This window comes from Lontra canadensis, unplaced genomic scaffold (genome assembly GCF_010015895.1).
Source record: "Lontra canadensis isolate GAN:19392208 unplaced genomic scaffold, GSC_riverotter_1.0 scaffold168, whole genome shotgun sequence".
NCBI classification, from domain to species: domain Eukaryota; kingdom Metazoa; phylum Chordata; class Mammalia; order Carnivora; family Mustelidae; genus Lontra; species Lontra canadensis.
Genome location: NW_022631162.1, coordinates 441,461 through 581,531, shown reverse-complemented (window position 1 = coordinate 581,531; position 140,071 = coordinate 441,461). Strand labels below are relative to the sequence as shown.

Below are 140,071 nucleotides of genomic sequence, written 5' to 3'. Positions count from 1 at the left end.
GACCGACCAGAGTGGACGCGGGCCAGCACTCCAATCATCATCTGCTAACTCCTGGTGCAGAACCTCTTTTCCTCAGGGCCGCCTTCTGAGGGTCCACCCCCTACTTGGAGGTGGAACAAGGACAGGACTCCAGCGGTTTTTTCCCACCTTGTGGGTGTGTAACCCTAGGACATCACAGCTGGAGAAGGGAGTAGAAATGTCTAAGATTGGAGTAAGTTTGGAGTTTGGAGTAAGTAAGTCTAAGTTTGGAGTAGAATCAGAGAATTACAGATGATTTGACTAACAACAGCCACAAAGAAGACTAGTTATGGAGTCATTATCAGACGCCCAGGATCTGAGGGCTTTACCAGAACCCCATTCCTAGGGGAGGAAGAGATGCCCCCACGCACGGCTGGTAAACCTGCAGGCTTCAGGCGGGGTTTCCTGTGCACCCTGGGCCACATCGCAGCGCAGCGGGCTGCTTTCCTCAGCTGTCCCTCCACACCTGGCATTACTGTTCAAGTGGCTGCCTTGGCTTAAGTTTCTGAAATAAAACTTCCCCATCGATCTCCAGGTGCTTCTGTTTGCACTGACTGATTGCACCTGAATGGGGCAAGCACAGGGCTTTCTGAAATTAAAGGACTCATTTATTTTGCTTGTTCATGCTCTCACCTCTTGTCCCTGGTGTTGCTCAATACTGTATCTTCAGGGGCTACAATACTGACTGAAACATTGTAGATACTCAGTATATATTATGCAAAAATATTGCTAAGCACATTTTCTAAGCCTGCAAGCATTCTAAGCCCTTTGCAGCAGTATCTTATTTAATCCTGGTAAAGACCCCAAAAGGTCTCTTATTGGTTTTGTTCTCTGCTGTCTTCAGCACCTAGAGTCTTCCCTGGGACAGTTTAGGCACTCAAATATTTTTCCAAAAAATGAAGATAGGTGGTATTAATGCACATTTTATTGCTGGGAAAAGTGATTTTCACAAAAGAGATTTTCACTGCCTTTCACCAGCTCATAAATATTGACTCTAGAACCACAACTCAGGTGTCTTCTTCCCAAATATCATGTTCTTTGCTCCGTACTTTGCACCTTCCTCATATTACCCCCGGGAAACCCCTGAATGTGCTGGGGAGGTGTGGTGAGGGACGAAGTCATAGGTTAGGGTGAGGCAGTGTGGGAGCTTCCGCCCGAAGATACTCAGGAACCCTGCTCTCCTGGGAGAGTCAAACCTAACACGGGACTGTGAATACAGATGTGAGCCCAAGAGACACAGAGGCAGAGAAGGTGGTCAGGGAGAACGGAAGAGGAAATTAGTGCAGAACTGTGTGATTCCACTGCTCAGTGTTCATCGAGGTGACACCACAATGACCAGCACCAAGGAGACAGTGGGAGCGTGGGGAAGTGGGCGCCTCACGCGTGTTCTCCTGACATGCTCCCCAGGCAAAGAGTTGGGCTCTGTGTGCTGCAGTCATACAGTACGGTCACAAAACCACAAATTAAGTTCAAAGAGCCTCACATAGGGTCTGCAAACGCACAGTGAACGGTGGCCTTACGGGCACTGTGCACGCCTGCCCCTGCGAGCATGCGCTCCTGTGCACACCAACACACGTGCCCCCGACACACGTGCACACGGACATGAGTGCACGGCAGTGGTGTCTGCAAGGACCCCACACTGAAAACGGTTTGGGGACATCAGCTTGGGATTACGTGTGCTTAAGTGACACTTTCATCTATTTCTTTAGTTTCTAATACTCTCCTTTATTATCTTTTCCAGAGGTGCCTCTCCACAGCCATACAGGCTGGCGTTCCTGACTCTCCCTGCATCTCTTCAGCTCTGGTTTTTCTTTCTTTCCTTGTCTCTCTCTTCATGCACATCTGGGTCCTTTCTGGGGAGCCACCTTCTACTTCACTAACTCAACCATCTCTGTTCAGCCGTTAACCTTTCCGTGGACGTGCTCATACTGGAGACTAGTTGCTAAGTCCTAAAAGATTTATTTGATTTTTTAGAAAATCCTCTTGTTTTTAGCATGCTGTTCTTTTCACGAGGATTTCTACACACACACACCCCTTTTCTTACCTCATTTAACATTTTTGGCATACTTGTTTTATTATGTCTTTTACCTTATTTTGCTATCTGCAATTTTGGGATGTGAATTTTCTTATTGTGTCTGCTGACAAGTAACATGTATGTCTTATGTCCTCCTCATCGTACGAAGTTTCACTGATGTTTTATAATTGTTTCCCCGTGACAGTCCCATCTAACCTAGACCTTGGGGGAAATTTATGGAGAACCGTTTTGCATTTGCTTCTGGCAACTTCTTTGGAATGCCAGTGGCCGCGGATGAGCTCTTACGTCATTCCTCAGTATGTGTCTCATAGTCTAGACAGACGACAAATGGCAATGCCTCTAGCCAGTACATATCACAGACCTGGGGGTAATCTCTCTTCTCTGTGTGTGTATATACATACAGACACACATATATATGCTTTTTTTTTTCATTTTAACCAAATCCCTAGCAAGCTTTCTCATGGCTTCCTAAGGCTTGCGGCAGGATTTTCTTAGCTTTTTGTCATAGACTTTACACTTGTTAGAGGATCCAGCTTTTTATGAAGGTGACCTCTTTTGCAAGTTCTACCTCCCACGATACCAAGGCCAAGTCTCCTGTCCTTGCAAGGGACCCTGCAATGCCTCAGCCCCCAGCAGCCAGGTGCAAGCAGGACTTAAACTCCCGTGAACTACCACTGTCACTCACCCTTACTGTCACAGAGTCTGAGTTTCCCTTCCTCTGAGGCAGGTCTGAGCCCCACTGGGTTATCATCTTCGGGTTAAATCTGTAAGTCTTTAAACTCTGTGTTGGGATGGGAAAGCAGTCCTTGTTACCTTACTGTGTTTTGGAAATTGTTCACTACAGGGTTAGATATTGTTCTGGGCAGCTGGATTACAGAAGAGCATTTACAAGGATGTCCTGCCCCAAAGGAGTCATTCAAAATGGGGAAGGGTCTGAAATCATCAGAATGAAGAACAATTTAAGGGACTAGCCAGACTAGCCAGGGTCTGAGGTCTGACCTTCAGAAACAGGCATTCATTCACTTGCCAGTGATCTTGGCAGGTGGCCTTGGGCCCTACGTGTGAAAGTCACCAGAAGACAAAGTGTAGCGCAACACAAGAGTGAGACAACCTCATAGTCCCCGGAGTTATTCAGTAAAAGATGGTCTGATTGTGTGTGTGTGAGCTCTGCCCATAGGGGGCCCCGACTGGACCTGGGGAACCATTTGCCAAATATGCTGGTAAAGAAACTACTGTGTGTGGGCACCTGGGTGGCTCAGTGGGTTGAGCCGCTGCCTTCGGCTCAGGTCATGATCTCAGGTTCCTGGGATCGAGTCCCGCATCGGGCTCTCTGCTCAGCAGGGAGCCTGCTTCCCTCTCTCTCTCTCTCTCTGCCTGCCTCTCTGTCTACTTGTGATCTCTCTCTGTCAAATAAATAAATAAAATCTTTAAAAAAAAAAAAAGAAACTACTGTGTGGAATAAGGTCTTTGATTCTATGACTCTTCAGTTTCGTGACAAAGTCTAATCTTGTGCACTCTCCTTTTATGGTCTGTGGCTCCAGGAACCAATCTAAGCACATTAACCACCAATGAAATAGAACACAGTTCGCAGGTTCACCAAAAGATGGAGGAAACATGCCGTAACGGCTGCCTTCTCGTAGCCTACAGCTCTGACTCCCAGGAGAGGAAGTGGCTCTAAAACTCCATGACACACACTTCACAAAGCAAATGCCTTTGAAGAGTAAACCTTTTGTAACAAACACGTAGCTACGCTTGCCAGGGGTTCTGTCCAAAGGGATCTCGCGGATCTCGGATCTGAGGGATCTCTCAGTCTTCTTGTCCCCCGCCCTGCCCCCGTCTTTCCCCTCGCCTCTTTCCTGACCACCCTGTATCTCCGTTTCCTCCTCTGTCCTACTTTCTCCTCCCTCTTCTCCCTGCTCTGTCTCCTGCCTCCCTTCTGCTCCGGCCCTCAAGCCAGAGGGCAGTGTGCCTGCCAAGCTCTGCCCAGCAAAAGTGGAAGTTATTGAAACAAAATGGGGCTGACACTGTGACTGCTCTGGCAGAAACTGGGCCTGACCCTTTGGGGGTAGTTTCTGTTCCACCTACAGCCTCCACCCATCGTGGGCGATGACAGGTCAACCAAAGTTCACACCAGTGAGGGCAAGGAGCTTAAGGAAGTGAGCCTGCCTTCTGTGGTGTAAGCCGTTCACCCCTAGGGTCGCCGAGCGGGTCCTTGTCCAGGACCCCACGAACCTCTGGACGCTCGTTTTTCTCTTTCGGTTCTCACAACAGCCTGGTAAGGTCATTACCCAGACTCACAGATGAGAAAACCAACCGTGGGGAAGCATGGGGACCTGCCCGAGGTTAACGGTTCTAAGTGTAAACTTCACACCAGATCTCAAAGTCTTCCGCATATAAAGTAATATAAGATACCACGTGAATGATTTTAAAAGTACTGGTCGCGTGCTGAAACGTCCATATTTGGGGTGTATTGGGCTGAATATATTACAATAAATCGTATCTGCTGGTTTTGTTTTGTTTTGTTTACCTTTTCTGACATGACTACGAGGCACTTCTCATTTACATATGTGGCTTCCATTCTATTTTTAACCAGACACGGCTGTCCTAGGCCCATTCTAACTCAGGCGCGCGGTGAGTCCTGCCGCGGCCAGCCACGCTCACCCACCAGGCCTGACTCACCGAGGTCTCCCTGGCTTCCATGTGCGCTGCTGCCCATCCCGTGTCTGACGCGTAGGCACGGCTGGCCCAGGCCTACGCCACGCAGTGCCGGGTCCAGAAAACCACACCAGGGCCACAGTGCTGCTGGCAGGCACCGACGTTCCACGTGCCCGGGCTCCCCCGGAGTCCCGCGTGGCCCTGCGGTTCCGGCAGCCCCGCGCTGTTCTCCATTCCACCTGCTGTTCTCTAAGAACCCAGGGACGGAAAAAAGTACTCACAAAAGATGCTACTTATTTGCTGACTCTACAGACACTTTGGTCCTCCACCATAGCTTTAAGTTTTTTGCTTATAATTAAAAACATATTAAAGATAGTTGTGTATTTGAAGTTTTTAAACATGTGCAGATAAAGCTACCAGAAGGGAAATCTCCACGATGTTCCCGGGGTTTTCTCTGAATAAGGATGTAAATAGGGGACTTTTGTTTCAGTTTTATGAGTTTCTGAAATGCGTACAATATACATATGTTGCTTTCATAATCAACGGGAGGGAGGAAAACTTCAATTTATAATCAAACAGCCAAGCCTGATAAAGCACAGGAAGCGAAGTCTCTTTCCTCTGCCTATAAAGAGAAAGGATGAGTTTTCTGTGAGTTCTGCTAACCCCAAGAACATAAACAAGATGCTGGCTGATTCTCTAGAAGCTTCTTCAGAAGGTCCATCTGCAGAGACCTCCTGGTGGCAAAAGGAGGAGGTGACCCAGAAGCTTTGAGATGGCAACAGATCATGAATAAACAGGGGAGGGTTTCCTGGGTAGGTCGGCCTCCAGCAGGACCAGATGAGGTCTCAGAGCCCAGAATATGTGTTCCTTCTCTTGAAGCACCAGCCACCCCACTCCAGACACATACATGACCAGACCAAAGACATGGGACATTTGAGGAAAAGCAGCAGTATCCCCAAAGACACCTGAGGACCAACATGGTTTCCTACTCTGCCCCGAATGTGCTTCCCTTGCCTTGAGATCTCTCCTTGCAGTCAAGCTGCTAGTGAGTGTGTCAGCACCAGGTGTGTCTGAGTCATCAGGGGCCAGGATGTCAGGCAAAGGGGCAGGAGACAGGAGCACAAGCCATCCCCACTCAGCAGGCACCTCCTCCACATCCATGTCCACGTCTGCATCCCAGAAGCCCTTCCCAACATCCCACTGGGGTAGAATCAAGGGGAGGTACCAGAAATGCCAATCACTCCACTCCCCTGCACTCCCACCCCTCTCCTTAGCCAAGAGAGTGCACAGGAATTGTAAGAAAGACCCTGGTTCTCTCATCTGCTCTGTCACTTGAAGCAGTGAGTCAGGACATGCTGCTTGTTTCACTCGTGGTCAACGTGCCTCACGTGGGAAGGTCAGCACCACTGTCCGAAGAGGTGACCTCACAGAATCTTGGAATGCTCCCTCGGGTCAGGACCGGGTGACATGGGCCTCCGAGGTCCTGGTGACTTCAGCCCTGTCCTAAAATTCCCCACTACCAGTCACTGTGATCAGGAAAAGGAGGAAGGCCTAGCTTATGACAGGCACTCTCCTCACCTACAGCATCTCCAAACACACGCCTGCCTCCCCCGCTGACAAAACTTGCTCCTGACAGTCCTAATCATGTCCTTGCACCTTCTCGGGGTTCTTCTGCGCGTTTCAAATGCACACGTGGCCCAGGGGCCTAGAAGGAACCCTCAGGCCTAAAAGAGGATAAATGAATCCATTGTAGGACCTCTTCCAAATAGAGTTCAAGAAGTAGCGTCTCTCCTTTTAAGTAAACTGTTCTTCCCCTTCCTCCTTCCTCTTCCTCCGCCGTTTCTCTTCCCAGCAGCTCGGTTCTGCAGTCGGGTTGACGAGTCACCTGGGAAGACACAGTGTGCAGCCCCAGGGAAGCCCCAGCACCAGGACAGCGGGCTAGGCTGATTTCAGCATCCAGCTAATCTGATCTTTCCTTTTTCAAGTGAAAGTGAAATGCCTCCAGGAAAACAGTTTTGTGAGAAGAATTTAAATCCCAGCTCCTGAATTCCAGAGCAGTCTTTTATTTTATTTTCTTAAAGATTTTACCCATTATTAGGAGAGAGAGCACATGAGAAAGAGCTAGAAAGAGTCCAAGCAGGGGAAGGCACAGAGGGAGAAGCAGGCTCCCCACTGAGCAGGGAGCCCGGTATAGGGCTCGTTCCTAGGACCCTGGGACCTGACTCGAGCTGAAAGCAGGTGCCCCACCAGAGCAGTCTTTTAGACATGGTGTGAGAAGGGTAGAGAAATGCTGGCAACAACAGAGGCCGTGGCAGAGAACACAGTTTTGCAAGGAATCAGGCAGGTGAGTGAGGGACTGTCTCTGGGACGCATACATCTCTGGGGAGACACACCACAGTCAATACAGCCAGGACAGAAAACAAGTAGAGCGCACAACAAAGGGTCCTTCCAGAACCCCAAATGGGGACTCTGAACTCCAGCTTTGGGATGTGTGGGAAGCCGTAAAACTTCCCAATATTAAATATGGTCACGTGAGAACATAGCCCCCAAACTGGAGATAGGGGCCTCCTCTCAAACCTCACTTCTTCGCAAGGCCATGACTCAATGCTGATCGTTGTCAGGAAAGTTGCTTGCATTTCAATGCAACCAACAAGAAACGATTCTACCAGGGAAATTCTACCAGGGAAATTCTATCTTCAAGTCATATTGACTCAAGAGCTACAGAGTCCTAACATTTACTTTAAAAGAAGGAAACTAAGACTGGAAGAAAAACACACAGGCACTTTTCACAGATCCTGCTGCCAGACGCAAGCACCTGCATCCAGCACGCTCAGCACACTCCCACGCAGCAGGGACCGGCAGGCCGGCTCTGATGAGGGGCCGGGTACAACCACGGGTGGGTGACAACAGAAGGGATGCTCAGAGCTACGGAAGAACGACGGGGAAAAGGAAGCAAAAAGGCTTCCCAGGACAGACTTAGCAGAGGTGGGCTTCACACTCCCTCAGCTCTTCCCTCAACAAGCGTTTATTGAGCACGGACGACACCAGGAGTGTAGACTGGAGGCTCAGGAAAGGCTTCCCCAGGTAAAGAAGACACGGCAAGTGGATGTGAAGGTGAAAGGCATCATGGATAGATGCCCTTTCTTGTTTTATCTACGTTCATTTGTGCCTGAGACGAAAAGGGAAAGGAACGGTTGGTTCAGAGGTGGTGGGAAGGAGCCGGCGGTCAAGGCCAGCAGAGGCCATGACACCATAAGCACCCACGCGAGACATGGAGCCACAAGGAAACGGGAGGGACAGCTTAACCCTGAAAGTGACAGAGTGACGGGGCCACGCCACAGAGGCCGGGTGGAAAACAGCAGAGAGGCGACGTGGGGAGCAGATGCTATCAGAAGGATGGCCATGGCTGACCAGCTTCCTCAGCTCAAACAGAACTGCCTCCTAGAGCCCGGTGCTTTCCCTGGTACACCAGCAGGTGTCTGCAGAGCGTGTGCAGTTATCCGCGCTCAACCACAGAATAAAGTATTTTCTCTCTTCAATATCTTCTTTGATGGTTCTGCTGAGCTGCCTTCTCCCTAGATAGCTGCAGGAAGCAGGGCGCATGGGTGGTTCCTTCTGGCTTCAGCTCAGGTCATGATCTCTCAGGGCGGTGGGATCGAGCCCTGCATGGGGCTCAGCGGGGGAAATGCTTGAGATTCTTTCCCTGCCCCTCCCCCTACTCAAGCACTCGCACTCTCTCCTCTCAAGTAAATAAATAAAAATATTTTAAAAAATAGAACCAAGCGTTTTTCTGAAAGTGAGGCTGAAGTGAGACTTTAGTGTGAGATATGATTAACTCATTCTCTGAAGCAGATCTAACTAGATGTCAGTCAATGACCCCTTTTGAACTTCTGAAACCTCTTGTTTCCATGGTTTCATTTGAGACAGAAGTCATGACTGAGTTACAGTACAGACTGCGAATCAAAATAAATCCACCGTTGATTTAAGGCAGCTATGTCAGAAATTACACTCAAATTTGGTTGCCCTTGTGGGTTCTACACCGGAAATGTACAAATGCAAGTACAAATATTTGAAAGTTTAATCTTCTATCATCTGATTCTGCTCCACGTGGCTGACACTTAATCCCACTGCCACCGACCCTAATGAGACACACACTGGGCACATTTAACAATCAATGGCAGCACTGGGGGGCGGGGGGTGGGGGAGAGACTCACACTATTCCCACCTCCATCCTCTCTCTCTCTGACACAGACACCCTCACCCGTCACTCCCTCGCATCAGCCCGTTAGGACCCGCATGAATAGCAGAAGGGCAGAGAGCGTGGGAACATTCCCAGAGGAAATAAAACCGAGGGCACTGAACCTGGTGCCTGAAACCAAGGGTACAAAGATGAGTAAAATTACTCAGGAGACAAGCTCTGAGTCAAGTGACATACAGCCTCCAAGTGGCCGAGCTGGAATTGAACCCTGGGCCTGACGGACTCCGAGGCCTGTGCCCTGAAATGCCATGAAGACAGCCCTTCGTTTGACCACCTTCAAAGGACCTACGATCTAAGAGGTTAGAGAGGTGTAAAAGCACAGCAGTGGTGGACACGGGAGGAAACTCGTCCCTCGTGGGCAGGAGAGGAGAGCTGTCACTCAGCTTCATGGAAGACATGGTCCTCCAGCTTCGTTGTGGACAAGCCCCTTTGCAGGAAAGGCAAACACTACGATGATACTCTCACGATGCTTGTTTCCTACTTGGGAAGCAGGCAATAAACAAGGAACCTGTGTGTGTGTGTGTGTTTTCAAGTACTAACAATACTAGATGGAAATTAGGGAAGATCTGGGGATAGCGTGATAAGGGCGCCCTTTTAGGTAAGGCTGTTGGAGATTGCCTCTCTGATGAGATGAGTATCTGGGTAAAGTCCCCAACAAGTCACCTGGGGGAAAAAAAAAAAAAAAAAAAAAAAAAGAGTGTTCCAGGGCGGGGAGCTCGGCATGTTCACACACGAGCGATGAAGTCAGGGTAGCCAGAGCGGAAGGGCCACACGAGGAGAACAGGAGGGAGATGTGAGCGTGAAGTGGGGACCAAATCAGGTGGGTGCTTGGAATCACTTTAACATCATTTTGGGTGAAGCTTCACTTCTTTGTGTCGGGAGCCTGGAAGGCAAATGAAGCCAGTACCGCCCACAGGCACCGCGAAGCATTCCCAAAGTGAAGAATTCCAGTTGTAAGAGTATTTACTCTGGGAACCCACCCCCGGCCCCACCACACGGCCTCCAGGAAGACCATTTAGAATATTTATAATAGGCTGGAAACAAGATTGACCAACAGTTAAAAAAAAAAAAAAAAGAAAAAAGAAAAGAAAATCTTCCGAAAGGGCCGTTCTTCTGGTCCAGCTGAGTCCACCCACTGAGGCAGGCTTTAAAAAACAAAAACGCTGAGGCGTATCTTCGTCCTCACGCAGGGTCGGCCGTACTGGTCACCGCACGCGGACGGGTCCCCCCGCGTCTCCGAGCTCCAAGCCTCCCCGCACCGCGCAGGCAGCAGCTCGGCGGACGGCCCGGGACGCCGGAGCACCGGGCGCTGCAGCGAGTCCGCGACCGGCCGAGGATCGCGGGCGCCTCTCGCACAAGAGCGAGGCCAGACGTGGCGCACCGCGTGTCCCTGCGAGCGCGGCCGCCCCGGCAGCACCTTCGGCGTCCGAGGGCCGAGCCAGCGCGGGCCGGAGCGCGGAGGACAGGCCGGTGCGCGGGGGGAGAGCGCGGAGCCGAGGGCGGTGCGAGGACAACGGACCCCGCGGAGCGAGCCGGGGACACGCAGGGCGCTCGGAGGCCGCGGGGCCGTCCCGCTCCCCCGGTGCCGCCCGCCGCCAGCCAGCCCGCCCGCTCCGGCCCGCGCTCCCCGGCAGGCGCGCTCCGGCCCCGCGCACAGCCCGCGCCACCGGCCGCGGAGGAGCAGGAGACGGCGCCTCCTCCCGCGCCCTCGCCGCGGCCCCCGACGTCCCCCGGCCTCGCCCGGCGGGTCCTCCCGCGTCTCCCGTCGCCCCCGCTCAGTCCTCCAGGCCCGGCCCGGTCTGCACCCCCGTGCTGGGGCCCCGGGCACGACCCCGCGCCGGGCACGGAGAGACGCGCTCTGCCCACGAGCGAGGACGCGGAGGACCCGGGACCGGGCGCGAGGACGACGGCCAAGAGAGCCCGAGGCCGGGCGCAGCCAGCCGGGGGGCACCGAGGTCTGCAGGGACACGCGCTTCTGCAGACGAAGCCCGGAGCGGGACGCAGCGCAGGCCCCCGCAGGGAAACAAGAAACGCCGCGCCACCGGAACACAAACGGCGGGACGACGCCGCAGCCAGGCCACCCCGCCCCGCTCTCCCGTGCGGAAAGCTCATCCGCGCCGCCCTCCCTTGAACTACAATACCCAACATGCCCCACGCACAGGAAGAGCGACCCAACCTCTTCCGCCCCCGTCAGCCAATGGGCTTCTTCAATCTCCTTGCCCCAGAAACACCACCGGAAGGGAGGGCTCTTTCTGTCACGTGACCTGTTCAGTTTCTCCCTCGGGGATTCCAAAAGTGCGGTACTGGACAAGAAACGAAAGGCCTAGGTCCTAGGTCCAAGTATGGGATCTTTGGTAGCTTGGGTTTCACTAACGAAACGCGGGTTACTTGAGCGAAGGGCCTGTACCACGCCCCTCGTTTGACATCCGTCAGCACTTCATCCGGGGCGGGGCTTGGAACTGTAGCACACGTGCACTTCCCCACCTCTTGGGGCGGGCCTTGGATTGCAGCACATGCGCACTGGCTCACATGCGCCATTCTCCACCCGGCGGGGCCGGTGGTGCTAGGACCTGTTGCACATGCGCACTTTCTCCCTTCCCTGTGGCGGGCCTCGGACCTGAAGCACATGCGCACTTTCTACCTTCCCTGTGGCTGGCCTAGAAACTGAGGCACATGCGCACTTTCCCCATACTCCATGGCGGACCTCGGACCTGACGCACATGCGCACTTTCCAGTCTTCCCCGGGCGGGCCTCGGACCTGTGGCACATGCGCAGTTCCGTGTCTTCCCTTGGCCGCATGTCCAAAAAGGCCGCACCGCTCTGATTTTTTCCAGAGCAAGTCTAAAGATTGTGTTTGGGGAAATGCAGTCTTCCTTTTTTTATTTTTCCCCTCGTGTTTCACTTCAGGATGCAGCAACGAGATGGTATTTTTTTAAAAAGCCCTAAAGCAGGGTTTGCAATCTGCCCTGTGTAGCAGACCGGCCGTGGGGTTGCCGGTCACCTACCGCCGCCCTGGGCCGGTGGTCGGTGCTGTGCACCCAGGCGGACCGCCCGGAGCCGCCGGGTCCCTGTGCCCAGTGCCGGAGAAGCCTGAGAAGCGAGCAGGTGCAGCGCCGGCCCCGGGAGCAGCAACTGCAGGCGGGGCAGCTGGAAGGAGCGGCCGGGAGGGCTGCTCTCTGCTGCACGTCCTGATGATTCTCTGCTACGTCCCTTCCCTTCTGGCCGCTCTTCCTATCTCTGCCGCTGCTCACAGATCATCGTGGTCTCTTGCTTAAGTGATTTCCCTGGGTCTGGTCCCCACCCCAGCCCTGTGGGAATCCCTCTAAAATGCAAATATGATCATTAAAACATGCCATGGCTCCCCCTTACCCCAGAATAATGGCCCGCCGCCTCCTACAGCCGAGCTCTCCCACTCTGTGTTCCAATCATCTTCAAATATTGGCAGTCCCTTTAACGCACTAGGCTCTCTCTTCCCCAAGGGCTTCTTTCCTATAGAAGCAATTTAATGAGCATCCTGAGCTCTGCGGAGCGCCGTCCTGATGGGGTTTCTTCCAGAGCCTTCCACCACACTCTGGCTCAGACAGATTCTATAGCTTTCTGCTCCCTTGCTTATCAGAAGTCCAGTTAAGTGAATCCGCTTTAAAACTCCAATCTCATCCCATCCCGAGCACCAGCCAGGCTTCCCCTGTAGGGCTTGGTTTGGAGAACTGGTGCGTTCTGTCCTTCAGTAGAACTCTCACTAATTTAAACAAGTTGTTGCGTTGGGAGCTGGAGGACTCATTAGGGAGGAAGGGCAAGGAGTTCCTTTACCTGACTGGGCACGTAATTACAATCATCTGTTGGTTCTCTGCCTCTCAGGGTAAGGCAGACTGGTCATGGATAACTTCCATTTGAAAGGTGCCCAAATACCAGCTCTTATGGGCACACGGGTTAGTTTTCTGGAAGCTCTCCCCATTGCATAATCCCAGGTGGGGAACCACTGCAGCTTAACTGCTTCCTCAAGCGCTCAGTTTCTCCTTTGGTGGTGTAACAAGGCTCCCCTAGCTACCGGTTTTCTTGGGAGGAGAACCAGCAAGACGGCTCAGGCCCTGCTGATTTCCATACTGTTCACGTGACTTTCAGGAAACTCACAGATCCTTCTACACCAGAGGACCTCCTTCCCACTATGTGACTGCAGTGGAAGGGAACCTCCAGTACTCCTGTCCTCCACCACAGCCTCTGGATGTGACATACTTCCTTCCTTTGTCCAACGAGCCACTGTTAACTGACCTGGAAGGAGGGAGGGAGCTGTGATGCGGGTCTGGCTGGGGCCCTTCATGCCCATGAGGACAGGATGATGGGTGGACAGCTTCCTGGAGCACGTATGCCTATGCTGAGACACCAGGTAGAGTTCTCGGGAGCTACAGCCTCCTTCCTCTGTCCTCTCCCTCTCTACACCCACACAATATATCAGAAAGGACAGGTTTGTCCCACAGGCCCACAGAAAAGTGCTGCTTGGCTTTCGGAGCCTTAGGATAAAGTTGAATATTGTTCCCAGGAGGCAGTTCCAGGCAAAAGACCCTCCCATGTCTCTGGCCCTGAATTGTCTGTTCTCTCCTTTACAACTGGTGCAGCAGTTTTGTCTGAAGAGCCAAGTTCCTGATTAACTAAAACTTGTGCTTACCCAGAGCATCACATTCTACTGTTCACTCAACAAATATATATGAGCATTATTTACATGCTAGTTTTCAGAGAAACTACGGCAAAGACAGTTCCTGCTCTCAAGTCACTGAGCACCAAGTACTCTGATGGAGCTATGCATGTATGGCTTGCAGGTGCAGGTCCGGGTCCCAGGGACAACAACTGTAGCCTTAAAGCAGGAGCTGAATGCACAGAGAAGCAGAGGGGAGAGACGCAGAGTGGCAGGCAGAAGTGCAGAGGCCAGGCGGTGGCAGAAGCAGATCGCCTTGCTGAGCGCCGAGCCTGCTGGAGGCCTCCCCGGGAACGGGGCAAGTATGGCTTTGTTTGATTCTTACAGCTCTTTGGGATCAGCACTGTGATGAACCCCATTTTACGGAGGCAGAAACAGAGGCAGGGAAGTCAAGAAAACACTTGAACACGATCACAGTTTGCACAGTAAGTGCTGAAGCCAGGACTCAAACCAGGAGTGTGAGTGCCAGCAGCAGCCATTCGCCCCTTGGCCACCTGGCTCCGGAGGCTGGTGAAAATGCTCTTTGGAGAAAGAGGACGAGATGCACAGGGAAGGGGGACAGGAGAGGAAACTAGGCAGGTAGGCCCTGCAGGACGTGAATGCAGTTTATACACCACGTGGGGCACTTGGACTTTATCTTAAGGTAACAGGGATGCAAATGACAGATTTTGAGGAGGAAAGTGGTCTGCTTTGTATGGCTAATACTCTGTTAACTCGAGGAGGGTGGGTGATCCTGGAATAAGGCTGCTGGAGAGGGGTATGAGGGCCAACCGGCCAACAGTGCAGGAGGAGCAAAGGACCGGGAGATGAACGTTTGAATGGAGGCAAAAGCAAGGGGGTAAGGAGGAGGGGTAGGTGTGGAGGGCACTTCAGAAGTGGGGTTGAGGGGGTATCGAAACTGAGTGAGGACAGGAGTCAGGGAGGACGCACAGACCGGCTAGACTGCTGGGCTTCTTACTTTGGAGTGAGGACAAGGGAGAGGCAGATGGGAAAGGGAAGACCTAGGATGGGGTGGAGGGGACGGCTTGTGGTGCTCATGGTGCCCTGCATGGGTGAGCAGGACAGGACCATGCAGTTGGACCTAGAGCCTGGGGTAGGGGGTGCTATCTGGACGCAGGCACAGGACCACAGACATGCAAGCTGACACCAAAACCAGGAGAACGGATGGGACAAGCAGAAGAGACTCCAGAAGACAAAGCCTGGAGCTGGGCCGGAGGGACCATGCAGCATGCAAAAGGGCAGTGGATGAGGGGGGAAGGAGGGGCACTGAGGGAGGAGCACAGTGTGCAGGGGTGCTGCTTCCAGAGCTGCTGGGCATAGAGCAGCTCAGCAAAGGGGCTGGGCAGTCCTGACGCGTCCAGATAAATGCAGAGGCTCATACACTTGGGACGACGAGACGGTTGTTGGCTCTGGAGAACACGAGCTGTGGGTGGGCTTGGGCACTGGATCAGAGTGGGTTTAGGAGCAGGAGTGCAGGGAAACAGATGAAGATGGCTCTTGTCACTAAACTGGCTCTGTTGGAAAGGAGAGAGAACACAGCATCCGGGGAGGGTTTTCTGACGGTTGTTTTGGTTTTTTTAAGGTAAGAGAGACTTAGCTTGATGTATTTGTTTCCCGTGACTACGACACATTGCCACAAACCTGGTGACTTAAAATTAAACGAATTTCTTCTCTTACGGCTCTGGAGATCATAGGTCTTAAACCGGGCTGGCGGGACTGCATCCTTTGGGGAGGTTCTAGGCGAGAATCTGTTTATTTGTCTTTTCTAGCTTCCAGACGCAGCCTGGGCTCTCCAGCCCATGACCCCTTCCTCTGTCTCCAAAGCCAGCAACGCAGCACCTTCCACTCCTTCCACTCTCTCTCTCCATCCCTCCCTCTACCTCTCTCTGTCTCTCTGCTTCAGATTGTTGTCACATCACATTTTGATTGTTGTCACATCACCTCTCTGTCTAACTCTTAAAAGGATTCTTGTAATTATATCCAGTCCACTCAAATAATCTGTGACAATTCCCTCGTTTCAAAACCTTCAACTCAATCGTATCTGTAAAGTCCTTTTACTGTAGAAAGTAACACAGCCACATGTTCTGGGGATCAGGACGGGACATAAATTTGGGTAACCATCACACAGCCAACTACATACAGTATCTGCCTGGCACATAGTAGGTGCCCAGCAATATTACCACTAATGGTAATACGAATATTTCTGTGCTGTGCCAAGAAAGAGCCATCGGAGAGACATTATGAATGAGCGTGAGAGACTCAGAGGGAGAAAGCAAGAACCCTCAGGCCAGAAGGGTGTGCCCACACTGGAGAAGGACCATGGATGGCATCATCATGGCTTCAGCCTGGCGAGATGGTCGTGTGCAACATGCCAGCTTCCCCAGATCTCCCTTCTGATTTATTACTGTTTCCCCCAGCCCCAGCCCAGAGCTCCTGTCTCAGCCTCGTCTGCAGATCCGCATTTGATACGTCTTTGGGATGAATAAGTAAATGAATTGGTGGAAAGACAAATGTGCAAACTTAGCGGGCCGGGGGGCAAGGGGGATGTGGGTTTAGGTGATGAGGACAGAGCAGCTTCTAGCCATGAAGGCTTCCTGCGGGAAGGCCCGTGTCTGCTGGGTCAAGGGCAGAGAGCTGGAGGAGCAGGAAGGGACTGCTGCAGGTGGAGACAAGAGGTGGCACATGGGAGTCAAGTGAGTGCTGGCCGGACTGAGGGAGCCGGCGGCGAGCAGAGGCCATCACCAGCCCCGCGAGTGAGCGTGCACTGATACCAGGTACATTAAGGACCACTCTGGGCTTCCGAGCGATGTAAGAAAAGAACCACAGTACAAAGAGCATTGGAGTAAGAAGATCCCCAGGTTGCATTTTTGTTCCTCTAAAGTTAAATGTCTGGTTCTGAGCTGATTCCCGCGTGACTCAGAGCAGATGACTCACGCTCTTGAGCCTCAGTTGCCCGAGAGGACTGATGAGGGGCAGCCCTTCGCCCCGCAGCCGGGGTAAGGAAAGACAGAGGCGCTAAGGGATTGCTGCTGCCGTCTCCGAGTTATCGCTTTAAATAAAACGATGTCAAATCACTAAGGATGTGTCTTCATGGAGGCTCAGTGAACGTTCTTTGCTCTCTCTCCTTTCAGAAATTGAAAGTGCTCTACACACACACAACAACAACAATGGCAAAAACTTTAATGTTCTCGGTCAGCAGGGCATGGGACAGGCTGGAAGCTGGGAGGTGAGAAGGCTCAGGGAGTGGTCAGGCTTTGCGGGAGAAGGAGAACATGTGGGGGTGTGTGTGTGTGTGCATGGATTGTGGGAATTGCCTCCCACGATCAAGGAGGCAGTAACGTCTCCCGATCGGCCCTCTGCAGCGGGAGACCCAGGAGAGCTGCTGCTGTCATTCAGTCCAAGTCCAAAGGCCTGAGAACCTGCGTCACGAATGCCTAAGGGCAGGAGACGATGGACGTCCCAGCTCCTGCAGACACCACAGAGATGTGAGGCAGGTGGGAGGAGTCACCTCTGTAGCAGATAAAGCTCCATGTGCAGCCACAATGGGCTTCCTAATGGGAAGAGCGGGATCAGACTGACTCGCCACCCCATCCTGATGGTCGGTGGAGAACCACGGGCCTCACCTTCACGGGCTGAGCTTCCATCAAAGTCACGGGAAGGGGCAGACCCAGTGGGTGCTCTCTGCACCGGGAAGATGGAGTGAAAGCCGGGATGCCAAGAGCCTACGAGTATTGGGAACAGGGTTTCTGCTCCAAGAGAGAAGACCCCAGGAGTACGGAAAAAGTGTCCTCAGTACCATGTTCTAGGTCTTGTTTTCTCCTCCGGCGTCATGGGCCATCCAGAGATGCTGACTCAGCCAGTGGGAAACCCAGTGTGTGCTGTGTGTCAGCGGCATTTCCCCCGGGGATGCTGGGGGGCCTTCACCACAACTCGGGGACTGAAGGGCCATTTGGTCTGCACATCTCTGATGGTCGGTTTAGGGAGTGGTGAGTGGCTTGGCTATTTCCTGCAGGTCAGCTCCCAGCCAGGAGGTGAGGGAAACCGGCAGGCCCAGCGCTCCGTTGAAGCCTGTCAGTACCCGTCTAACCTGAGTTCGGGGCAGCCGGTTAAACCACAGTCCTGAGTGAAGCCACGGACTGGGAAATGAGAGAAGAGTAAGAGAAGAAACAGATGGCAAAGCCCAGTCTGGCTGGGGAGCTGAGATGAGCCCAATGTGTCTGAAACAAGGAGGCAGAAAAGACAGACGAGAGTGCTGACGGGCATGGGCCTTCTTGATATCCTTCATGAGGATATCTTCATGGGGATGAAGATATCCTCATATTGGACTGTGATGACATTTGGACAATTCTGTGAATGTACATACAAACATTGAGCTGTGCACTAAGTGGGTGACTTGTAGTGAGTCACACCTCAATGAGGATGTCTAAAAAAACAACACAACAGAGATGGTGTGCTTGAGTGGGTGGACTAGCAGAGGAGAGGCAGGGGTCCCAGGCCTTCCCTTGTTGGCCCAGTGGGTGTGTGCCCTTGGTCACTCTCCTTTCTCGTGCCTCGGTTAGCTCCTCCGGTAGGTGAAGGACATGGACAGATGGTCTGCAAGGTTCCTGTATCCGTTTCCAGAGGCTGCTGTAGTAAGCAACCATGAATGTGGTGACTGAAAACAACAGAAATGTATTTTGTCCCGGTCCTGGAGGCCAGACGCCTGAAATCAGGGGCTGTGGTCCCTCCAGACACTCGGAGGGCGAATCCCTTCCTGGCCTTTCCACACTCAGTGGCTGTGGTTGTTCCTTGGCCTGTGGCTGCCTCTTTCGCTCTGTCTTCCCATCTCCTTCTCGTCTGTGTGTCTGTCTCTCTCACAACTCCCTCCTCCTCTCTCTTACAAGAGCGCATGTGGTGTTTGGGACCCACTCGGATGACCTCGGCGGAGTGCCTCCTCTCGAGACACTCAGCACGGTCACAGCTTCTGTGCATAAGGTAACATCCGCACGTTCCAGGGAGCTGGCACAGATCTCCCGGAGCTGGCTATCCATTCACAGTGGTTGGGCAGAACCAACCTGCCCTGCGTTGTCCCTCTTCCCTTCCCTCCCATTCACCCTAGCTCTTATTTAAAAGAACCTTTTAACCGTAACATTGTGACATTTGTATACAGTTCCACAGCTTGGAAGGTTACTAGGCATTTATAAGCTCGTTTCAGTCCCATGGAAACCTATAATCTTGCCTTATCACTATCATCGCAACCGTGAAGACTAGATGGAGGCTCAGAGACATGACCTGACCGAGGTCACAAGCCCTGGAGAGCGAGGGCTGGGCTCCACCCTGAGTCCTCAAGCCAGGACTCACGTGGCTCCCACTGCCCTCACCTGTCTGAATCCTGATGGGGCGTCAAGATGTTCTGAGGCCCGGAGGGAGGAGATGCGTCAGGATCACGTTCAGTTCTTCCAGTTCCTCCCATGAAGAACAAACCCTGGATGTTTTATATAAAAACAATGCAAGAAGTCTCCAGGAGGTGGGAGGGAGAAGGCAGGCTGACTGGGGACCTTGGAACCCAAGGATGGACGTGGCAGTGAGTTCCCTGGGTTTGCTTTTTGACTCCTACGTGCTAGATTGGGTGTTGGAGGAATGACCCAGAAATGCCCATGGGCATAGACAAAATAAAGTCTTGGGAAAAGCCTGCTTATTTTTCTGTAGCCAAAAAACTAGGGGGAAGGCAATCCAACAAGACATAAAACTTTCAGACAATAGTTGCCAATAGTTACTCTAGCCAAACACCATGGAAAAACTTGTGGCCCCACCCCCACTTCTAAGCAAAGCCCAAGAGGGATCCCAGGGTCCCACCTTTGCCCAACTGGAATGAAATACCCTTCCCCATGCTCCACCCCAGGCTAGGGTAGTATCAGAGAAGACAGAGTGGGGATCCAGGACTTCCATTCCTGCCCAGAGACAATGAGCTCCCCATCCAGAGATAGCAAAGTGTCCTTCCCTGTCTTTGCCAAAGTGTCAGAGGAGGCCACCTTGGGGGTCTGAGATACCATATCCACCCAGCAGTGAGGCATTACCTCTCTAACCCTGGGTTCATAAAAGAGGCTAAGCAGAAAACCCAGACCTTCACCACTGCCTGGCCTTAGTGAGGTACCCCTCCCCACAACGGGCATGATGTCAGAGGAATCCTGCTAAAATAGAAGATTTAAATAAGATCCAGAGTCCTATAACACCTAAATGCCCAGCATACAATCAGAATCATCCATCACACCAAGAACCAGAAAAAAAATTAAAAAAGATGCTAACACCAAGATGGGCAGATGTTAGAATTACCTGACAAGGATATTAAAGAAACATATAAAATGCTTCAACAAGCAATTATGAATACACTTGAAACAAATAAAAAGTAGAAAATCTCAGTGAGGAAATTGATGATATAGAGGAGAACCAAATGGAAATTTTAGAACTGCAAAATAGAATTACCAAAGTAAAACACTAGGGACAGAGGAAAAGAATCTGTGAACTCAAAGACGTAATAAGCTGAACAACAGTAAGTGACGTCAACGCAACAGACCTTCCTTCTCCTCTTGTGTTCTGTAAATCATGTCTGTTGAAGCAAAGAGCATAACATGGCTGGAGGTAAATTTCAACCTATATAGAGGAAATATTTAATAAAATTGTACCACAAGTGGAGAAGGGTGGAAGGAGCTTGATGAAGGTAGGATTTCTGCAACTGTCTCCAACTGGCAGGATGTGGACACCATTAGTCTTTGTAGTGACAGAGTAATTCTGTATCATAATTTCAGTGGTGGTTACAGGCATCTGTGTGGACGATGAAAGACCACAGAACTACACGCACACGTTTGTTCCAATGTCTGTTCACTGCTTTTGATTTTGTGCTATGGTACACACGGTTAGCCACTGGGATACAGGGGTTTTCTGTTATCTCTGCAACTTCCCATATGTCCACAATTATTTCAGAATGAATAGGTCATGACAAAAAGGGATTGAAGGGGCATCTTCACAAGTAACTGGGGAGCCCTTTCCAATCTAGAGGTCAGACACGAAGGGAAGTGGGGCTCAGAGGATGGAGGTCTCTGGACTAGAACCTTCAGTCCAGACCCTAGCCTCACCTTCAAGTGACATCACAAAGCCTCAGACGCCCCACCCCGCACTTGGAAGTCTTATCAATCAAGCCATCATCTGAGGACTGTATTTGTACGGGAAGCAGTTGTTCAACATCGCTGAGCAAACTTCCTTGCCCACTCAGTTGACATCCAAGGAAAATGGTGCCATGTGAGCAACAGGGTTAAATAGATGTACGACCGTAGCTCCACACCCAGTTCGAGGATATAACAGAGAGCTGCCTGGTTCTCGTGGTGTGTAGCCGTTGGGGCAGTCTGCGTAGACCACGTAGCCCAGCTGTCTTCAAGAAACCTATGTCTTCCTCACAACTCCCAACCTTCCTATGGGACAAGGGCACGCTCACCACCACCATATCTGATCCTGCTTACCTAGTAAAGGTTCTCTTCTTCTTTGCACTCCTGATGACGCTCATCACTCTACTCATCCTGATCTGGAAAGTAACCAAGGACAAAGGCAACACGTTCAGAGGGCCAGACCCAAGAAAGGAGGAAACTCTGCTGGCATGAACATGGACAGCCCCTGGTGAGGACTCCATTGAGGGGAAGACCTGGAGGCTCAGGAGGCAGGGCCATCCGGGAGCCTTCTCAGAGCTGGAGCCTGAGGAAGAAGAGCTGCTCTGTCCCCCCAGGTCCCCCCGCCCCATGCCAGAGCTTCCCCCCACCTTCCTCCTTCCTCTTCCACTTCAGCTGTAATTCACGCTCATCTTGCTGTTCTCTGGCTGGTCCCCGAGGCCGGGTTTGCACATCTTCTCTCTGTGGATCTTCTCGACTGAAATTATAAATGGCTGTTGATTTCTGCATTAACAGAGGAAAGAAACAAACACGTGGAGGATGAAAAATTGATTACAAAGCCCAAGTTTTCGTTTCTGAATCGGGCATGTGTTGACTCTGGGATATAGAAATCACTGGGAGCTCACAGCATCTCCGACACAAAACGATGCTATACCAGCAGCTCAGTTCCAGGAGATCCTTGACATAGGACAGCTCACCTACCCCCAAGTTCTAGGTAAAATGCTCCCTCCTTTTCACCTAATTCTGCAAATAAAAAAAGTATCGCCTCTCAAAAAGTGATCTGAAGCATCACATACTTTTCTCTCCTATCTCCCATCCTCCAATTTTGTGAGTTGGCAAACTTTAAAAATATCATATTCTAAAATAATGATTTCATTTTAAAATATCTTTTCTGAGATTGGAATGAATTAACTCCCATTTCAAGTCAAATCCAAATTAAAGAGGCAGTATTTTGAGAATCCGTAGGCTCACTCAGGCTTGGGTTACCCTAAGGAGCATTTGACGGTTTGCTGGGAAGGAGTTAGTAATTTTTTGGAGAAACACATTCTACGTCCAACCCCACTGTTAACCCTTCCTCCTGGAAACACCCCGTCATGTGTCCCCTTGTCTCCCTCCACAGACGCTTGACCCCAGGCAGTCACAAGCCAAGAGCTCCTTCCTCAAAAGCTTTGTGCATTGCTTAGAATCATGGGACTGTGTTAGTTGGGACCGTGTCCAGTCTCCCGGGAATCTGGGCTGTGTATTCTGCATCTCAATCATGGGCACCCATAGACTTCCACTGCAGCCGCAGAAGTTGAGGAGTTTGGTCATTTGGTGCTGAGGAGAGGCCAGAATTGCTGCAAGACCCATGGGGAGCCCCTCCGGGTCTAGGAGCGTTCCCACCTGCCTCCTCCAGTGTCTGATGGGGTGTGGTGTTTGTCTCGTGCTTGATCAACTCCAGCGGAGACCATCACAGCTGGCCAGCGATGGGACTGAAAGCTTCATGGCCAAGGAAGATGTACCCCTCTCTCCTTGGCAGCATGGGCCCCTTTCTCCGAGGCCAGCTGGCACGCCTCTCCATCTGGCAACACACCCCTTCTCCATCCGGCATGCCAGCTTGGGAGGGAGAGGACGGGGTGGGGAGTTGCCTCGAGTGTGCATGTTTTCCACAAGTTGCTCACGGAGAAGGAGCTCAGAGTCGGCAGCGGGGTCCTCCGCACCCCAGCACCAGCAGATCTTCCTCTCCTATCCTGCAGACGCCTGAGTTCATCCATCGGATGTTTACTGAGCTCTTGCCACGAAGCAGGCTCGGTCCTGGGTGCCAGGGCTACAAGAGGACGGGGCCCTGTCTTCTCTCTTCTGGACACTGTACGGCACAGTGAGAGAATGATGCCCATGAAGGGGTCACGTAGGTTAAGTGTAAACTGAGAGAGTGCTCCGGAAAAGAATTGGGCTTTATGGGGGCAGGTATGGAGGCAGGTCTGGAAGGAGCCTGGCCCGAGCTGGAGAAGGCACGCAGGGAGAACGCGGGCTGGCTGAGGCTGCAAGACAGGTGGACGGTCCGCACGGGACAGGTACAGGCAGGCGGCCCTGCATTCCAGAGGGAGACCAGCATGGGTAAAGACCTATAACGGGAGGAGTTTGTTGTGTCCGTGAGATGGGAAGATAGAGAGACAGCAAGCACGAGAATATTGAAGAAGGAGAGCTGCAGACAGAGGTGGGAGTGGAATTCACAAAACCCTGGAGGGCAGAGCTCTGAGCCCTCTGAGGTTCTTTGGTCAAAACCCATGTGCATGTGTTACAGGCCACTTCCTGGGGCCCTAAGTCACCGTCCTCCCCACTCGTCATGTTCCCCAAATCTGTTTTACTGACAAACCAGCTGGGCTGCATTGCAAGCTTACGGCCACCTGATGGCAGCAAAGGGCCAGCAAACCCAGTCCTCAGGCCACACTGGGCCCAGGGACCCTCCCTTCCCCACTCAGAGCAGCATAGACCCTAAGGGACTGCGACCATGTTCTCCACCACGACGGGAATCTCTTTTCCTCAAGATCTCCTGGCTGGCGATTTCACCCTTTTTAAAACATGCTATATAGCAAGCATCACTTATATGCTGGCTGTTAGCATACGGTGTATCTGTTCTGCCTAAGTACGATGAGGACAGGACTCTGCCCCGCATACAGACCAGAGGGTGAGGCGCTGAGCTCAGAGAGGCTGCTCCTGCCCAAAGTCTCACAGCAGGGCTGGATTACCGCCCCCTCCCGTGCACTCATCAGGGAGTAAGACACCCCTGCCTGGAGGCAGCCCTTCTTTCCCTATCAGACGCTCCTGCTCTGAAATGTCACCAGCATGACAATGTGTGGTCCCTCATGATGGGGGCAACTGTGTCTTCCTCGGCCTCTTCCACCTGCAGAGCGGTCTGTCTGCTACCCCAGGCCCTGTGCCTGCAGGGACCAAACCTACAGATACCGCAAACCCCATAAGGCGTTCAGAGGGTAATGGGGACCAGAGGGAGACAGCCATGAACGGGTCTAGGATGCTGCTTCCTCTTCCAGGGAGCTGCCAGTCCCCATGTGGCTGAGGACCACCCTCGGGACAGTAACGGTCTGGGCTGATTTCTGAGAAAGGCCAAGGATGGGTGCTAATGGGTTGCTCTAGGCATTCTGAAGCCTGAGGGACCCCTGTGGGCTGGATCAATCAGGGAGGGCTTCCTGAAGCAGGTGACATGTTAGGGTACCAGACAGGACTTAGAATCAGAAGGAAGCACGTGACATGCATGACAAGGGACAAGTAGGAGCCAGCTGCATGATACATGCAGGGACTCTAGGCAGTCAGGTCGAGAAGAGAGCTCCAGCGGTGTTAAAGGCCTTGAAGGCCAGATGAGGGTTTCCACATTGGACCCCGAGGAGCCAGGGAAGATGGTCCACAAGGGGATGACAGCGCAGTTGTGGTGCAGTGACAGGAGCAGGAAGAGGCTGAGGAGAGGGTCCTTGAAATGCCCACTGAACACTGACTCTTCTGTTCCTGGCCTTCCCTCTTCCGTGACGTCATGAATCCCGCTCCTTCCACCTGAAATGCCCTTCTGGAGAGTGCTCTGCTCAGCAGTGTGTGAGCGGGGAGGGAGGGGATCCCCAGCTTCACAGGGTCTGGGACCTCCGACCACAGCCTGGTCCCCAGCACCCCCATCCCCCTGTCCTGGGGGCCGGAGGCTGAGTCCACGGCTGAACCCGGTGACAGCACGGGTGGGGGTGGGCAAAGGTTCCTCTTTTCTAGAAAAAGTATAGAATGCAGAGCTCTCTTCCCAAGAGAAGGAGGGTCGCCATTCCAGCCTCGTGACAGCAGATACCGCGCACTCCCCGTGTGGCCAGCCCAGGAGCTGCCCCAAGCTGGGTGAGGGAGGGTCAGAGCCAGAGGGCTCTGCACTGTGGAAAAGTCCACCCTCCTCTTACAGAGGAGCCCCTGATGCCCAGAGGGGTGAGTGGGGGGCCGGGATGTGGGGCGGGGGCCGCTGAAACAAGCCCGGGTGCTTCCTAGCTCCACCACCTCAAACGGGCTGGGCAGCCACATGCACATGAGTTAAGCCAGTGACTCTCAGAGTTCCATCCGGGGTGCCTGGGGGGTCCCCCAAGACCCTTTCAGGACATCCACAAGGTTGAAAATTACTTCCATACAAACATTACGATGTTATTTGCCTCTTTATATTTTTATATTTTTGTTTTTTTAAGTAAGCACTACGCCTGACACAAGGCTAGAACTCACAACCCTGAGATGGAGAGTCTCGTGGTCGTCCAATGGAGCCAGCCCGGTGCCCCTGGGTCTCCTTTCTTACTGCCGTTCTTACTCCCCTTCTTTCCTGGGTGCAGTGGTTTGTCCAACACGCCAAGTGTTACAGAGATTTACAAAAGCGATATTGTTGTTCTCTCAAAACGTTTTTCATGTTAACATGTAATAAGTTTAGTAATGTTATTTTTAAATGAATTAAGTGCTTTTTGAAGTTTGTTTTTACTTTCTAATACGGCAGATATGGATACATACAACCTGGAAAACAAAATCTCCTCCCGGGTGTTTCATAATTTTTAAGAGTGTACAGGGATAACGACCACGAAGTCTAAGAACCGCAGATTTAAACTCTGCCTCTGTTTCCTTATCTGCAAAATGGACATCGCGCTTACCTCGTGGGATGGCGTGACCCCTCAGGTCAAGTGTAGAGTGCCTGCTCCCGCTCCCCCCTCCCCCGTTACAAACTAACCGGTGAGGACAGGTGTTGGGTTTCTTGAGCCAGCACTCGGCCCAGCATCCCCTCAGGGCTGCCCGAGGCTGGCTGAGGTCTGGGGATGTAGCGTCGTGGGCTGGGAAGGTGGTGAGTGGCTGGAAGCCGAGGCCACAGGCCCAACATCCCGTCTGTGCCTGGGGCGGGTCCCTCAGGCAAGGTCACGTGCAATGAATGACAATCCTACCAGACTGCCTGCTGGGACCGGTGAGAACCCAGACGGGTGTGCGCACCTGTGAGTCACCAGGCTCACCACCTGAGGGCAGCATCCCCTCGAGGAGGACAGCGGAGAGGGCCCAGGACACAGAACGAGCTCGAGCTCGTGGGGCTTCTCTGGAACAACAAGTCACTTCAGTTTCCCCCAAAGTCTGCTTTAGGATCTGTGACAATCCCCAACCTAAGCGAGTAAAGGCGGCCGACTCAGCAGCAGGATGATAAACCAAGGATAAGGAAACCACCACCGAGGAGTTCCAGCGACCAGTTTTCCTTCAAGTAAGAAGGAATGTTGCCTTACCTCCGCAGGCCCTTTGCATCACTGCACCCTTCGTGAGCCTGTCTTCATTGTAACCGAAGTGAGTCCCAGGAAGAGTCAGAAGGGGCAGTCCTGGGCCCACGCGATCATCACTAATGTTCTGTGTGAATGAGCCTTAGTTTCCTTATCTGTGGCCATTTCAGAGGATTCCGAGACTTCAAGTAGGGAGATACGAAGGATATTTGTAAAGTCCAAGGTGCTGTGGGCCCTTTAAGAATTAAACAGATTGCATGGAGCACTGGGTGTGGTGCAAAAACAATGAATACTGTTGCGCTGAAAATAAATTTTAAAAATTTAAAAAAAAAAGAATTAAACATCTTTGTGAGGAAACACCAATTAGGTCAACCCCTTCATACGGGAGAGAGTTTCTCCAGGGTCTGCAGAGACTGTGCCTGCTGGTTTAGGTCTGAGAGCTGAGCGCCGGAGCAGGGGCAGGTTCCGTGGACTCTGCGGGTCTCGTGGACTGAGAGCTCCGTCCAAACAAGTCGGCTGCTGAGGACAGCCACACACACGTGACCCGGGAAAACCTGTATTTTCCTGTTAAAAAGAACTAACAGCTGCATCCCACCTTAGTGCTTACAAATGACCCCTGAGAACAGAGAGGAAGGAGCTCATTCTCAGGGCAGGAAAGAGGCTTGATGCAGGGAAGGAGCGCTCCAGGCCCCACAGCGAGTCAGGGGTGCAGGCAGACGCTGGGGTCCCTCTTGTAGGGTCCCGAAGACGGGGGTGAGGGAGCCCCTCCACCTCAGCTCCCGTTAGCCAGCCTGCGCATGGAGAGCCAACGGCTTCTGGCCCCCACTCCCTCCCCTCTTCTAAGTGCAGTGGCTTTTCCACATCCCGCTTGAAAGCAAGCCACCCTCTCTCTCCAACTTGAAGGAGCCACCACCCCTCCTCTGAGCCCAGGGCCCGCCTGCCATCAAGCCCAAGCCCTCGCGAGCAGAACCGTGTGCACCCACGAGCCACGTGGAGCCACACAGAACCATGCAGGCAATGCAGACATGCGCACGTGCAGTGTGGAGGGATGGGGAGAGCTAACCGGACACAGGGGGCCGTGTTCTCCTCGAAGGAGGAGGGCGGAGGGCAGGATGGGGGCACAACGAGGTGGAGGTCGCCTGGGAGCAGGGCCAGGGGCACCCAGGAGCAGGAGCACTGCTTCTGTTGCCCTTTCCTTCCGGCGCTCAGGTGGCTTCTTCAACCACCATAGTTCTTGGCTGCCGTCCTCATAAAGACACGGCGTGTTCCAGAAGGCCCTCCTGGGCAGACCCTCTCTGTCTCCATCTCTCCCTTAATTGCTCTTCTTAATGCACACGGATGTGGTTTTCAGCCAATTGCATCTCCTCTTAACCCAAGATGCCTGGGTAGGTTTTGGGGGCGGTGGTCTGGGGACTTGGGTGATGGGACGTATGTTCACCGGCTCTGAATGAATCCAGGATTTCTCCGCCGCAAGCCCCGTACTGCTAACAACACCTGGGGTTCTGTCACTAATAGACACCCAGGTGCATTCATATTGTAGCTGTGGCTGCAGCCTCCGGAAACGTCCTTCACCTCCTCCCGTCTCGCAAATTACAGCAGTTATGAGATCTGCTGCTAGATCTGGTGGAAGAGGGTGGTTGATTACGATGTCGTAAATTTGTTTGTTTTGATTCTTTCAGTAGTGGTTTTTCAGTAGAATTGGGTTCCTTTGCAATCCCACATATCTCAGTTCACGCATTTAGCAACATTATGATGTGGGAGTCAAGGGCAGGCTGCCCCAAGATGGCCGCTTTGGCATATGGACTGTTCTGAGCTGCAGGCAACTGTGACCCTGTGGGGTCAAGAGAAAGTTTGACCCCTCCCTTAACTACGCAGAAGAATCTAAACTGGGGGGTCTTCCCCAGAATGAGGGTTACTAGCAGAGATGAATTTTATCTGAGTGACCCTTCTGCACGGCAGGGCGAACCTCTAATTACCGTACATCTGCTCTTCGCATTGCCCGTGAACTACCCTCCTTCCCTCTGAGGTCCCAGACCCTTGCCCCCTTCTCCTTAGTCTGGGATGACATAGATGCCTCATTTTGCCCCATGGTTTTTGGAATTTCTGTGTCTGTGTGGATTCCCCAGATACATGCTATTAAATTTGATTTTCTCTGGTTAATCTGTCTCATGTCAGTTGGACTCTGGGTCTGGCTAGAAGGTCCTTGAAGGGGATGGGACAGTCCTGCTTCCCAACAGTGTGAAGGAGTCCGTAGACTTCAGCGGACTGCCAAAAGGGTCCTAGGCACAGAGAGGCTTGGCATCTGAGTCCAGCCAGGCTCTGGCTCTGAGCCCCCTGTGCACAGAGGGACGCAGTGAGGAGGCTGAAGGGGGAGGTGCCTCTCTTCCTGAGCTCCGACATGTCCCAAGACTTGCTTTCTCATTACACCCCCATGAGGATTTGGAGAGGAACAGACCACGCACACTTTAAAGAAGGAGGCACCAAAGCTCACCCAAGAAGTGACCACCCCCTGCCCCTTCGGGGCCTCTCGGCCTCCCCACAGAGCCCCGTCCCAGGACGTGCAGAGCTAGGCTCTGGTGGGACACAGCCAGCTGTGCCTTCCTCTCCACGGTGAGCAGAAACACCGATTCCACGGGCTGTCTCATGGGGACCAGGAAAGCACACGTGTGCAGGGCCTCCCAAGGTCCTAGACCTGCTGGCTAGATCCTCGAAAGTGTCCCTCCTCGCAGACATGCACCCAGCGCCCAACATCTGGAGTTACATTGCCATCCATGTAGGGAGGCGAGTCCTAAGGCCTCCCCCAACCAGCAAACGGGAGCTCAGGCTGGAAGGAGGCAGTAGATGTCCGGCAGGGATGTCTGGCAGATGCATGCAGGTGGGCCGTCCAGTGCTGGCCTGGCTGAGTGCCTGGGGCCGAGGGCGAGATCGCAGCCCCATATCTGTGCGTGCAGGATTCATTTTCCTGCGTGGTGGGGGGTGGCTGAGGTCTCCCTGCTGTACCTGACAGATAATTACGCCAAGATAAATGTGCCTGCCTTACCCTCTCCCACTGTGTGTGCTGGGAGGGGTGCAGGCAGGGAGCTCAGGAGGGGGAGGCCTGGCTGGTGGCTACTTCCTCACCTACAAGCTGCCCTCCTCCAGGGTGACAGACAGGGACAGCCACTCCCATGCAGGCCCCAACCTGGTGGCTCTGTGGGAGGCCAGAAGCCAGCCCCCACCCACCCGGGCTGTGGGGGCCAGACTTGAGGTTCTCTGCTGCACCCCTGAGCCTGGAGGAGCCCAGCGGTGCGTGGCCCGGCTCCGGGAGCTGGTGGGAATCCCAGTCCCTCCTGGGGCTTCTCCCAGGCTCTACCCCATGCCCCCGCCTCGTACCTCTTTGCCTCTTTCCTACTCTTTCCGATTAAAACCTTTTCTATTGCGTGACAGGATTTTTTTAATGTTCCCAGGAGAAATATGGGAGGCAGTATATATAGGCTATGAACCTCCTACACTGTTTTTTTTAAATTAAAATGGTAGTGGTTTTCACTGTAATCTTGAATTTATAATTATTTTATGTTGACCAGCATGGAAGCTAATAACAAGAAATCAAACCAATAAACATATTAAGCTGTTTTTTTTTTTTTTTAGGAGAGAAACAGACTGTTCCGGCTGAGGGATGGTCCAGCCTCAGTTTTACATCCTCCTGGAGCTGGAGGAGAGCTCCATGCCCTCATCAGTACAGTGAGAAAGGACCACGCTCCCCAGAGGGTCTTCCCGGAGCCGGACATGCTGCTACCTCCGGGGGTTTGTCTGTGGGACGTCCACAGGGCCCATGGCATGTCTGGCCCCAGACATGACCTGGTCTGGCCCGTATCGTCAGAGAGCCCAACAGGAAGGTGCTGCGGGCCCACCAAGTCAGGGGGCATCCCCGTCTCCACCGAGGGGCCCGGGGAGCTGTGGTGAGGGGCTTCTGGGGTCCGCAGCTCTGTCCTGGGCCGAGCCCTTCCTGGCCCCTTTCACAGCTTCTATGTGGTGCACCTCAGCCTCCAGTGGGTTCTTCCCTCAGCGTCCTCTGACCCAGGGAGAGGAGCGGCTCCCCTCAGAGCCACCATGAAAACACCTGCGGTGGGTGGTATCCGCTCCCCTCCCTGGGCTGGCCTCACAGGGGCACCAAGCAGGTCCCCACCTGCACTCAGGCCACTGGCCTCTGCTTTTCAGAGCCATCTCCATGGGCTCCGTCATTCTCCAACCTGCCCTCCCCTTCCTCCCTCCTTCCCCCATGGCTGGCTTCTGCTCGCCCTCCTCTCTGCCTCTGCCTTTGGCCTGCTCCTTTGTTCTCTTTCCTGAGATCTGGAGCTGAGGAAAGGTTCCTCCTCCCTGTCAGGCCCATTCATCCTCCTGCCACCTCCCGCCTGGCTGGCTCTGTGGGTATCACTCACCTCCCCCGGGTTCCCTGCCTTCCCTTGGCTCCTACCTCTTTTCCGGAGCAGTGGCTGGGCCCTGGCAGGTGCACCTAAGACCCCCTGGGCCTCAGCACCAACCCCAGTGCCTACCTTCGTAGGCTGGCCCCTGCGTGTCCCCACCATGATACAGACCTCTCGGGGCACACACGCCCCACAAAGACTGCAGGGGCTCCAGCCTGTCTGCGAGGAGCCCCCTTCCCATCCCGAGAAGAAGTGGGGCTGCCTTGACCATGGGCTCATGCGTTCTTGGGAGGAGGTGGCCCTATGTCATTGGGAATTTCCGCAAACCTCAGGAGACAGGGCTCTCCAATGTCCGAGGCTCAGAGGAGATGCAGGCAGGTCCAGGTCCCCACAACACACTGCCAGCTCATGTCCTTGGGGGTCCCAGGCCACGGCCCCAGGTCAGGTCCTGGCCCAGGCACTTCTCTGGCTCTCCTCGCCCCCACTACTGGGCCCTTCTGGCTCCTCTCCTGCATCCCTCGCTCCCCAAGGACATTGCCTGAGGATTTCAGGGCCCCCAGCCCTTAACCATCCCACCCCACACTCTTGCCGGCAGCTGCACTTGTCCCCAGCCCCTGTCTGCCCTGCTGCTGCTGCGCACAGGACCCGAATCCCTCCCACTGCCTCCCGCTCTCCCTGGCCGCTCCTTGCTCCATTCTGCTACTCACCGGCCACCCTGGATGGGGAGCCTTCCCGGATCCAAGAGCACAGAGGACACACCCCGGGGGCATTCTGGGATCGTGCCTACCCTCACATGGTAACGGGTGGAGGACCTCTGAGTCTACCCAGGGGAACCCCGTTACTTGACAGCGGGGAGAAGGAAGGCTCCAGCGGGGAGGACAGGCAACCCCAGCACACAGCTCACTTCCCAGAACAGAAGCAGCCTCAGCCCGCACTGCTACCCTCACACTGGGCTGTGCTGTGCGGACAGACACCTGGACGCAAGTGCCACAGCCTGGCCTGACGGTGCTGTTGGCACAGGGCAGGGCAGGGGGGACCCCTGGGGATGCATGTGCATGGGGACCGCAGGGACAAATGCTTGCCTATCAGTTTCCTCCTGACGGTGTGCAGAAACTCCCCTGCCCAGCCACAGTCCTCACCCCAAGGCGCTCACCCCAGGAGACCCCCGCCTGGCAGGGTCTGGACTTCACCAGGGATGTGCCTCTGGTGAATGCAAAGGCTGTGGGCAAGCCCTCCGCTGAGGCAGGTGCCCACCTGGAAATGATGGCAGGATCCCGGGGGCGTCTTCCCACGGGCATAGGGATGAAGTTTAAGGTCAGCGAAGAAACGGATCACGAGGGAGAAGGAGGGACAGAGATGGCCTAGGGTGGGAAGGAGTGAGCACAGTCCCCAGAGGCTGAGCCCCTGCAGTGAGGGGATGGTTGCTGTCATCCCTACACCCCTCCCACCCCACCCCGTCCCAGCACTAAAAAGAGGGTGGTGGGAGAAGGCACCACTAGGCTCAGGAATGAGGGGCAGGAGGACAGAGCGCAGTGGGGGAAAGGAAGCCGCAGGAGAGGAAGGGTAAAGGCCACAGAGGCCCCGGCCTCCTCCGTGCAGCCCCAGCCCTCACGCCTGCCCTGCCTGCCGCCTCGCCACACTCCAGCACAAGCCATTACAGAGAACAAACTACCTTCTTGTATCCGAGATGGGTCCCCGGGGCGGGAGGCAAATTGCCTGCCTCGTGCATAATAAACCAGGCGTGGAGAGGAGGCCGCAGCCCTGTGCCTAGAGCCCCTGCTGGAGCCTGGGTGCCCACGGGGGTGGGGGCGGGGTGGGAGCACCTCTGCCAGCCCGGGACACCGGGCGGCCGGTCCCCGTCCCCACACCCAGTCCCCCCCACCATAAGCTGGGGGACTGAAGCTTATTCCAGGAAAACCCCAGCAAGCGCTGGGAACCTGCCTGGAAAGCCTTCCTTCCTCAGGAAGAAGTGGGCAGAGCCTTTCTCATTCTTCACGTCCCTGCTCAGAGGTTACCTTGTCCTCACTTTGAACCCTCAACAGTTACGAGTAACGGCTTCCTCTCCCTGCTAAAGCAGCACTGTGTTCAGAGTCCTGGGGTCTAGAGACCACCCCGCAGGTCCAAGGGTTTGCAGACTGGTGCGTCTCTGCTCTTGGACGGCACATCCCTGAAGGACAGAAACCGTCATGGACGTGTCTCCACACCTCCAGAGACTTGACACAGAGTCCCGGGCTGAAGGGCTGTGTTTAAACGATGAAACCGGATGCCTGGGCTGCTAGTCCGTCACACGTCCTTCCCCTCCACTCACGGCCGACTTCCATCCTCTCCTGCTCTCCTGGAGCCGAGCTGGTACCTGGGGGCAGGGGCTACGCACAGGTGCTCTCCCTTGGGAGGGAGGCGGGCCACCCTCAGACACTATGCAGGAAGAGGACCTTGATGGGGGGAAGGAGGGTGTACCGAGCCCAATCCCTGCCCGCAATGGGCTTCCAGTCTCCTGACAGAGAGAGAAAGAGAAAGAGAGACAGCAGCCAGCACGCCAAGTGCACAGAAAGAGAAAAGCAGGGAGCCCCAAGCTTTTCCTGCAATAAGGCAATGGCCACGAGAGTGTCTGGCACCCTGAGTGCAGAGACGGGAGCACAGGGAAGGATCACCTGGGCAGAGCCCATAATTAGACAGAGCAGGTGGGGAGAACCTCTTCAGGGAGGAGGCAAAGCCCAGTACGGGATTTTTACAATGAGGAGGAGTCAGCTAGGGGAAGATAAAGGGGGAGGGACACTGTTTTGAGGAGAGGACCACCTGTTCCAAAGAGGCAAGAAATGGTGCGTGCCTCATCCCCAGGAACAGAAAGCAGGCTCACAGGTGATATCCTTAAACCCCGGAAAGGGACTCAGGAAGCCGTGAGACTGGACAGAGGGGGGGTCAGGTCAGGGAGGCCCTTCACCAAGTTGTTAAAGGGCTTAATTTTGTCCCGACCTCGACAGGGAGCTGTGGAATGACTTCAGGGACGGACGTATCACATCAGATTTGCATTTTGGAAGGATTATTCCCACAGAATGGTCAAGTATGGTTTAGACGGGGTCAGGCTGGAGAGGGGAAGATCGCGTCGGAGGCTGTCACGCTAATACAGGCAGGAGTGGAGAAAGCCAAAAACCCACGCAGAGTCATGGAAGGGAGCGGAGAAAGCGGCTGGAGCGTGAGCGGGGAGGGCCGAGTCAGCAGGTCCGGGTGGCGGACCCAGGAGGGTGAGGAAGGGCAGGGAGCCCGACACGGGGCTCGATCCCAGGACCCTGAGATCACGACCTGAGCTGAAGGCAGACGCTTCACTGACTGAGGCCCCCAGGAGCCCCGATATTCATTTCTCACAGATGAAAGAGGTGAAGGTGTCCTTGGGGCACGTCAGCACTGCTGGCAGACCTCAGGTCCCGGACTCAGACCCCTGCAAGCAGCCCCTGGGCCTGAGCTCAAGCATGAGACTTTTCTCCTCTGTCCTCCAGAATGCCAGTGTTTCTACACATGCCGTCAGGTTCTTTCACCTGCAAGATTTTAAATCCGGGAGGCACTTGTGCCCTGGGGCCGGGGTCCGTGTCCTCCCGTGAGAACGGGGCCGTGCCTGAGAAATGAGGTCTTGCCTCTTTCTCTAGCCTGGGGAAGGGCCGCCCTCTCAAAGGGGCATCTGGGATGCCAGCTACTGTTCATGGCATGGAGCCAGGACCAAAGGGACAGGCATCAAAAAATGGTTTTAATAACTGAAGAGACTGTTAATAGCCTTTAGGTTATTAGAAGGAGAGCTGGAGCCCCAGGGGCTCTGAGGCTGGAGCTTCCGGGGCTTGTGTGCGAGGCTCATCGCTGGGCGTCCACCGGGTGTTGCATGGAGGACGGGGTGTCCCCTTAAAGGTGTGGCTCCAGGGGCCCATTCCTCTGAACGCTGCACGCCATCACACGTATGACATGCCTGGCATTTTACTCAATATACAGTAACTTCTTCCCCTCCTGAAGCATCCCCAGACCCTCGGAGGTGTCTCTGAAGGAAGGGGTCCAGGATTTCACTCGGAGACAGGACATCACTGCGAGCAAGGAGGTCAGTCGTGGGAAGTGACAAAGGCTGGCAAGAGGTAGACGGGCGGCCAAGGTGAGGCCCAGGGGACCCGAGGAGTGTGGACTGTATCCTGCACGTCGCGAAGCTGTGAGGTCCGAAGCAAGGGAGTGACGGGGGGTCATTTACACTTGGAGAGGCTTCCTTCAGTTGTGCGATTTTGGTGGGAGTCCAGTTTTCTGGCCTTGGTGGTAGAATGAAGATCAGGGGCTTTTTCAGGCGGTAACAACTCCTCAGAGAATGGGTGCTGCGGAGGACAGTTTCTGGGGCATAAAGTAGGGAAGCAGGGAAACCGCTTAGCCACTGCAGGGGTTGGGCCGCCCTGAGTGCCTCTGGGTGAGGAAGGGCGGTGGAGGCGGTGGTGGGATTTGGGACACATGCTCATTTAATACCCATGTGTGCTAGCTCTCCCTTCAGCTAAGGAAGGAGGTCGTTGTCCCCCTTTCAGGGATAAGAACACTGAGTTTCAGGGCGCCTGGGTGGCTCAGTTGGTGAAGCATCTGCCTTTGTCTCAGGTCATGATCTCAGGGTCCCGGGATGGAGCCCCATATCTGGGCTCTCTGCTCGGCAGGGAGCCTGCTTCTCCCTCTCTCTCTGCCTCTTCTCCCTGCTCTTTCTGTCTTTCTCTCAAATAAATAAATAAAATCTTGGAAGGAAGGAGGGAAGGAAGGAAGGAAGGAAGGAAGGGAGGGAGGGAGGGAGGGAGGGAGGGAGGGAGGGAGGAGAAAGGAAAAGAAAACTGAGACTCGGGAAGTTCAGTAACTTGTCCAAGATCTCATGACTAGTCGGTGGCGGTTGCTCTAGAATCCTTGTTTCCTGAAGCTCAGAGCAGGGAGCACAGATGGGATCGTGGCAGCCAGGTCTGGGACCGTGTGATGCCAGCCACCCCATTAAAACGTTCCAAGGAGACCCCCGGCCCAGAGCACTCCCGGTCCCGGGACAGCCCGGAGAACCGAGGCTGTGGTGCTGGGCTCAGCTGTAGCAGCCCTCTTACTCCGTGCCCCAGGGGTTTCTGTCTGAGAATCTGGAACGTCCTCCGGCTGCGGTGGACAGCGGCTCTCAGGGCGCTGGGGAGGGGAAGCGGCCCCCTTCCCTCCTGGGGAAGAGCCGGAAGACAGCGTGTTCACTGAAAGTGAGCAAGTGAAGGAACCAGAGAACCTTGGCAGGGTTGGGGGGCCTTCCTTGATTAGTGGGGTGCAACGGGAAACACTGCCTTCCTACGATTGTTCAGAACTCACTCTGCGGGCAGGGCGTGGGAGAGGAGGGGAGTCGGGGAACCCTGTCGCAAGAGAGAGGTTTGCAGAATCAGAAATATTGAACTCCGGGAAGAGGTGTCTCGGGAAGACACATGACGTCATGGCAACAGCTACGGTTCCATACCAAACGGGCCGGTGGGGAAGGGGGCTGGGCCCCCAGACAGCAGTGCCCTGAAGGCTGGGCTGTAGCCACGGGTGCAAAGTGCAAGGAGGTGCATTCATGCTCCACAGAAAGAAGAAATGTCTTCCAATTAATCCTGCCAAAATAATAGAAAAGCCTGTTTTTTATAGTGGTGATAATAAATTAGCAATAGTGCACGTTTACATCTATTAGGCTGAACCGTGTAAAATGCTGATGTTCAACCATTCCTGACCTAGAAAAACAGTCGTTTCATATGGCTTGACTTACTATATTTTCCCATCTCGGAATAATTCCCCAAGTCCTTTTTAATGGCCTGCGAGTCCTCCCAAGATCTGTTCCAGCTGCCTTTCCAACAGGATTTGCTACCACTCTCAGGACACCCACAGCAGGCTCCTGGCTGGGTCTTGAACCCTCAAAACTAACTCCTTTCTGCCCCACAGCCTTTGCAAACGCTGTTCCCTCTGCGTAGCCTATTCTTTCCCCAAGCTTACCCTTCCTCTTCTCTCATTGGCCACCTCCCTCCTCCCAGCATCCCTGCCACCTACCCACCTACCTTTCTCTGCCTCTCCCTCCACCTGCCGCTGTCCATCACTGTCCTGTGAGGGCAGGCACCCTGTTGCCCCACAGCACCCCCAGGGTCTGGAGTAATACCAGACATGTGGTAAATGTCCAATAAATATTTTCGGCATGAATGACGGAATGACTTCTTAACCAATGAGCAAGCCGAGGCCTGGAAGGGTCAAATGATCTTTCCCAAAGGCTCAGAGCCGGTGTCTGGAGAAGCCAGAGGGAAGTCTCAGCGTTCGGATCCCCAAGTCCAGACTCTATAAAAAGTCAACCCGTTTTCCAGGCTCAATGGTCTTGATGCAGAGCCTTTCTCTGAGACCAAGTAGGGGCTCCTGCTTCAGGTCCCTAGTGGGACCAGGTGCCCCAGAGGTAACCTTGACTCCTGAGTGTGTGACCCCATGGGGCACATGCTTCAGAGAAGGCTCTGAGAAGGACAAAGTGTTGGTCATCTCCCGGAGTCGCACGGCTGGGGTCCCGGACCAGGAGTGTGGGCACGATGCTGCCTGAAAAGAAGTCCCGACCAGTGTCTCTTTCGGGAAGCTGGAGCATTTATCTGAGCCTCCAAATATGAAATATTCCTCAGTTTGCAAATGAATGCGGGATGTGTTTACATAGCGACCACCAGGAGAGCAGTATTATGTGGAGAGGAACAAAAAGACAAAGCTGCCCGTTCAATTCTGGGAGCTGATGGCTCTGCTCTCCCCGGGAGGCTGCCTCTGTGCAGCTAATTACAGTGAGTAAGGAAATGGAAAAGTGAGGAAGTGATCTTTCTCCTCCCCCAGGTTCCGGCTTTGCAAAGAGCTGGTCTTTTGGTTTCAGAACCCTGGGGGCCGGCCAGACAGGCTCTGTGAGACACGTTCCCTGCCATCAGGACACTGCGAGAGGTGTCAGTATCCAACACGCGTGGGGGGGGCTGGGGGTTGTTGGTGGCGGCTAGGTGTGTGGCCGGATGTTCCTGAGCGGGGGTGGGGTGGGGGTGGGACCCCGCTGTGTCAAGACCAAGGTAATCCAGGTGAATAGCTGTCCGCAGTATGCAGAGGGTGTTGTGTATCTCATCGCACTGACTGCTCACAACATTTTGCAAAGAAAAGGAGCTCAGAAAGTGTGCTGACCTGCAGGGGGACCGGGGCGGCACTGCTGGGGGATGGGGGTGGGCAACTGGTGACTGCTCACGATGTCTCTAAGGAAAGGGGCACAGACAGCTACTGGGGGAGATGCCCACTGCCCCCCTTTCTCCAGGCTAACAAAAGCTACCGTTTGCTGAATAGTCACGTGCTAGGAACGCTGCTAGGCACTTTGTGGTGGATGGGAGCCGTTGTCTGTTCGTTTCACAGAGCAGAAGAGTGGGATGTAGGGACCTGAGGTCAGACAGGAGGAAGCAGAAAAGGTCTGCATTAATCAGGATGGGCCATGTCGTGTCTCGCTAACAAGCAGCTCCACACTTTCCTGATCTTAACACAATAAACATACATTTCCCCTGCAAACTCCGTGTTCATCATGGCCTCGTGGAGTCACCCAGGGACCCAGGCGGAGAGGGACCCACCGTCACGAAGCTACACCATCTGGAATAAATGAGCTCTTGTTGCCAGACAGGCAGAGGAAGAGCCGGAGGGTCTCACACTAGCAATTAAGTGCTTTGGTCTGGAAGTGACATGTCACTTCTGTTTGTAGTGCACTGGCCGGAACGCGTCAGGCTGGCCTCGCCCAGCAGCCGGGGGCTCGGAGAGACTCAATGTCCGTGGGTGTTGGCAACGTCCAGCCTTGGGCAAACTCACGGGAGAGCCCCTGCGTGGGGTCCCCATTCTGTCCTGCTTCATGAGACACTGCGTGCTCGAGGTACGGTCCCCACTCAGTGCCTGCGTGCACGGGGCTGCTGGCTTTCCCTTCCTGCTCCCCATCCACGTCCCTCCAGCCCACAGGGAGCCACGGGGTGCCGGGCCCTCTGTCGGCCGCTGAGGGTACTGAAATAGAGCATACATGATCCCTGTGTTCGAGCAGCTTTACTTGAAGAGGACAGTGCTAACATGTCCCACACATAACCCTGCCATCCGAGCAGGCAGCTGCGAATGAGTCAGCCCCATACAGCCCACCTGTCCCAGGACCTCCCAGACGGAGCGAAGGGGAATCAGTAATGAGTCAGGCAAGGCTTCCAGGAGGAGAGGGCCTTTGGGCTGGGTCCCCAAGATGAGTACGATCTGGAAGTGAGGAGGGTAAAGGACAGGCTGGCACATTCCAGGCAGGCAAGGAGACCAGGGGTCTCAGCGCAGAGGCAGGGGGAGCAGGGCAGGTCCCCAGGGCAGCACTCCATCTAACGGCTAGAACACTGGGGGAGTCACAGGGAGAGCTGAGTGAGCCCGTCCTCTGGGAAGATGTCTTGTTGTAGATCGGTGGGGACCCTGAACTTGACACTTGGGTGAGGAGGGCAGACAGGAAGCTGTTTGTGCCTCGGGCAGGAGCTCGCCAAGGCAGAGGACTTCACAAGGAGGGGGCAGCTTTCCAAACTCAGCAGAGCTTGGCGATTACCACTTGTGCTCAAGCTGGGGGTGACTTCAGGGGGTGGCTGGGGTCCCCTGTCACAGGCAGAGGCCTCACACGTGAGACAAGCTCCTGTGGCCTTTCTTGTGTCGGGAGCAGAGTGGTGCCCTCTACAGCTCACAGACTTGTCCCCAGGAGCCTGCTGGCCCCGTGCTGGGCTCCAAGGATGCACAGAGGAGGCGGGTGTGCGGACCCAGCCCACAGCAAGCAGCCACCGCACACGGCTCCGCCCGCCAGACTCGCCTGCGTCTCCGTTTGCACACTTGCTGCTTCTCCTCTGCTTTTCTGCTTACTCTGCTCCGTTTGCTTCTGCCCCCACCCATCATGCCAGGTTTTACCTGCCACAGTTCAGCTTACCTGGCTCCAGCTGCCTGCCCCACCCGAACCTGGGTCTCCCATTCCCGCCCAGGAGGGACTCACCTCCAGTCACCGACGGGCTCAGGTCCTGGACACGGTGTCTTCCCACGGCTCCCAGGGCACCAGCCTCTCTGGCGGTGGGGCCTCTGACTGGGACCTCCCACCTTCTCGGAAACAGGTAGCATCATTACCTCTCAAGTATTTTCAGCTCCCCCATCCCTACCTCTGTCTCTGGCTGTGTCCTGTGTCCCTTGCACACAGAATGGCTCCCGTGGACCAGCTTCTGTTTGCTCCGTGGTCACATAGGTGATGCAAACAAGAAAACCTTGTATCTCTCTGATGATTTATAGCTTTCAAAAAACAGGATCTGAAAACAGCCATTCCCCCCACTCCCCACCACCGGTGATCCTCAAACGCTCCTGGGACATGACCAAAGAGAAATCCTTGAGGAGGCCACTACACTCCAGGACTCCCAGTTTCTCAGCGGGATGGCCTGTGCAGGCCTCCACGGCACAGGCTCCCATCTCCTCCCATCAGAAGGCCACGGGCTTGGGAAATCTGCTGTTGAGCCAAACCTCTACCTCTTAATAAATGGAACCCATCTGGCTCCCACCCTCTCCCAGTTCCTTCGGGATCTGGACCCGGGTTCAGTCGCCCCCTGACCTGCCCCTTCATCGGTTTGGCCCCAGAGTTCCGGGAGCATGTTCCTGTGGCGGGACCTCCCTCTGTTTGTCTGTCTTCTCCCAGGTACCAGTTTCCCTGGGCTCAGGGACCGGGACAGCCACAGATATAAGTAACCGCCCGAAGGACCACATAGATACTCTCTGTAATCTCCACCCAAAAGTCCAATTTTCTTCCCCAAATGTGACCATTTCACCATTTCACCCCAATCAGGCAATCTTTTAAGCAAGGAGAACTACTCATGCCTTCAATAACACAAAACATGGTACTTTTTAAAACATTTATATTTATATATATAAAAAAATTAAATATATATAATATATAGTGTGTTTGAGACTAAAAATATAGTACATAATATTTAAAAAAAAGGAAAATGAAAACAGGCAGAATAGGAAAAGGCGTGAGGACACACAGACACACATTGCTAAAAACCTACGATGGTCTGTTCTAACAAAAATAATATTTTTTTCTCTTAATTGTCATCATGGATCCATTTATTATTGGGGTTTGGGAGCAGAAAACTCAACCGCAGCCCAGAGTGGAGGCTGTGACCCCAAGGGTGGTCGGGGTGGAGAGGGTGACCACCAGGCCGGGAGCTGGGGGTGTTCCCGGGGCAGCATCTGGTCTCCAGAAACAGGTAGAAGGCCCCGCGGCCTGCCGACCCTCGAAAAGGCCCGTGGTGGTGGCCCGAGAACAGCCAAGGGCGGGACAGGAGGCCGGCGGGAGCGGGACGGTTCTACGATTATTATTATTATTATTATTATTGTTATTATTTGTAAGGGCAGGCTCGTATCAGAGCCGCCCATACGGCCTGTGACTTCTGCGCAGCCTTCTCCAGGGACGGGGCCTGGAGCTCCCTCACAGTGACGCAAGGAAACGGGAACCTCCCCCAGCGCCCCCATCCTGGAGGCAGGAGGAGGCCAGGCGGATGGAGGCTGGCCTCCAGGAGAGGCAGATACTGGGGGGCAGGGAAGGCAGGGACAAAGGCGGGGGGTATTTAAATGCTAGTTTCATAGCCTCTTCACAAAAACAGATGCCTTTCCAAATCACATCCCTCCGTCTGTGGAGGGTCTGGCAACCAGCTCGTCACTGGTCCCTCCAGGGTCAGGGGCTTCACGAACGCCTTCCGGGTGACTCCCTAACACGAGGCACAGGGCAGTGACCCACCAGGGACGCCCAGCGCTGGAGGGGTAGGGAAGCCTGGGGTTCCGAGGTCGTGGCGGCCCAGGAGAGCAGCCATAGGGACAGAAGGGCCCACACAGCCAAGTGAGGCCGCGAATGGGCCGTTTCAGTCCAAGTGGGGTCTTGACTTTGATGTGCTTTTCCTCCGACCTGAATGGCCCAACACTGCTGTCCGCACGGGTCAGGTGGGCTGAGGGACCATTCGGTTCCATTCTAAGGAGCCCAGGGCCTGTGGTGCCCCACAGAGCGTGGGAGGAAAAGGGGCTCCGGGGCAGGGCCCTCCCTCAGAGTGATGGGCTTGCAGGTGGGGGGTCACACTGACCCTGTCCACCCCAGAGGGCATGGTGTTCTGGGGAGCACCGCCATCCCTGGTGGCCCCCCTTCCTGACCCCACAAGGACTCTGGGGCTGGGCTTCGAGGGATCCAGGAATCAGGACACAGTCTGAGCCTCCACGAGCTCACACACAATCACCAGAGTCAATGTCAAACTGCTCTCCCCTCTTCCCTCAACCAGCTGCCTCACAGAAGGGTCAGCCTTGCTCACGCCTCACTACCTGGCTCAAGACACCCTGGCCGGCAGGTTTGCCTCCTCAGCGAGAGGACAGGGCGGAAGGTGGCTGCCCCGACTCCCCACCCCGCCACCCCCGCTCGAAGCTGCCCGGAACCAGGGCACCCTGGAGGACTCCCCACGCCCCTCTCGGGCCACAGACGCCTTTGCCAAACCCGCAGAATTCTGAGAGGGCTCCAATCGAGAGCGACTACTCCCAATGGTCAGAGGACAAGCCCACACCAATCTCACGGAGGCCGAGGGTGTGCTCTGTCGCCGTTCCACATGCAGCAGACCCTACAGGAAACCCACTTGCAACACTTGCGACAAGAGGCCCACAGCGAAAGCTCTTCTCAAGAGAGGAGAACCTTCCACCACTCCACCCCTTCCCTGCTCACGTTCCGCTCCCAGCTCCTCCCCAGGGGTGGCTGGGCCCCCGCCTCACCGAATGAATACAGCAAGAGCAGAATAATTCTAGGGCTGTGCAACCCTCCCCTGTTTTAAGGCCAGAAAATCGGGGGTGGCAAACATGAAGAGGTTAGGCCAAGGTCACTCAGCCAATGGCAGCTTCGGGATGGGGCCCCTGATCTCCTGACCCCCTCATGCCTCGCTCTGCCCACTAAGATGAATGTATCAAAGGTGCTCGGGGTCACCAAGACAACCACACTACACACTCTGGCACCATGCTGGAGGGGCCCAGCCTCCAACAGCAAAGCTCTCCTACGTTCAACGGCGCCTTCCCCTCCCCGGAAAAGCAATTCCATCTGGCCCAACAGGCAGGCCCCAGTTCTGGGTGTGATCAGATGAGCCGTGTGCAAACTGCAGAGGGCAAGGAGGGCCTGGGGCGCTGGTGTCTCTCTGTGCCTTGCCCTGTGCACGCTCCGTACCCAGGAGCGGCTGGTTACGGCGTCCAAGAGCAGAAAAGTAGCTCTGTTCACAGGCTTCTGAAAACTAACGGTCCCCGTAGTGTCAGCTGAGCTGGCTAGTGACCTCGGGCCCTCCTCTTCATCATCTCAACAGAATGGGCCCTGCACTAAAACAAAACAAAAGGAAACAGAATGTGGCCAAACCCCAAATACAAATGAATAATTTTTGGAATACTCTTGTTTAAAAAGCCATCGCCATCTTTAGACTTTAACTGTTCAATTACCCATGGCTTCTGTTTCTGCGAAGAGAATCAAAATATGCATGAATTCATCTGCATGGGAACCTGCATCCTTATCAGACCTTCTCCCGGGGCTCACATAAAGGACTCGGTACGGAGGGGTCAGCTCCCAGGGGTAGGGGTAGAATGCAGCTGGAACCTGGATGATGTCCCCCCACCCCCAAGAGACACCCAGGATTTGCCCCTGATGCCGCAGAAGGGGATGTAGAGGCAGCCTGCCTGGCTGCAACGGAGCTGCCGGCTTCCTGGGCACTAGCTGGACCTTACCAGCGAAGATGGGGAGGAATGTCACCCCACAGAGCCATCCGCAGGGGTGGTGATGGCCCGTGGCTGATGAGCATGTAACTCATTAAAGCAAACACGACTAATGAGTGGTGACCAGGAGAGAGGGCAAAGCTTGTTCCGGGGATCACCCTAGAGACCCCGCCTGCCGGGAGAAGGGGGGCCGGGGCGGGGGCACAGTTCTCTTTGGTCAGAGGTGACGGCTGAGAATGGCCATGTGGAATGTGTGTGTGGGGACAGCATGGGCATGAGTGCCTGCAGTGTCCTCCCGTGCCACCTTCCTTCCTCTCCAGGCCCCTCACCCGCCGTTCCCAAAACTCTGCAACACCTAGCGGCGTGTCTGGGGCTCACGATACCAGTCCCCCGGGGCCCCCCACACAGAGCCGGTCAACCAAAGCTGGACACTCAAGGCACTGAAAGTGGAAGGAATCTGATTGGTCCAAGAAAAAAAAGACACTTAACAAACCAAAACCTGTCTGCAGAGACTATCTCCCATGCCCCCGGAAGGGGGCCTCCCCGACCAGCTGGGGGGCAGGACAAGCAGTCTGAGAGCGAGGCACCCTCCCTAAGCCTGTCAGAGCCGGTGGGGGACAGGTCTTACCACCTGAATGTTTAAAAATGGATTCAAAGTGCTTGGAAATTCAGAGTAATGGACGGTGCTAGGAATCTGGTGAACAGGTGTCCCCTTCCCTTTCCTTTGGGACTTTGGGCGGGGGATTCCCTACAGCCTTTTTTCCCTCCCCAAGTGAGGTTTTCATTGTTTTTTGCTGTCTTTGAAAAATAGCCTGAGGCATCCCACCCTCTCACCACCACTCCCCAGTCAGGCTCAAGAGTTAAAGCCAGGATGCGGGACAGGCTGGGGAAGGAAGGGGCTCCTCTAGACCGGGTTCTGGAAACTGCTTTGTAGCGCACGGGCTTCCTGCTGGTGTGTCAGGGCAGGGTTCCCCCACCTTCTTTTTTCCACGGGGACCCTGATCTAACCTGCGGGCTCTGCACAGAGGACAGAGAATCTGGGTCCTCTGCCCACAGGTGTCCACAATGAGCAGCCAGGACAGCTGGCCCTCTGATCCCAGCTGAATGAGGGCTGGATCTGAACTCAGTGCCAGGGCTGTTCGGTGGACAGCTAAAATCAACCCGAGGTCCCTTCCGCAGCCGCGGGAGGAGAGATGCCGCCGGGGTAGGAATGCAAAGGACGGAGAGGGGGCCCCGGGGAAAGGCGTCTCCGCATATCTGCGCCTGAGACCCCTCCCATCGCCCCCACTGCGTGCCCCCCTAGGCCAAAGCCTGCTCATTGTCACACACCCCTGTCCACTTAGGGGAGACCAGAGGGGTGGGGCAGAATGGGAATGCTAAAAAGTGTCCCCTCCGCTCTCCACAACCTCCGCTTCCCTGTCCGCGTGCTGGGGCCAGGAGAGAGCCCAGGTCGGAAGAGACACGTCCTCCCGAAGAAGAGGGAAGGGCAGGCCCAGGAGGCTGGGGCATGCACAGAGCACCATCCTCGGGAAGGGGTGTTTCCGGGAGACCTGCTCCCCACCTGCCGCGCCGGCGGCGGAGGACGAAGGCTGGGCCGGGCCGGGAGCGACGCGCAACGCCCCTGAATATCAGGGAACGGCTGTGACAGCCTCGTCCTCTGCCCCGCAGAGGCGCCCGGCCGGCCCCGGGCCTACACGTGAGTCTGCATGCGCTGCTGGAACCGCTGCCCGTAGTCCGAGTGCTGCGAGGTGTAGGAGAAGCGGGTGGCCGTGGCGTACTTGCCGATCGGGTCGTACGCCTCGAACGGGGTCCGCTCCAGGCCCGACGGTGGCGCCTGCGGGTAGCCCAGCCGGTAGGTGGGGTAGCCCGCCGCCGCGGGGAAGGGGTGCGGGTTGAACTTGTCGTAGTTCTCGTAGGACAGCGTGCTGGCCGAGTCGGCGCCGGCCGGGGCGGCGGGCCCGGGGGCGGCGGGCTCCGGGCCGAAGTCGGACGCGGGGGCGCGGCTGTAGGAGCTGAGCTGCGCGTAGCCGCTCGAGTGCGAGAGGCGGGAGGCCGGGCGCCCGTCGAAGCGCGCGGGCCCGGGGGCGCGGTAGTCGGCGTAGAGCACGGCCCGCGACGCCGGCCGGTCCTCGTGGGCGCGCACGTTGTAGTAGCCGTTGGTGGGGTCCTGGGGACGAGGGGCGAGGGGCGCGGTGGGGGCGCGGCCGGGTGCACCGGCCGCGTGCACCTGCCGGGGCCCGCGGGGAGCCCGCGCCGCTCCTCCCCAGCCCGCCCGCGCCCACCCCGCGCGCACCTTCATCTCGTACTCCTCCCGCGTGTCCATGGCCTCGCAGCGCAGGTCCTGCTTCAGGTCCACGTCGTCCTTGAAGGACTGCGGAGCCGCAGGGTGGGCGTCAGGGCCGGGCCGTTCTCATCCCACGCCGGCCCCGCCCCAAGCCCAGGGCCGCCCACGGGGTCTGGGGCCCCGGGCACACTCAGGCTCTGAGTGTGAGCCCAGCCCGGGAGAGGCTCTGGGGCGCAGGGCACGGGAAGAGGTCGGAGATCCGACCTGGCAGCGGTTTTATGGCTGACACACAATGTGACCTTGGGTGTGTCACAGCCCCTCCCTGGGACTGTCTCCTCCTCCTCTGAGCTATGCGGCAGTTGGATCAGAAAACTTCTAGGGGTTTCCAAGTCTGACTGTGTGGAAAGGACAGAGCCAAGCCCCCGCCTACGGAAGGTCCCACTTGCCTGTCCTTTGTGGCACGGAAATTAGCCTGGGGAGGACGTGTGCGTGCACGCGTGTGCATATGTGCACGAGCACATGTGCGCCTGTGTGTGCACATGTGAGCACGTGGGAGCGTGTGTGTGGGTGTGGGTGTGGCAGGATCAGAGCCCATCATCAGAGGGAAGACAGAAGGTGGTTAGTAGAGCTGGGAGCAGGCTAGGAGGAGGGGGACCCTCACCGAGTAGATGGCCTTCATGACCCGAGTTGCAGTGGACACGCTAGCGGTGTCATCCTCCCGGTCTGAATGCATGGTAAGTGGCTCACGGTTCACAGTCTCCACCTTGATGTCCAGCTTCCTAAGGGTCACGTCCTTGCGACCTGCACAGGAAAGGGCAGCGTGGATGCTACCCTCTGCAGGCCGACCCTGGGGGCTGGGGGTGCCACGGGGCTTGTCTGCTCGGGCAGGGGAGGGTGGGAGCTGCATGCGGGTAGGAGGCCCGGACTCACTGCCTTTGCGGCGTCGGTAGAGGAAGAACACCAAAGCGATGAAGAAGAAGGTGAGCAGAACGCCCGCGCCGATGGTGGCCCCGGCGATGATGCCCACGGGCAGCACCTCTTCAGAGAGAAGGGAAGGCTGGGGTGAGGCCGGTGGCTCACGGGGACCTGAAGACCAGGCATCAGAGCCCCGCCGGCATCCATGGATGGGAACGGCATTTGCCTCAAGTCAGGCGGAGTTGGAGAGGAAGGTCTGCATTGGGTCTGGGGTTAGGCCTGAGCTTCAGCTTAATCCAAGTTGGGAGCATGGCCATGTCCCCTCCCTGCAGCCGTGACACAGCATGACCCTGGCCCTGGGTGTCCGTCCACCCCTCTGCAGCCCACCTGCCTGCGAGGCTGGGCCTTGGCTTCCTGGGCTGGGATGCTCTGAGCTCAGCCGTCTCCACAAACTCAGACCTGCCACCCGTGTGCCCCCCATCTCCACCTCCCCACCTCCTCAACCTGGCCAGGGCAGTACCGGCACCTGCCCTCCCAGGGCACAAACAGTTCTCCTTGGCTCCCCTGCTCCCCAGAGCTAAGCAGGACCCAGGGAACCTCCTCCAGTGAACTCTCCCTTCCTGGCAGTCCTGGATGGATCAGATCCGTGGGACGTCCTTACGCTCCTCGCTGGGTCCTACCATACTCCCTCCACTTCGTTCTTCCCCACCACCCCCTTGCTGGCGCTCTCAGCTAAGACACACAGGACGGAAGCCCCCACTTTTTTCTCCCTCCCAGAGCGTCCAACAAAGTCAAAGGCAATGCCTCCTTCTACATGCACTGTCTTCAGGGAGGAAGCGCGTGCCTCCTAGCAGACGAAGGGTTCTCAAAGAGGCGGGAACCACTAGCTGCAGGGCGCCCGCCACGTGCCTCCTCTCTCTGCACCCTCATGCTAACCCAGGGAGGTCACCCGTCCACGAAGCATCCGATTTTTCCCCACCTGAAGTCCTTCGCTTCCCCACTCTGTTCTGACCCAACAGCCCCTCAAGGGCTGGGACGGCATCTTGTGCACAGCTGTGCACAGTGTGGCAAAGGCGCAGAGGGGCAGCTAGTGCACTTTGGGAAAAGGGGGTGGGTTTCCCCAGCTGAGCACAAGCGCAGGCTCTGGAGGGCAGGCCCCTGAGAGAGTCATCTCCCCATGAGGACTGCCAGGGAGAGAGGAGGGAGCAGAACCCCCAGCGGCCCCGCACCCCAGCCACAGTCACCTCGCTCCTCCAGCTGGATGATGGCCGTGCCGGGCCCAAAGCTGTTCCAGGCCGTGCAGTTGTAGTGTGTCTGAAAGTCTGCTTCCATGACGTTGTTGATGGTGAGCGTGGACAGCACGCCGCTGCCCGAGTTGGTCCTCTCCACCGTGTAGCGCTCCAGGGTGCCCGCCTCCAAGAAGTTCTCCTTCCAGGCCCAGGCCTGGGTGGAGAGAGTGGGGGAGGGGGGAGGCACGGGGGTGTAAGGAAGGGGCTGGTGGCCGACACTCCAGGCTTTCTTGTCCCATGTGTCCTGTGCATCCCTCAGCCCAGCCCAGCACTCACCCTGCAACAAACCCAAGTCACCCTCTTGCCTCAAACCTTGGCATGGGATCTCCAGTCTAAGGGAAACAGTGGCTCCCAGTGTGATGGAGATATGTGCCAGGAACGGGCCAATATGCCGAGGGACATTCTTTAAAACGCAGATTCTTGGAGCTTAAGTCTTAAATGTGCATCTCCAGGGGAGAGCTCCAAGATTCTCTATTTTTATAAGAATTCCACCAATGTAGATGTGGCTGGGCTGGTGAACCAGTGTTTGGTAGCCCCTGATGTCCTGGATGGGGAGTCAATACTGGGCCCTGAGCCTGGCTGTCCCTCGAGCCCCTGTGTGGCCTCCCTCCCCCTCTCTGGGCCTCCAGGTCCTCATCTGTGAAAGCAGAGGACCAGGCTGGAGTTGGATGCCCAAAGTTTGTCCCGCTCATGACTCAGACTTTAGCTTCACCTTTAGCCAACCCGCAGGCAGACCCACCTGAACCCACCTGGGGGGTTCTGGAGACCCATCTCCAGACTCTTAAAACAGGGAAGATCTCTCACAGAAAAGGGGTATCCCCATCCTTCTCCATCCCTGACTTCCCAGTTGGGACACCCCCTTCATGTCCCCTCCCTGAGTGGAGCCCGAGGGAGGGGGAGTGGCTGAGCATTGGCTCCTTTCCAGGGATCAATCCTCCTAGCTCTGCATGGGAAGCCCCCCGGGAGCCAAGCCGCCTGCTACCCAGGCGGCCGTGGTAATGAAGTGTCCCTGGGCAGCCCTGGAGTTAGCCAAATGGTCATTAAATGTGATGAGGGGTTTGACGGTTAATGGTCATGGGAGGAATTAATGGAGCATGGTGTGGGGAAGAGGAGAAAGGAGGGGGAAGGGGGAGCGGGTCGGAGGAGGAAGACAGAAGGGGGCAGAGGGCCAGGGAGCCCAGGGGCAGGGTGGAGGCCAGGGAGGGGGTGGAGGGAGGCTGGGAGAGGGAAGGAGATGAGGCAGACAGAGCAGCCCCGGCCTCTCGCACCTGTCACGACGGCCGCCCCACAGCCACCCAACCAGGCAGGGATACTGACCCCATTTTGTGGATGACAAAACGGAGATTTGAAACACTAAGTAATTGGCTCAGGGCCATGTGACAGGTGAGAGAGGAGGGGCTGTCCTGTGAGCAGGGATGCGGGCAGAGGGACGTAGCCCCCGGGGCCCGGGCCGGGGCTCAGGCAGCACTCACGATGCGGTCCGGGGGTGGTGTGCTCCCGATGAAACACTCCACCTTGCCCCCGTCGCCCCTGACAGCATACTGCACCGCTTCGCTGGAGATAATGGGGGGTCCTGTGAGCAAGAAGACGCAGTCAGGGCCGGCGGGACGGGGCAGCACCTGCCTGCCCAGGCCCAGCTCCGCAGGCCGCTCACCGTTCACGTAAAGGGGCACTTCCCTCTCGGCCACGCCGATCCGAGGCACGATGGCCCGGCAAGTGTACGTGCCCGCGTCGGCCTGGGTCACCGACTTCAGCAGCAGCTGGTTGCTGTTACTCAGGACCTGGGCAGAGAGAGCAGCCTCGGGTGGGGAGCCAGGAGGCCTGGGCCCCTGGGTCCAAGCGGGGCCCCGCATCGGAGGCATTGGGAAGAAAGCAGGAAGGGCCACAAGTGAATTCCCGGAAGGGCAAAGGCCGCATCCCCTGACTCTAAAAAGGGTCTCACTGGGGCCCGCGGTCTCCACTAGGGTGGGCTGCGAAGGGCAGAGGCCGGCGAGGGCAGCCGGAGCTGCGGTGACTTCAGAGAACGCAGCCTCGCGGAGGGTCTGTTCTAGAACTTTCCCTGCCAAGCAAGACAGGGAGTCTCACCCTGACATCCCTCTTCCTGCAATTCCAGCCCAAACGATCTAACGCAGGGGTCTGCAGAGCTGCAGAAACCCCTCCCTCCCTCCACGCACACCTACGTCCCCGTGTCCCTCCCACGGCCACTGGGTCCGCCCGCTGTTCCACGGCAAGAAGAGGGTTTGATCCCAAGCACTGGCCTCCTCCTTCAAATCCCAAGACCCTAGACACACTGTGGCTCTGACCTGCCCCGCCCCACCCCCGCTCTCCCACCTGGGACCGACTCCTTCCTCCCGGCGCTCCAGACGGGCCGCAAGCGTCTTACCATGTTTGAGTCCTTTTTGGTCCAGGTGAGGGTGAGGGGGGGATTCCCCACCCAGACGCAGGTGAGGGTCACGTCAGAGCCAATGTCTGTGGTCGTGGGCTTGGGGTCAACTACAATCCGGGGCGCAACTGCGTGGAAGAGAGCACTGGCTAGGGCCTCGGTCTCGTCGGGGCTGCGCGCCGGCCGACCTTCTCTTCCTTCCGCTGCCCTGCCACTTCCCGGGCCTGTCGCCTGTCCTGGCTTCACGGAGCCCCCGCCCTAGCCCTGACCCTTCAGGGGTCCCTGCCCGGGCAGCACTCACAGTGGACGTTCACTAAGGTGCTGACGTTGGTGCTCCCCACTTTGTTGTGGACCTCACAGGACACAGGCTCCGTGAAGAAGGAGTAGTCGACGTTCGTCTCATAGCGACTCTCGTGGGCGTCTTCAATCAAGAAGCCGCCCTTGGCCCACCTGGGGTAAAGGCGGCGTGGGGGAGGATCAGGCCCTGGACGACTCTCACCCACGGCCGGGGGCACGATGGCCCCGGCAGCCCCCACTCCCGGCCCAGGCTGTCCCCAGCCCCCACGCCTTGCACCTGTAGCCCAGAATCTCAGGGTTGGCTGTGGCCTGGCACGTGAAGATGACGCGCTCCCCCTCCTGTACCGTCTGCGGCTCAATAGACAGGGTCACCGTGGGAGGGTCTGCAAGGCAGGGGACAGGAAGGGTCTTTTCTGTCCCTCAAGTGTCTTTCTCTTCCTAACCCACACACCCAGCCCTCTCCCTGTGCAGAGATCTGCGAATTGGAGTGAGGAGAGAACCAGGGCCAGTAAGAAGGCATCTTCCTCACTTTACCCCAGGGAGCCTCCAGGGGGCCGGGCTAGGGAGCTGTCAAGGGGGCTGGGACCCAGGCTGCCGCCTAAGGGACACTTAGGGGATGTAAAGTGCACAGTGGCTTCGAGGAGTCAGGGCAGCCTGGTGGGGCCCACTGAAAGGGGAGCAGGTGGGGCATCTCCGGCCCCTGCCCATTCCCTCCCTTTTCTGGGTGGAGGGGCTGTACTGAGCACCCCCCACACAGCAGTAGGCTCCATGCTGGCTGCTCTGACACTGTCTCGTCCAAGTGCTCCCCCAGCCCCGACAGATGGCAACGGGTCGCCAGTCCCTTCTCTGAGCCCCAGGGGATTAGATGTATTTCAGAATTTGGAGTTTTCCCAATTTTAGAAAGGTGCTGGTGTGCACAGACCATTTGCTATGTAAGACCCCCAGCGGGGTCTGGGCAACACCTCATAGTGAGATACGGGTTAAGTAAGAGACCGTGGAGAACCTTAGTTCACATTTTACCAGCAAATCGGATTTAGTTTGGAATTTCAGAGAAGACACCGTAGGCCCGTGTTTTATTTTTCTCACGTACACAGAGTTGGGAGCTGAGGCTCAGAGAGGTGAAGTCACAGCCCAAGTCTCCTGCTGGGTTCCAGGAGCTGCCTGACTCACAGCCCGTGCCTCCCCCAAGCCCCCGGAGGACCAGCATTTGGGGCTTCTCCGAGGTCGCCCCACACTCTCTCCCTTAGCCCAGTCCTCCCCCCAGCGCCGCGGCAGGACCCCTGCTCACGGTGCACGTCGAGCTCGATGGAAGTCTCCTTGCCGGTGGGGGTGGCCTCGTTCACGCTGCGGCAGGTGAAGACGCGCCCAATGTCCAGGTCTGTGGGGTTAATGAGCAGCCGGCTGATGGTGGTCTCCCTCTTCCCATCCTTCAGCAGCTCCTGGGGTGGGACAAGTGGGAGACCGGGTCAGGCTACAGCCCCCCACACTGCGATCAGGATGACCCCGCAGAGATGGGCTTGCGCTGGAGGGGCAGGAGGCCTTTAACCGGAACTGCAGCCCTCCCCACCCCTGCCCCAGCCCCAGCCTCTTAAAATAAATAGACTCTAAAATAAATAGACTTTATTTTTTAGAGAAGTTTTAAGTGTACGGAAAAACTGAACAGAAAATGCGGTGAGTTCCCATCTGCCCTCCAGGACCTACAGTTCCCGCTAGTGAGCACGACACACGAGGGCCGAGCACACGACTGATGGAGCCGTGTCAGGCCACAGCTGCTAAGTGTCGTGCCGTTTCTGCCGGAGCGCACTCTGCATGGCCTGCCGTTCCCCGTGGTTCTGAGCCTCATTCCAGGGACTCAGCGCAGCACAAGTCCCTCCTCTTCTGTACCATCTCTGCGACCCTCCCGCCTCCAAGACCCTCCAGCTCAGTCTGTCCTGCTCTGGGCACAGCAGCTTTGCCCCAGGGGCCCTGTGCGTGAGCTGGGTGCTGGGGTTCTCCTGCCAGACTGCAAGCCCCTGGAGAGTGGGAAGGCTCACAGGCTGTCTCACCGGCTCAGTGGGGGCCGACCTGAGGCCCCCAAACGTGGTCACCAGGACCTGTGAGCTGGTTTGTGCAAGGCAAACCACAGTGCTGCTCTCCGGCAGCAACACGCAGGCCTCTGCTGGGCAGAGCAGGGCCGGCGCCGTGCAGGGCGCAGGCTCCCCCCTCCCCCAGCTGCTCGCCCGGGATCTGTGTCTTTAGAAAACTGGAGAAGGGACGTGAATGACAAATGGCTGTTAACAAATCAGCTCGTTTGGTTGCCAAAACATTTCAAAATATGTAGCCCTAAAGGAGAAAAATTACAGATGTCTTGTGCTAAAAGGTTAAGCACCACTGAGGCCAGAGTGTCCTGAGTCAAATGGGGAAACCAAGGCCAGAGAGCAGGGAGCTGTCCAAGGTCACCCAGCCTGTCAAGGGCAGAGCTAACCCGGTTCTGCCTGGCGCTGCTCTCGGAGGCACACAGGTGAGCAGGTCTCCCAGGGCACCCAGCAAAGGGCTGGGCACACCCGTGTGTTTGCCCGCAGCTGGCAGAAGCACCACCTCAGACTGGAGATGTGGATGTTCATTCCACCGCCGCCCAGAACATCACCTGGTGGAGTGCAGCCTGAGCCACGCACAGACCCCAGCTCCGCTGCGCACCAGCCCTGTGACCTCGGGCAAGGCATCAACCTCTCTGACCATCGGTGTCCCTCTTTGGTGAGTTGGAGAGAAGACCAGCCTTATGAAACTCCCTTGAGGATCCAGAGGGACTGTCCACTAGGAGCTTAGCATGCACTGTGCCCAGGACACAGTAGGTGTTTAATCGGTGTATCTGGCATTAGCATTATTCTTCATCTCTGCTAGCCACTGAATGCACCAGTGCACCATGAACTTAGGCGCCCCCTCCTTTCCTCTGGATCCCAGCTACACAATGAGGGTTTTACCAGATGACGTACGAGTTCTCCCGTCACATCTGTGCCCCCCGAATCTGGGTCAGGCCCACCTGGGATGGGGCTGAGGAGTCTGGGGGAGCAGCAGGGTCTCACCGTGCTGGCCACAGCGCCCTCTTGCTGTGTCCCATCCCGGAACCAGATGATGGTGGCGGCCGGCTTGGCGTTGAAGGCTCGGCACGTGAGGTTGTGGGGGGTACCGGCTTGCAGCAGTATCACAGGGCCGCCATCGATCCTGGTGTCCTCTGGGGGGACTGCGGGGTGATTAGAGCCATCAGTCAGGGTGCGACTAAGCCCCTGACACTGCCGGCGTCCCTCCCGCTGCACGTCGGCTCCGTGGACGGCCACTGCCGCCTAAACTTGCAATCCCTACACCTGTTGCCACCAGCGCAGCCCCCCAGCCCCAGCAGGTTCTTTCCCAGCCCGTCTGGTGGATGAGGGGTACTCATCCGCAAACTGGGGAAGAGCTAGGCTCTCCAGGATCAGGGTGCAGCTCACACCCCGGGGGCCTCACAGGGGTGCCTCACCCTGGGCCAGCCCGGTGAGTCGGTCTATCACAGCAACCTCCCGAACGGACTCCCTGCCTCCAGTGCCCTTGGCAGATACATCCATCACCACTGGCAGGTTATTTTCTCCAGCGCAGCTAAGACGGTGCCCCTCCTTGCCCAGACACTTCGGAGGGCTATGAAGTGCCGTGAGCGTGCTCACTAGCGTCTCAGCCTGCCGCACAGGGTTCCCCCAGCCACCCCTGCACTTTCTCGCGTCCTCGCCTCTGCTGTCCCTTCCGCAGCCTGCTGCACGGGCCCTCCCGCCACAGCCGGCCCAGCGGTGGCACCAGGCAGGGGCTCTGAGCTCCTAACCGACCTCATATTGGTGTCACTTAGGATGGCTGTTCGGGCCCCCTTCCCAACCAAAGCTCTTGTCCCCTGCTCCCTGGTTTTCTACCAACTCCAGGCCTAGAGGTGGCCACTGTCAGCTCCTGCTAACCGCTTGAGGGATTGAGTGGGCCCGATTTCTGATGCCAAGAAATAGGTCTCTTCTTGTCCTATCCCCACAGGCTCCAAAAAGCTCAGACGGTGAGAGGACACGTTCCCTGAAGGCAGGGCTGCTTCTTTCTCTGAAAGCCCGAGGTTTAGCTGAACTTGGCTGACAGCAGGTCCACGGGGAGCGCAGCTGAACGAGTAAATAAGGGACTAAAGCGGCAAAGGCGGGATTTTGGGATTTCGGTGACTGTCCTTCTGGTGCCCCCGTTGTCATCAGGCCAGCAGTGGGAAAGGGCTTAGTTTGCCTTCTTCTGGGAAGACCCAGGGAGCGCTCGGTGAGGAAACCCTTGAGAGCAGGTGCTGGAGGCCCACAGAGCCTCACGGCGGGCAGGGCTGCCCCGGGGTGTAGGAAAGGCCGGTCCTGCGCTGCAGTTTCTGCTAGAAAGGAACCACCTGCACCCGTCTCTTTTCCGCTCAACTCATGCACACAGAGGAGCAGAGTTTCCAAGCAAGCTGCCCTGATGTTACACCCCTGTGTACGGCTGGTCACCTGTCGTGTGATCTTGGGTGAGGCCCTCGGGGGAGAGTCCCTCTTCAGCAGGGATGCGGCACTGCCTAACCCGGGGGCCCTCATGAAGGTCAGCAGGGGCGCTGGGTATGGACTGCGGTGTGCAGGCCCGGGTGACCGTGTGCCGCGTTCGCGCTGCTGCTCGGACGAGAGCCAGCAGCACCCCTGGCTCTGGGCCAACAGATCAGCCGAGTCCCCGCCGCCTCCTCTTTGCTTAGGGCTCTGCCCGGTTCCTGTGTACACATGTGCAAGTGGGGTACGAAGGAGAGACGTGGATGTGGAGCCCCCACTTGGGGTCTCCTGGTCTGCGTGGGCCCCTCCGAGGTCACACCTGCCGTATCACCCAGGAAGGACATCCTGGATGGGCAGAGATCCTGTCCATCCGCGGGGGACAGTGCGCCCTGGGTCAGACGGAAGGCGTCGCCTCCCTTCGGCTCTCCCCTCCCTGGAACGCTGGCCCTTTCCCCTCCTTCGGGCAAGACCATCCATCTGTCGCTAACCCATCTTTCTCTCCGTTTCTGGGGCAAAGGAGAATTGTCTGCTCTGCTGTCAGGGGGCGCGTGTCCGTGTGGCTGCTTGTTTACAAACACACTTTCATAATTTGTGGCAAATCTGTATGTGGGTCTGTGGCCTCAGTTTCCTCTTTTGTAAAGTTTTAAAAATAACAGAGACTCCTCTTCCCCAGCAGCGATGCTGTGAAGTCGACTGGAGACCCCAGACATGCAGCCGGTGAGCTGTGACGCGATCGAGTGTTTCCGCCGCTCGTGGGAAGCTGACCAAAGGGCCCAGTTCCACGCGTATGTGACTGCATCTGACACTCCCGCAAAGCGTACTTCATTGATCCTTTTGTGGTAAATACCATGGGTCCCAAATGCCAGACGAGGTCCCTGAGGCTTGGAGAGGTTACGAAGTGTGCCCTGAGGCAGGAGAGGGAGTTAAGCAGCATGGCTGGTGGGGGCCAGGCCCACTGACCCTGGGACCCTGGAGCCCTGCCCCCGTCCCCACAGGGCAGGGGGTGGGAGGGGGGAGGCTGTAGGCCTGCGTGTGGGCGCTGTGTCTGCAGGGGAGTGGGAGGCCGCTGCTCAGTCCTGCCGCAGGGAGAAGGAAAGGCTGCTGCTGCATGAAGAAGGCAGACTGGAGTGGGGCGGGCAGACAAGGGCTGTGGCTGCATATGGGGGGGCTCTGCCGGGCACTGGACGCAGGCCACTCTCCACTCTGCTCGGTCTCTAGGACTGGTACTGTGAGCAACGGTGTACAGAACCGGGTGAACAGGGAGCGTGTGAGACGTAGCCTGTCTTCTTTGCCTGCACACGGCTGCAGGTGGCAGGGGGTCTGAGAGAGATGAGCAAGGGTGAACCTCTCACTCTTTTCTTCTTGGGAGCTGTCCTTGCCCCAGGCCCCCCAAGCACCCAGATAGGCTGGGAAGTTCCACACACTGCACACAGACCATGCCCTCCAAATGAGCCACTCAGCGTCCCCACCCTGGGCTCTCCCTCAGTGGCTTGCAAGCCCTTTAACACGGCACTCTTCCGTCTAGGGCCCTCATTCATATTGCCCTTCCAGGAAGCCTTTCTTGAACAAAACAAGCCACTGGATGCCATTATAAGCCCCATTCCTGCCATACCTAGGGGCTTAGCTGGCTTTTTCTCATGTTTGCTGCTCTGTCTCTGGAGGTCTAGGGCAGGAGAGGGGAGGGAGGACCAGGGGCTCCTTGTTGGGATGGGAGTCCCCTGGGTGAGAAGGAGGACCTCCAGGATCCACAACAGAGGCATCTAGGGAGGGAAAAGAAGACAGACGGACTGCCGAGAATCTCATGGTTCCCTTTGATGGCCTGGGCTGGCGTGGGCTCACACACACCCAGGAGGGAGGGAGGTGCTGTCGTGGCGCCCCATGCCCATCCCTGGTGGCCACCTAACTCTCTCCCTGATCTCAGGCTTGCACCTTGCTCACGAGAGAGGAAGTGTGAGCCCCCTCCCCCCAGGCTAGAGTCCTTGTTGCCCTGACACCTCCCTGCCCAAGCCCTAGTGGTTCACAGCTTCCTGGGCAGAGCAGCTAAGAGAAGGCTGATGTTACCATGCTGCCTTACAGATGAGCAAACTGAGACCCAGGGTTTGTGACCCTTCAGGGTCCCAGTGCCAGAATGGGCCAGGGCTCCTGACCTCCAGCTCCCAGTTCAGCCCTTCCAGACACAAGGACGACTTCCTGCCCCCTTCTCACTCCCACTCTCCCGCCAGGTAAAACCTTCCTGTGTCCAAGCTCGCGGCCTCAGTTCCGCTCTCCCCCATCCCTTCCAGGGGCTTCTCCCACGTTGCTGGTTTCGGGCAATGAGATGGAAAAGAGGGAGCCCAACAGAGCACATGAAGGCAGCAGAAAGTGGCAGGACAGCATGGAGGACAAAAGGGGGCAGAGGAAGCCCAGCAGAGGCAGAGGGAGAGCACCAGGCTGGAGGGAGCCAGAGGGGGTGTCGCAGCCTGCCTCCTGCAGGGGCCAGTCCCCGCATTATGCAAATGGCCCGGGGGGTTCTCACAGAGGGACATCTGCTCTGTTCCAGCAGGACCCAGCCCACCACCCCAGTTCTCAACCCTCCAGCTCATTCCTCTGGTCTTGCTCCCCGGCTCCCAGAAGGGCCTCCAGGGGACTCTCAGTGGCCAGAGAGGAAGAGTGGTGAAGGGGAGTATGGGCTGAGTGAGGACGAAAGGGAGCCCCGGGGCAGCTGCTGGGGCTGGAGGCAGCCGTGGGGAGGGCGGGAGAAGCTCTTCACCGACAAGCCTGGGCCAGGAGCAGGTGCATCTCCACCCCAACTCTTCTGTCCTGGGGGAGCCCTATGTCCAACAGATAAAGCCCAACCCACTGGGCACAGAGGATGCCAGGTCTCACGCGCCCTCGGTCCCACCAGTGGGGGCCCACAGCCCGCTTTACCCTTTCTGCTGGACTTGGCTTTGCACAAAGTTTAGAGAAGGATGCGGGAGGGCAGTGGGGACAGACAAGCGGCCAGGAAGAAGGGAGGAGTGACGGGGATAGGAGAGAAAGAGCAGGAGGAGGGCAGAGCATTACTGAGCACGGTGAGCTTGGCCCGCCTCGAGCGCAGGGCGGCCTCTGTGGCCTGGCACTCGTAGGAGGCGTCGTCAGACAGCTCGGCGTCCGTGATCTCCAGGTTGTACTGCCCGGCATCCGCGGAGCCCACGACCCGGTACCGTGGCCAGGCTGCAGGGACACAAAGGGCGAATGAGGCAAGCCCTGCCCCAGCCTGGGACCCGGCCTACCAGGGGCCCCTCTCTCCCCATGGCTGCACTCCTCCCGCCACCCTGGCCTGGGACCCCATCCACAGAGCCCCAGGTGTCACATTCCCATGTCACAGCCTCCTACAGACAGGCTGGGGGCCCTGGAGCAGGAGCGATGGGGACACAGAAGGGGCAGATGAGCGGAATTTCTGGAGCTGTTTCCAGACCAGCGTCCCTTGTAATAACAGGAAAGGAGCAGGAAAAAAGCTGAGAGAAAGGGAGAGGGGGAGGGCATGTGGGCGCTGGAAATATAGGGCATCGCAGCACAGACGGGGCTCCCTGGGGCTGGGGGGCGGGGGAGCCGAGGCAGGCCAAGGCCATGCCCGCACTGGCCATGCCGGGGATGGACGCGGCAGGGCCCTGCCCCTGAAGGAGCCCTGACCCACACAGGCCCTGGGGAAGCCACGGCTGCTGCGGCAGGTGGGCCTCGGAGCCGCTGGCCCCCTCCGGCTCTGCCCTCCCCTGCAGGCTCGCATGCCCTCCCCTGTCCCTCTCTCCCGGGCTCCCCACCGGCTCACTCCCATTATCTCCTTCTGTCCAGGGCTTATCGACCCTTCTCACTCCATATCCATTGATCTCTCTCTCCCAGTTTCTCTTTCTTTCTATCGTTGATAGATCCACTAGCCCATCTCCCTCCTCTGCACGGACAGACTTCCCTCACCTGTGCTAATATGCAGACCCCACAGCAAATAATCTCAACCCCTAGACAACAAAAAGAATAAGAATGTGCAGCCCTTCCTGGGCTTCCGGATGATGCCTCTTCCCAGCAGTCTCTCATTTGGCTCAGAACTCACGAATGCCACGCTCGATCCCCTGAGTTCTACGGCTGTTTTACACGGTGGTAAACTGAGACCCAGAGAGGTGCAGGCTTTCCTAAGGTCGCCCAGCTCACCAGCAGCAGAGGCAGCCCCAGAACCCAGAGGCCATCCTCCTCCGCCGCGGCAGGAGGCCTTCCCCAAAGTGCCCTTCCTTGTCCTGGAATATGGGAGGTCATTGGTTTGTTCTGTCTCCCCGAATCGCCTCCCAGCTTGGGCACAGGCTGCCCAGCACCCGATAAAGGCTTCTCACACAAACACGGACATCGGCGCCCAGGCTGACGCTACCATGGGTTTTTGGCCTCAGAGCAGACATGGCCTGGGCAGGGGCAGGAAGGAGTCTGGAGCAAAGCCAGCCTGGCAGGAGACCTGCGGGACAGAGGGTCCCTGCGCTCTCTCCCAGCTCTCACAGGACACTCTGCGGTCTCCTGCCCCTCTGGCCTTACCTCTTTCTGCCTGGAGCACCTCTCCTGGCGTCTGTCTCAAGCTCTCTTACGTAAAGGTCTCAAGCTCTCTTACATAAAGCTCTCTCACTTCCCCTCAATCTCTCAGGTTCTTGTTGCCTTTCTTGAGCCAGTCAGCAGCCGGAGGAAACGTAGAACTTCAGGGTTGGGAGAGCAGGGGAGGCAGAGCTTAGGAGGGGAGGGCAAAGCTGGCCTCACAGAGATGGGGGACAGGAGGCTGGAGCTCAGAGAGGTAAGGGCCACAGGCACAGAGGCCTATGCTGGGGAGGGGTTCAAAGACAGGATGTCCGAGTGCCAGGCCGGTGGGCCACCCACTCACCTTTGAGGCCCTGGCCCATGCCCAGCGCCAGCCCGTCCTTGGTCCATTGCACGATGCCAGAGTAGTTGAGCAGCACACAGGGGAGCACGGCCCGCTGTCCTGCCACCACCGTCTGGTCAGCTGGCTCCTGGCTGAAGCGGGTCTGGGTCCCTGGCAAAGCCAAGCCGGCACAGAGTAAGGACGTGTGGGAGGGAAGTGCTCCAGCAAGGCGCCACCCTCCCTGGGCCCCATCCCTGCCCTCCTGTCCCTGCCCCACTCCAGCCCAGCCCCTTCCCGCCAAGATGCCATATGCTGGCCCTGGATTTCTTCTCCTCACCCCCACCCTGTCCCAGAGGGACAGGTTTCAGGGAGGGGGCGCTCAGCAGGGCAGTGTTACAGAGGGCTTGAGATGAGGCTAGTCCCCTCCTCCCATGTCACAGACAGGACACTGAGGCCTGGGGGTGGGGACAGGTGAGGGGGAGTGAGGGGCAGAGTACGGAGTTGAACCTGAGCTTCGGCCCTCCAGGTCCTGGTCCTGTCCCGCCACCTGCCACCTCACCCCCAGCCCTGTTCCCAGGTGCTGCACCCAGGAGCAGAGCCGCTGGCCCCGCACCATCCCTGCAATCCCAGAGTGTGACTACGGCACAGTACCCCTGCCCGCACGTGTCCTGTCAGCCATCGCGGGTAGCACATGTGTGCTTCGGGGACAGCGCACCCAGTGGGCACACAAGGGCAGACACTCCGGGCAGGCATCTCACATGGGTGAACACCAGCGTCCTGGGGTCGGAGCATCCACAGCAAACCTCTGAGCCCACTTCTTGGCACTCCCACCCCGTCCCGCGCGTCTGCCCCTTGCCCCCGAGCTCCAGGGCACTCGTGCATACACGCGGACACACGGACCCGCACTGTGCCGCCCGCGCGGTGGGAGCCAGGCGCGCGTGTGACTTTGTTCCTCTCTCCCCCGCCAGGCTGTGGAGCCACACATGGCTGCCCGGCTGGCAGCCCGGCCCGGAGCGTTTGATTAGAGAGCTGCAGAGTAATTGCCTTTAATTGTGGGGCCTAAATGGAGCAGGGAATTGGATTGTGGCAGCTCCTCCTCCCTGGGCTCCCACCCCCTGCGAGCCAGAGCTGGTCTGCTGCTGGGGCAGGCTGTGGGAAGAGAGGAGATGGCAAAGGGAGAGGTGAGGGGCTTCCTAGCTTCATCCCCAATTTGTCACACTGCTGCAACCAAAATCAGCTTTGCCCCAGCTCAGGGGACTCCGCTCTCATGTTTCCCTCCCCAGCTCCCGCGGCTCTGCCGAGACCACAATCCCCAAATCCAACCCTTTCCACAATTTCTCTGAACCTCCATCACTCCGGTGTGTAGGGGGAGGGAACTTGTCACCCTTCTGAGGGTCGCCCCCTTCTGAGACCTCTCTCTAAGCCACCAGCGACAGGACCCAGGTCTTATCCCCTCCCTTCTGTTTCCTCCTCCAGCTCCATATCTTTCCATATTGGCCCCACATTCCCTTCTTCCAGGAAGCCCTCCTGGATTGCTCCCTTAGCTCCTTGGACAAACAGCTTGTCCCATCTCCCATTCCTGCTGTCACAGCTCTATCCATGCATTTCCTGTCCCAGACTCTAAGAGCCTATGCCCATGTTTTCACCGTGAGGTAGAACGCAGCGGGTAGGCGAGCGTGTTTGTCCTCTCCATCTACCAGAAGAGGAACCTGTCCTCCAAAGCCAAGGCCCACATTCCTTCCTCTGAATCCCCCTGGAATCCCCCTGACATCCACATTGTCTGCTGCGCACAAAGGGGCCCGAGAGAGAGGGGCAGGGCTGGGAATGATGGCCAGCGTACGATTTAATACAACGAGGCAGCCTCTTTACTCTCGGTGAAGCGCACAAATCCAGTTCCTTGGGTCTGCAGGGGCCGGGAAGTTAGCAAGAGGGTCCCTCCCCACACTCCACGGGCTGCTGACTCAGCCCACCGGACATCCTTCCGTGGCTCCTGAAGAGGCCAAGGATAAGGCTCGCCCACATCTCCAGGGATTCCGGCGCAGGTGCTGAGATCCTGGGGGAGGGGCGGTCAGGTGAGCAGGCAGCATTATTAAGTCAGGCGTTGCCCTCATTATTATTCAAATTTATTCACATCCTTGCGCATTCGCTGGGGCAGCTCCATGCTGCAAGGTCCCCGCACGTTTCTCCTTCCCGCGGCCCCAGAGCCCAAGTCAAGGGCTTGGGAGTGGGCTGGCCGGCCGTCCCCGGCTCAGAGATGAGACTCTGTTCACGGCTTTGCTGCACGGGCCCGGACACCCTGGTCTCCCGACGACGTCGCCAGCAAACACTGAGGAGCTGCCCTTTGTCCACAGGTCACAAGCGAGCAGGATGCAGGGGGAGCCCTTGTGGTCAGAGTCAGAGACCAGGGACAGGGAGCAGCCCGAGGGGGGAGCGCTATGGCTGGGGCGCGTCACTCCCCACCCCCCAACAACCCGGGCCTTGCTCAACTGCACCACCAGGAGTGTGGACACGGACTGCAGGGGGACTTTTAGGAGCTCAGGTGTAGGAGACAGACTTCAGTTTGCATAATGCCTCTGCCTCTTCCTGACCATGACCTTGGCCAAGTCCCTCTCTGAGCCCTACCTCCAGGGCTCCCTGAAGGTTAATGCGAGGAGGGGTAGGACAGGCCTGGGACAAACCCTTGCCTGTGCCCACTCACTGGTAGCCATGCCCCGTATCTATCCCGGGCGGCTACACAGTCAGGCGCCCCCAGAAGCCCCAGCAAGGACATGAGAGAGAAGGCAGTTTAGTCGGGAGACAGGGGTGGAAGCAAAGACTCTGAAGTATCCAGAGAGGAGGTCTCGGGGACTGTCCTCAGTGGCAAAGCCCCTGGATCCTGACCCTGCAAAACTCACAAGCGAGTTTGTCCCCAAACAGCCCCCACAGTCAAGACGGTGCTGAGACAGGCCCCACTCTGCAGGTTGGCTCTGGGGAGGGGAAGGCCCCACGCTGCCCTCTCCTCTGCACACCCCAGGCTCCCGTCACCCTTCCAAGGCCTTGCACAGTCCATTCCAGGATCGGGGAGGGGGATCTGCTGCCCCCATTCCCTTGCGATTCAAAGAGTTACTTCCTCTGGGAAGTTTCCCTTGACTTCCCACGTGCCCTGAGAGCCCCTTTTACTCACTTCTTACCTCTACGATCACACGTTCCCCACGGCCCTGCCCATCCCTGCCATGAGCCCAGGGGACTCCAAGTCCAGGTTGGGTCCCTCAGAGCTCTGGCTCTTCACCCAGCACGGCCCGGCTGGAGGCCCACGGGTGTTCTGAAGCAGTGAGCGGCCCTGCTGTGTGACCCACACCCCCACTGCCCCCCAGTGAGGGACAGGAGGCAGAGGGCCAGCCAGGCTCCCAGGCTCCAGCAGAGGCACAGGCTGGGTTCGTAGAGGGACAGGCTGGGCTCTCTATGCAGGGAGACAGGCACAGTGCTGGGGGCAGGGTGCACAGACAGTCCTGAGAGGCTCCCTGGAGGAGGGAGTGTGGAGCAGAGCTGGGATGGGTGGGGGAGGCAGGATCCAAGGTTCTAATGCAATGACGGGATTGCTGAGGAAAAGCCTAGGAAGTAAGCAGTGAGGGGGAGACACTGGACAGGGCACCACAGCAAGGGCAGACGTGTCCTGGTGGCGTGACGACAAAGGAGGAGGTAGGGAGGGATGTCCCCGCATGTCACAGAGGCACCAAGAGCCCATCCTGGTGGCCTAGCAAGGACACACACACACACACACACACAAACACACACACACATGCCCCCGAGGCCCTGGGGCCTCGGGCCTCCACCATCTGTGCCTGAGCGGAGCCCACACTGCAGGTGGGGGCTGGACGGCAGTCACCCCCAGGGCCTGCACCCCGCTCTCGCAGGAAATAAAGCCAGCAGCAAACAGAAACACACAAGCATGGCTCAAGGCAGCAGGAGGGAACTCGGGTGGGCCTGAGTGCAGGCAGCCCACGACCACAGTCCCGCCTCGCCCGCCCTGCTCGCCCTGACTGGCAGCCCTGGCCCGGGGACCACACGAAGCTGCAGGTGGGCTCTGGAATGAGTTCCTACGGGCTGTGATCTGCAGCCACCCCGTCTTCACAGGCGTGGGGAAGCCTTAGCAGCCATCACGAAGACAGGTGGGGAAGGACACGTGGCCACAGGCAACGAGCCACACAGACCCATGGGAGGCTGGTGGGGTGGGGGGCAAAGCCAGACACCCACACAGAGGCTGGGGAGAGCCAGGGACAGTCCTGACACTGGAGGAGAAGCACCAGTGAAGGCAGATCTTGGTGAGAAGGAGGCCGGGAGAGGACAAGGCAGGCCCAAGGCAGTGATCCAGGGGGAATGGCAGCAGGCAGGACCGGGTGACAAGAAGACCCTGAATGTCACAGGCCAAGGCAGAGCAGCAGGAAGGCCCAGGTCCTGAAAATGGAGGAAGAGAGGTGGAGAGCAGGGGCATGGGAGCCAGCCTGGCCACGGGACCAGGCACCGCTACGTTCGGTGCACTTCTCTCCTTTAGACATGCACAGTGAGGCTGGGGTCTCAGACTCCTGGCGTTCCCCTCCCCCAGGGGCCCACGGGACAGGAAGCTCCCAGGAGGCTCAGCCAACAGGGTGGGGAGGGCAAGGGGAGCACAGAGGGACCCTGGGAGAAATGAGCAGAGTGCTGGGTGGGGGAGCATCATGGGGGTGGGGGGCTCTGTGCTTTTCACACAAGCTGAGGAGGGGTCAAAGCTGCAGAAACCCCCATTCCCACCTTCCCCATGCCCCTCCCCCCATCACTGCCAGCCCCACCCTGCCTGGCCCCCACCCCAACTCAAAGCTCCTGGGCCAGACTGGTCACAGCCCCCTCCCCCATTCTTCCCGCATTGTTTGGGCTTCTGGTTAGAGCACTTCTCCCAGCCTGCCTTGGATTAAAAGTTACTCATGTGTGCGATTCTGTCTCTCCCACTCTCCTGGGAGCCCCTGCAGAACAGACGCTTTGATTTACCTTTCTTGTCCCCTCAATCGGAGCAGCGCCCCTTAGTAAGGATAACTCCCAATTATGCGACGCCAGCTACGTGCCAGCGCCAGGCAGATGCGCTACAGACCTCACTCCCAGCATCTCAGTCCCTGCTCGGGGCGGCTGGTATGTCCATTCCGCACAAACGGGAAACGAGGCTCCGGGCGCTTAAGCAGAGATGGGAAGGGACGCGAGGCTTCTTGGCAGCGGGGCCACGAGCCACGCCCCGGGAGCGTCCAAGAAGCCCTCCCTGGAGGCACCGGGCTCAGGCCCCTGCCCACTACTTCTGGTCCCCACTCGGAGACTCCCACTTCCAACTTCATCCTCCTGGCCTCTGGGGGGTGGCCAGGACCTCGAGGCCATGACGGAGCTGATCCACAGGCTGCCACCAGCCGCAGGAGGAGCTTGACCTGAGCATCCTGACGTGGAGGGACAGTGGCTCCCAAGGCCAGACGACGCCAATGGCATCCAGAGAGGTCTCAGGGATTGGAGAAACCACGAGCGCTAAAAGCCAGCGTCCACCCTCGGGAGTTATAACAAACACCCCTGCTGACCCAGCCATTCCCTGGCCCAGTGCCACCCTGAGGCTAGCTCACTTCCTGCACGCCACAGCCCGTGAGGCACTGCCACTAGCCTCCCCAGTAAAGATCTGAGGCTCAGAGAAAAGCAACTTCCCTCCAGCCACACAGCTGGTGAGTAGCGGGGCCAGTAAGCAAAGCAAGGGGCCAGGACACCTGGCTCTCGGAATGCTACCACACCAGCCCGGCTCCTGCTGCCTCCCGGTTCTCACCAACCCCCAGGACCTCCTGGCCCAGACCGGCCACTGTGCAGACTGGACCCCTGGTGCCTTGCCAGCCCCCCTCGATGCCGCCCCCTCTCTGTGGAGAACCTGTCCTCCTCCCCTCCTCAGCCCACATCTCCCTGGGGACACGGCCTTCTAGCTCTGCTCCCAAGAGTGAGGCCAGGAGAGGCTGCCTGCCCCCAGGGTCCTCCCCCGGTCCTGCTGGGCCTGGTGAGGGCAGAGGTCAAGTCACACTTCTGATTCTGACCTAGAAGTGATCTCCAGCTCTGTCCTAGAGGATGGAGATGCTCACAGATTCTCAGACACACCGCACTTATGTCTTGTGGGCACGCACGTACAATAACATGTGAGCACCCACGTCCCCCCGTGCAAACACGTGTGCACACACGTGTGCATACCCGCTCTCGCACAACCGCATTCAAGTTCACGCTTCGGCGCTCACGTTCTGGCACCCCGTGCCCTGGTGGTCACATTCCCAGAGCCCTGCCCGCCAGGCCAGCCAGGAACCAGAGAGGGACTGGGGCCGAGTGTGGGAGGAAGCTGAGGAAGCCAGGCTGCAGGAGAGGGGTTGGTGGAGGCCAGGCCTCGTCTCCCCGGATTTATCAAACGCGCAGTAATGAGCCCCCCGGGCGGAGCGGTCCCCACGCTCTGCACTCCAGATTGCCGCTGGTTCAAAGGGAAGCCTTTGATTCGCACCGACAGCTTTCAGATGGAACTAAATCTCTCCACACTCCACCCCTCCTCCGGCCACACGGCCCCCCTCCCCGCTCTCACATCTTCGCCGCCCCTTCATCCCCCCCTCCCCAGACTTTCTCCCCCAGCCCAGCCATTCCCTTCCTGCTCTATGAAAAATACAACAGCCAGGGAGGGCTCCTCCCATTGGCTTCTCTCATCTCACCGAGAAAAGAGGATTGCGATTCTCCAGGCTGGGCCAGCAGAGGGGAAAAGAGAGGAGAAAGGGAGATTTGCACTTTTGATAGAAGAGGACAGAAGGCAGGAGAAGGCAGGGAGAGAGGGAGGGCAGGAGGGGCGCTGGCTGGGGCGGGCAGTGCAAGGTCACAGGGCAGAAAGACAGAAGGCCAGGCAGCACACAGGGACACACAGATGCAGACAGGCGAGGCCTCGGGACCCTGGGACGGGAAGTTCCTTGCTGGCGCTGATGGGCGTGGGGGCTGGGCTCTGCTGACCTGGGGCATTCAGAGTCCAGCCCAGAATCAGACAATGTCGAAATGTGGTGTGGCTTTCGAGAAGCTCTGACAGGCGAGGAACCAGGGGTCAGGAAGCTCCCAGCGGGGACCTCAGGTGTGAGTAGACACCAGGTGGTACGGAGATCAGATGAAGCCCCAGGCAAGTTTGCGAACCTTCTGCCTATCACCACCCAGCCCTGCTGCTGGCCAGGATTCATTTCACCACCTGAAGCAAAAACGTCGCCCTGGGCAGCAGGAGCCTCTGCCCTGATGACCTACCCACCAACTTTCCCCACCTTCCCACCTGGACACCAAGCCACAGGCAGAACTGGCCTCTCCTCCCCCACCCCACGCCTGCCGGGCCAAGCCAGCCGGGCCAAGCCAGCCGGGCCAAGCCAGCCGGACACCCAGCTCCAAGGCTGGGGTATGGTGGGGACGGCCGAAGGGGAATCTTTCCAGGGACCAGATGGGATTTTACAAGTGGCCACAATCTGGCCCAGTTTCCTTGCATCTGAGCAGACCGCAGAGGCTGGCTGTGGAGGCAGGTCCTGGGGCCTGGCCGGTACTCCCAGAGACGGGGAGCCTGAGTTTACTGGCCTGGGCCACCGGCTTAGTCACGGAGAAGCAGGAACAGAAATCCGAAAGAGGCAGGGGAACTGGCCCAGCACCACCTGCCGGGTAGGGCAGCTCTGGGCCGGAAGTCAAGAGATGTGGGCTTATCTGGTCCTGCCTCTGCCCCCATCTGGCTGGTGACTCTGGGGAGGTCACGGTGCATCTCTGGTCTCAGTTTCCTGAAACTGTCAAGCGAGGTTGCTGAGCACTCGGCTCCTCAGGGCCTTCTGGTTCGGACATTCTAGGACTCTACGGCATCGTGGGCCCTCCTGGGGCCTCCGCCAGACTCGCCCACCCTCCCATTTCCCCCAGCAGGTGTGGAGGGAGGTCTGTGGGTTTGTGACACCAGGACAGTGGCTCAGAAGACCCAGATGGTGACCCAGCAGAGGGAAGGAAGGACATTCTTTGCTTCCCTCTCCAGGCTTTCCCCATTAGCGTTCCTGACCTCCCCTCCGCGGGGTTCACGGTGGGGGAAGGGAGGGTGAAGGGCAGGCAGGCCGTCCTGGTCTCTGAAGCGACCTGCCAGCCCAGGCCCACTCCCAAGGACTTGGAGCTCCCAGACTAACAAAGACTGGCAGGTGCAGCTGGAAACACGCCCCTCCCCCACTCCCATTTGGACCTCCAGCCCCCTCTGTCCTGCCAGCCCGGTGACACCTGGGCCAGACCTGATCTGACAACTCTATGCAAATGTGCCCTGGCAGGGGCCCCTGAGAATGTTTTATGGGAAGGACAAGGGCACGGAGAGCCCAAGTGGGGTTGGCTGGAGCAGGTATGACAGCGGGAACAGGAAGGGGGGCGGTGGGGAGGGTGGACGGTTCTGCTGAAAAACCGAATTTCAATCTGGCTTCAGTGGGAAAGGGAAGGGTGGTGCGGGAGAGGAGGCAGGTGGCTGGCGAGGACTTAGCTCTGATAGGAGACAGAGGATAAGGGGAAGGCACACAGAGAGGGGAGGAGAAGGACATCAGGCCTGGACGGTCACAGAGCCAGAGGCCAAGGAGATGGAGCCAGGCACCAGGAACTGGGGGCAGGGCAGCAAAGCAAGCGGGCCCTCTGCCCCTGCCCCCACCCCGTCTTGCACCTGCTGCTGCCCACCCCCCACCCCCAGCAGTCCCCAGGCCCATGGGGTGGGAGGAAAAGGAGCAGAGACACGAACAGTGACAGAGGACAGGACGGGAGGAGAGCCACAGACAGAAAGCAGAGAGCAAGGCAGATGACGTGGCAGTCGGAGGCAGGAAGGGGGAGGAAGGACTGTTTCAAGGTGCGGGAAGGAAGGAGCTAAGGTGCCACTGGGGCACGAAAGAGAAGGGAACAAGACGGGAAAAGGAAACGAGAAAATCACATCAGAAAGAGAGTCTGGAGGTCAGAGTGGGACAGGGCCTTGATCACCAATCCACACCTTTATTTGAAGAAACTGAGGGTCAGCCAAGACAGGTGCTCGGGCGGACCCGTCTCCAAGTCCCCGGTGGCTCGTGAGCCAGCCTCCCAGCTACCGAGGCCCATCTGCCGACCGCCCAGACCCTGCTCATCCTGCATGGATGGCTGGCAGAGCAGGAGAGGGGCGACCAGCCCTTCCCTTAGAAACCCTCCTTCACTAAGCCAAGGGAGGGAAAGGGGCAGCGAGAGGCAAGTTACAGAAAAGAAGGCTGGAAGACGGCTGGAGCCGGGGAGTGAGGGAGCAGGAGAAACAGTCCTGAGACATCTGGGAGAGGAAGGTGGCCTGGCCGGTTGGCGAGGGGTGGGGTCTGAGCCCATCCTCTGGCCTCCTCTGGAGGCCTTAAGCATTCAGGTCAAGGGAAAGGAGGGAAAACCTTGAGAAAAGGAAGGGATTTCTGAAGGGATTAGCTGAGGAGGGGGAGGGCGAGAGAATGAGGTGACTCTGGGGTGGCTGAGGGCCAGGCCTGGTCTCTCTCCACAGAGCAGATAGTCCCAGTGACTGAAGCACCCGTCTCCCTCCTCAGGCCTTCTCGGGCACCTTCTCTGGGGGAGGGCTGGTGCACCAGGCCTCACCACCCATGCGCCAGGCCTCACCTCCCACCATGCTGCCTGTCCTGGGGTCCAGAACCCATTCCCTGCCCGGGGCCCTCCGGCACGCGGCCACAGGGCCTCCCCACAGACAAGAACAATCTCTAGTTCTCTGCTGACTGGAACGTTCTGCTACCCTCTTATGAACGTGGCTCCTTCCAAGTACAGTCTGTGAGCAGCCAGAGTGGGACCCCCAGACCCCCCAGCAGGCTCACAGCCCAGGAAGACACACAGGCTGCTCCGGAGACGTCTCCTGGGCTTTCAGGAAAGGTGTCCAGAATAAACAGCATCAACTCAGAAACCCAGAAGACAGGGGCGGGCAGGGGCAAGGGGGGGTGTTCCCCTGTCACCCCGACATGGAGAGCCGGAGGGACACTCACTCTTCTCTCACCAGGGAGGGGCTCTTTGGTCAGGACCCCTGTCTAGTTCTAAGCAGAACGAGCTTTATGGACCCCTGTCCCCCTCACACCCCCTCCCCTCAAAATTAAAAAAGAAAGAGCCTAGCAGATCCCGGTGTTAGGCTTTATCTCTGGCCAGAGCTGGGAACTCTTCCTCACAGATGACCTCGCACATTCCTCCGGCAGCCACGATGGACTGTCTGGCTCCAGTAGCCAGGCGTTAGGCACGGGGCGTGGACGGACACCCCCAACCTGGCCCCGGCTCCCCACCAGCGTCTCTGAGAAAGGCTGGCTCGGCAGACATAGGGGTCTCCCGGGGCCCCCCCGCCCCAGGCCTTCGTTACGAGCCCCCACGCCCAAGTTGAGGGACTGTGGCTCCCAAGAGAGGTTTGTATCCACAGAGTTTGGCGCCGGCACACGGCCGTGTGCCCCCCCCCCCCCGTCTGGAGGTGTTCAGACAGGGGTGGGTGATCGCCTGTCAGCCACGTTCCGGAGGTGCTCTGGGTCGTGTGTAAGGTCTCTTTCCAGTTCTGGTGCTTTAGGATTCTAGTCACACGCCTCACACATCCCCTCTTACTTAGATGCACACCTATCAAATGATCAATTTGTAACGGTTCGATCAAGGTAGACTGAAATGGCTTGCAGTACCGAAGTTTAGAGGAAGAAATTCTGCACAAAGCATGGGGACAGGGACAAGAACAGGTCCCTGAAAGGGTCTAGGAAGGAAAACTTCTGTCCCAGGGCAATTAATCGTGAAACTCAACAAGTCAGCGGTGGGGGCTGGACACGCCGTCGTATTGATTTAGACCCATAGACTAGTCTGCAGCAATACTGCATTTTATTCTGGTTCCTTTTCAACAAGATTAGGTTGTCAACTCTCAGAGACAACAGATATAATCTTACATGCACATCCCTTCCAAAGAGACGAGTACAAAACGGCTTCGCACAGAGTAGGTGCTCCATAAATGCTTGTTGTTTATCTTAACCAACAATTAGTGGATAAAGCAACTAAGCCCAAAGTCAATGCAATTCAATTCAATATTTACCCATTCATTCCGTGAATGTGTCCTTAGTGTCTACTGCAGAGCGAGCCCTGTCCTGGGCTCTGGGCTGGTCCTGCCCCCCGGCGCACAGTCCAGGAGACGCATCGAGCCATCCAGGCAACGCAGCCTGTTGAGTGCTGGGATAGAGGAGAGGCAGGAGAGAAGCACCGTAGAGCAGTGCAAACACTGCCTTTTCCACGTGTCTGACGTCCACACCCGCCTTCCCTTGGGACGAGACCCACACCACATTGGCCTTCGTGAGCTCTGGCCTCCTCCACTCATACAGGTTGGACATCAGACGCCTCGCTTGGCACATAGTGGCTATTCAATAAATACACACTTACTGCCTCCAAGTGCATTGAGCCCTGACGACAAGAAGGGTTTCAACAGCCAGGGAGGCGGGGGAGGGCACTCCAGACAAAGGGAGCAGCAGGAGCCAAGACGAGGAGACATAAAAGACCAGTGAGCAGTTGGAAGTGGCTGGAATTCAGGCACAGAAAGAAATCAGAACTAAGGTTGTATCGCTTTAAAAATTAAACAGCGTCTCCTTCTGGGCATGTCTCTCTCCTCCAGAAACTTCGTTGTAGAGAGTGACTGGACATAGACAGAAGAGAGGTCTAGACGGAAGGACAAAAGAGGACACGGTGGCAGCGGGTCCGAGCGCTGCAGGGGGTCAGCCCTGTCAGGTGGGTCAGGAGGCGTGAGGCGGCTGTCTGGTGGGCGTGGGTGGGCGTGTGCATGTGTGCATGTGTGCTGGGCGGGGGCATGTGGGTCCTTGTGTGTGTCCACGTGTCCCGTGAGCTCGCTTCTGTGTGTCTTACACCAGTGTTGATATGCAGCCACCATGACTAGGACATTCTAGGCTTTTCCAATTAATCTCCATTAAAAAGATTTCCCACAAAGTTGCTTCTGGAGCCCCAAGCTGGGGTCATCTGGATCAATCCTGCGTAAAGCAAAGCAGCTCCAACCGGCGGCTGAATCGATCTAACGTGGTTCAACCCCCACGTGCAAGGGGCACGGAATGTTAATTTGCTGCAGGAGGCAAGGGAGTCCAGAGGCTCAGGCTCTGTAATTAACGGCTGGGGGCGCGGGCTCCCAATATGGCGGCTGTCAGTGGGCGGCAAACTCTGGGGTCTGTCTGCTCCCGATGGCTCCCGTCCTTCCCGCGTCAGTCTGCTTCTCAGCTGGGACACAAGTGGCCACGGACAGCAGAAGCGGAGACCCAAGTCAGTCCTCTAAGCCCGCCGGAAGTTCATAGGACATTGGTGGGGAACGCAGTGGCGGTGGCCAACTGGGAGGCCACGACAGGGTCTGTCTGGCTATGCACACTGACTGCAGAAGCCAGAGCAGCTCTGAAGGAGGCGAGTACTTAACAGAGGGGGGGAGCAACCCATGTACATGCCAGTCATCCTACCATAACCTAGCACCCTTCATGTCCCCTCCTCCAGGCAGTCCTCCCGGAGGGGTTGTAAAGAAGTGTGGCCTTCCCCATCCCACCCCAGCCAAACCAGCCGCTCTGGTCTGGGTCCTCCTCAGCTTCCCACATGAGCCCTTCTCAACTCCTTGCTCACTTGTCTCTTCGGTCCGTGTTCTGTGTCTGCCTCAGGACCACCCCGACTCTGGGGGAGAAGCCAAGAGCATGTCCCCGTAGGAGCTACTCATAAAGCTTCACTGAGGACCACGGAAAGGAGGTTGGTGGGGTCTGCGGCGTGAGGGAAGGGTAAGACATGCAGGTGTAGGGAATGTTGGAGAAAGCAGCCTGCCTCCTCCTTCCCACCCTCTCTGCATCTGATTCCCTCTTTCCCTTTTTGATCTCCCTGTGTCGCCCCCCTCCAGGGGAATGTGGGGTGGGGTCTTTCCTTCCTCCGCCTCCACTGTCCCTGCTCTCTGCAATAACATAACGATCCCTCACTTTGCTGCCCAGCCCTCGACGGGGAGAAGTTCCCTTTGATTGCTTGTGACACCAATCTCACAACAAATTTAGCACCTCGTTTCCTGGATGAGCCAATATTCCCCCTCGATTATCTCCCAGTGAGGGGGACAGGGCTCCGTGCATGCCAACAAGCAGCTTAGGCCTCCCCTGGATATCGGAGCCAATCAAGCTCACCGTCCTCCCGAGGATGGATGGGGTGGGTGGGAGGAGGTTCTCACGGGAGGAGGGCTCTGAGAGTGATGGAAAGATGGAGTGGAGGAGGGCAGGGAGGACAGTCGGGTAACAGAGAGGCCCCCAGAAAGCCAGCCCTCAGCGGGTCTGTGTGCAGATTCTGTGAAGTGGAAGGTGGTAGTGGGAGCAGAGTCTGGCTTGTGTTTTTGTAATTCCAGACCTTTCTTCCCAAGCCTCTCCTGAGATCTTGGCACATCATCGGCCCACCTCCTGACATCTTGGCATGAGGCTAATGGAGGGAGGGGAAGGATGACCTGGGGTGGGGAGGGGCTCACTGCTCCACCATGGACTAAATCAGTGAGGGGGAGACATGTCCCTACTCTGTGCCCCACTCCAGCAGTCCCTAACACCTCGTCTGCCATGGAAACAACTTTTCCTAACAAAACTACTGGCTCCTAGCTGGGCAGCTGGGAGGGGCAGGTGTCCCACGAGGCATATGCCCCACAGGACTGATGAGGGGCTGTGAAAAGAAATTTCTCAAGGAAAAGGGAGGGAGGGGGGAAACGGCTCTCTGAACTCAGGTAGCCAAGGAGGAGAGGCAGAGTTGCAGACCCTGGAAAATGGAACAAGGAGGAAGGGCGGGAGCGATGCAGACATGTCGCTCGGAACCCTGACAACTCCACGGAAGACAGAGCAATTCCGAGCACAGAAGATGGGACAGAGCCCGGGGCAGGTGGACAGGTGGTGCAGAGGAGGGGGTGGGGCTCATGGCTTACCTGTAGTGACCAGGACAGGGGGACAGAGAAGGCGGGGTAGGGGTCAGAGGCTCCAGAACTGAGCTGGGGGAGAGCAGGGAGTGGGAGTCAGGAATGCAGGGAAGGCGGAAGAAGGAGCTGGGGGCCAGGAGCTGCGGCTGACACTGGGAGGGTTAGCAGATGTTTGCTGTCATTAAACGGATTCCAGTCCGTCCAGGGGGCCTCGGGAGCCGGGGTGAGCTACGGCGGGGAGAGTCCAGGAGCAGAGCCCGGGAGGGAGGAGAAGGCTCACACCAGGCTGTGTTCGTTTCCACACCAGCCCCATACATGACCGCAGCACACCTCAACGCCCACACTAGTCCCAACCAGAATCTAGTCCCAGCAGCCACTCAACCCCAAACTCCAGCTAGAAGCCAGCTTCTAGAAGGCCGACGGCTCAGGCTCCCTCCACGCCCGCCCAGCAGAAGTGAAGTCGTCAGAAGAGGGTTATTGAATACGTGAGGGCACAAGCCAAACGCAACAGTAGCCCTTAACGGTAACCCGCTCAGGCCTGACCCCCTGCGACCCCAATGCTGCACCGAGCAGGGCCCCAAGCCCCGGCTCCGGCCAGCACCCACCTCAATCCCGAGGGCCGCTGTCCCTGTTGCAGCTTCATGTACCGTCCGACCTCAGTTTGCTTCTGCCACACACCTCTGGTCAGGGGACACGATGGGAACGTAGGCACCTGAATCCTCAGGCTAATTATGGATGCTTACGCTTGTCTGGAAGCCGGCTGCCCAGAGCTCTCTGCCCTCGGAAGACGGGCTGAACAAGGCTGAGACACAGGATGAGAGGACCTGGATGCCAAGACCCCAGATGCCAAGTCCCCAGGGAGAGTGAGTTTGACCTTGAGAGGTGACTTAGCCGACAGGAATGCACGGATCATGAATGGACTGCGGTCAGGACGCAGACTCTGAACGGCTTCCCACGCGTTGATGACCCTGCGTGTCTGGCCCAGACACAGGGCCTAGTGGCCCTTCCTGGGGTGCCCAGCGGAGGCCCTGCAGTGGGGAGGGTGCCCTGGAGGTTCTGAGTGGCCCGGAGACCCCGCCGTTGGCCCCCTGACTCGGGAGCGGGGCCTCTCCCCAGGCCCTGCCCCTCCGTGCTCCTCCCAGGACCCCAGGGCTAAGGCTGGGACAGGAGCTGAGTGTTCTGTTCTTGTAGCAGCCAAATCTGGTTACTGGCAGGGGTGATGGATGAGCCGGGTCTGGACCCCCAGCTCAGGCAGCGGGAGGATGGAGTTGCCTGTCACTCCTCCACAGGATGAAGCGTCGGGTCCCAGACGTCATCTGCAGCGGGCACGCCTCAGAAGTGTCTCCAGAAGCAAAACGCCGCTCCAACCAGGTCTTGAGAGAACCCCGGGCACCCACACACCCGCAGCAGCCCCCCTAGTCCTGCCAGAGTGGGGTCAGGAACCCAGCAGCACGAGTCCCTGGGCCTGGGTGGGACCCCCCCCCCCCCGGGCCAGCTGCCACTTCTGCGGGGGACGCCCTTGGAGTGGCGGTGGAAGAGGCGGCCTCCGCCTGGCTGGGGGCCTCAGGGCATTTCTCAGTGACAGCCACGGGCCTCACAAGCCTGGGGCAGGGCAGGGAGGGAGGAGGGAGAGAGACGGCGCGGAATAATAATGAAGGATTTTTAATAACTCGTCAGCTATGGTGTCAGCTGAACAGCGCAGGGCAACCCACTGGGAAAACTTTGTGAGGAATCGTTTTCCCAGGAAGCGAGAAGGGAGAGGAGTCAGGAAGGCAGAGGGCGGGCAAGCGTCCGCGGGCTCCCCGGCCCTGGCCCTCGCGGCGCTTCCACTCGGGGCCAGACCCACAGGCCATAGCCGCGCCCAGGGCAGGAGTCGTGGCGGAGGAGTCACAGAGCACAGGCAAGCCCTCCGCCCCCAGAAACACACCCCCCCCCACTCGCTCGAAGGCATCCGTCAACTGGAAGGCAATGATGTGCTTATCAAAGGGCTTCTTCTCTTTCCCTAATAACTCACCAGGGGGTTGTTGGAAGTAGGAGTGTCGTCAAAGGGTAAAGCCCCTGCTGACCACCTTTCCGATGGCCTCGTTTGCAGCCAAGGACACCGAGGTCCAAAGTGTGGCAAACACAGTGCTGGCAGAGTGGGGCCTCTGGTACCTAGAAATCCAGATCTCATTTTATGGAACGACAATTCCTGCGTACTTTCCCGGGCCGATGCCGCAGAGAGGGCAGTACCCAACTTTCCAGCAGGCCAGGGCCGGGAGCGGCGGCAGAACGTGGGGCAACCCGTCATGACAGGACATGTCCTGTCTTTCCCTCTGATCATTCTTGGCGGGCTTCCTGGAAGCAGTGACTGTGGATGTGGGCTGGGAGATGGAGAGATTTTCCAAGCCTTTGGAGCAATAGGTGGGAAAGAGCTCAGGGACAAGGACAGAGGGGAATATTTTAGGTCTATGCGAAGCCCTGGGAAGCAGTGAAGAGATGAGGGTCCTTCCCTGCACATCTGTGAAAGCCACAGAGGCTGGGGTGGAGGGGCTGGAAGCTCCGGTTCTTGGGAGGTCAGGGACCTTGAAGGCCCAGGGGCTCCGAGCAGACCACCAAAGACAAGGCAGGGCGAACCTTTCAGGTCCAGAGAAGTGAGCTAGCTGGGCTCCCGCAGAAGCCCTGGCAGCCTGCCCACACCCTGCACATAGAAGCAAAGGGAGGGTGTGGCTGGGGCGCAGGCCCTTACCCCAGCCAAAACCCAGAGCCCCCCAAGTCAGTGGCAGCTCTGCCGACACCAGGCGCGTGACGAGGTCTGGTGAGTGACAGCAGGAGTGCAGGGGGTATCAGGGAGCAGACCCGAGCTCCTGAGAATTCCTGCAGCGAAGCCAGCAGCCGGCCCCCGGCCCAGCCAGCCGCTCGGCAAGATGTGAAGTGCCATCCAAACGTGATGCATTATTAACACCTCAGAAACCATATTCCACAGCCGCCCGCTGGAGCTGGGAAGGGAATCTTTCCTCCTGCTCCCAGGCCGGGAGTTATTGTTAGAGCCACGTGTGACAGCAGCGACATGTGACCGGGGCTGAGAGGGTGGTGGAGGGCAGAGGGTGGAGGCCGGGGGCACCCGGGGGCATCCGCACTCCCCTGCCCCCCGGGGCTGGCCTGACCAGGCAGGCAAGCGGACCCTCCCTCTCCCACCTTCTGGGAGACCCTGGCAGAGGGCAGGCTGAGCCCCCCACCCGGCCCCTTAGCTCCAGGCCACCGGTCCTGCCCCATCCTGCTTGGTGCAGAGGAATTAGAGGGTGGAGGAGGCTCCAGCCTGACGGAGGAGGCAAGTCCCCAGGATGGACACAAGGGCAGAAGATCCAGAAGGTCACAACTGTGGGGGCTTCCCAGGAGAGGAGGGTCCAGGTCCTCTTGGGGAGGAGCAGACTGTGTGGTCCAGGGTGGGTAGGGGCTGAGAGGCCTCCCGGTGGTCCGCGCAGACAAGGGAATGCTGTTGACTGGCAGGGACTGGCTCTGCCCAGCTGGGCCAGGAGGGTTGTGCCTCAGGGCAAAGGGAAGAGGAAGCAGGCCAGGGAGCTGGGCCCTGCCTGCCCCCACTGCAGGACGCCAGCCATGGTACCAGGAGGAAGGAGGGTTGGAAGGGATGGCCCTGCCTGCCAAGGACAGTGCCGACTCTTGGGTAAGAAACAAGAAGGGTCCAGAGGTGGATGTGGGGAGGGAGGCTGCCCGTCCTGGCCAGGCCCTCCCCGACCCATCCCGCTCCCGCCTGCAGGCGCTGGGCTCCCGTCCGGGTGCTGCGGGGCCAATGTGGGCAGCTTGTAATTAGGCAGAGGGAGCAGACGAACCAATTTTCAATTAAAACCTTATCTACAGGGTGCATAGATAGAAAGGCGGGGGGGTTTGATTCTTTTCTAGGCCAGCCTTCAATATTTGCCGTGCCTGGAAGGAGACGCGGGGAGGGCGCCCAGCAGCCCTGGCGACATATAAATTCTGCTCATAATTACATGACTTTCAACACCACGAGATGCCAATAAAGTATTTGCAAGGCCCACAAATGAACAGCGGGCTGGCGTTCCCGAGCCGGTGCTTGGGCAGCTCGCGCACAGGGAGGGGCGGCCCGGTCTGGGTGGGGAGGGGGCTTCTGCAGGGCGGGGGGGGGGGGGGTTCTGCGGGGGGGGGGGGGGGCGCTGAGGCGGCGGACCGGCCTCCTCCTCCTCCTCCTCCTCCTCCGCTTCTCAGCAGACACCAGCCTCAGGGCCGCAGGCTCCCTGCCCCGTCTCTTGAAACCCCAGCTCTCTTAGGCCGGCCAAAACGCAGGAGGTGAGCTCTGCTCTTCCAGAAGGAGGTGGGGAAGACTCCCTCCCCTTCCCGAGCCCGGGCCCTCTCCTGCTCCCACCTTCCCGACTGTGGACTGGGCAACCCCTTTCCCACCCGCTGGCCCGGCGGCGAGTACCAGCCCCACCTTCCAGCGCCATCTTCTCAGGGGAAACCCAGGGCAGTGGGTGGCAGGAGCGGGGGCGGGGGGCAGCAGGAGAGCCCCTCCGACACGCACACAGATGTCCTCTGCTAAAGGGAGGCCCCCGTGCGCCTCATCACACCCACCCCACCCACAGTGTGGGCGGCGAGAAGGTCAGGAACCTCGTCCTCCCGTCTGTCTAGGCCCAGCCGCCCCCGCAGGGGCCTCTCGCAGGAGATACTCGGTACAATACACATCTGCTGAATCGGACAGAATTCTCACAATTCGGCATGGGATGGACTTTCCTAGAGACGGCAGCAAAAACCACATGGGCTGGAAACCAGAACGGGGTTCGACTCCAGCCCTGCCCCTTCCTCCCTCCCTGCGCCCCCAGCCTCATCCGCGAAGTGCATGGCCCGGATGGGACACCGGTTTGGCACCGTCCCCTCCCGAGATGGTGTGGCCTTCCAAGGACCCGTGGGGGCCCTGAGAGCCATTCGCAGAAAATGTCGTGTGCCACGGGCACGCCACTCTGCGCTCAGCATGCTTCTGCGATACTAAAAAACTCAGTAATAGTAATAATGGGGCCTCCACCAACATCCACAGGCAACTGGTTGGTAAGAAATCTCGTAACTTACGCGGGAGGATTCCCGTCGTGCTGAGGCCCCCAGGATCCGACCCATTCCCACCACGAACAGCTTTCTGCCTCTGGTTCCAGCCAAACCAGAGAGAACCTTGAACACTAAACAATTCAGTTCAATTCTGTTCCACACGAAGCAGCAACAAGTCTTGGGGACCTACTGTGTGCCAGAGTTTCTACTACGTACTGCGGAGATAAGGGGATTAATAAGGCGCAGCCGAGCTCCTGGGGCATCTATAATAAATAGCATTTGTTAGAGATAAGGCTCAGGCCAGGCATTGGCTTTGGTCTTCAGGAGAGACATGATTAATTCTGGTGGTGGGAAGAGGGGAGAGGGACTCTGGGCAGAGACTGGGTAAGGGGCACAACAAAGCCCCCCGCAGCAGATACAGAGGTGAAGCGATTCTGGGCACAAAGAACACTGGGGACAAAGGCAGGGGAGTGTGCGGCATGTGTGGGGAAGAGTCTGGGACGGCTGGAGCTCTGGGGACTTGTGCAAGGGTAGGTTGTCAGGATTAAAGTGATAATCCCCTTTATTGTACTTGCAAACAACATGTGCACGGCAATTACAAGGTACCACATTTTTATGGCTTATGGGACCTAAGGCAGGGCAGGTGGACTGGGGTCAGGTTGTGGCAGGTCCTGTATGCATCCCCTCTGTACCTCCCACACCTTTACCCTACCAGGCCTCAGCCACCGTGCTGGCGGCTAGAGGTCTGCAGTGGGATCCCACCGCTTCCTGCTCCCCAGAGAACTTACACGGGAGCACGACTGTCATGGGTGAATGCCACGGGAGGTTACAGGCACGGTGATAAAATACGGAAGGGACGTTGTGGGTGCACAGAGAGAAAAAGAGTCCATTTCACCCGGGGCGAGGTGAAGGAAGGCCTCACAGAGAGGCCAGAGCACTGGGACTGGGGTTTGCAGAGTGGGAGGCATCCCAGGGACAGAGGACAGGAGCCTCACCGCGGGGCTGGCGTTGTTTCCCCCAGGAAGACCATAAACAAGAGCAAGGGCTCCGAGGCAGGATGTCTGGGGGACGGTGGCATCGGCATGTGGTTCTGACGAGAGACAGAAGACACAAGCAGGTTGGGCCGGGTCAGGGCTGCCTTGCCTGCCGAGTCACGGGACGGGCTCTATCCTGTTGCAGCCGGAGGGGAGTGACGGAGCAGGAGGCGGACGCCCCGCCAGCAGCCAGGGGCCGGCACTGTGGGGAGCTGCAGCTCCTGGAGAGAAATCGTAAGGATGCAGGATGGAGAGTATGAACTACATGGAGGACGTGAGATCCGCGGGACCTGGCGGCTGGGAGAGCCGTGGGGATGGTCTTCAGCCGGGGTCACTGGGCAGTGGGAAAAGTCCAGACTCCTGGAGGGGGGCATGGTCGGGGCAGTCTGGCGGCCACCCGAGGCCATCCTGAGGAGCATCTCATCCCCTGGGCCATCGGCCACTGAAGGGGGGATCTGGTACCCATATCGGAGGGAGAGTAAGCAAGACGGGAGCCTGACTTAGGCTGTGGCCCTCAGAGGGGAGGGCACTGCTCCCATGCTGGTGCCCTTGGGGCCCCGGGGTGGCTGTTGGCCGCGTTCAGGTGTGAGCCGCCCAGCCGGTGCTTCAGAGTAAGCCGCAGCCATCACTCCGAGGACAAGAGCTCCGCACCTGTAGGCCGCTCGCTGTGTGACCCTTAATCAGGACGGCTTATCGTCCGTGACTGCGGGTGACAGGAGCTGGGGGCAGGCGCCAGGGGCTGAGCTGGGTGTGTCCCCTGCTTCAGGAGGGCCGCCCTTCCAGGCAGAGGGAACAGCATGAGCACAGGCTCAGCGTGTGAGTGAGAGTGAGCGGACTGCCCGTGGGCCCCTTGCCCCAACCCGGCCGGGCTTCCTGCTGTCACGTTGTCAGGAATCAAGAGAAGGGAAAAGCTTGGAAAAGAGAAGACAGCGAGAGCAGGGGTGGGCGAACTGGACAGCCGCCGTCCGACCGCATCCCCACGTCCTGGAGTGTTACGGCTGGCGAAGACCACAGATGATGTCACGCAACCCTCTTGTTTCACAGACGGGGAGCCTGAGGCCCAGAGAGGTGAGGCAGGTCCTCCGAAGCCACAGAGCCGGACACCAGGAGCACAGCTCAGGGGCCGACTCTATCCCGCTGGTCACCACGAGAGTCCTGTGAGCACTGGACGCTCTGTACTCTTGAGTGTGGAGTGGTCTCTCATGGTTAAGTGACTCCTGCTGTCATCAGTAATACTGTCCTGTTTCTGGTGGCCTCCGAGCCCTTTCTCTGATATCCCCAGGCCCTGCAGAACCTGGGACCGAGGGCCTTGGGATTCACCCTCTACTCTTGCCAGGAGACCGCACATGGGGCTGAGCTGCTGCCCGGGGATCCGAGCCCCTGGGAACCAGAAACTCCCGGACACGTGTCCTGGACGCTGTCTCCAGCTACACGGCACGCCTGTGCACACTCCCCGACACACAGCCCTCCCCTCCCCCCGACCCCTCCTGTGGACAACGGCCAAGGGCCCCCATCCAGGGCCTGCAGATAGTGCTCCCCAGCACGTGGACCAGCTCAGTCCGTGGTCACAGGCAGGCCGTGGCTGCTGTGACCCGAGCACCTTCCGCCTGGTGTCCTGGTCCTTCTGCCCACTGGCCCTGCCACTTCTCCACCCACAGTCCAGGTGGGCGCTCACCACAGACCCCTCCTTGCTTACCTCGTGCCAGCTGGCACCAGAGACCCCTCTGAAGCAGCGCGGTCATCACGGCCATCCCTGCCTCCAACACCCCCTCCCCCTGCTGAAACCCCATCTTTGTGCCCCTGGCCTATGGCAACAACCCCTGATCAATTCCCTGCCTCCAGCTTGCACCCATGAATGCATTGGCCACACAGTGGCCTGAATCATCTTCCTAAGACACAAACCTACTATCACCACCACCATCAATGGCTCCCCAGTGACTTCAAAGGAAGCTCAAATTAGCTGAGGTACTGGCCGACCTCACTGCCGCTCTGGCATGGTCCTCCAGAAACTCTGGCCTCAGCCCTCCACCTTGCCCTCTCCAGCTCCCCCTCCTCCTCCTGGGCCAAGGCCCCGCCTGAGCTCCCAGCCCTGTGACTGACAAGCCCTGAGGACAGAGGCTGTAATCTGTCCTTACACTTGGACGGATCTCCAGCTCACAGGAGACTCAAGCTGTGGACCAGAACTGAACCCCAAAGTTAACTTGTTCTTTGTTTTCCACCTCCCTGACAAATATATTTTTATTCATTCTGTCTCCTCCTTTGCTAACCAAGTCTTCCTCTCCAGTGTACCCCAAATGCCCCCCTCTTCCAGGAAGCTTTTCCGGCATTTGGGCCACACCCTGTAGCATCTCGGCCTTACCGGACACTTCTCTCCCAAGAGTGAGCCCCACTCCCCAGCTGGTCTGCTCGTTGCTTCTCAAGGCAGCCAGCGCTGCCTTGATGTCAATGTCCTACGATTTCCTACCCCTGCCCTTCCCCCCCAGCTGCAGGGCGAGGACTGTGCCTCCGGCCAGTGGCGCCACGCCACATGCGTATTTGCTGTGACAGGTACGTGGCCATGTTGCTAAGGGCCCCGCACTGAACTGCTGACTTGTGCGTTTTATGTTATTTTTGTCTGCGAGCAAAGGTGAGTGTTCCCTTTCCCTTCGTAGGCGTTTCTCTGCACTCTCTGTGTCCCAATTTGGACGACAGCCCCGAGATCCCTTCCTGCTTTGAAGCTCGGCGAGTCTGCCTCTGGGCGTCTGTGCGTCTGTGCGTCTGTGCGTCTGTGTGCTCGCTGGGGGCAGCAGCTGCATCTATTTCTTCCCTCAAGGCTCAGCACACCAGAGGCTCGGAAAAGCCACGCCGAACGGAAGCCTTTCCTAGTCTGTTCCCCTCCCCGTGCCCTCTCGGGACAGGCAGGAGTCCGGGGGCTAACTCGGCTGACTTGGTGGCCAAATGTGCAGCCCGGGGCCACGTGCTTTCTGTCTCTGAACCTCAGTGTGCTCATCTGTAAAATGGGGATGACGTCAGTGTTTCCTCACAGAGAGTGAGCCCCAGCGCGTCTTCGTTATCATTCTGATGATTCGTTGTGGCCCTGTCCCTCCACCATCTTATTCAGTGTGAGTGTCTGACACTTTCTGATTTGGGGTCCCCACAGGTGTCGTGAGCGCCAAGGAGCTCAAGGACCGGAGTGCTGGTGCAGGAAGCCCAAGGACGCGCAGTGGTAAGGCACACTCAGGCTCTGAGCTCTCCTGGCAGTAACGGCCCCGAAGCAGGGTCGAGGGAAAGACAGCGTCAGGCCGTGGGGAGCCACACTGGGGAGGGGCCATGGGTGACGGATCATTCCACCGCGGACCCAAACCCCGGCCCCAGAGCACATGGGTGTGTGGGTGAGAGCGGGTTCTAACCGGCGTGGCCGAGCATTGGGCAGCCCTGGGAAGGTGTGCGCTCGGGACTGTGAGCGTGGTCATGGCCCCCGCCCCACCTCTGCCCCGGCTAGGTGACCTCGAGCCAGGCCTCCTGCTCTGGGCCTCGGTCAACCCACCGTACAACAGAGCGATCGTGAGGTCATGCAGTCAAGGACAAAGTGCCCCACCTCTGCCCTGGGTTTTATCATGGAGGTGTCTATCTGGCTCAGCCACCCAGAAAACAGCCTGACCTCCCCAGGCGACCCCGGCCCTGTCACCCTCCCGCTGCCAGCCAGAGAGGCCACGTGTTCCGTGGGGCTGGAGCCGGCTGCCCAGGTTGGCATCACGCACACGGCGGGCACACGGCGGAGCTTTCTTCAGTGAGTCCGCAAGCAGGTGCTGGCCCCTCTCACTCTCACTCCTGTCCGCACGGCTGCCCTCCTCTCTGTGGCTTCTAACCACCAGCCCCGGGTCCCCTCTCTGGAGTCACATGAAATGAATCTGCTTCTCCCGACAGAGCTCCCAGCCCGCGAGCAGAGCTTGGGCGCCCCCCCCCCAGTCTCCTCTTCTCAGGACCACACAGCCCAGGGACTCTCCACAGGCACCGAGGCTCCCGTGGGCCCAGCTCCCGCCCCGCCTCTCACAGCAAACCCTTGGAGAAGAGCTGCCTCTGGGGTCCTCTCCCACTCTCCCAGAGAGTCGCGCCCGGCTTCCCTGCTCAGTGTCACCCAGGACCTCCGGGGGCCACATCCAACATCAACCCTGGCCTCTGTCCCCACCTCGCTGGATGAGTCAGCATCGTTGGGTACAGTGGACGGCTGCTCCCTGGGCTTGCGGGTCGGGCGCTCTCCTGGTCCTCCTCCCCCTGCCTCATCCCAGCGCCCTGCTGGCTGCCCACCCCTGTCCTGTCCCTGCCATCTTCCCCGCAGCGAGGTCACCGGGTTCCCACACGCCTCCCCCGGCCGGCTCAAACCTCTCCCTCAAGCTCTGGCCAGAACCGCCAATCGGCTTTGTTCCCATCGGCCCCTGGGTGTCCGATGGGCATCTCACACGTCTCCAAAATGGAACTCGTGATCTTTGTCCCCTAAACCTGGTCCTCTCAGCAACCTCTATTCATAACACAGCGGCCCGAGCAACCCTGTCGAAACAGAAATTACATCACACTTCTCCGCTCAGAACCTATCCCGCACTGCCCATCTCGTTCAGCGAAAACGCAAGTCCTGATTCCTTCAAGGTTCTTATCCCACAATAACTTGTCTGGTCCTCTTCCTGGGCTCCTGGGACAGAGGCTGTAAACCCTGGGGACTTCTCCAATGAGAAGAGTGTCTCTGGGCTGCTGGACCACAGCTGGGTTCGTGCTAAGGAAGTGACTCTGGATGGGGGCTGGTCCTACAGGTAGACGAGCCATGGGGCTGGAGGGCTGCGGCTCAGGGCCACAGGTACCAGCCCAACCTGCTGGCCTCAGGGGCAGGAGGAGGGCTTGGTGGGTTCTACCACAAGCCAGCGAGCCACTCACAAAACTCCAATAAACGCTGGATGCTGAGGGGGGCCTCCTGGTTGGTGACCTCCTCCATGTGCGCAGAGGGAGACAGCCTGACTCCCCAGGGAGCGGATGTGGAGCTCCTCTCCTCCTCTGCTTGGTCTCAACTTGTCTCCTTCCCAGTGAGGTTCTGTGAGTTGCTCACAGAACCTGAGGGTGGCCGTGGTCAGAAGTGTGGTGCCTGGGGACTCACACACTCATTGGGGCCATGCTCTCCGCCTGCGGACTGTGCACCAACTCAGGACCACAGAGCAGTGTACGTGGGTCCTCGTGATTACACGCACACGCGCCATGCGCACACGCACACACACGCCTGCTCCTACCACTGTTCCCTGCTCACTCCACTACATCCGCACACGGTTTTCCTCAAATGCAGCAGAAGCCCTCGGATCTCAGGACCTTTGCATGTGCTGTTTTTTCGGCCTGGAACACCTCCCCTGGCTGCACCCACTCGCTCCTCTCCTGATTCAGACCTGGCTCTACCACCTTCTGGGGGAGTTCTTCTGGGACCACACCACTTCAGATCAGGCCACGCTCCCTGACGTTCCAGGTTCCCTTTCTCTGGATTTATTATTCCTCCCACACATACCAATCTCCAGCCTACCTTATGTCTTACTTTCTAATTTATTCCTGGTCTCCTTCCCTGCTACGAGCCTTATAAGATCCATAAGGGTAGAAAGAGCCACACACAAACCCATCCCATCCTGCTGGTTGCTGTAAGCTCGGCACGGAGAGAGGGCCTGGCACTTCAAAAACACGGAACACGTAAGAACGAGTGTTGTGACTCCTAGAAGCTTTACCGCCGCCCTCGTCTAGGGAAGCCCACTTGGTCCACTTCGCATGTCTCCCGAGGATGGATGCTGCCGGGCACGGCCTTCCAGGACAGTGCAGCGGGCCGCCCCACCCACGGAGGGTCTCCTGTGGGGCATGGGAGGCACACAGTGGGCTTCACCTCCCACCACGCTACCTTGGGTCCCGTCCGTCCTGCTCACTCATGTGCTCCCAGCAGGGGCCAGGACGATGTCCCGTTCACACCTGCCGAATGCGTGAGTGTCAGCTGGGGACTGTCCCACCGAGCCCTCCACTCGCACCCTCACAAGGCATATCCCCAGCCTCGCTTCAGTGACGGCAAGGTGGCGGGTGAGAGAGAGACCACGTCGCTCGCCTCACGTCAGAAGGCCTGACGTCCACTGCGCTGTGGCGGGAAAGCAGAGCTGAAGTCTAGGTCTTCTGGCGTCGAAGAGCAGGCCCCGGACCTCGGAGCCGCACTGCCCCAGGGCAACTAGGCGTGCCCCAGCGAGCCAGCCCTCTGCACCCCGTCTCTCCCTCCACGAGATGCACCTGCCAAGACCAGACGGGACAGGCCCGCCGGTGCTCAGCTCCCTGCAGGCCGTGTAAGTGGCCGCTGGTAGGAAAGCAACAGAGAGCTGCCCGCGCCTCCTGTCCTCCACACCGGGGCCCCATTCACCTGAAGCTACTGAGGACGGCACCCTCCTGCCCCAGGGAGGCGTCCACGGTGCTGACACAGAATCGCCATCAGCCCACAGGCACGGGCCGCCAGGGCCTCCCGCGCCCACGCGCGCTACACGGCTGGTCCTGGTGGGAGCTTGGGGAAGCAGGCCCGGAGGCCTCCCCTGGGTCCTGAGGCTCACAGCCCCCTCCCCAGCCTCCTCGTGTGTCTCCAGGAGGCACTCATTCTGCTCTGTGGCCTCCTCTCCCCAGGAGGACAGAAGCCTCCCCCGAGGCCTGTGGAACTTCACTGTGTTGAGGTGCCCGGGCTCCAGGAAGGTGGCAGAGGAAAGTGGCGGCTGGCGGAGAGAAATGGCCGGAGCCCTGTCCGACTTCCCAACGTTGCCCCCTCGGGTCCCCTCAACTGTCAGTGTTCCCAGACGCCGAGGCCTTTATCTCCTGAAAGGGAGCAGCCAGGCAGAAAGACAAAGGCCATATCTGAGGCCACAGGGTGGGGGCAGGGAGTGCAGAGGGGCCCAGCTCAGGCTAGAGGGAAACAGGAGCGGGACGGGGTTGCCCGGATCCCTGTGCCATCCTCCCCAGTGCGAGGACAGGCACCGGCTGGCATCCTGCGTGTGCCTCGTGCTTGTTTGTAAGGAGCCGTCCATGCACTCTGAGATCTGAGGATCTGCAGGCCCGCTCAGCACGCAGTTCCAGCCTCCCCACTGCCCCCTGCCCAAGGTGGGCGCGTGGCAGCCCACCAGGACGATATCAGTCCCTGACAGGACATGCACGCCAAGGAGCCCACGCACAGCCCGTCAGGAAGCGTGAGCGCACAGACCTGACCCCGGTGGAGGTGAGGGTCTGATGAGGGTCAAGCCAGGGCAGCGCCTGGCACTCAAGGAGCACTGACCTGTAAATACCTGCTGGTATGGACCCTGGCAGACTGCAGACTGCGGAGGGAGAGCCCAGACCCTGTCCCACCTGGCAGCAGTGACCCCAGCCAGATCCTCGGCTGGACCATCATGCCTGGCCCTGGCAAGCCCAGCACCTTCCTGGGGGGTGGCCCTCAGAGGAACCGGATCCCCTCCTCCCCTCAATCTTTACCCCAAATCGACTGCCAGTCCCAACTCCGAAATACTTTCCGGAGCTCCCTGGCTCTAACGTGTCTTCTCACTCCTGGACAGTTTCAACACCAGGACCACCGGCTGCGCTGCTGTATTGTCGCTTTGAGCGATGGCCCTCTGTGCGGACGCAGGAGAGCCCTGTCCATGGCCTTTCGCCCACTGTCCCTCCTTGGGCTCCCTCGCGCCGTGTGTCTCTCCAGAGCGTGGACCGCCCCCACTGTGCTCTCGATGTCCTGTCTCCCTCAGGGACCCTCCTTGACTCACCCTGGCAGACAATCTGGCACAGAAGAGCTCTCCATAAACGTTTGTTGAATGACTGACAGTGGGTCATTCCGTTCCTCCCCTGCTGTCCATCCCCAGCTCCTCACCTACTTCCTGGCTTCCGTGCTGCTCCCCAAGGTATTATCCCAAAACATAAAATCGATTCCATCACTTACTGCTTAAAAAACTCGATCACAGGGTCGCCTGGGTGGCTCAGTCCGCTGAGTGTCTGACTTCGACTCAGATGGTGATCCCAGGGTTTTGGGATGGGGTCCTGTTTTGGGCTCCCTGCTCAGCAGGGAGTCTGCTTCTCCCTCTTCCTCTCCCTCTGCTCCCTCTCCTGCTTTCTCTCTCTCTCTCTCTCTCAAATAAATAAAATCTTAAAAAAAAAATCCATTATGTCCTTGCTGTTTACAGTAAACTTCAAAATCTTCAGCTGGAGCCCCAAGGCCCTTCCTGACCAGGTTCCCGCCCCACCCCGCTTGCCTCCTACTACCCACCCCAGCACGGGGGGAACCCTCGTCCGTCCTCTGAACAGGCCGGGCCTTCTGCTTAGGAGGACTGGGCTAAGGGAATGCCTGCTGGAAAGGCCACGTGCTGGAGTGACCGTCCGTCTGCCCCCACCTTGTCCGCGCTCACCACCTCCACTGTGAAGCCCTCCAGACAGAGAGCCGCTCCTGTTACATTCTCCCAGACGAGGGGAGGAGGGACTCCTATTGAATGGGTGCTGACAACGCGTTCTCTAGTTTAATTCCTCCTCACTACAGAGTTAGAAGACAGACGTTTCCATTCCACTAACCAGGGGTCAACGTGCTCCCAAAACTAGTAAGAGCGGGAGTCAGGATTTGAACCGCGTCTGTCTGACCCCAAAGTCCCTGGCCTTGGCCCTCTGCCTCACTGCGTCTTCCTCTCTCAGGGGTCCTCCCTGCTGTTCCTCGCAGCTTGCACACGTCTGTCCCTTGGGCTCACAGGAGTTCCAGCTCCTGATAAAGACAGTCCATGGAACAAACACGAGGGGACAGACAGCTGTGCTGGGATGACATCACTCCCGGCAGGAGCCGTGGTGCGGAGCGGTCCGGAGGGCACCCTCCTGGGACACCTGGCTTCACGCTCTGGGCGGGAGAGCCCCTGGTGCCCCGGCTGTCTTCTCTCCTCGGAGCTCTCTCTCCACACGCCCGAAAACGGCCCTCGAGGAGACAGCATGGTTGCCAAAAAACAAAGCACCAAACACATCAAAACAAACCAAAAAACATAACAACAACGCCCACAGGTGACAAGCGTGGCTCCCTACGAAGAACAAGACAGACACCTCCCTTGCCTCCCGGGACACCCCTCTGAGACCAGCATTCCCCCACAGGTGGCAACACCGGGCCACTCGGAGAGAAGGGCCTGGAAATAGAAAATCCGTCCTCGGACAGACAGGGTTCACATCACAGGCCCGTTAGGAGACTCAGGGGGCGGGGAGTCAAGGGGGAAATATGCTCAGGCCCAGCCCATCTCGAGCCCCATGTTCAAGGGCAATCCACACGGTTGGAGGAAGACCCGCCCCATGAGCTGGTGCGGGGCTCGGGCCAGCGGCGTGAGTGCATGCTTGTCCGGGCCCGGGCCACCCCAGCCGCCCGGCCTCCTCCTGCTCCACCCCACCCACAGCCCTTACGGCCCTCCTCCGGTCCGCATCTCCCAATGCCACTAATTGTTTCCTCCACTGGCCAACTGGTGGGAACGAGGGGTGCCCAGCAACGTTACTGTTGGTGAGTTGATACAGAAAAATAAAACAGGGCAGAGCTGCAGGGCCAGGAAAGGGAAGCCTATTTCCAAGTGATTTTCCCTTCTAACGCTGGGCAGCCAGGGAGGCCTCTTCTTCACGGACAATCCTATTGCAAGCAAGACACAGACGCCGTCAGCAACATCCAGGCATTCGTGATGCAAGGCCAGGCAGGCTGGGCCGGGGCAGAGGAGCAGCAGAGCCTCAGTCTGGGAGGGGACAGTGAATGCCACCTTGTCCCACCTCTCTCATGATCAGAAGTCCCAGTCCAGTAGTCCCCGGTCCAGCGGGCCCAGCACATGGCCCTCCAGGCCCTTTCTTTCAAGATTTTATTTATTTGGACCGTCCTGGGCTGCGGCCTTGCTGCCTCATGAAGCCAGGCCCTCTGGCCCTCGAGAAGTTTACAGACCTTGGAGCTCTGCCCCTCCACCCCGTCCACACCCGTTCACCCCCGCCGGACCCTCTGGAGCCGTCGGGACTTCCTGAGGACCTACTGTGTACCACTGTTCTCATTCCGAAGTTAGAGCAGCCAACGCCACCGCGCCCCGGGGGGACTTCTGCCTAGTGGGCCCATCCCGTTTCCTCTGCGGGCCATGGATGTGCCCTCCTCCCCCGACCCTGGGCACCATGTGTGCCTCAGCCCTCTGAGGGCTGAGGACGGTTTCTCCTACTGCACAGCAGGACACATGCCTCCAACAAGGGAGAGGATGCTGTAGGAGGACTGGAAAACGCTGCTTATTTGCAACATCACAGCCCTTACTCCTGCTTGGCCTCTATATTGTCCTCCCCCGACTGCCAGCCCTGCCAGAGAGCCCCGCCAGCCAGGGCAGGACAGCCTCCTCCCTCTCCCCACCACGATCAGCAGGGCCTAGAATAGTGCCTGGCATGGGGCACCGATGCGGACGTGTTGCCGAGTTCACGACCATGTGGATGGCGGGACGAGACTCAGCTTACACACAGCCTCTGCAGAGACCGTCCTTGGGCACCATCACCTCCCCAGGAAGAAAGCGCTGCCCCCCACTGGCCAGGCAGATGGGCAGATGGGCGGCAGTCTGAAGAGAGACTCCTGGGGGGGGGTTGCAGGCGCAGAGCCAGGCCACGACTTCACCAGAGCTTCTGAGCAGCTGTCATGCTGATCCTGCCTGGTGTCTAGCTGACACGAAGCCCAGACAGTTTCCTGGTGAGGAAACGGGATGAGTGGCAGCCGGGTCTGCCGCGGGCCCTGCAGGCGGGAATCTGCTCTGGACCCGGGGGGAAAGATGTGGGGAGGACAGGAGCAGACCCTTGCTCTGGAGACTGTGTTTCTAGACTCTGGAAAACAAGCCAAAGCTACCTGGGAATCCAGAAAGACGCCAGGAGCCCAGGTTCAGCATATAGGGGTCCTGCGAGCTTAGTCAGAGAGTGCTTCCTGGAAGAGGGGGCTGCAAACAGGGGCTTGATGGCCAACACGCATGACTAAACACTTCAGTATCCTGGGCACTCTGCTAACCGCTCGTAGACACCGGGTCCGTTAATGCTCACACAACCCCAGAGAAGGGGATATGCCCTTCAGTAAGTGGAGAAGCAGAGCTCAGAGGTGATGTAACATGGCTAAGGTCCTACAACACAGGGACTTGATTGAACCCAGGTGTTGAGGACCCCAAATCTGAACTTGTTGCTGCTACGGTGTCAGCAGGCCCCCAGGTCCCCAGACATCAGCAGGTCCCCTGGCCTCTGGGGCCTTGGCCTTGGCGGGCATCATGGCCATGGCAGGACGTTGGCCTCGGTGGGTCCCTTGGCCTCAGTGACCCCCGGATGACATAGCGTCTTCTGGGTCTTCTGTCATAGGAAAGCCAGCTCCCAGGGCAGAGCTGAGACTGAACGCAGCCCCAACCCCATAGGAATGCGAAGCTTGGAGAGGTTCACTGCAGACCTGCTGGGGCTCAGAGAGATGCCCACCCAGCCTACTGGCCCTCAGAGCCCTCCCCCCAGCATCCCCTTCCTGCCTGACTGCGCTCACAGGTCTGTTCCCACAGCCTCTCGGTGGCCGGCCGGCTCCCAGGCTTTAAGCCAAGGCTGGGATATACAAAGCCATCGCCCAGCCCGGCCGCCTCACTGGGTGTGGAGGACATCAGCCCCAGCGGCAGACCCAGGTGGCACCAGGTTTGGCCCCTGCCTGGGCTGCACTGCCCCGGGGAGAACCAGCCCCAGCGCCGCTCTGGGAATGCACCTGCAGCAAGGCCTGGGCCTCCTCCAACAATCTTGTTCTCTGGCCTTTACTGGGGCTGGTGTCCCCCAGAATCCGCCTGAAGCCCCTAACACCAACGCCCCAGAATGGGACTGCACCCGGGGCCCTTAGAGAAGTGATTCAGATAAATGAGGCCATGGGGGAGGGCACCGCCCGATCTGACGGGCCCATGGGAAGAGGGGGTGTCAGGGCGCACCCAGAGAGGAAAGACCCCGTGGGGACCCGGGGAGGGGGCGGCCCTCTGCAGCCGGTGGACACTCCAGCCCTGCGACCCCTTGACCTTCGACTTGCAGCTTCCCGAGCCCTGAGGAGGTGACTTTGTTTTCCAAGCCACCAGGTCTGTGGTGCTGTGCAATGGCGGCCACGGGGGACGGAAAGGGGACGGACACAGCCCAGCACAGGGCCTGCGGCCCGGGCGTGACACGTGTGCCGTCCTACGCGGGGAGGCTCCCAGGGCCCCCTCGGCCGCACCCCGCCACTCCGACGCCGCCTGTGGAGGCGCAGGCCACGGCTCACGCTCACCTGGTGCTCATCCCAATGAACCCAACAGAAAGTTTGTCTGGACCAGGGATTCATCCATGAATGGACCAAAGCACGTTCCGAACCCCCATTCCAGCTCCGCACTCCAGGGGGCGCCGTCTGCCCTGCCGTCCTGGCCACAGACGCCCCAGCTCCCCACGTCCCCTCAGCTTCCCTCCTGTGAGAAAACCAGCGGATCAGAGCGCCTCTGGCGATCCCAGGACCCCTTGGCTTTGACTGCTGGGCTTCGGGAAGGCTCCGTCTACACCCGGGTCTCTGCGGTCACGGGTCGGCGATGACAGGAGACTGTCTGCGCATCAATCCACCCCTGAAATCCATGGCTCCGTGGGGCTCTTTGGGGCTCCGTGGGGCTCCAGACCTTTGGGCTTTGGGTGGCAAAGTTTTCCCCGGAGGCAAAGGCATGTTCCTCCCAAATCACTGTCCTGGTTGCCCCAGGAATACAGACCACGGCTCTGGCTCCGTGCAGGGGGAATGCGGCTGGCCTCCCTTGTCAGCGTGCTGCCGCGAGGCCCCCGTGACCAGGGCTTCGGGGTCAGACAGGTGTGGGTTTGAACCCACCTCCACCGTCACCTCTCTGGGCCTTTAGACCTCCTCCAGAAAATAGGATTAGTAATTTTTATTTAACAGGGCTCTGTGAGAATTCTATAAAATGGGTTAACAGTAAGATTAGCTAGGCTGAGAGTGTCTAGTGCAGGGCAGGACTCACGACATGTTCATTCCCTGCCTCAGGGTCCCTCCATCTCCTGGATCTGCCCTCCTAGCGTGAAGGGACTCCTGTCCCCCTCCCGATGTCAGCGCCCCTCCTCCGCGGGCCCCACCCCATGTAACCATGAACCCAGCACACAGCATCTGGACCTCCTTCTCTGTGACACTCCCTGCCCGGGACCCCATCCCCGGGGCGCCGCTCTAAACAGCTTTCCTTCCAAACGAGAAAAGAAACCGACGGACGGTGAGTAACTGATCCCTTACAAGAGGCCAGGAGGGCAGCAGACCAGCTACTAGTCAGGAGGCAGGGAGCAGGGCTCCCACCAGGTCTGCGGCACACCCTGGAGGCCAAGATGTGCTCCCACCCTGAGAGGTGGAAGGAAAGGGCGCAAGGAACACAAAACAGTGGCATGCACGCGCACACGCACACACACGCACGGGCACGCGCATGCACATATACACACACAGCAGAGAGAACTTCAGTGCTCCCTTCCCCAGCGTGCCTCAGTTCCTTCCGTCTGCATGTAGCAGGACGAGAAACAGATGCATGACCTGCGACCTGCAGTAGCCGCTGGGCAGCCCCATGTGACCTGAGGGTCCGTCTATACCAGCCGCCTCCCTGTGGCTCCTCCACCCCTCCCGCGCTCGTGAGGGACTAACGGAATCAGCGAGAACCAGTCCCCCCAACATCTGACGAATGGCTTCATCATTCACAAATCATTGTCGTATTTGCCTCAAGGTTAGGACTGTGACCCCTCGGCGCTGGGAGCTTCCGCGCGGGTGTGCGGCGGGACCAGCAGGATCAGCTGCCTGGGAGGCACGTACTGGGATGGAGATTGGCAGAGAGGAAGCTATGGGAAACGGAGGCACCCAAGACCAAAAAGGGGAAGAACGAGGTTCTGTCTTCGGAGCATTGGCTCCACGGTGCCCAGTGTACCCTGCCAAGGGCCAGACAGGAGAGTGCAGGCTGACCCTGCGGCAGCGAGCTTCCAGACAGGGCTCTGACAACTTCCCGGTGGGGACAAGCAGAGTGAGGGGAGAAGATGCTGTGCAGCAGTGACTCGCTCCACAGGCCCCCTACCTACAGACCCCTGAGGTATCGTGGGTGAGGGCAGGTGGCAGCTCACAGAACTTGGGCTTGGTTCCTGCATGGGGAGCCACGGGGGCAGGGCAGGGGTCCTCCTAGAAGGGGACAGGGAGGCCCCACCCCCGGCTGGGGATGGTTGGTAGAGACACGGGCACCTAGTGGAGGGGTGCTTGTGGGGGGGAACTGTCTGTGGCTCGAGAAAGGGATGGCTAGAGATCCACTCCCCTCGCACAAGCTGGGAGGCTTTGAACAGAATTCCACCTCCATAATCTACCCCTGCATCCCGTTCCTCGGGAAAGTCTTCTAGCCTCTGACTCCTGCCAACCTCAGAGGCCACAGGGTGCGGCCCACCTCCCAGGCAGCCGATCCCAACAGGTCCAACCGTACACCCACTCAAGCACGCACCCTGTGCTGGGCCGCGGATGCTGGGGAGTCGGTCCTGCTTTTAGGGGTCCCGCAGACCTGCCCCAGCCTCCTCCCACCCTCAGCCCACCTCCAGGTGCACTAGCATGGCTACTCAGGTCTCCCCAGCACCCCCGGCCTCAGGTCCCGCCATAGTCGAGCACCTCACAGCTACTCTGCCATCTTGTTCTCATCCGCCCGTGCTCAACAGACTGCAGGCTGCGCTGTCCTCTCCCATCTCAAGCCGGAGGCCTCAGCTGGGACTCTGCCTGCCAGGCCCCCTGCTCTGCCCCTGGAGGGTGACCCGCACCAGGAACTTGCAGCCTGGCCATACAGTGCTTCCCCGGGGTCGCCCAGCCATCAGGACAGATGCAACAGGTATCACTGAGTACCTAGTGCACACCCCCCAGATGCTTAGGTATAATATCCTGTCTTCTGGTCAGAGATGGGGGCGCTCACCCAAGGTGACAGGCGGTGGGCGAGTGGGAACTGAAGTCTCCCGACTGGGGTGGCCTCTCCATCTGCACCCTGTCCCAGCCTAAGGCCCTAACAACGGGGCAGCACCAGACAGGGACTCCAGATCTGTGTGTGCGTGCGTGTGTGCTTGCGTGTGCGGGTGTATGCACGTACGCGTGCGTGCACCCACGCGTGCACAGGCGTGAATGCACACGTGTGTGAGTGTGCACGCGTGTGTGCCTGTGCACACGTGGTGCAGAAAGGGATAAAGAGAAAGGAGTGGGAAGGCAGAGGAGGCAGAAGGACAGAGGTGTGTGCCATCACAGAACCGGTGCGGAACTGAAGCGGACCTTCCTGCTTATTTTTCCATATTAGGGAAGACATCCTACCGCCAGCTTCCCATTACCGCCTTCATTCCCTGCTCGTTCAGGGACCCGAAATGCAGAGCTGGCTTGTTGATTGGTTTGAGTTTAATTCATTTGTGTAATATCCCTGTTCAGAACGATGTCTAATTAACACTTTTGTTGGGGGGAATAAAACCTCCCATAATCATTAATGAGCGGGGGAGGGGAGGGGCCGCTTTCCCAGGCAGCCTCCCGACCACGGCACCAGACGGCTTGCCTCACAGTTCTTCTAATGAGACATGTCTTCGTAACGCAGCCACCGCTCACTCTGGACCCGGACGAGTAAATGGAGCTGGGGCTTCACGACAGGATGTGTAATGCTGCGTGAGTCGGTGCTCACACCTAGTCCCGGGGCCTCGATTCTGGGTGTCACATCCGAGAGGGTCACGAGGCCCGACAGCCTCCACCAGTGGGGCGGGCGCTCTCCCGGCCGCGGGAGGGGATTCCAAGTACGAACGGACTTTCTGGTTTCTTCACTTCCTCCAGGCTTTGGAGGGAGTAGTCAGATCTTGCATGTGTTTGTGACTTAACAGTTCGCAAAATGACTTTATGAACATTAATTCACAACTGTGTGGGGACAGAGAGTGTGAACCCCATGTAATGGACAAGGAAGCCCAGAGGAATGGAGGGACTTGTCCAAGGTCACGAAGCTGAAACATGGTCTCCAGTAGAGACACCTCGGGGAGCAGGCCACGCTCTCCAGAGAGGCCCCTCGGGGTTAAAGCCCCATTGAGGACATAGAGAAGGCCCTAGGACGGTTTAGGTGTCTAGCGGTAGAGAAGCCACTTGAAATCCTGTGTGTGGGTCTGGACGACCTGGGGTGGTGGGGGGATCAGTAGCCCTCACGAGATTTGCGAGAGATTACGGCCCCCACATCACAGGACACAGCAACGTGGGGTCCACCTCTGACCATGCCCTGCAGCAGACAGCGGGGACTGCAAGGCGGGCTTCCATCGGGACGACCTCAGGTAAGCTGCTCAAAGTCTCTGGGCTTCAGCGTCCATTCCAGAGAAAAAGGGATGCTGGGTGCTGTCCCACCCCCCACACAACACTTCCAGGAGGCCCAAGATGCAGCTGGGGGACAAAACCGGGAGGGAGGCTTCACCATTTACCCTTCTGCATTTTTTAAATTTTGTGCCATGCATACTACATACTAAAAATATAAAATTAAAAATATAACAAAAACACATGACATCATCAGGTTACAGAGTACTTTGCGCACAGTCTTGCTGGGTTGTCTGCACGGCCCGGCGAGGTAGAGAGAACCCTCCCCATGGCACACAAGCGTGCAGGGCTCCACGGGCCCAGGACAGTGGCCCGGTGTCACCACTGAGACTTAACGTGAGGTCGAGGATGAAAACCCTTTTCTCCCCAAAGTCAGAGCTGCTGTTTGGTGCCCTCTCCCCTACCTTATAGGTGCTCATAAAAGCTCAGCGTTAGGAGAGAAACTGGGTGGGTGTTGGAGGACACGAGTCTCCCCCCATCGTCACCTGCATATAGGATCCCCCTCACCGCCTGCCTCAGCACCCACCCTGCGGGCGCTGGCACTCGCATGTGCACATACACAGGCTCCGTTACAGCAAGATGGGCAGGAATCAGGACGGCTGCTGGAAACACACCCGCGTGGTCGGGTGCCAGGGAGCTCCGCCGAGCTGGCCAGGCACCGGCTGCTCCTTCAGTCCCAGCCCCAAACGGCTCCTCCTCGCCCCACATGGTCTTGTCAACACTCCGGCCACCGGTGCATGTTCGGGCCCTCACGTTAGAGCCCCGTCCAGGCTCCTCAGCGTCCTTGCGCGGCGGAGTCGGCACCCCCAGAGGGCAGGGACAGCCAGGCGGACCTCGCGCACCACACCCACACAGAGCCAGACACGAGCCTGTGCTCAATAAGGGTTTCCGCAGATGACCCCAAAGATAAAGGTCCATTATCCCACCTTGAAGTGCAGCGAGCCCTCCGGGTAGTGTTTACCAGGCAGTGCCACGCAGGGGAAGGCACGCTACTACCCGTGCCGGGGAAGCGCAGACGTGCACCCAGCTCTCCCCGGCTCCAGCCAGCTCCAAGGCAGGACAGCCCTCTCTCAGGGCCAGTCTGTCCACCTGGACGACGGGGACAACAGCCACTTCACGGGACTGCAGTGAAACCCAGAGAAGGGACCAAGATGTGCCCAGGGAATGGAGAAGAGCTGTAAACCCGCTGTTCCAGAGAAAGGGGGAGGAAGAAATAAACATGACAACAGAGCCAACCCCTCCGAGGCCCAAGTATCGGGGGTGCAGCGGGGAGGTCATGGGGTGCAGCTGGGAGGTCATGGGGTGCAGTGGGCAGGTCACAGGGTGCAATGGGGAGGTCACAGGGGTGCAATGGGCAGGTCACAGGGTGCAATGGGGAGGTCACAGGGGTGCAGTGGGGAGGTCACAGGGGCGTGGTAGGCAGGTCATGGCATGCAGCAGGGAGGTCACAGGGATACGGTGGGCAGGTCACGGGGGTTCAGGGGGAGGTCACAGGGGTGCAGTGGGGAGGTCACATGGGTACAGTGGGCAGGTCATGGAGGTGCAATGGGGAGGTCACGAGGGTGCTGTAGGCAGGTCATGGGGGTGCCATGGGGAGGTCACATGGGCAGGTCATGGGGGTAAGGCGGGAGGTCACAGTGCTGGTCTCTGGATTATCATTCCTTCCCTGAGATGCCCCTGCTCTATGAACTCCTCCTAGCTCTCCGTGGCGGTCAAGCCCCCGGGCACCCGGGTCAAGGTCATCTGTCCATGCTCAGAGCTTCCTGCCTCTGCACACCACAGCAGTTCAGCATCTCCGGCCTTGCTCTGGAATGACACAAACACCAGAACCTACCATGTGCCCAGTGCTTTTGCTGGACCCACACCTCCCCGTGGCCTGTGCCCAGTGACATCATCCCCACTTCCCAGAGAGGCCTTGGAGCGAGGTTGTCGGCAGTAGCACCTCCAGGCCGGACTACCGGACTCCAGTCCCAGCAGCTCTGTCTAGGCTGAGCTGGGAGACTCCGGACAAGCGACTCAACCTCTCTGGGCCTCGGATTTCTCTTCTGTCGGATGGGAGAGATACACATCTCCCACCACAATGCCAGTGGGAAGGCCAGGGATGTGCCACACGTAAAGGCATGAATGTCACTTAGGACAGGGCCTGGCGCACAGCCGGGCACTGAGAGCCAGGGCGGTGCAGGGCACGGGAAGCTCGGGAACTCGCCCAGGACCTCCCTCATAAGCTGGGGTCAGAACCGAGTAGGTGTGACTTCTGTCCACCTCTCCAGAGTCTCCCTTCCTGGGATGTCTCTCCACACACTGTCCCCATCTATGGCAGTCCGTGCTGGGTTATCAAGTGCTGGCAGGACACCGGTGCTCTCCTGTCCACCCCCTGACCTCCAGGGCTCCTAGAGGCTGTGGGATCATGTGGACCAGTCAGTCCAGGGCCTGCGTGTACGAAACTCAACCACCAAGTCACCCTGCAGGATGGGAACAGGGAGACGCTGGGCCTGTCCTGGATTTGCCTCCTGTGACTTTGAGATGAGGAGGCAAAGTGTCACTACCAGTCAGTGACCTGGGCATGCGGAAAGGCCCCAAGGAGGTGCTGCGGAGAAGAAACCCCGGCTGGCAGCTCCTCCCTCTCCTTCCTCTTCCTCACAAGGCTCTTGGCTTCTCTAAGAGGCCAGCAGGGCCAGAGGGCCAAGCGGAGTAGGTGCGCCCATCCACGTCCCATGCCACGGGTCTGGCCGTGTGCCCGCCACCAGTGCACAGGAGGCCTGCCAGTCTGGGCCAGTCCCCATTTGCTATCCTGCCAGCTCAGCACTTTCCCGCCCCTGTTGTCTCCACCCTCCCACCCACCCCTCCCCTCCACTGCGTTCTGCTGGCTGAGGGCATTTCTTCAGACCTCCTGACCTCCTCCTGCCCAGGAGGATGGAGGCATAATGAGCGGCTCCTAGGGAGGTGGGGGAGAGGGCAGCAGAACTCCCGGAGTCCCTGCTGCCTCTGCTGTCTCCTCCTGTCCCTTTGCCCCATCTCGCCTTGTTCCCCGTTTGCTTCTCTGGCTGGTCCTGTCCGGGCCACGCCTCCCTCCTCATCATGCCATCATCCAGTCCCTGCCCTGCCCTTCCTTGCCCACCCCCAAGATCAGCTTCCCTTTTTTTTTTTTTAAGATTTTATTTATTTATTTGACAGACGAGATCACAAGCAGGCAGAGAGGGGGAGGCAGGCTCCCCACTGAGCAGAGAGCCCGATGCGGGGCTCGATCCCAGGACCCTGGGATCATGACCCGAGCCGAAGGCAGAGGCTTTAACCCACTGAGCCACCCACAGCTTCCTGAGGTCTCCCCATGCCTCTCCTTGTTTCCTGAGCTCCTCTTTGGGCCACCTGTCCCCCTTGCTCCTCCCAGCGGCTGCCGCTAGCCCCAGAGCCCTTATCCCCTCGTCTTACTTGCTCTGTGCTGCTCCTTCTGCTCTCCCTACCCTCCAGCTCCCCTATCGTGGCCGAGCCCCAAATTTCTCTCTCCCCTTCTCCTACCTGCTCCCTTCCCTGGTTCTCCTCCTCCTCCTTCCCCTCCCAACTGGTGCCTCCACCCAGGAAAAGACCTGTGTCCTCTGAGGGACTTGTGTGCGGTCAGTCCCTTTCTGGCTGGGAAGAGAGAATGGGTGACACAGGGAGGGTGGCGGCAAGTCTTCCTCTCCTCGTGCCACATGGAGCGCACGGCCACAGTGAGTCTCTGCTATGAAACCCAGGGGCCGGGAAGAGCCTGCAGGGTCGGGGCCAGGGACGAGGATGCCTTCCCCACATAGCAGGGGTGGGACCTCGAGGACAGGCCCTCTGCCAGCCACACCTGGGCTGCCCGCCGTGGAGGAAATCCAAGGCACGGCCCTTGTAAGTCTGGCTTCCTTCACTTAAGGCAAGCAGCTCCAACCTTTGAGGAATTCTGTCATGCCACCCTCTCCTTCTAAAACTGCAGCTGGCGGCCAGCGGCCTTTAGCTCTGAGGTCAGGGTGGATCACTTGCCCGACAGAAAACACCCGATTCCCTCCGCCAGGTCGGTTTCCAGGTCCACGCTACAAATCGTGATGCCTTTTGGTGCTGTCTTCTACCATTGGGTCCAGAGGCCGCCGCATACTCGTCCTCCAGCTCGACTAGTCCCGACACTGTGTGCTCGTGGAGATCCGTTCAAGACCCTTTGTCTCTGTTTACTCCCGCCTGACACTCACCCCTGCCCCTATTTCTCCCAGATGATGCTATGCACCGCAGGGATGCCTTTCCTAGCACCAGAACTTAAGGTCTCCCAACGCTGACATTGCACTTCCTCCAGGAAACCTTCCTGGATTGATTCTGTCTTAAAGACGAAGAGAAACTGTTTAAGGTTAGTGTGAGGGCACTGAGAGCCAGGGCAGTGCAGGGCACGGTCTGGTGCAAACGGAGTATGCAGGGCAACACTGGGAGAAGCTGCTCTCCCCGAACGCCTCCCCTGCACTCTTTCCCTCAAGGCAGAAGGGAAAACTGAAGGTCCAGTCTGGTGGTGGGGGATTTCCAGAACTATGCCACTCAGTCTGGATCCCCAAATACCTTTCCCTGTAGTCACTCTCTTCCTATGTCTGACACGGGCGTTGTTGTTCTCCAGTAAAAACTTACTTAACTGTGCACTCCTAGAAGTAGGTACCCCTCCCGCGTTCCCTGTCTCAGCACCCAGCAGCGGCTGGCAGTCCATAAAAGCTTGCCGAACCAGACCTATGCACCTAACGGCAATGAGACCATTCTGTCGCCTGCCTAAAGCTGCAGGGCCCTTACTTTGGTTAGAAGGCCACGGGGTCTTTGGTAGCGGAGGGCTGCACAGCAGAACCACTCCCCTCCCTGCTTCAGCCCTCCCACCATGCCCCACCATGCACCGCCCCCCCCCCACCCAGGGCACGACTTGAACTTCTTGCCCTTTCCGCTGTGGAGAGGGCAAGGCACAGGCTCCCAGGCTGGGGACTGCCAGCCTCAGTCTACTTCGTGGCTTTGGGCCAAGCCCGTGGAGAGGAGTGAGCAGGAGCCCCACGGGCTCCACGGAAAACTGTGGAAGGCACCCGAGGACCCCAGGCCCTCCTGGACCAAATCCTAGCTCGCACCCGCACAGGGTACATGCAGGTGAGAGTCCACAGAGGAGGAAGCAAGCTGGACACGTCCGCAGACTTTCGGGGAGGCACTGCTGCTGCCCGCACACAGGAATCCAGATGTGGACAGGCGAGGGGCGAGCCCCCTGAGCGGCGCTTGCGTGAACACTTGGGCCTGCTCCCTTCCTCCTGCTGCAGCTGTTGTGAAATCGGCGCCCGCGTGGGGGTTAAGTCCCCGGGGCCAGGATTCGGGAGGCTGGCGGAGGATCTGGGGCAAGTCCTGACTTCTGACCGTGGCAGGGGTGGGGCGGGCGGCGGGCTGGGCAGCACCTCTGGAGTAGAGCTCCTGGGGTGCATGAAAAATCCCTCTATCCCCAGGGGAGACCCTCAGGCACCAGGCGAAAATTTAACAGGGAAACTGAGGTCCAGCAACATGGGTGGTCCTTGGCGGGTCTGGGAGTAAGGAATCAGCCATGTGGCACGGGGCAGGACCCGCGGGACAGACCCTTCCTGCCCCAGAACACAGGGAGTGTTTAGCACAAGTTAGATGACCGAGAAGAGGCATTGCCGAGATCCCCTTCCCTCTAGATATTGGCCATTTCCACGCGCTATGGTCTCATCTGGCTGATGAGGACCCCCAGCCTCTCGCCTGCTCCGTGCTTGTGTCACCTGCAAACTCCCAGAAGTCAGCACACAGCCTCCCAAACTGCATCATGGGGGCCGCTCGTCGTCAAGAACCCACAGCAGCTGCCCACCGGGAGCCCAGGTGCACAGAGCGCCCCGCCGCGCCCTTTCCCTCTGCTGCACCCACCCGCACGCCAGGGGAGCTCTCTTCCTCCCCCTCACCACCAGCCCACCTTGTCCCCTCCTTCCGAGCCCTGCTCCAGACCCGCACCTCACGGAAGCCGGCCAAACCGGAGTCATCGGTAACCACACCCCGCTTCATTTCCTGGCCGGTCCTACTTTGGGCCTCAGGTTGCGCTGCATTTACCCGCAGCGGCTTGGAGCCATACCCTAGTCAGTACAGGCATAATTTACCCCTGAAACCCGGCAAGGGAACAGAAGGGACCAGGGACAACCCCTTTCCTAAAGCCCACCGCAGCTGCCAGGCCCACAACCTCCGAGGCCTCCCTCTCCATCCCGCAGGTAAGGGAAGAAAACAGGGTAATAATCTTACATAGAAACACAAAAAGCCACAGCTAACACGAGCCTCTGCTTTTACCCACCCCTTCCTCATGCTAGGGGAGACCGAGGCCAGAGAGGCTAAGCGACCTGTTCCAAGCCGCAAGCTCACTGAGCAGTCAGGAAGGACACCCAGGGGAGGGCAGTGCCTTGTGCACCCCAATGCTTCTCCCAGCTGACGGAATGAGCCAAACCCAGGAGGCGCCTGGCCCTCGTGGGGCCGGCCAAATTCTGCTACTGGGGCAGCACCTGCCCTGAAGTTCAGGAAGAGACCTGCCCTGGCCTCCCAGAAGAGAGCTGTGGCCCCAGGAGGGGACGCCCAGGTCTGAGGAAGAAGTGAAGAGATCCTGAAATGCGATCCCAAGAAAGTTTAACAGTCCCAGAACGAAACTCAGACACAGCATTTTGGGGTTCCGGTGGCGACGTTTCCTGGAGGCCAGCCCTTCTGGGCCATTTTTAGGTATCTGCTGAGGGCGGACCCCCCCGCCCCCACCGGTGCTCTGTGCACAACCCGGGCACTCAGTGTCTGAGCAGAAAGAATCCCACGGACTTCCTCCTGCAGCCCAGGACACCCAACGGCCCTTTAGGGAGGCCCCGTCCTCAGTTATGGGGAAAACACGCCGGCCTCGGCCTCCTCCGTCCCTCTGAGGAAAAGCAGTGGTGTAGATAAAGCAGAAGTCATTTCTTCAGGCTTTAGGAAGCATGATAATGAATTTTTAGCAGCACCTAATTATGTCCTACCGAAGAGAATATTAAAACGCTGTCTGCATTCTCTGAGCAGACACTAAGTGATGGTGCGAGAAGTGGCTGGGAGAGGAACCAGCCTCGGAATTAAACCTCCTCACCAGGGAGGGCCAAGCGCACAAACCGTCCTGAGCTCACTGGGACGGCGGGTTTTACAAGCACTGCATGTGCACGTGCACGCGGTGTGTGCGTGTGTGCAGGTGAAGACGTGCGTGAGTGTGTGGCCTGTGCGGGTGAGGACGTGCGAGTGTGCACACATGTGTGAGTGCGTGGTGAGTGTGTGTGGTCTGTGCATGTATATACATGTGCGAGTGTGCACACGTGTGTGAGCATTGTGTGTGTGGTGTGTGCACACTGATGTGGACTCACTGTGTGGCAGGCCTTGGTTCACGTGCGGTGCAGGGAGCAGAAGGAAGAGAGACCGGGTCCCGCCCCCGCCACGGGGATGTCCAGTCCCTCCCGAGAGGTCGCGGTAAACAACCCACTGTGATCAGGACAGAACATAGGGGCCCCATTGAATTTAGGCTGTTTCCTTGGGAAGCCCGAAGGAAAGAGTCATTTATCTGGGGGGCGCAGAGGGCACAACCTTAAGAGAGAGGCATGGAAAGTACACTCAAGGCAAATGCAGGTTTCCGAGGAGGAAGGATGCGAAAAGGGGTCACTGGGGACCCTGTACTCTCTGACCCGAGGGAGCATGGAGGTGAGAAAAGGCAGGGCCGGTGCAGGGGACAGTGAGGGGACATGTGGACCCCCCACTGGGTGGGGCCAGGATCTCTGGGGGGAGGTCTGCCCCATGTCCCCTTAGAACAAAAGGAAACACACAGCAAACCCCAGGACCGCTTCCCACGCACCCCGTGCTCAGCCACGGTTCAGGCTCTCGCTCGGGTCCTTCCACGGGTCATTCCTGGGAGCCTCACACAGCTCCAGGGAAATCCCTGCCCCAGCCCAGGCTACCCATCTCTGAGCCCAGACTCAGTCCACCGAGGGCCACCTTCTCCAGGACACCCAGACAGGGCCTTTCTTTACAGGGACTGATAGCCTTGGGGCCTCCCTTTCGGCCTTTCTCCCATGCTCCTGCTTTCCAACTGCAGGGAAGGAAGACGGAGAGGAGGCAGCCCTCTCTGCCTCTTTCCCTCACTCTGCTCTGCTCTGCGGTTACACTCGGCAATGATCCTACAGGCCTGGAATCCGAGGAATTTCCTGCCCCGTGCTCCCTGGAAGAGCTGAGAGAGACCCAGCAATTAGGCCTGGAGTTTCCACTCCTGCCTCCCTCCACCCCATGGCCTGGGGCGTGTCTGGGGCCCAGCAGTCCACACTGAAGGCTGCCCCTCAGCCACCCTGCCCTCACCCCCTGGTCAGCCACTGGGAGTCTCTGCCAAAATGGGCCACACCCTTTCCTCCGCCCTCTGGGATCCAGTAATAGTGCTGGACACACACCAGGTGGCTCCTTCCTCATCGGCATCCGTCTCGGGATAATTCAATCCTTTCTCTCTTTTTTCCCTTTTTTGCTTTCTTTTTCTTTCTTCCAACCCAGGAGCCACTACCATAGGGCGCCTCAGCTCTTTCTTCCTCCCTACTCCAGCCTGTTTCTCCCCGCTACCCCCACCCCTGCCCAGTCTCTCTCTCCCTCCCTCCTCTTTCCCTCCCTCTCTTCCTCTTTTCTCCTATGCTTACATGTTCTTCATTATGTACTGACTTGATCTGTGCCCTTGTCCCAGGCCCCGCTCTCTGCAGGCTGAGAGTCTGACCTGCCCCCAGCAGCATGTCTGTGGCTGGGACTTCTAGATCACAGGGGGGAAGATCTGGGCTCCTATTTTTTGGTTCAAGCCAGAGACATAGGGACCAGAATGGGAAAAGATGCTCCCAAGTCCTTTGAATGAACCCTTATGTAACTTCTTTCTGCAGCAGCCAGAACAGCAGAAGCAGATTTCTCTTCCTAATTACATTTTGTTCAGGCGAATATTAAAATCCGTTCCTAGTCCCCCATTGCACATGGGTCGAAGGCTGGATACCAGGTGCCAGGACACAGGCAGCCTGGGATTTAAACACTTGCCACAGATAGTTCTGGCACTGGCCGGCCTCCTGGGACTCCTGCGTCGGTGAGCGGTGGACTCCCATCCCCTCTTCACTTCCCTCTCAATTCCAGTATTCCTTCTGGTCCAGGCCTCTAGCTCTACGTTTTCTTCCCCATTCTAGACTCCCCTTCATGAATGCCCATGCCCCCCTGGGTTTTCATGCTTCCTCAGATCAGTGGATGTTTCTGAATCTTTTCTGCTCAAAGTCACAGGGAAGTTATGACCCAGTTGTTACCGGGTTTTCACACTTCCCATCTCAGTGCACGTAACACACTCTGTTCCCAGGAGGGCACCCCTCCCTCTCCCCACCCCGGTTCTGCAGCAACAGTGCCTCCACTGCCCACAGGCCTGGCCTAGGCTTCCAGCAGCCGCGCTAGATCCTTGGCCTGCCACGGCCCTCCCACCGCACCTCCTGTTCCCTCTCTTGGAAAGCAGGGAGGCCAGGCCCAAGGGCGCATCTCTTCCTGGCTCAAGGTTTTGAGGCCTGGGCCTCCTTTGCAATCTTCCTTACTCTTACTCTTGGTAATTCTGACCCAGGATGAAATTAATACAGGACCTCCTGCACCTCCCCAATCTTAGCGTAATCCACAAGCCTCAGAAGGAGAAGACTGTGGTGGAAAAGGAAATCAAAGCCATTTCAGTACTTCCATGGGAATGTGAGCTATCCCCTCTCTCCTCCAACTGTCAAGATATTTGCCTTTTGAGGTTGAGAGTTGCTACTTGCCAGTCCCCTCCCCCCCCCCACTACATTCCCTTCAAACAAAGCTTTTCTGTCAGGTTTCTGACCCTGATGAAGATTTTTAACTGGAATCCTCCCCCCACCCCAATTCTGAAGGATCCTTTGTCTTTTGAGTAAAAGAACTGAGGGATTGGAAAGGCTGCTTTCTCTTTTTTTTTTTCCCCTTGTAAGTAATTGGGGAAGAATTTTAAAAGGAAAAAAAAAAAAAAACCTGAAGGATAAAAGACAGAAAAAAACAATATGGAGCTCTTTTCTTTCTCAAAAATTTACTTTAATGGAAAACAAGAGAAAGACCTTGAGGAAAAGAGGAGAGGGGCTGGGAGAAATGTAGAAGCAGGGAGGGGGAAGGGGACATGTGACGGGGCACTTAGGATGACCATCGGGGGAGCATCGGGAAACCCATCACTGGGAGCCCTCGGCACCCATCACCAAGAAGACTTGGGACACCCGTCACCAGGAGCACTCAGGCGCCGTGCCCATCACTGGGAGCACTCAGGTGCCCATCAGCGGGGCTACGTATCTACTGAACAGTTTCTCCCACTTAGAAGAGAAAGAACTGGAAACCCACGCTGAGGCAGCAAAAAGAGCCCTCCTCTCCACACAGGCACACCACCTAACAGTGCCTCACATTCAGTAAGTGCTCAATAGTGAGTTCACTCAAAAGTGAACAAAACAGGCCGCCATGGGTTCCTGGTGCTGATTTTACTCTCCTCCAGGACCAAATGAAAGGTTGGCTGGGACCGAACAGACAAGGGACACGGAGCTCAGGCCCGTCTCACCCGACGCGCTTGCACAGGGCTCACAAACAGAGCTCACATCCTGCAAACCACTTCTCATCTTACTCTGTTGCCTTCCCTGGGCTCGGGTCCTGCCCTGTCTGGCTAGACACAACCGATCCCAAGAAAGGCTATCAGCTCTCAATTACCAGCCCATCGGTTTCTCACTTTAGAGATTATCCATGGAAAAATCTTAATCCCAGGCAGGCTGCTTCCCTCTGCCACCCAGAACGTTTCGGTTGTCAGTCTTGGTGCGAGCAGGGAATTAGACCTCACGTACATAGCAGTCCGAGTCAGCACTAATGAGCGAGGCAAATCTGATTATTACCATCATGATCATCACCATCAAGCATTCCAATGTTAAAAAAAAAATTTAAAGCAGTGGCTGAGTGTTACCCACGGTAAGCCTTCCCCTCACTGCATCCACTAAGAGTGAACAACACTCACAGATTTAACCCGGGGGCTCCAACAGCTCCCCACAGTCCTGGGCCATCTTGACAGCACCTCGAAAGGAGGATTACCAACAATTTATGTATTTTGCTCACATTATAGTAGCTGCTCCCCTACTACTTGCCAGGCACTGTGCTGTTATGTTTTATTTGTCTTAACTCAATTGACTTATTTGTTCCATAAAAGATTTGGGGCAACATACGTAGCCATTCAGTCAATGATATAAACCATAAATGTTGAGAAGAAAGTCGGCATTGGGTGAGTGGGGGTGAGTGGGCAAGAAGGGAAAGAGAGATCGAGGTCAAGTTCATATACGGGATGCTCCCCAGGAGCTCCGGAACACCCACCAGAGACAAACCGGAAGGCTAGCCCTGAGCTTCCAAGCAGCCAGTGCAAAGAGGACACGTTCAAAATCAGCGACACCAGTTACAGCAGCAGTAAAATAAAAACCAACCAATAGCTTAGGGTAAGTAGCGCCATAGAACTTTCTCCACGGATTCTGAGGAGAGGACACGGGGAGGTGCTGAGCCACATCCTGGGCAACAGCCCCACCACAAACACAGGCTTCGAGGGCTGCTTAGCACATTCTAGGTGGGCTGGTGGCTCAGCTCGGTGAAAGTCTTGGAAGGGCTAGATCTGGTCAGTCTCGGCTGGCTACTCTCGCAGGGCCTGGCTCCATGTGAGGATAAAATTTACAGTATCTGGAGGTGTGGACTGCAGGTGGGTCATGACAGAGGCGGGGGTTGGGGAGGTGGTGTCGTGGCACAGAGGAGAAAGGGCTCTTCGGGTTCTCAGTTCAGAGCTGCTTCTCGAGGCGAGGAGGAAAAGAAGGCCACCTGTACGGAGAGTCACTGGTTCTTGAGAAGCATCGGAAGGAAAGGAAGGTGGAACTCGAGACTTGCCCGGTGGGAGGGGCGCGGGGGGGCAAGGGCCAGCCAGTTATTGTGCTATCTGGGGTCAGGGTGAGGTAACAGAGCAAAACTCCCTTAAAAAATACAAAAGTACTTTGGCATTTAAAAGAAATTTCAACAGAGTTCACTGAACCCCCAAATATTAGCTCCTGGACGCCCAAAGGCTCAGGAAGATGGTGTCCTGAAGGAGGGCCCCTGCGGGACAGCCAGGTAAGCTCCCAGCGAGACAGTACCCAGACCCTGGAGGCAGATCCCGGGGACCTGAGCATCTCAGATCTAGAGGGCAGCGGTCAGCTCAGAGGTTAGCCTGCCGATGACCTCTGAACCCTTCACGGTGGAGAATGCTCCAGGGAAGAACATCCACACCTCAGGTACCCATCAGGGCATTCGGGGTCCAGAAGTCCTTCCACAGATCTGACCAGTCCTTCTTGCTGAGTGCCCTTTCCTCACAGTGCAGGGGACAAAGCCTGCCCAGCCACTGTCCTGGGGGCTGCCCTGGTGCGACGGGCGGTCCTGCAGCAGAGGGAGAGAGGCCGGCAGGAGGGCTGGAGCTCTCGCTGATGCTCCGAGGGGCGAGCCCCTGGGCGAGTGAGGAGAACCCGGCTGGGGCTGGAGTCTCGGCCATCCCCCTGACAATGGGCAGGAGTCTGGAACCTGCAGCCTGTTACTTAATTATCTCTGAATGGTTTTTGTTCCTGGCTTTAAACATTTACCCCTGTTGGGTTTTCACGGCTTCGCCAGGGCCTCTGTCTCCTTTTCTTTGCGGTTGCCATGGCAACGACTCCAGGCGTACAACTGCTCTCCGATTTTAAATAAAAGTTGAGGTTTCTCTCTCTCTTCCCTCCCCCTCCTCCCTCCCCTTTCTCTCTGGGATGGATGAGGTTTCGCTTGTCCCCACCCGCCCCTTCACCTTCCCCTCCGCCTGCGCCCTCCACCCAGCTGCTTCCTCATCATCCCATCTTCTCCCATTTCCTCCTTCCACCTGCCTCCTCTCTTAGCTCTCCCCAGACCTTGGGGCTCCAGGCTGCCCCTAATACCCCGGCTGTCAAGATGGCAGGGGCAGGCCCCCGAGGGGGGGCAAGGCCAAGGCTGGAGGACACGGCCCATCTGGGGAGCATCTGTGAGCAGTGGGCTCCTGCTCTCATCACCCCAGCGAGGACCTCCTGGTCTGTGCAGTGGGGGCAAGTGGAGTGAGAGGTGTGTGTGGGGGCCGGGTGGGGAGCATCAGGAATCGGGCTGCAGTGTCTGCTCAGGGCAGGGGTCACCTTCCCTCCGGAGCCCTGGGTCTCACCGCGAACTTGCAGGGAGGGATTAAATCAGCGATTTTCAAACCCAAGAAGTCTCCGCAGTTATGGGGCAAGGGGCCGTGGGACGCAAGGGCGACAGAGACCCTGCCCCAGGCTCTCTTGTACCCATCTAAGCCTCCGAGGCCGAGACGTGGCAGGCCTTGCAGCAATCCTACAGCAGCAGACTCTGTGTTTCCAAGCCGGGAGCTCCTCCGCTCCCTGCTAGTGGGCTGTTGGGGTGACTCTCCCATCCCCTGCTGCCCCTTCCCCAGCCCCAGTCCTGGAGAGACAGGATGGCCATGGCTCAGGGGGACACCTAATCGTCTCTGAGACATCTCTCCAAGACAGAGGAGGTCCTGGTTCCCAAGGACTTTACATTAGCTTATACTCACAACTCCAAGCAAGAGGGGCCGACAGGCTTTATGAGCTCAGGGCTACCATTAGGGAAGCGGACTTGTGCGAGGTCACACGGAAAGTCAGGAAGGACAGGACGCTGGAATCTGAATGAGGTCTCCTGACTACAGACCCAGAATGTTAGGATTCTATTTAACAATAAGAGCTCACAAACACCGTGGGCTGAACGCGTCCCAGATACCTTGCCAAGCGTCCACACGGGCCAGGATGCGGTCGGTCCCACCCCCCTCCCCACAAGGCAGATGCACTCGTCTAGAGATGCAGTGACCCGACAGGGTGGAGCTAGTGGGAGGCAGCAGGTCCTGGGCTCGGACGGGGCTGTCTGAACCCCAGATGCTGAGGAGCCCGCGGGGAGTCTTGGACACCATCACACCCGCTCCCTGTCTTACAGCCAAATAAACCCCGAACAGCCACAGGACAGGCGATTGAAGAGTGATGCTAGAAACCCAGGACACCCGGCCCCCATCTGAGATCAGCTCCGACGTACCCTCGAGCTCTCACTGTTTGCCATCTCACCGGGGATAGGGTGGGGATCCATACGGAAAAAATGTCCCAACCCCCAAGGATCAAAATTGGAGGGACAGAGGGAGAAACAGCTAGTGGTCAGGAGCCTGGAAAGAGCTGCCTCCACATGCATGAAGAACTAGAGAACTCGGGCACCTGGCTGGCCAGTCGGTCTGGGGAGTGTGCAACACTTGACCAACGGGGTCATGAGTTCAAGCCCTACAATGGGTATGGAGCTTGCTTAAAATAAAAAGAAAAAATAGAGAAGTCAGAATTGGGGGCCTGGGCTGGGGGTGCTCGGAAAGAAGAAAGAGGCTGAGCACCGCAGAGACCCAGACTAGGAGGAGGGGACTCAGGGCATGGCTCAAAGAACGTCCTTCGCCACCTCCTCCTCCCAGGCTCACTTGGGCCCCACATCTCCCTGCCCTTAGGACCCACCCGGTCTCCCGGCCAGGGAAAGGGAAGAACTTGGCAGCCCCTCCGGCACCCCCTCAAACACCCCAAGGTCCAGCGGCTTCCCCTGCTGCTGCTCCTGACAAGCAGCCCCCTGTGTAGGAGGGAGCAAGCAAGACCCACGACCCAGGCCTCTCACGGGGCAGACCCTGACTCGGCCCAGGGCTCCTGCACCCAGCACGGATCGGAGCACGGAGCCAGCACGCGGCGCTCTAGGCCTCCCCAGACCTCTGGAGCCTCTCTCAGGCTCAGCCTGTCTCTTCAAATCGGTTCCCAGAGGAGGAAAACAGGCCCAGAAGCTTCTCCGGGGGCCCTGACCCTCACCACAGAGGAGGCCCAGGCACGACTTATGAAAGAGGTTGGGGTTTGTTATTTGTTATTTTTGTTTTGTTTTTAACAAAACATAATCCAGGGCCTTGGGGAACTTGCAATCTGGTGGAAAACTGAAAGGTCAGTGCTTTAAGTGGAGTCTGTGAAATGAGATAAAGGGGAGGTAAGTCAGGAAGGCCCTGGAGGAGTCGGTGCAGCGAAGCCTGGAATGTGGGGGTGTCGGGTGCGGGCCAGGGGCCGGGACACGGGGAAGGGAGAAGCCCAGGCCGGGGGGCTGCAGGCCCTGTGCTCTGGCTCCCAGTCCCGGTCCTGGTTTTCATTTCTCCCTTCCCCCACAGCCCGGCCCCGGTAGGGCTCTGAGATGATTAAAACCAAAAGAATTTTAAATGTCTGGAATTCACTTTTCACCGCTGCTGCTATTTGCTTATTTTCCCTCTCTCTCCCTCCCTCCTTATAATTTCTCCTCCTGGAGAGCTGTTTGCTTCACTCCTTTCCTCTGGCCCGGTTTGCAGGGAGGGTTCCCAGTGCCCACCAGACCAGTCTGTTTTCACTGGGGGGGTGAGTGGGGGTGAGTCGGGCAGAAGGGAGGGAGGAGGGAAGGGCGGAGAGGCCTTGATCTCGCTGGCGAAAGTTCCCAGAAAAAGAAAAGAGAAGAAATAGCTTTCAGGGAAAGAAATCTGTCAAATGTTTATGTTCCCACAAGACTCTGCAAAATCTTTTCATAGACCCAAGCCGAAGTTGAGGGTGAAGCCCGAGCATGTTTTTTCGGGGAGAAACTAACTCTTCCATGGTCCCAGGAGCCCAGGAGAACCCCAGCCCCGGTCCAAGGGCCCCTCACCCTCCCAGAGCAGCTGGACCATCCCCAGGACAATGGACACTGTGCATGGGTGTTGGGGGGGTCCCACCCGTTTTCTTGCCTCAAGTCCAAACCATGTCCCACAATGTGGGAAATACATGCTCTCTGCCCCTCTGCCCAGCTCCACCCTGCCGTCCCGGGGTACCCCAGCTCTGGCCCCCCTGAACCCAGCACCTCTGCCAACCAGATTGGAGACCCTGGGCCCGCCTCCCTCAAGAAGAACCAGCTCTGACGGTAAACTCCCACAGGTCGGCCAGGACTTGGAAAACCATAAAGCCAGAAAGAATCTTGGAGATCAACCTTCTCATTTTACGATAAGAAAACAGGCCCTGATCACTAGGTCACAAACAGGGCAAACATCCACAGCTGGACTCGGAAGCCAGTGCTTGCTCCTCCCTGATACAGATGTTCCCATTGTGGTGCCCCGGAAGCCCAAGGCCGGGTCGGAAGTTGGAGCCACAGGAGACACGCCACGCGTAACCCTGGAGCCCACGGGCTCTGCTGCGGGCCTCGGGCTGTCTGAGGCCCGGAGGTTCCCAAGGGGAGGACCAGCCCTGCCTGGGGCTGGACCCCAAGGTGAAGCAGCCCCAGCCCCAACACACAGTTGATACGTAGACAGAAAACCCGTCCGGGGCCAGAGTGGCCTGGGCTGTCAAGCTTCGCGCACACCCCAGAAGGAGCTGAGGACAGCAGTGAAGGCAAGGACCCTCCCCTCTCACCAGCTTCCTAAACGTGCCGCCGTGTCTCCTGCAGCTTCCCTGGGCACAGGCTAGGTGCTCTCCTGCGCTGTGGTGATGACATTCCTAGCCACAGTGACAGTAAGGCCCGCACTTTCGAGCTCCTGTCCCATGCCAGCGACGCCATCTCGCTTAGACTGCCTGCGAGCTCTTTAAGGTTCCCACTCCCCAGAGAAGCAGCCGTGGCTCAGACAGTTTACATGACAACCCCAAGGTCTCACACCTAGTTAATCACACACACACACACACACACACACACACACACACACAAAAGGGAGAAGGATCCAATTTATTTCATTCTGAAGACAAGCGGGAATTCAACATGGAGAGGGCAAAAGGGAATGCTTCCCTGCTCCGTCACTGCCCACGGGACCAGAAGGAGTCCCAGCCCGATGCCCTCTGTGCTGGAGCCCAGCCCAGCCCCGTGTGCCGCCCTTGTCGACTCCTCAGTGTCTGAGCCCCGCAAACCCACCCTCCGGAGCCCAGGGAAAGGCTGAGGCCTGCGGCGATGCCAGCACTGAGGTGGGGCGGCCTCCCTCAGCCCCCACTGCCCCCTGCAGAGGAAGGGCGCCTGGCAGCTGTGAACAGTTTGGGCCTTATGCTCATCCTTGTCTGGTCATTCCCATGGGACGGAGCTAAGCCCCCGGTGCACATCCTATGCTCCCTGAAACATAACCGTCTGGGGCCAAGCCCCGGGTCCCGCCTGGCTGGTGGCCCTGGCCTGCTCTCGCCCATCACAGTAACAGGTTCCCAGCCCGCCGGGCCCTTGTACCAGCACAGGCTGGAGGGACTGCACTTGTGACCACCTCCCGCTCCTCACCTAGCTTTCTGTCCAGCAACCTGCCTGTCTGTCTGCTCCCGGGCGGGCCAACGGCCCCAGCCACGCACAGCTCGGGAAGGCAGGCGGCGGGGAACAGGCAGGCCTTCCCCAGGGAGCACCGCGGCCTCCCCACCCGGCCAGCGCCTCCTCAGGGCCCAGGGCCCGGCTCCCACGGCTCCAGGTGGTGCCGGAGGCTGCCCCAGATCCCATCCCCGCCACTGCCCCCCTTCCTCAGCATCTCTCTCCCCTTCCCCCCACCCCTGTGCTGCCGGCTTGGAGCAGGAGGTTATGAAAATGAGCTGCGTGCCCAGGAGACTGTAATTATCTGCTAAGTGTGAAAGCCAGAGTGATTAATTAAGAGATAATAAAAAGGAAAGGAGGGCGAGAGGGGGCCTCGCGGCTTTGCTTTGATGATAGAACCTGAGGTGAGCCCAGCAATTAGGGAATCTTTATCGAGAGTTAGCTATAATCCACAAATTATCAAGCACCAAATGCTTCAGGAGCAGGGCGCACTTCACTCCCGCCGAGTGACAGACCTGCAGACAGGGAAGGACAGCGGGAGGAAGGGGCCGGGAGCACCGGCTGGGGGGCCAGGAGGAGCCAGGGCCGGCTGCCACAGGCCGGCCGCGCACGGGGTCCTGTGCTAGGCCGCGGGCAGACCTTCCAGGACGGGTAGCTTGGAAGAGGGCGGCTGCCCCCCAGCACCACGTCCTGACAGCCCGGCTCCTGGCCCCAGCGGCTCCTCCCAGCGGGAGCACACGCGTGCCGTCCATCGTGCAGGGCATGGACCTACCGTGACCCCCACCCCTCCTGAGGCGCCGGTGCCTGTGCTGCGGGAGCCTGTCGGCCACTGGTGCGAGCACCTCAGGGTTCACACCTGACAAGATGACTCCACAGCTCCGAGCCCCACCAGCCCCGCTGCCACCCACGGGCCCATCTCCCTGCCTTCCTTCTCACAGGGTCCTGTCTCCCCGTCCCTTCCCGCTGCCCTTCCAGGGAGCCTCCCTCACGGTCCCTCCAGCACCCCATCTCTTTCTGTCTCCTCCCGTGAACGTGCACGATGGGGTTCAAACCCCTGCTGATCTGAGATCCTTCCTTCTCTGCCCCCATGGAGGTCCCTCGGGATCCACACAGGCAAGGCCGGCCTGGGGACACCCCGTGTGATGCCGAGAGGAAAGTACTCATGCTCTGAAGCTGGAACAGGTCCTGCCTGGGAGGCCAGCCTCCCTTTGCCATCTCCTCCACCCCTCCCTCCACACCCATGCCCAGCCACCGTCTGGGCCATCCTCAGCCTGGCCCCCATGGAGGGGGAGGGAGGGTCCCCCAGGCCGCAGGCAGAGCCTGTGGGAAGGACGCCAGAGCCCTCCAGCCCCCTGCTGCTCTGAGCTTCTGGGAGGGGGACTCCGGACAGGTCAGGGCACAGGGACTCTGGCCCTGAATGGGGTCACTGGGAGACCAGCCTTGGTGCTTTGCTGGAAAGCCAATCTGAGCCCTAAAGAGACAACCTGCTCTGACTCATGTGGGGCCTTAGAGGAGGTCTTGCCAATGCCCTCCCTGGGCTGGCTTCTCTCTTCCCCAGGAGCTCTGACTCCGAGCGAGAAGATGAACATCCTGGGGTAGATGCAACTGACCCCCACACGGAGAGCCCTGGACGTTGACTCAGCTGCAGCCCCTAATGAGACAGCCTTCCACGCGGGAGCAGGAAGGTTCAGGTCAGACGTGAAGAGGGACTTCCCACTCGTGGGGCTTCCTTGCCATGAGATTAGTGAGCGGAGTAGATGTCCCTTCTCCTCCTGAAAGGACACTGAGGTCCTGGTGAAGTCAAGTTAGCCCGGCCTGAAGAGCGGCATCTTGAGAGTCCCAAGACGTGTGGGCTCTTTACCCCCCCACCCCCTCCATTTTCATTCCAGGTCCTCACTCCAGAAGGGTAGCCCCACCTCCTTCTCTATTTACCCCGAAAACCCCGGATTCACGTGGGTGGTTTGTGGTATCCCCATGCCCTCAGTGTGTGGCGTCCTCCGGGGGAGAGCGGAGGATGAACGAGAAACGTGGGGAGCCCCTGCTTCCCCTGCTGGCCGGGGTTCCTGAGAAAGAAGGCCTGAGCGTCACCCAAGGCCTCAGCGGAACTGTGAGGGCAGACGTTCCCCCTTCTCCAGCCCGCGGACCCTTCTGCACACAGCCGGAGCCCTGCACACGCATCCAAGAGCGTCTCAGCTCGCTGTGTTGGCCCAACAACCACCGGGTCTCCTGAGAAACTGACCTGCCCAGAGACGGTCCTCACTGCCCCCTAGACCATGCCCCCACGGTAGCCCATGACCCGTCTTGCTTCCCAAATCACACCATTTGCTCACAACCCAATATTCAAGCCAAAGCCAACAGGGTCAAGGTCCCCGTTAGATCTCTGTCAAACTGTCTTCCCCAAAACTCTACCAGCCTAGAGCTGGATAACAGACTTTTTTCATAAACAAACAAACAAAACGGAGTGGGAATGACCGACTGGCTCAAGCCGGGAGGAGTCCCCACCAACGCCCTGGCTGGTTGCTTTTCTTTTCTTTTCAAGATTTTATTTATTTATTTGACAGACAGAGATCACAAGCAGGCAGAGGGGCAGACAGAGAGAGGAGGAAGCAGGCTCCCCGCTGAGCAGAGAGCCCGATGCGGGGCTCAGTCCCAGGACCCTGAGACCATGACCTGAGCCGAAGGCAGAGGCTTTACCCACTGAGCCCCCCAGGCGCCCCTGGCTGGTTGCTTTTCAATCCTGCACCAGGCAGCTGCCGTGCTGGTGAAGACCAGGTGGTGAGGCGGGAGGGCTGGGGCCTGGCAAAGTGCAGAACGGGGCCCAGGCGGGTCAGTCTCCATAACGCAGGGAGCACCGGCAGGCACTGCCCCCTCCTGCCCCACGACAAATACATGGAGAAAGCTTTGGGATCAGGGACCCGCCCAGGCTCCGTTATACAACTGAGCAAGCCGACAAGTGACTTCGGTCACGTGGATTCTATTTTCTGGGGCCTCTCGCTAGAACATGGAACGCCTGTCTCCCCAGGGGAAGGATGCTCTAACACGTGCAAGTGTGGTCCTGGACCCGGCAACACCCGCGGCAGCCGGGAGCCCAGTGCCAAGGCAGCATCTCACCTGCCCCAGACCTTCTCACTCAGAATCCACACTTCATCCAGACCCCGGGGGGCTCGGAAGCACGAGGAGTCTGAGAAGTGTGGCTACGGCGCCCAGAGGTGAAAGCGTCCAGAGAGACAGGGTTAAGGTGGTCACACTTCCTGCACCCTGGGCTGAGGTTGCTTTCCCAGGACTACAAGAGGTCCGGCTCCGCTCCGCAGATGCGGAAACGGAGGTCACGGACCCGAACCAGGGTGTTCTCCGCTAGGCTCCGCAGCCGCCTCAGAGCTCCCTCCACACTGTGCCCTGGAGACCACAGCCTCAGGAATTACCAGCAACGCGGTTCACCTCCCTTGGCAGCGAACCCAGACTCTTGTCTGCATTCGGACGAGGACTTCTTTGCTCATCCGCACATCCGCCAGACTGGGAACTGCGAGAAGCAGGCACTGGGCCATATTAATAATAACTATGATTTATTGACTATCTACTGTGTTCTGGATTCGGATCCCTGATACATATTCCCTCCCACTTAGGTAGCTACTACTGCCCCCATTTCACAGACCAGAAAACTAAGGCTCCCGCCAGGCGGTTTGGTCCCACAGACCTGCTGGTAAGGAAGCCTTAGGGCCCTCCAGGGGTCACCCAATTCTAGGGTTGTGTTGCAAGGGCCCAGTCTCTGTGACCTGGCCCTGGAGTAAGACCAAGGCTACATGCACACACTAAATCCTGTAGGTACAGGCGCTGCGCCCCCGCGCTCCATTTTCTGCATAAATGGAGAGCGGCAGTGGTGCAGATAATCCTGAAGTCATTTCAACTTGGCTTTGCAATACATTAGTTGTTTTTTTTTTTTGCAAAGTCAGATTTTCCTTTCTAATTATATTTGGCTCAAACTGACATTAAAATGAGTTTGCATTCCCACTTCACCCACTGCCTGGCGAGAGGCGACCTCCCAGATGTGTGCGGGGTGATAGGCACACGAGGGCAGGATCCGAGTCTCCCAGAGCAGCTGACAGCAGCAGGGGCAGCAGCCCAGGCCACATGCGTGTGCTGGAAGAGCAGGCGGTGGGGGCGGGGGGCACCCCATCCCAGTGCGGGCAGCTGGCAGATTCCTGGGAGGCTGGGTTGCAGGCACAGAGCGGCAGGCCAATGGCTTGGGGCTTGGGATTAAAACCCAGGAGTCCTGATGAAAGTCCTTCTGGAGAATGAGGGCACCGATGTGGCAAAACCTCAACTTCTCTCAGGGTCTCCGCCCGCCAGGCTGTCCACCCCTGGGTTTCTGCTCCTCTGAAAACGCCTTCGTCCCCTCTGAGGTCCCCCTCTCTGCCCCCATCTGCCCATCTCAGCTCCTTTCCTCGTAATAACCTCCCAGTTAAGCGAATCGCCTGGGAAGAAGCCGCTCAAAGCTCCTCCTGGCTTGACAATGCTGGGTAATGGAGCGAGCAGGGCCCCAGGCTGTTCCTCGGAGAACTGGGGAAGGAGGGAGGAAAACTCCGCTAAGCAGATTACAAGGACAAAGTTAATTTAGAGATGAGCTCGGTTGGGTGGGGGTGGGGAGGAGGCTGCTGGACGCAGGGGGTGAGGAGATTTGGGGCAAGTGGGCTTTAGAGAAACAGCCTTTGTTCCTGGAAATCATAATCCTTGGGAGGGACCTCCACTCACTCCTTCGAATTCCTGGGCTCCTTCCGTCCGGAGCAGGGGGCACAATCGGGGACTGTCCAGAGCAGACTATCTTCACCAGCATAGCACTGCATTCCCAGGGCTCCGGGCATAAGCCCCTGAGCCGCACATCTGTGGACGTCCCCTCCCCCGGCCGGGCTCCCAGCCCCCCAGGCGGCCACTGTGAGACCTCAGCATTTTTCACATTCCTCCCTCACAACCTTGATCCTATAGGACTGTCACAGTGTTTGTCCAGGGACTGAGAGTGTGCCCCAGGGGCGGCCACCACACTCCACTTACCTTCCTATCCCCGGTGCCTGGAAGAGAGCCAGACCCAGCCCAGCCCTTCAAACAAGAACACCTGCTCAGGGGGACACAGGCTCCCACCCCACTGGCAGGAGCCTTCTTCAAAGGTTTCCATTGGAGAAAGGGAGCTTCCGAGCACACCCCCCCCACACACACATATCGACAGCCAGCACAGCCCTGAAGTCACCCCACAGGGATTAAGTCCAGACTGGCCCTCAGATGCAATCCGAGGGTCCCCCTAGACTCTGGAAAGCCCCCACCCAGGCTCCCAGGACCGGGCACAAGGTACCTAGGATCAGGCCCCTGACACTGCTCTGCTCTGGGATCCCTCCACGGAGCTCGGCCCCCACACACCTTTGTGTCAAACCTGAGGACTCTGTTCATCATCTCAGGGGGTCCCCAGCCCAGCTCACAGGTCTGAGACTCCCCAGGGAGAACTGGTATCTCTCTTGGGTTTTTTGCTCCGTCAAACCCTGACTATCTGTCTACCTCACCTTGTTCTTTAACTGAAGGGCTGCAAATCTCGCCGGCCGCCCCTGTCCATGAAGAGGGTAAGAGAAGAGCACGTTTTGGTGAGGAGTCAAGTAGGGATCAGACTTAAACAACAGAAGGCCCTGGGGCCACACTTCCAACAGGACAGTCTCTGGGCTGGCTTCTCAAGCCCTTCCAGGTCCAGTCCCCGTCTGCTCTGAGTCCCCTCGCCCGTTCCCCCCCAACACAATCTCCCCCTAAAGCCAGGCTATGTGGACATCTGCGTTCGGCAGCCACACCTTGGCTCCGGAAGTCCTGCGGGTCGGGTAACGTTCTCCCTCTTCCTGCCACACGCACGTCCTGTCCATCCTCAGACCCACTTCCTCCCCGAAGCCCTTCCTGGCCTCTTCAGCCCACGCCAAGTCCCCCGGCGGGTCACTCCAGCTCTGCGCTGAACGCTGCACTCCCGGCACGGCAGCGTCCTGCCCAGCGGTACCGGGAATCCCGCCGCGCGCACATCTTAGCTTCTTGGAGGGGACAGACCCCCAGTGGCACGTCATTTTTAAAAACATTTTTGCACAACACCTATCAGGATGTGTTGGATATAGTAATACACATTTGCCGATTTGGAAAAAAAAAAAGTTAATTCTCCCCATTTTCCATCTTCCCAGAGGAAGGAGGCCTCCTGAAGCTAAGTGACTGACACTTAAATCCTGAGTGAGACCCCGCAGGGCAGGGAGAGGGTTCTGCTGGTCTGCAACAGAGATGTCTGGCCCACAGGAGGCACAGGACGCAGGGCCAGAGTGCCCACTCCTCCCACACGCCTTCCGGGGCGTGCGCTCACTCCTCACACGGCTTCAGGAGGAGATAGGGGCAGAGAACAGCATCCCACAACCCGGTCCAGAAGGATCTACGTGCCTCACTTGGCCTGGGGGGAGTGGGGGGGGGAACCAGCCCTGCAGGCACAGAGCACCTGACGTGGGCTTCTGCTGTCCCTTCTCCATCTCAAAATCCAGGCTGTGCTGCCTTCAGGGAGAGCCCAGCACTAGGTAGGGGAATTTTCTAGGGAGTGCTGAGATTTCCACCCCTGGATTTAAGACCCTTCATTCTGAGGAGGGTGGTTGGCTACAAGGCCCATTTATTTCAATAGGATCCCAATTTTGTTAAATGGGCTCAGGAAGGGCAGAAAGGAATGAGGCATCAGCCCCCAGAGACTACAGAGGTTAATAAAAGTTGCTGGAGAAATTAAACGTGGAGGGAGGGACTGGGAGCTCCAGGAGCCGCAGAAGGGGAGCCACCAGGTTCTGACTCCCTTAACCTTGCCGGCAGTGTGTGCGTCTCTCACAGGCGATACGCGGGACAAGACAAGCAGTGGTGCCCCGAAGACTCAGGACGGCGCCCTGGCTGGACGTGGCCAGCCACCCAGACACGCGGCAGCACGGCACACCCGAGCTCTGCTGAACGGACGTTCCAGGGGAGGCGTGGGTCCGTGACAATGCACGTGCGGGCGGGTGAGGTGAGTGTGTGTACGTGTTGGTGGGGACAGCATGCATGCGTGTGGGCAGACACACACTTGGGGTGCGGGGCCTGCGTCCACACGCTTCCATGCAGCAGCAGAAGAGGGGAGGTGCTGGCCCGGGGGGCTTTCTTCCGAGAGTCATCTCCAGCCCCCACCCCAGCTGTGTCCCAGCCCTGCCTCTGGCACGGACTGGCTGCTTCCTCGCTGACAAGCTGCTTCTCTTCTTCGGGTCTTCCAACCATGCAACGAGGACAGCAACTCCTGCCTGTCCCAGACGGCTGTCCGTATTAAGTTAGTTACTAATACACACAAAACACCCAGTGGGTCCTCCACACACACGAACGACCGTTTCCCTCACTTGAAGTGAGCCCATTCTCTTTCCTGCCTTGCCCTGGCCTCACGTTTCAGGACCAAAGACATGACTGGGTCTCTCCCCTCCCCTGTGGACCACCCAGCCCCATGCCCCCAGGCCCTTCCAGACCAGAGCCTCCTCCAACAGACTGCCCAGTAAGACTGTAAGACTGGCTGGAGATACCGGGAAGAAACCACGCAGGGGCTGGGAGGTCAGGAAGGGGCGTGGCTGTCTCAGCTCCCGATGCAAGGAGAGGGAGTTCCCCACCCCGGCACCAAAGACCCCCAGAAATTGGAGACTAAGGAATTGGCCCCCAGCCCTCCCTCCAGCCCTGCCGCTACCCTTCACAGGTCATTTCAGTGCTTACAGCCTGTTGGCTCATCTCCTCAATGGAGAAACGGGCACTACCCTACCTGTACTGTAGGTGGGCCGTCTGCCTCTGTTATATGAGATGGAACAGGTCAGAAGGCTGAAACTGCAAGGCGCCACACAAATATACAGACAAGAGACTCTACGGGGTAGGAAGAAATGGGGTTGACGCATCGCAAACCTCCTTCTGCTCATAGACGGGGGCAGGAAGCTCCCACCCGCTCTGAGTAAAACAAGCGGGGCAGGGAGAGGGACGCAGCCCGGGCACCAGAAGCAGCCTGCCCGCCACTGTGGGGAGGACAGGGAGGCCGCTTCTCCCTTCCAAGGCTGCCTCAGCTCCTCGGGAGGCCGGACACCCGTGCACGCGCCCATCCTGGAGGTGCCTGGCAGAGGGTAGGCTGTGCAGCCACACAAAGCGAGTTTTAATCTGGGATCTAACACCCCAGGTACAGCCTTGAACAAGTCAATTAAACTCAGCTTTGGGTTCCTTATCTATAAAATGAGGAGGAAGGATTTACTTCACAAGGCCATTAAAAGGGATAAGAGATGATATGAAAAGCACACAGTAGGAATGCGGGAAGCACACAGTAGGAATTCAATATAAAGTAATCTGATGTTTGGGTGTGGAATCCACCTCCCACGAGCACTCCTCGCCCACGCTTGACCAGGCAGAGCATCTCTGGAACAGGCTGCCCGAGCCCCCAGCCTCTTTGTCTGCCAGGAAGGGCCTGGCTTGGAAGTGACCCACCGCCCGGTGCTCAAGTCTTGCCTGTCTGCTCTGGCTGCTCCAGAAGTCAGCCTTGCGTGCAGTTCCCAAATGTGCGGTTCAGGGACCCGTAAGTCCGTGTTCAGTATTAGCCACAACGCAGGGTTGCAACTGTTTCTATTTGCCAAGCACAGTCCTTTAAAGAAAAGCCACTTAGGAGCACCATCACACCATCCAAGAAAAACCATCCAATGCTAAAAAGAAATGTAGAAGGACAGAATTGTGGAATAAAGGATTGTTTTGAAAATGTGAATGAGGGGCGCCTGGGTGACTCTGTGGGTTAAAGCCTCTGCCTTCGGCTCAGGTCATAATCCCGGGGTCCTGGGATCCAGCCCCGCATCGGGCTCTCTGCTCAGCGGGGAGCCTGCTTCCTCCTCTCTCTCTCTGCCTGCCTCTCTGCCTACTTGTGATCTCTGTCAAATAAATAAATAAAATCTTAAAAAAAATGTGAATGAGTTTACCTTTACGGGATGCTGCTCACTCCCTTTTCTCCCTAGTTCCCATCCCACTCTGGACCAGGAAAGATCTGTCCCAGTGAGGCATCAGTCCCTGGGAGCATGTGGGGTCCCTGGACAGGGCAGGTGGGGGCGTGGGGTAAGGGGAGGGTGTGTGTGTGTGCAGCCTTTGAGGTCCGTTGGTTTCCACAACTACCAGCGAGATATTTAACCTATCTAAAACTCAATTCCTCATCCATGAAAGGGGACAATTACAGAGCTGATCTCGGGGCCTGTCGCACAGATTAAACTAGCTAATGCGATAAGAAGTAGTTAGCACTAGGGCTCCATAAATGATCTGTGTTATTTCCAGCCTCAGGAAGGCAGCCACCTCAGACCAGTGTCGCCTCCTCACTGCCTGCAAGAGGCCCGGATCCTTCTCCCTGTAATGCCAGCCTCTTCGACTATGCTTTCCTCCCAGCCCCAGAGCTCCTGAGCTCTCCAGCCCACAGGGGCTGCTCCGTTTCCCTCCTGGGTCTGCCAAGACCCAGTGCTCTCTAGGAGAGGTCCCTGAGGAGGTGCTGAAGACCAGGACGAGACATGGAGCAGCCGGAGGCGAGGATGGAGCAGCAGCAGGAAGACACAGACAGCGGCCTGCCGCCCTCCACGTGCAGCTCCAGGTCCTGAGGGCAAGCGCGGCCGGGCCCCTCTCGTGCCAGACACCAGTCCATGGACTCAGCACACAGCACATTCCATTGCCATCACAACCCTGGGAGGTACGATTTCTATCCTCGCTGTCCAGGCGAGCAGAGTGAGGCCCAGAGAAGGTGCCTGCCTCGCTCAAGCTGACATGACATGTCTACCAAGTGACTGAGGGGGTGTCACCAGGGATGGACTAGCCTGAGGCCTTTCCCACACTCTAGCGCTTACATCAAACCAATCAATTGATCAGAGTCAAGGGCACTCACCGAGCACGTAGCGCTGGTGTCAGAGACTGAGGGGGTGGAGGAGAAACCAAGACCTGGTCCCCAACGGTACAGAGGCCAGAAGAGCCTCCACCAGAGGTCAGGGCTCCGGGCTCTCAAGGCGAAGGGTGAGAGCCAGACAGTGCTGGCTTCCTGGTCCCCACCCCACCGGAGAACCCAAGGCAGAGCAAGACACCCCCAGGCCAGCAGCCTGATAACCAGCCTAAGGTGGGAGCAAAGGCCTCCAGGCCTCCTCCTTGGGATCCAAGATCCTCTGGGGTCTGAGAGTAATGCCCACGGAGCAGTGAGCTCAGGCTCCCTTCAGCTCTGAGGGGAAGCTGGAGCCCCGTCAAGGTCAGAGGGCAACCTGCCATCCTGATCTGTGCCATGTCTCCCCAGCCTCTTCCCCAGCCTCCAGGCCTGCTCTAGGCTGGGTGGGCACAGGTTGGGGTGGGGGGTCATCTGCAGCCCATGTGCAAGGGGGAGGAGAGAGCAGGTCCCCCACTACTGGTCCTTCCACACTCCTGTTCCCAGCCAGGACGGAGCTGTACTCAGGCAGCCGAGTCCTGGGAATTTAGGAGGTTCTTGACTCTTCCTTTGGCTCCTCACCCCAGCTAAGCTGTGGCAGGGGTAGCTAGGGACCTCTGGGGGCTGGAGGGACAGATTTTCCCCTACCCCCAGCTCCATCCCCCAGAGGCAGCTCCCGCCCTGAGCCAGCCTGTCATCCCACATTGCTCTGATTAGCTATAATCTTTCTTTTTCAATTTCTCCTCCCAGAGACTGGGGAGAGAGAAAATCTCCCAGAAAATGAATAAATATTTCAATTTTCGGCGCAATCAGTCTGAGGAGCCGGCGCATGATGGAAACGGGGGGAAGGATAATGGTTTTCATTTAGATAAGATACAGAAAATTATTTAGTGAAAAATGAAGATTGATGAAGCCCATTGAAATTCTTTAAAACGCGATTTTTATTTCTCTGCCTGGGCTGAATCTCTCTTTCCCCCTTCCCTCTGCCCCCCTCAATTTGACTGCCTTCTGCCACCTTCTCCCCTTCTCCCCACCAACAGCTCCCCCCCTGCTGCCACACCCCCTCCCCCTTTTCCTCTCCCACTACCCCAGTCCCACCTGAAACTCTCTCTTTCTAAGGATGGAGGCCAAGGAGAGGTCACCCACCCTGTGAGTCTCCCAGCCTCCCTAGGTCCCCTGCTTCCTCTGTCCCTGCCGGCTCCCCAGTCCCTCCCTGGAACCTTGGCAGGGACTTCCTCTTTCCTCCCCTCCCCATCCATTTTCCCCCTTCCTTTCCTTTGGCACCCCTCCCCCACCCAAATACTTTGCACACTCCATCGGGTCTCTGGTCTTGCTCTCAGCCCCTTGGGAGGCAGGGAGGTGGAAGCCTGGCTCACCGACCCTCCCCCTTCCCAAAGGGAGGACGGCACACAGCACACTCCTCTCCTGACCGTTTTTTGCTCCAGATTCAAGCCGCATGTCTCTCCTGTTTGCTAACTGCAGCTTTTGTTCCTTGAAGCTCATTTTGTTCCATATTGCTGACATGCCAGGGCTCCAGGAAAGGGACAGACCTAAGCTTGCCCCCAACACACGCTGATAATGACCCAGCGCCCCCCTCATCCCCCCCCCCAGCAGCCAGGCGAACAAAGTCAAAACTTGAGTCCTCTTCCCAACTTTCTGCCAAGCTGCTGCTTGGCCTGCCAACCCCAGGGCCAGGCCTCCTTCCCCAGCACCGCCTCCCACACCACTCACACGGGATGCACACCCTTCCCAGATCTTAAGCTTGTGTTAGGGGCTTGGGTGCCTTTCCAGGAAAGAAAGATCAAGACCAGCCCCCCACCAACTCAGCCAGGCTTTGCCTTGAGAGCTGGGGAGGGGCATGGTAAAGAGAGGAGGGGTCCAGCACAACACCCCACCCCTAAACACACACACACACACACACACACACACACACTCCCCAGCCCCGGAAGGGAAGGGAATTAAGAACAGGGCAATGTCTGAGGGTTTCTACCCAAGCAGACTTCCCTCCACCAGATTCCCCTCCACAGAAAAGGAGACCACCTCCTCCATGATGCAGTCTGTCCACCTCCATAGGTGTCTGCCTATATGAACGTCTGCTCAAGTTTCTTTGTTTGCTGGAGGGTTGGTCTCCGTAGAAGGGTTTCACTGTGTGTGTGTGTGTGTGTGTGTGTGTGTGTGTCGCGTCCTTGTAAATGCCCGCCTGCATCCATGCCCTGTGTCTGGGTGAGTTTTGATGTGTTTGGGCGCAGGAACGTGCAAGCCGAGGCGGGGGAGGAGTCTGTGTTCCTCGGGGTGTCAGTGCCTTTGTGTGTATGTGTCTGTCTCCGTTTGGGGATGCTTGTGGGTCTATCTGTCTCAGTAGGTGAGTCGTCTGTCTCCCTGTCTATGACTGTTTTTTGGTGTTTGTGTGTCAGCTCCATTTTTGGAAGGGGGCGGCTAGCTCGGCAGGATTAACTCTTCCCTCGAGTGAGACCCAGGAGACCAGAATGCACACCCACGGAGCCCGGCGCTGGCTGAAGCCTGGGCCCTCGGTCTCCCCAGCTCCCCACCCCCAACCCCCAGCCTCAGGAGACACTAACGTCTTCATCTCTCTCAACCTCTCCCTCATTTCCCAGCTTCTCCCCTGCCAGTTCCAAATATGCCCCAACATCCACACTTTCCCGCCCCCAAGCGGGATGTGAATCCCCCCTCCAAGTGCCCCCCTGAATATCGAGCCGGCCCGAAGCTGCCTGTGGAAGTCCACTCCCCCGCCCGCGCCTCCGCGAGCAGCGGTCCAGCCAGAGGCCCCCAGGCGGCCCTCCCCGTTTCCAGAGGGGGCGGCCCAGGCGGGAGGGAGCGCCCCCCGCCCCCAGCAGGGCCTGGGCTGGAGCTGGGATTCCCTCCGCGGGATCTTCGGGACCGGGTCCCCAGCTTTCCGCGCACCTCCCACCCCGAACCTGAAATCCCACCCTCCTCCCAGCCCTAGCCACCCTCGCGTCCCCCCTCCCGCAGGACCCGGGCGTGCGGACTCCAGGCCTCGGCGGGCAGCAGCGGGGAGGCTGCCAGAGGCTCCGGGGGGCGCCGTGGGCGCGTTCGGGTCCCGCGACGGCCCGGCCCCCACGCTCGCGGCCGGGGACAACTTGGGCGCATCCGCGGGAAAGTCGGGCCCGCGCCCGGGGTGCGGGCTGCCTGCCGGGAGGGGCGGCGAGGGCAGGCGGCCGGGCTTACCTTGGGAGAAAGTGTCGGAGAGAGTGAGGATCCAGACGAGGAGGCTCAGCATGCTGCCCGCCGCCCGCCGCGCCGGGGCCCCGAGTTGGCGACCGAGCGCGGGGCGCGGGCGGGAGGAGGGAGCGGGGCCGGAGCCCGCCCCCGGCCCTGCACACGCGCGTGCACACGCACACACACTCTCGCACGCGCGCACCCCCGCGCGCACAAACTCACTTCCCTGCCCTGAGCTCTCCTGCGCTCTCGGCCCCCAGCCGCGGCCCCCGCCCTCCGGGCCGCCCCGGCCCCCGCGGTCCCGCCCTCGCCCCGGCCCGGCCCTCTCCCGCCCGGTGCTGCCGCTCGCCCAGCTCGCGCTCTCCCGGGCTCTTCCGCCCTCCGCTCCTCCGGGCCCTCCCCTCCCCTCCCCTCCCTCCCCGCCCCTCCTGACGTCTCCTCCCCCAGCCCTCCCTCGGCCCTCGGGCCCCCGGCGCGCACGCACACCCCTCGCCGGACTAAGATGCCGGCAGCGCGGGACCCGGGGGGACCAAGGAGCGGCCACGCGCCCGCCCGTCACACGCAGCTTGGGGCCCGCGCTGCCGAGGGGGCGGCGGGTTGTGGGGGCGGCGGGGCGAGGACCTGCCCCTGGGCCGGGGCATGGCGGGGATGGGGAGGCAGCGTGAGAGCTCCTGTGTGTGTTTGCGGGTGGGGGGGGGGGGTTGGCGGGGGGCGGGGGGGCGCGGTGGGCAGGTGGTGGGGTCTTGGAATCAAAAAGCACAAAATCCCTGGTTTGGGTTTTTTGTTTTGTTTTGTTTTGTTTTCTTGTTAATCCCACACCCAGAATCTAACCCCTAGATTCCCGAAATTGGGAATTCTCGGTGGATGACTGAACGCTGGGGCGGGGATGCGATGCGGGACTCTCCCCACCTACAAAATCCGGGGCTGGGCACTGCGAAAGGCTTCTCGGAGCCGCCTGGAGCCCCTGCCCGGGCCACACAGTGGGGCCAGGCCAGCTGTCGCAGCCCGCAGCCCGCCGGGAAGGGGAGCCCTGGCCTCCTGCCTTTGTTCATCCTGGGTGGTACCGTCCAGGAGGAGAAAGTAGCCAACTCCGCTGCGGGGAAGGGCCAAGGGGAGGGCGGCCACGGGAGGATCTCTAAGCGCCGAGGAGTCTGAGATCCTGTGGGGTTGAGAGATGTGGGCACTGGGACGGGAGGGAGTTCCTGGCGAGAGCAGCAGGGGCATGGCTGGGGTCTGCCCGTCCTAAGAGCCCAGCTTGGCCACCGGGCCCCCTCCCAACGCGGACCAGATGCTTCTGCTCACGCTGTCGCTGGGGGTGCCTGGAGTCCCAGGGGATGAGCGGAGGAGAAATCACAGACTTGCACAACTTCGCAGGACTCGGTGGGTCTAGAGAGGCCTCTACTGCCACCAGCTCCTCGGTCTCCGGGGTCCCTAACACTCCCCGCCGAGAATTCTCGCGGCCGGTCCTCGCGGTCGGGCGCGCGGCTCTCTGGGGCCCCCTGCTGGTGAGAGGCTGTTTTTCCGCGGAATCTGACACGGGGCGGGGGGCTGGGGGGATGGTCCAGACCCAGCGCGCAACCGGAGGGCGCAGGTACGCGGGCTGAGACACACAGGAGCTCCTGTTCAGAAGCATGCCGTGCACAGACCCGGGGGTCCTTCACACGTGCGAACACACGTGTGCACAGGCAAGCGCACGGCTTAAGAGGAGAGAGCCAGAGGCAGCCCGGAGAAGGAGGAATATAATCACGAACACATTCGCACAGCCGCACACAGCACGGACACATAAGGGCTTTTCATTTACACGCTCATTAATCATGCATTCCACAGATATTTCTTTAGTGTCTGCTTGTGCTGCACTCGCAATTCTAGGCCTTGGAGATACAACAATGAAAAAATTTTTAAAGAGGATAAGTCCCTCTTTCCTCCTGTTCCATTCTGGAGGGGAGGAAGAGGAGTATTTACGGCCTCTCTCTATACAAATGTATATAAAATATACCACGTTGCGGTAGATGCTGTGAGAGACAAGAATAATAAGGGAAAAGTGCTCTGCCAAAGCACCATTTGAGCAGGGACCTGAAGGAACTGAGGGATTCGGGTACCTGAAGGGGAAAAAGAGCAGGTAGGTGACAACAGCCAGTGCAAAGGCCCTGAGGTAGAGGTGTTCTTGGTGTATCAGTGAGACTGCCTTTTCTCCTTCTTACTCTGCTTAAAGGTGCATGGAAGTGAGGCCCATGGTGATAGTTATTTGGGATAATGTTAAGAAGAAAAAGCCCAGAAGTGAGGGAAGAGAATATTCTAAGCTTAGAGCTTCTTACCCACCTTCCTCCAGCTTCAGTTCAGGTTTGATGGTGATTCTTAGTGTTAGGGGGACTCGGTTATCAAAAGTTATCTCGTTATTACCTCGAAGCCCTAGCAGCAGAGGAACCCAATTTCTCCAGTGCCTCCACAGCTGAAGCACTCACCCCACCCACCCCCGTCTCTCCCAGTCCCTTAACTTTCTTCCCACTTCTCTTTAATCTCAAGTCCTTACCAGCTCCATTCATACGTAGCAAACACACTTCTCCAGAATCCCCTCCACATGAGCCATTCGACATCCCTGATTCCAGAGCTGAAGACCCCTACTCCGGCCCACGATCCTCGACACCAGCTGCAGATCATAATCTCCTGAGAAACTTTTTCAAAACACCAGTGCCTTGGCCTCGCTTCCAAAGACTGCTTGTTCTAGGGCGAAGCCCCAAGCACTGGTATTTTTAAACATCTCCCCAGGCAATCCTAATGGGCAGCCAGGGCTGAGAACCACTGAGCTCCCCAGGCATCGCCCCCCCGCAAGCCTGGGTGTACCTGCCCCCCCAGCAGTGTTGCTGAGAGCCAGTCCTGCGACACCTCCCCTCCTGCAATGCCCCTAACTTTGCTCCACTCTCCTCTCTCCTGCAGGGGCATTCACAATTCTAATTAAATTAACGGAGCCTGGTAGAGTCTAATCACAGAACCCTCATCAAACTGGAAGCATTCCTGGGGCTGCGGCCCCAGTGTCGGGGGACGCTCCCAAAGGCAAAGCCTGTGTCTTCTCTGTCAGACCAGACATACTTCCCCAGGACAGAATATCCACCTCCCCTATCAAACTCGGGGCCGCTTGGGGTCAAGTGCTGTTCATGCCCCTCTCGGGTCTGCAATTTCCTGAGAGCAAGTTGGGGAGCCCCCCTCCCACCCGAGGGGCAGCAGAGAGGCTGAGAACCAAGCACATGGAACCTCATCTAGGTTCTGTCCTTTACTTTCTGTGGGACGTCCACAGCTTATTTACCTGACCTCCCTGTCCTTGGTTCCTTCATCTGAAAACAGGGACGGGAGCACTTGCTGTGGGGGGAGGTGTGAGGCTTAAGTGGGTCGCTTCCGTCCAGCCCTTAGTGCTAGGCACAGAGTGAGCAGGAAATGCTAGCTGTGATTATTTTCTCTGTGGGAGCTCCCCGAAGCAGGGACATTCGAACCTACCTCCTGCCGGCTTGGTCTCCGTCCACAGACACAGGGCCTTGCCCAGACAGAGGTATGCATGCGCGCCTGGAGGCGGAGGAAGTAATCCCCGAGGACACCTTCACCCAGAAAAGGGAGAGAAGCAGCCAAAGGTTATACATGGAGTTAAGAGAAATATTAATAATTTTTTGAGCACAAAAGCAGAAAGATCAAGAGGTCAGAGAGTGAGCAGGAAGGCAATTTATGACCATCGGCGGGAGAAGTCACCCTGAGAGACAGAAATGAATTTTTTGTCTCAATGAGGGCTAAGAACAGCAGAACAATTCTATAAATTGTCCTCTTTCCCCCAAAGGGGGCGGAGGACTGTGTTCCTGCTGCTTCCCAGAGACGCGCAAGAGAAAGGCCAAGATCCTGATTTTCAGCCTGGAAGATGGGCCTGCCCGTGGAGGATCCCTGGACTCCCCGGAGCCAGAAGTCATCCTGTCTGCACCCTGCTGTGGGAAGGGTAGTCCCGAGCGTGAGCGGTGCTGTCCTGCTCCCAGCTCCTCCCTGTTCCTTCCCCCTGTCCTGTCTGCCCACCCCAGGGGCTGCATAAACCCTTCCAGATATCAGGCCTGGGGCTTTCCTGCTGCTACATTTTCTCCAGCCCATTTTCTCTGGTTCTCAGTCTCCTTAGACACCCAGCTTTGGGGACATACAGGAGGGCCAGGGGACCGCCTCACCGGCCATGGGGAGAGACTCAGAACTGTACCATGAGGGGAGCCAGCGGAGGCAGAAGAGCGGCCTCAGGGGTCCCTTGGAAGAGCTGGACAAGGCAGGCTCTCGATGGGGCTGGGGTGTCAGTGGATGCCTGAGAGAGCGGTGCTGCCAGTGAAGGGGAAAGACTAGAGGCCAGACCCCTGGAGAGATGCCTACTGGGAAGCAGCAACCACAGTATTTATGGGGAGGTTTGGACGGGGTGTGGGGGGTGAGCTGCTTCGGAAGGGCTTAGGAAGGATGAGCTTGGCAGAGACAGGCTCCCGTGGTGTGTTTCCTGTGTGCCAGCCTCGAGTATAAGCAGTGCGCCCCATTCCCTACCCCATTCAGCCTCAGAATCTAGCTGCAACACGCAGACAGTTTGCTCTAAATGGACCCGTTATCTCGTCTTTGATGTCATGAGGATTTCATGGTCTGAGTTCACAGGGATCAGAAGACCCCCGTCTTCAAATGAGCAGCCCAGCCACGACCAGCTCAGAGAAAGAGAAGAGGGTGGGGGCGTGGCGTGGGCATGAGGAAGGGAGACCAGGGAACAGACTCATTAGGAAAAAAAAAAAAAAAAAACAGAAACAGTAAAGTAAGCCCATGGCACCAATCCCCGGCCTCAGAACCAGAAGGGCCTCAGACCAGGGGGAGCCCAGCTCCCCTCTGAGATGGTGAGATGCTCCTTCAAGGCCGCAGAATAAGTTCCAGTGGGGCGGGGACCAGCGCCCAGACCTCTTGCCTCTGAGGCCAGGGTCCACCCGTGTATCTGGCTAACTCCCACCTCTGCACCCCAGAACCATCCCAGATGCTTTGTCAGCAGAACCCCTGTGGTCCAGCCGGCTCTGATCTCCTGCGTGTAGTTCTGGTCTCCTGTCGGTATCCGAACATGGGAAATAAGGGAGCAGAAGTGGGGGATCCCCAGGAGTAAGGGGGGGTCCTCTTCTCCCTTTGGTCCTTGGCTTTGGCTTCCTTGGGTCCTACTCCCAAGCCCACAGAACTTCAGCATTCCCCAGGACTCCTTTGAAGACCTAAACCCCATCATCAGATATGTTTGTACAGGAAGGGGACACAGGTGGCAGCTAATGTTTGCGCGGGAGCCAGGGAGCCGATCGCATCAGCAGCAAGCATTAGGCCTGGAGGCTGCATTAGGGTCACTGAACATCATAGAAGGTTTAAAGGTAAAGGTGAATCAAGTCCGCAGGAATGGAAATCTGAAGGTGAGGCTTACTTAACCCGTACTACAGGAAGGGCCATATACTTAAAGCAAGACCCTTACCAATGTCACAGCAGCCCTGGCTGAGGGCTTGGGTCCCGATGAGCTCGTTCACCCATTTGCCCATCTGCTCACCTCACGGGCACGTAGTGAAAGCTGACTGTGGCCAGGCACGAGGCGAAGCCTTTGGAATGCAAAGAGGAGGGAGGCTCACCCTCTTGCTCTGCAGGAGCCAGTCTTGGGGGGAAAGACAGACAGATACTGAGATCTGAACTGGGAGGTGCAGAGAGAGAGAAACGCCCATGTTTTTTTTCCCAGAACAGAAGAAGCCTGGAGTTTCCTGGAGTTGAGTGTTGAGAATTGGCATCTCCTGTCACAGTCTCAAGTTTTGTCTCTAGACCTCTGTTTCCTGCCAGATCTGCTGCCCCCTGCCCTGGTGGCCTGCAGCAGGGAGTTGGGGGCTCTTCCCTGCAGAGGCCCACGGAGGCCTTCCCTGGGGCGTGCAGTGGGCTCTGCAAAAGCTCCCTGTCTGAGCATGTCCCGTCCGGGCCCAGGATCAGGCCCAGCTGTGCCTGCCAGGCAGGGTCTGGCTGCCGGCCTTGGTGGCATTTCCGAAATGGACAGATGGAGAATGTTGATTTAATGTCCCTCCAGTGCCTCAGTTCCAGCCTCCAAGACACAGCCAGCTATGAGCCTCTGCCATCACGTCCGCCCCTTTAGACCATGGCAGGCCCCCCTCCTTCTGCAGCTCTCCTCCCTGACCCTCACGTTCCTCCAGCTCCATTCCTAAGTCCTCCCCACAGGAGTCTAGGCTTCAGGTAGAGACCTGGGGAACGCAAATCCAGGGAAAAAAGTCACATTGCCCATGAAAAAGAACAAACAACAGAAAGCTGGCCACTCCTTCTTGGGCCCTCCTTCCCGGGCCTGTGACCAGGGAGGGGGAGTGGGCTGCCAGGGGACTGGGGAGGGGGGCGTGGAAGCAGTCGTCAAGAGGTAAAAGGTTGGAGATATGCAGGAGCGGTGGGGCCCAGAGATGCCAGCCCAGCGGCACCGCGCCGGGAGGCAACAGGGCAGTATTGCACACTTACACACTTGCTAAGAGTGCATGCTACATTACGTGTCCTCATCACAAAGGAAAATAATAATAAATAAAGGAGGTGGGAGGAGACTGTTGGAGGGGATGCATCTGTTTCTGGCATAGACTCTGGGGATGGTTTCCTGTTTGCACTCCCGTCTCTAACTTCTCCAAGCTGTACACATGAAATACATACAGCTTCTTGTGGGTCAGTCCCGCCGCGGTGTGGTGAGAAGGGCAGCAGCCTCCGTCCCGTTTAAACCCAGGAGCTGCTGGTCTGCACCTAACCACTCCTCCCTCCTCACCATCCCCACCTCCGTCCCCAGTTCCTGGAAGGCGGGATCGCTTCCTGCCACGTGCACAGTCACCCCCACTGTGGCCCGCAGGGTCTGCTCCACCCCCCCACCCCCACAGAGCGGCCCTCTGCAGCCCCTGTGCTCTTTCTCAAGCTCAAATCCGACCACTTGACTCCTCTACCTGAGCCTCCCCGATGGTTCCCACGGCCCTTAGGATCAGACCCAGAATCTTCCCTGGGCTCCCGGAGCGCTCTGGGACAGAGCTGCCTTGCCTCCCAGCCCTTGCTCCTTGCCAGCCCTCTCGGTCCTTACCTTCCAGCTCTCTCCGCATCTCAGCTTCCCTGCTTCTCCGGCGCCCTTAACTAGCCGCAGGTCTCCGTTGCAGCTTCTCCGCTATTGCTTTGTCCACAGCGCTGATTTTCACCAGGCCTAACCCCATCTTGTATCTTGTCCCCTAGACCAAGTCTCCTCCTCCTTCAGACCTCCCACTGCCATGTCCCTTCTCCAGGCAAGCCTCTCTAATTCATACAACAGGGGAGGTCACCTTGCTATGGCCCTCCAGCACCCTGATTTCAACTGGTGACGTCAATCACACGTGGGATCAGGGGTTCAGTGTCTGTCTCCTGCTGACTGCGAAGCCGTCCTGTGCGGGCCAAGACGGTGCTGGTAGCGTCCGCGGTGGCGATCGCAGTGCCTCCCGTGGAGTCGGCTCCCAGCACTGAGAAAAAGAGAGAGACGTCCCTTTTCTGAATTGTGCAAAGCTTCCATTTCACAGCGTCAGGAGCCACAGAGCCGACAATCGGAGCAGGCGAGGAGGTTTGGGCATGTGGGGAGTTGTAGGAGATCACCCTTTCGGGGTGCTGGAAGAAGAGCAGAACCAGCAGGAAAGTTTATCTCCTCTTGTTCAATGTGAGTGTGCAGTGGGGAGACACATATTACCTCGGATGTGCAAAAAAAAAAAAAAAAAAAATCCCAGGAACGGCCAGAGAAGCTATAAATACAGCCGAGCATCGGGTGACATCACCTGAGCACAGTGTGGCGATTCATGGCCCAGTCACAGGGCCCTAAATTGTATTTATAACGGTGTAACTCACTAGTACTTCCCCGGCCCGCCTGCCCTCCCTTGTTCTCCGGGTGGATCGTGGCCCCATTCCTCCTTCATCCCACAAAACAGCTTGGCGGGGGCCCTGCTCTGGGGGGACGAGCAGGCTCTGGGGAATGGAGCTTCGCTCTGAAAAGGAGCGTCCAAAACCCGTCAGTGGTCCCCGTTTCCTAGTGAAACACAAACACGTAACCCGGGACCAAAGACGTGCAAAGCCACGCCTCTCTGGCCTCCACTTACCTTGCAGCCAGGGGCAGCGTTATTGATTTCCAGCCTTATTGATTTCCAGCCTTATTCCTACGCTGCGTGGCCCCTAATTCTAATTCTTCACTTTTCCCAAAGAGCATTTGATTTCCACCCTGGTGCCCTTGCTCCTGTCTCCCTCCATGGGGCGTAATTTTCTGCCATAAATCTCCAGCCAGAATGTCTCCTCCAAAGCCCAACCCAGAGGCGCCCTTTCACGGACCTGCTCCAGGATGACCTTTCCTGCCCCAGGATGACCTTTCCTGCCCCAGGATGACGTGTCCCTTGCTCCTCTCTTTCCAGTGCCGCTGACTTCCCACCCTCTGCTCCCTGGGCCACCTGCTCACTCCTCCAGGCAGGCACATGGGTACGTCTCATCTCCCCCTCAAACTAGGAGCACCTTCTACACATCTGAGATCCTCTCTCAGGTTCTGCTCAGGACCTAGCATGGGGAGAAGCTCAGAGAAGGTTTCTTCAGTCAAATATCTGTCCCCTCTGTAAGCCTGGACCCGGCCAAGCATCTATGGTAGGTCCGGTGCTGTGCTAGAAGCCGTCCCAGCATTCTGTTCAATCCTCATAGCGACAAGGAGGGCGTCACCTCCCCCACTTCTGGGTATAGGAACTGAGGCAGAGAGAGGTTCAGGGGCTGGCCCGAAGGCACACAGAAGGAAAGGTGACCGCAGGATTCACCACCAGCATGGCAGACCCCGCTGAGATTCCTCTGTTCCAGGAGCCCCGGGGCTGTGTGCTCTGCAGCCTGGTTTCTATCGGATACCCCAGGACGGGCATTCTTTCCTAAAAGACCCCGCACACCCCCTGCCTCCTCTTCCCTGTTCACAGGTGCTTCCAGACAGGCTCGCTGAGGTGCTGGGTTGTCACAGGTCGCCACTGTGAAAGTAGCAGCCCTGGATTGAGCCCTCGCCGGTCTCAGAGCCCGTGGAGACACAGAGAGGAACTGTCACCCAGCAGCTACCCACCCGCCGTCACGACACTGGCTCTCTTCTCCCTTCTCCCCTCCTCTGCTCCAGATCTTCTCCGGTAACCTCACCACCACCCCTCAATGGAAAGAGAAGCGGAGTTGACCTGAGAGGCTCCCTGTTTGCACCAAACCACCAAATGCTCACCTCAGGGCAGGTGGAAGCTAGAAATCATCCGAGGTGGGTGAGGTAAGTGTAGGCGACGCCACTCAGCTGGGCTGGGACCTGAGTCACGGTCCCCTGCAGACAGACATGCCCCAGAGGGAAGTGGGGCGGGGGGGCAGGTCACAGTGGGAGCAGCAAGTTGGAGCCCAGCAGGAAAACGGTGCGTCTTTCCAGTGCGTCTGTAGCCAGTCAGCAGCACGGGGCTTGCTGCCCTGGGTGGGACCTAGAACACCTGCCGAGCGAAGTGTTTCTGTTGAAAAATCGCTGTGAACATTGTTAACACTTTGTATCTCTTCTATTATTGCTTAGGTTTGAAAATTGACTAAAAATGATGCCAGGATGCTGTCGGCTTTCTCCCCCACTCCACCTTCTCCCGTGGGCCACCGGCGTCCCCAGCACTGACGGCAGAATCAAGCACATTCATTCCCCACGCCACGTGGGAACTGAAGAAGTTTGCCTTCGGGGATCCGGTCTCTCTCTCTCGAGACTTTCTGTCACGATCCCGAGAGCTCTCCCTTCCTCCAAACCTCCTCTGGTGAATGAGTTTACACTAAAACATGAAGGACTCCATATCCTGCCCCCCACCATGCCCAGCCCCCAGCCCCAGGCGTATTTTCAAAAAGAGGTAGGGCTCAATCCAAAGGAGCACACTTCTGTAATTATGAGCAGCTTTATGCTTGTCAGGGTGCCATGGAAGTCCAATAGACAGAGCTTCTAGAACCCCTAAAATAACGCCTAGCCAAGAGTCCACAGCCGGAGGTAGACTTACCATCAAGGTCACTGGGTTCGCTTGCTCAGGACCCTCTAAGGCTCCGGGCGGCCTCTGCCGGCATGCTTATGTGGCTCCGCATAGAAGAGGCGAGAGTAAGTACCACAACCACGAGCGATGACGTCTGCTGTCTCTTTCCACTAGGACTTCCCCTCCAGCCCACCTTCCTTCGTGGCGGGGGTGGAAAAGCCAGGGGCATTTTGGTGGGGGGTCTGCTAAGTGGAAATTGAATTGGAAGTCCAGTTAGGTTGGATTAAAGGCTTGTGTGATGTGGCTCCCGTCCCTTGCCTGTGTGATTAGAGCAGGGATGGCTTTCAAGAGTGCTCCAAGGCCACCACGCTGACTGGCGCAGCATCGAGGCATGTGGACGCAGAGACCCAGGGGGCCATGGTGGCAAGAGCATGTCCCCTAGCATGCGGATCTGGAAGCAGTGTCTGAAATGTATGGTATGAGAAGCTGGTCCATGGGAAACACTTCTACTCAGCAAACCTGTAACGCTGTAAGCGGTGGGTTTGTTTCTCACGGATGCTGTGTGGACATGAAGTTCTGCCTGGGATGTGTCTGACAATGCCACATGGAAATTACACACCGGTGGAAAACGCTTCCCCCCTTAGATGTGAAGAGGTGAATTATAATGCAAAATGCAGACGATTCTGGAGGAGACACTATTTAAGTGGAAGAGTTAGATTTCTGATAATCCAATTAACAATGAAGAATAACCTGTATGATTACAGTGGGTAAAGTTTTACATTTCTTGGTGATTTGACAAAGAACGTAACACTCACAACAGGGCCGCCAGGACAGGGGCGATCTGGCTAATCGCGACTGCTGTCCTTCACAACCAGTGTTTAAGGCTGGTGACAACATAAGAGAACTCGGACTGTCCTGAAATCTTACAGCTCAATTACAAAAAACAGTGTATAGATCTCTTTTTCGGATTTGACAACAATCCCAAGATTATATATGGTATTATCTGTACAGCACTTTTAAGGTTAAAAGACATTTTTAAAGACTACCAGTCTTTAAAAACATTTTGATCAGCCACACTGGAGGAAAACTGAACTATCCTGCTCTTTTGACAAAAAAAAATTCTTAAATCATTATGAAGAACCAAAGGCTATGCAGCCAAAAAAGGAGAAAAAATACGACATGGCATCTCAGACAGTTACTAAAAATGATTATGTTATTTTTCCAGGTTTTTAATGATTTTTTAATTTGCCAACTTTTAAAAATGCATAACTTGTTATGATTCCTTTTCTCATTTTTAAAGTACAATTTCACTTCTGTATCTACTTTTGCATTTATAATTTTGTATTCCTTTTCTTTAAGGGGGTTTCTTCCCCAGCCCACCAAACAATGTAGGCTTCAGGTCCCACAAAAATGGATTCACTCTGTCTATAGGATCAGTATCTTATTAAGAAAATGATGAATAATGATGATGATAGTGATGGTGATGATGGTGATGATGGTGGTGATGGTGGTGGTGGTGGTGGTGATGGTGATGGTGGTGGTGGTGATGGTGATGGTAGTGGTGGTGATGCCAATGGTGATGGTGGTGATGGCAGTAATGATGGTGATGGTGATGATGGTAGTGATGTTGGTGGTAATGATGGTGATGGTGGTGGTGGTGGTGATGATGGTGGTGATGATGGTGGTGATGACAATGGTGATAGTGGTGATGGCAATGGTAGTAATGATGGTGGTGATGGTGGTGGTGGTGATGCCAATGGTGATGGTGGTGATGGTGGTGATGGCAGTAATGATGGTGATGGTGATGATGGTAATGGTGTTGGTGGTAATGATGGTGGTGGTGGTGGTGGTGATGATGGTGGTGATGATGGTGGTGATGACAATGGTGATAGTGGTGATGGCAATGGTAGTAATGATGGTGGTGATGGTGGTGATAGTGTCAGTGGTGTTGGTGGTGATGATGGTGGTGATAGTGATGGTGGTGGTGATGGTGGTGGTGGTGACAGTGATGGTAGCATTTTCCTGGATTTTGCTCTGTGCCTACTTTATTCCAAGGCTTTGCTGTAATTTATCTCATTTACCCCTCTAATAATATCTTATTTCCTCCATTTTACAGATGAAGGAGAAAAGTCCCGCAGGATGTTAGGTAATCTGCACACTGTTGCTCAGCTGGGAGGCTGCCAAGTCTGGACACAACCCAGAGACTTGTTTCCTTTCTGTCCTGCTCTAAGTCCTGTCGCCCTCACCTTCCTGCTCTGGAGGGGAGCAGGGTCCCCAGACTCCCGAGCTCCTTTTACACTCAGAGAAACTGACGACTTGCTGGGGGACACACAGTCGGCAAACGACAAGGGCAACATTAGGTTTTCCTTTCATCCCCCACCCCCAACCAGCTGCCACCAGGCCCCTTCACCTGCACAGGTGGGCCACGATTGGCAGATGTGACCTGGGATGCTGGGGCTCAGGCTGCAGCCTCCGGACAAGATGCCTCTGGCAGCACAGCATCACCAGGGGCAGCAGAGGTGACTACGCCTCCCTCTGTTTCATTAACTGGAAAATAAACTGGAACCACAAAGGCCTGCAGCGGGGAGGGCACCGGCCCAGCTGCCGCGGGGCTGGGGTGGGGGGAAGGGCAGGAGATGGTTCCTGGGGCCCAGGGACTTCCCAATTCCCATCTGCCCAGCCCCTCCTCGCCCCCCCAACCTGTGTGCCCTTCCCAGGCTGCTCCCCCCTCCTGGCCTACACCCCCTCCTGGGCCTGTTGCCCACCCACCACCCCTTCCAAGGCCTGCTGTCCCCTCCCTGGGTGGAGGGGAGCAGGAGAAACTCCCCTCGGAGTGCCCCACCAGCCCTGTGGACACAATGGGCCGTCAGATGGTGGGGAGGGGCTGAGACTGCCTCGGAACAGAGGGACATTGAGAGAATGGCTCTGGGGAAGGCTGGCTCAGGGGAAATGGGAATTCAGGAAAGAAAGGAGAGACTTGCTGCCTTCAGCCCAGGCCATTGTCCCTTCCCCACGGGTTCCTCCGGCCCTCCTCTTCCCGTCTTCCCCACCTTGCCCACCTTCCCTCCTGTGCT

The 140,071-nt window shown here is 57.8% G+C and overlaps 1 protein-coding gene across 3 annotated transcripts; it reads right to left on the bottom strand.

Moving 5' to 3' along the window:
- Positions 1 to 44,773: 44,773 nt before the first annotated feature.
- On the bottom strand, positions 44,774 to 127,227 carry KIRREL1 (kirre like nephrin family adhesion molecule 1). Of its 3 annotated transcripts, none has more exons than XM_032845675.1 (15): positions 126,988 to 127,227; positions 60,071 to 60,220; positions 58,246 to 58,395; positions 53,737 to 53,894; positions 51,963 to 52,113; positions 50,952 to 51,057; positions 50,679 to 50,827; positions 50,378 to 50,505; positions 49,649 to 49,823; positions 49,467 to 49,567; positions 47,950 to 48,148; positions 46,721 to 46,828; positions 46,452 to 46,591; positions 45,800 to 45,877; positions 44,774 to 45,673 (listed from the first exon to the last, which is right to left on the bottom strand). In XM_032845675.1, exons 1-15 carry the CDS (start codon positions 127,037 to 127,039, stop codon positions 45,197 to 45,199), a joined length of 2,322 nt encoding a protein of 773 aa, XP_032701566.1. In that variant the 5' UTR covers positions 127,040 to 127,227; the 3' UTR covers positions 44,774 to 45,196. The 3 variants fall into 3 exon arrangements, with proteins under 3 accessions (XP_032701566.1, XP_032701567.1, XP_032701568.1); XM_032845676.1 differs by having other exon boundaries at positions 49,649 to 49,775; XM_032845677.1 differs by lacking the exon at positions 126,988 to 127,227 and adding an exon at positions 64,705 to 64,709.
- Positions 127,228 to 140,071: the final 12,844 nt, after the last annotated feature.

What these genes read in the sequence shown, in the direction of transcription:
- KIRREL1 (XM_032845675.1), bottom strand. Translation starts at nt 127,039, where the DNA reads ATGCTGAGCCTCCTCGTCTGGATCCTCACTCTCTCCGACACTTTCTCC. An exon ending in AGTGCCCCTTTACGTGAACG is followed by an intron (nt 49,568 to 49,648) that starts GTGAGCGGCCTG and finishes TCTTGCTCACAG; the next exon opens with GACCCCCCATTATCTCCAGC. An exon ending in TCATGAAGGCCATCTACTCG is followed by an intron (nt 45,878 to 46,451) that starts GTGAGGGTCCCC and finishes GCGGCTCCGCAG; the next exon opens with TCCTTCAAGGACGACGTGGA.